The 135533-nt window shown below is 37.8% G+C and overlaps 3 protein-coding genes, 3 long non-coding RNA genes and 2 pseudogenes across 8 annotated transcripts; 3 read left to right on the top strand and 5 right to left on the bottom strand.

The window, feature by feature from the left end:
* Positions 1-22352: 22352 nt before the first annotated feature.
* Positions 22353-28485, bottom strand: LOC137707943 (transcription initiation factor TFIID subunit 12b). Of its 2 annotated transcripts, none has more exons than XM_068446887.2 (9): positions 27448-28485; positions 26713-26940; positions 24906-25448; positions 24726-24800; positions 24284-24362; positions 23508-23572; positions 23202-23237; positions 22868-23106; positions 22353-22637 (listed from the first exon to the last, which is right to left on the bottom strand). In XM_068446887.2, the coding sequence occupies exons 1-8, from the start codon at positions 28138-28140 to the stop codon at positions 22927-22929; spliced, it is 1899 nt and encodes a 632-aa protein (XP_068302988.2). In that variant the 5' UTR covers positions 28141-28485; the 3' UTR covers positions 22353-22637; positions 22868-22926. The 2 variants fall into 2 exon arrangements, with proteins under 2 accessions (XP_068302988.2, XP_068302990.2); XM_068446889.2 differs by having other exon boundaries at positions 24906-25382; positions 27448-28415.
* Positions 28486-59834: 31349 nt separating this feature from the next.
* LOC148689507 (uncharacterized) lies at positions 59835-92851 on the bottom strand (annotated as a pseudogene).
* LOC148689508 (uncharacterized) lies at positions 67550-70809 on the bottom strand. Its single transcript, XM_088689387.1, has 10 exons — positions 70284-70809; positions 70099-70206; positions 69926-70024; positions 69609-69851; positions 69296-69519; positions 69032-69202; positions 68832-68939; positions 68677-68746; positions 67908-68012; positions 67550-67673 (listed from the first exon to the last, which is right to left on the bottom strand). Exons 1-10 carry the CDS (start codon positions 70503-70505, stop codon positions 67569-67571), a joined length of 1455 nt encoding a protein of 484 aa, XP_088545513.1. The 5' UTR covers positions 70506-70809; the 3' UTR covers positions 67550-67568.
* LOC148689509 (uncharacterized) lies at positions 70505-71691 on the bottom strand. The gene is made up of 5 exons (XM_088689388.1): positions 71428-71691; positions 71082-71336; positions 70898-70996; positions 70625-70809; positions 70505-70541 (listed from the first exon to the last, which is right to left on the bottom strand). Exons 1-5 carry the CDS (start codon positions 71689-71691, stop codon positions 70505-70507), a joined length of 840 nt encoding a protein of 279 aa, XP_088545514.1.
* Positions 72201-78350, bottom strand: LOC148689510 (uncharacterized; annotated as a pseudogene).
* Positions 92852-96585: 3734 nt separating the features above from the next.
* LOC148689511 (uncharacterized) lies at positions 96586-115117 on the top strand. Of its 2 annotated transcripts, XR_015958664.1 has the most exons (4): positions 96586-96837; positions 97433-97609; positions 114830-114882; positions 115004-115117. It is a non-coding gene; the product is annotated as an uncharacterized LOC148689511 (long non-coding RNA). The 2 variants fall into 2 exon arrangements; XR_015958665.1 differs by lacking the exons at positions 114830-114882; positions 115004-115117 and adding an exon at positions 105245-105529.
* LOC148689512 (uncharacterized) lies at positions 105942-106935 on the top strand. Its single transcript, XR_015958667.1, has 4 exons — positions 105942-106254; positions 106349-106488; positions 106593-106755; positions 106857-106935. It is a non-coding gene; the product is annotated as an uncharacterized LOC148689512 (long non-coding RNA).
* On the top strand, positions 112380-113469 carry LOC148689513 (uncharacterized). The gene is made up of 4 exons (XR_015958666.1): positions 112380-112790; positions 112885-113028; positions 113129-113291; positions 113393-113469. It is a non-coding gene; the product is annotated as an uncharacterized LOC148689513 (long non-coding RNA).
* Positions 115118-135533: the final 20416 nt, after the last annotated feature.

The following is a 135533-nucleotide window of genomic DNA, read 5'->3' on the forward strand; positions in this document are numbered from 1 at the left end:
AACACAAACACCATTCCTTGCCATGCAAGGGGGAGCAATTTGGGTCCATTTCATGTACTTAAACCCTAGCCCAATCCACAGTCACTTCAAAGCCATGCAAAACCTTTCAACACCCTTTAATCATTCCCCTTTAAGTTATGATTTTATTTCCTAACCCTACATGCATTATTTATTAGCATCTTCACATGCATTCACACCTCTTTAATCCACATGCATTCATCATCATTCACTCTAGTTTTAATTCACATGCATTCCATCCTTTAATTCACCCACATGCCCCTTTAAATCATTCAATCACACCATCACACATTCATCCTCCAACATTGCACATGCACTTTGCCTTTCATCATTGCACAACAATCATAAGAGCCACATGCACTCTTAAACAATCAACAACATATTCTCCCATTCCCCCTATAAAAACCCATGCATTCATTGAGAAATTCATTCACTCCCCACTCCATCTCTCCATTTCTCACACCACAACTAACACAAACACTTCCCCTTAGAATCCAAAACCGTGAGTCCCCCTTCCACCATTCCTCATCCATTTCCATAATTCCCCAAACCTCACCTTAGACCTTGTGCTACAACAACGAGGAAGATAAGAGGGCCTAAACATTCATACAATTCAAGTTTGAGTTGTTGGAATGTTTAGGTGTTTCTTTGATTTCAAAGTTTAAATTCAATTCTCTTTGTTTTGTACGTATGAGTAATGGAAGAAAAGAGTGTCTAAACGTTCATACAATTCAAGTTTGAGTTGTTGGAATGTTTAGGTGTTTCTTTGATTTCAAAGTTATGAGGAACTAAACCCCCTTTAGCTAGGGGGTAATTCGAAATAAATGTTTATGCTTGCATTTTGATTTGATTACTTCTAATTGCGTTTCATAAGTTGTGAATTCAATTTGTTTAACCGTTTGATTGATAACTTATTTATGTATGTTTATTGAGAGTGCACGCTTAATTTTCATGCATGAATATGACGCTAGAATATATGTGAGTTCCACCTAATCATTATGAACTTATATTCACAAGTAGTGGAGGTTGCTTATAAACAATCGCATTAAATGAATTCTTGGCACGAGTTTCATGCAATCATAGTAACGAATGCCTCGTCAACACTTATAATCTTCATAGAGCGTAATGATTCTTGCTTGTATCTCTATTATGCAATCATGTAGGGGACTTGTGGGGAATGTTTTGGGTTGTCGTATGCAATCATCCAATTCAATAACGTTAGGAAGATTTGAAGGTTAATTTAAGCGGACCTAATTAACCCGGGGTGATGAGTTTCATAATTTATTGAAATGCAATTGGAAATCTTTTTATTATGCAAGTGTAACATATGTGGAGATGACCCCCTTAGCTAGCATTCATCCATTCTATTTCATCAATTTCATATTTACATTCTGTTTTAATTTGTTCATTTAATTTAATTTCGTATAAACTTAAATCCCCCTTTACTTTAATGTCAATTTAGTTAGAAATCATTTTAGTTTGTGTTTTTAAAAGCATTTTGAGTCTTTGGTTTGTCTTAGTGTTTTAAAGTTTAGTTTTACATTCTTTGAGTCTAGTTTAGTGTTTTATATTACGTTTTTATGTTTCTGAGTCAAATCCAAGTGATTAACAATCCCTCCTAATCCCCGGTCCAGAACGATCCCTACTTACATCATTACTACAATTGTCAAAAAGAGGGTTTAATTTATGCGCGTATAATTCTCGCACCAATGTACCCTGAGGACGAGCGTGGACAAGTGAGATTGGGGGGCTACGATCCTACTACTTATCAGTGAGTAGGCATTTGCTTTATATATATATATATATATATATATATATATATATATATATATATATCGTGGTTTCCATAACATTTTTAAAATGATTTATGCTTTAAATGCCATGTCGAAAATGAGTTGCATTTTAAGTATTGCATTATTATAGATTGTGAATTATATCGTTTGATGCTCTGGAGGCTCAGGTAAGCTTCAGGTGAATATATTATGATGGTTTTGGTTGCATGGCACATTGTTATGCATAAATGCATTTAGAGCTCATCTTTGCTGCACCCCGATGTTAGTGCTCCCGTCTAAGGCCAGGGCACAGTCATTCACGTGATGTTCACCTCCCGCACTGCACGCTCACCTTGGATCCAAGTTTGGTGACAGCCCTGTCGTACAAACCACAATAGGTGGTTCCGACTTGTAGGTGACCTGCAATTATTCGCACAACCTTCACGTGATCGTAGCACTTGAGCGTACATATTTACACCCAACCCTGTCGTACAGACGACAATAGGTGGTTCCGACTCGTGTGCTAGCATATATTGATGAGCTATAGGTCCAATCATACAGGTCACATTAGGTGACTCCGAGTGACACAGTATTTTATATTGATTTTACCTGGCTTACATCTTTTAGTGCGGAAACGTTATGGCATGGCATACTTTAGTTTTTACTGGCCTTGTGCATTAGTATTCGTATGTATATACGTAGTATTATTTTCTAAAACTATACGAGTTTTACAATGAGGGGTTACTATGTTTAGAAAAGATAAATGTGTTTTCAAACGTTTTGTTTTTTGCCACTCACCCTTCTGTTTACCGCCCCTCCAGGTCTTAGGTAGCTGTACATCTTGGTGGGTCACGAGGACTTCTCAGTGGTTCTAACAATCTACTAAATAACTGTAAGGATCTTCTCCCTGTTTGTACAATTAATACTTAATTAGTTCGACTACACTTTCATTTACCTATGCTCTAATATGTGTGTATCTTATACTTGATCACTTTCATGCACTTACATATTATCTCTAGTTTAAGTAAGTTTAGTTTTTGTTTTTACTTAGTCGCATTTTCTTATTATTATCATTCCTTCTATTACGCACTTGGCTACGTCACCCTCATATGACGGCTAGCACGTCTTGACTTCGATCAGTGTGTGTCAATTGGACAACATTATACGTGCATTACTGTATCCTTTAATCAGGGTTGATGGGCCTGAGAGGGTTGTCAGAGGTGCATTTTTAGGTATGAAGTTAGTGAAATAGATGCATTCACGCAAAACGGTGTACGTGGTTGCACTATCTGCCAGACAACTAACTTCCCCACTAGTCATACCTAGAATGAAAAAACAAATATCCATTCAAAATCATTTTAAATATTCAAGGACAGTAATTAATTTAAAACTTAATATCCAAAAACAAATCACCAACAAATATTCCAAACATAAATGAAATTTGTTCAAAATTAAACCAAAAAACAAAGAGGGTTCGGTCATTAGATGGAATTTAGCCCCAATATCTAAATTTGAACTAGAAAAATAGTTTATGTCTAAGATCCTAATCTTCCATAGGGGTAACGACCTCTTGAAAGTCAGAAACCTCCCACTTAGTACTCTTCGGTTCATCCATTTGCATAAAATTTGATTCAAACTTCTTACGACGAGAATGATACTCAACTACAACCTTCTAGGGAGCTCAGCAAACATCGGACCAATGGTCCTTTGAACCACAATGATAGCACATATTTGCATCCATGGTTTCAGGTGCTTTGCCCTTATTCTTAAAGTTTGGGACCTTGAGAGCGAGGTTAGGGCGCTTCTGGGCTTTGTTTCCTCCCTTAGATAGGCCTTGGCTCTGTTGACCTTGACGGGGTGGTTTTTAGCCACCCTACCATGCCTATTATGGTGTTTTGGATGCTTATTTGTGCTATAGTGTGCTTTAGGCACAACAATCGCCCTAGTAGGTCGAGCTTGATGACTCTTCATCAACAACTGATTCTGCTTTACATCAAGAGGTAAAATAGATATCAAATCCGAAAACTTAGTGAACTTCTAAGATCTATATAGTTGTTGCAGGATAATATTAGTAGCAGAGAAGGTCAAATAGGTCTTCTCCAGGAGATCCTCTTCGGTAAAAGTCTCGTTACAAAACTGGAGAAGTGATCAGATTTGATAAACTTCAGACTTATATTCATTCACATACTTAAAGTCTTGGAAACACAAAATGTTGCCAGTCATGTCTTGCTTCAGGCAAGAAGATGTCCTTTTGGTGATCAAAACGATCAGCTAAAACAACCTATAGTGGTCGTGGATCCTCCTTAGCAAGGTACTCGGTTTGCAGTGTGTCATGAATATGTCTTCGAATGAAGATCATGGAAGTGTCTTTTTCAGCTTCACAAACCAGGTTATCCGTCTCATCTTCAATGGAGGGACGCAAATTCTTTGCATTAAGGTGGAGCTTTACATCTTGGACCCACTTGAGGTAGTTCTTCCAGAGACCTCTAAAGTGGTGAAGTCGAGTTTGTTCAAATTCGACATGTTCCTATCACAAAATAGATGGACAAGATGTGGTTAGTGTGATGGAGAAAAAATCAATCCATTCACATAGGACTAGAACATTCAGGTTCTAATAGACATATATTGGTTTAAATTCGCATGAAAAAAACTTCGGGTTTTCATGGGTAATGTTTTTAAGGAAAACTTTAGGTTTTCAAACAAGGCATGTTTCTAGAAACTTCAGGTTTCGAAATAATTATGAACTTCAGGTTCATAAGTTCCTGCATACAAACACAAATATATATACAGAAATATGCAACAAGAAAATATGCAAATAGAGTTTCAAGTCTATGATTATAATTTGAATTAATTATTTGAACTTTGGGCCAAATTTAAAGTGTGGGTGAAAAATTATAAAAGCCATAGGGCCTAAAAAAAAAAGGCATTTAAACTCAAGGCTCAAAATAATGGGCCAAAGCCCACGGGTGGGCTGAGTAAATTGAAACAGTGTGGTCCAAGCCCAAAACTGTGCTAGAATAGGGTCCAGCCTAGAATGCAAGTAGGCCCAGCATCACAAAAAACGAGTTGTACGTGAAAGCCCAAAGACAAAGGCCCAAAATAGGCTCTGATCTGGTGCAGCATGGTGCAGTGCACCAATGTCCTAGCTTCGTGCTAGAATCCATTGTGACGCAAGCGCATGGACACTATAGCCTTCGGGCTGGTGTCATTTGTTAGGCCGAGCCAAGGATTTGGGCTGCATCATGCGAGCCCATTTAAGAAAAAAGCCAAGAAGGCCAACCCAATTTTGGGCTTCATGTTTTGGTGTCCAGAACATCCCAGCATGTGCTAGGTTATTTCGCCGAAGAAGAAAATCGATGCCACCACTGCAGGCGGTTGTGTTATGGATTGAAAACCTTAGGGCACATCCGTGAGTCTGATAGGGAACAAATCCAAGTGATAGAGAAAAGGTTTCTCGATGAGGGATTTAGAAGGAAAAAAATTCGAAAAAAAAAATCGAAGGAATTCTTTTGGAATTCCGTTCAATCATTGTCAAAGACAATAAGATTAGCCCAAGAACATGACTTCAGGTCGTGGTTACCCAGAAAAATGACGATGAAGCCATGACTTGTAATGGTGAGTGGGGGGGGGGGGGGTTTGGGTTTTAGGGCGATGCTAGGGACGACGTCGTTTTGGTTCATTTACAGATTGGAGCTTCAGGCTCTATAGGTCGGCTTGGGTTATGGGTTTGAAGAACCCTAGAATTTTTATTTTTTTTTGTTTTTTCAATTTCCAGATTATAATTCAATTCATATTGACAAATAATATAATGCATGAGCAGATATAGGATGCAATTCATGGCAAATATAAAATTCACATAATTCAACAATTATGGATATAATGCATACACAATTTATGTAGAATCTAAAATTCGAAAAACATGAAGTTGGGTCATGCATTATGGTGAATGTTCATGCTATCAGGGTGGCAAAAACATCAAGATAAAAACTGTTGCTTTGGAAGAACCTAATTGCGTGATGATATGGATGACCTAGTTTGATGCATAAAGCTTCCACGTCAGATTCCTAGGTGCAACGGTAGGAGCATGTTGATAACGTGTTGTGGCCTATATTTAGCTGACATGGAAGAAGGTCGGCGGCACTGATAGAGAATAAAGAAACATGTGTTTGTAGTGTTGTGTAGAGGAATGTGTGTTATTCCCCCTAAGCAGTGCCTTTATTTACAGTAATAAGGGAGAGAAGAAATCCTTCATCCCCAAGGAATACAAGTCCATATAGGAAAAAATAACTAGAATCAAATCTAATCTAGGATTTACACAATCACACTTAAACTAGAAGTTTACAACAGTTATTACATAACAAAAATAATTTTTAAATATAGAACATTATTACATAAAAATATTAGGTGACAAAAATTTTGAGGGCCCCTTCAAATTTGGGGCCATGTGCGACTGCACTTTTTGCTCCCCCTCAACACCCCATATGGGTCATAAAGTGGTGTATTGTTTGGTCATTACATGATATTGTGTCTAGGTCCACATAGGCACGTGATTTGAATGTCAGACCCTAGAATGTTTTAGCATTGGGGGGTGCGTTCTTTGGCAGAGCTTAACTGGCAAAGCTGGTAGTGCTAAGGTAACTGACGTGGGGGTAGTCAACCTTCCTTGATCAATAGATGAAAGAATTCGAAATTGTCACCTTTGTTAGTGCTCGTGATGTGGTAGAAACTAACACAAATTAAACCTTATAAATTATGCAATCATAGTATGAGTAAGTAGGGATCATTCTATTCCGGGGGATTATAAGGGATGCTAATTAACACAAATTAAACTTATAAAACTGAAAACTAAGTTAAACTAAAAACAAAACAATGACCAGGGAGGACTTGGACGAATTTAATTAAAACGAAAGTAAAGTGCAGTAAGTAAATTAAGTTGTGAATGAAATATGGACCAAATGATAGCTAAAGGATTCTTCTCCACACATGAAACATATGCATACAAATCGATTTCCAGTTATTCTTCTTATAAACCATGAATGAAAATGCCCCAAATTAATTGTGAACAACACTAATTAACTCTTAGATTTTCCTAAGTTCATTAAATTGGACTCAGCAACACAACCAAATTATTCTTCTCAAGTTCCCTAACTATGAAAAGCATGATAGAGATAAATCTCAAAGATCATTAAGTTCTGTGAAAATCATAAGCATTGACAAAGCATTCGTAACTATGAAAAGCATGATACTCCTACCACGGATTTACTTAACTCAATCGTGACTAGCGACTTACTTTTACTACTTGCAAATATAAGTTCATAATGATTAGGTGAAATTCCCTTATATTCTAGCATCAAATCCAAACTAAGTGAGCACCCTTAATAAACATGTAAGAATAAGTTTGCTATAAAGCAAAAAAGTAAATTGCATTCATGTTTTATGAAATAATAACTAGATGTAATCAATTTATATAAAACATATGATCATAGCTAAAACGCAATCTAAAATAAACATTGAACTTAAAACAAAGATAGAATGAACTCTGAAAATTCCAACAACTTCAATGGATGAATGATAGGTGTGGAGCCAAAAATAATCACAAGGCGACACGTGGATTTTTGGATAGAAGATAACAAAAATACCCTTAAGGCATACCGGGACAATCATCCGTTAACCAAGTCAAAAGTGCTAGAAGAGGACAATCATCCCTCAGCCAAGTCAAAAGTGTCCAAAATAGGTAACAATTCCATCTCATCAAATCCCTTCTACAAGGTAACTCCCAAAACCTATTTCATTCCATATTTTTTTACCTCTTTTTCCCTCTTTTAGCTAGTCAATTAGCTATCATTCCATAACTTACAAAATATTCCCCATAAATTACATAACCTCCATTCCAAAAATGTGTTAATTGGCTAATTAATGGATTAATTACCTAATTAATCCATTAATTGCCAAATAACTCACACATTAAACCACAAAATACACAAAAACCATCCCAAAGGCTGGCCACCTTTTCTCCAAAGGGGACCAGCCATGCCCTATAAATACTACCCATTTTTTCTCTAAAAAGCTAGTTCCACACTCTTGCAAAACTCCCAAAAACTCTGAAACACTTTTCTTACTAAATTCTAATGGCATCGAAGGTTCTTTGGCCAAAGCCGCCGCCCTCCCACCCCCCCCCCCCAAATTCATCGTGGGCACGTGAGGCTCTTGGCCTTGACTTAAGGTGTTATTTGTTTTGTAGGTGCAATTTTGTCCAAGATCAAGGAGGAAGAAATTTGCATCCCCAAATTGGTGTTGTCATTGAGAGTTAAAATTCACACTCGTAGAAGACTCTTGCATAAAAAGGTTTTTTCTCTATTTTCTTGTCCACTTGTATTTTTCGTACGTTCTTATTATTAGAATTTTTTATGTGCAAAGATTCTTTGATAAAACGAAAAAGAGAAATACAATGGCTAGAAATTTAGAAAACTCAATGAGTGAAAATTCCAATATTCAAGAAATGGGACTGCGGCGATCCACGAGACTAAATGTGATCCTAGAGGGAATAGCACCACCACCACAAGGTTCCACCATGGGAACCACCGCGGTGGCCACCCGTAGCGAGGTCCATGGCACCACTACCATGGCCCGAGCCGTACCACCAAAGCAAGCCCAAGCCGTGCCATCCAAGGCTCATGGCACCAAGGCCATGACCCAGGCCATGTCACTCCAAGCCCAACGCGAGCCCAACACGTTGCCAAGTCGAGCCTTAGCCTCGCACCCACGTGTGCTACACACCGAGCAGCCCACTCCTGTGGGCTAACCTGCTCCCACCGAGTAGCCTGCTCTCGTGGCCCAGCCTGTTCCCGCTGAGCAGTCTGCTCTTGTGGCCCAGCCTGCTCCCACCAAGCAGCCTGCTCCAATGGCCCAGCCTGCTCCCGCAGCCTAGTCTGCTCCCGTGGCCTTCCAAGCAGCCCAAATCAGTCCAAGACTAGTTCTGCCGTCCTGGCTCCAAATTTCTGGACCGATGATCAAACCGAGAGCATTTTCACCATATTTTTCTTCGGATTTGACATTTCCCAGCTCAAATCTCGTTCCCAGAGTCTACCACACTTCCACTATTCAAGGAGAAACATTCAGTCCAAGCTCTTCTAGTCCAAATGACGAACAACACTTGTCTCGACAAGTCATAAAGTTGACGAGCGCCCTAGCACAGCAAACGACCTTGGTGAACCAGCTCTTGTGGCGCACGAAGATGCAACGTGTTCCAAACGAGGTGTCCTGAAGAATGACAAGGGCAGACGAAGAACCTCTTCAGCAGCGTCCCGGCAATCAGCCACTCGACATGCCACGAACCAAGCATTTGGGCAGAGTACACTCCCGATTAGGCCCCTAAGATAGCGTATACTCCCATCTTAACGCGTGGAGGAGCGTGCACTCTCGACTAGGCCCACGGATGAGCATACACTCACAATTGGGGCCACACTCCGATAATCAACGTGAGCAGCCTTCCAAGCGAATTGTTCATTCGCAGTTAGGCCTGTAAGGAACATCCTCCATATCACATCGGGGTAGGCAGCATGACGGGCGGAGAAAAAGAATCACTCAATCCAGCTCAAGTTCAACCAGTAGCCTGCGAAATCCCTCACCTGCTAGGAATCCACCACATACACCGTTGCCGGCGCGTAGGTGAGCCGATCATGTAGAAAAGCAGCCTAGACCGGCAGGTTAAGACTGGGGCAGCCGAGAGCTCTGCCACTCCTAACAAAGGCAAATTCAGGAAGAAGTAGAAAGGCTTCTAACGGAGCGATTGCGCCATTTCCCGCGCAACAAAGCTATTGACAAGGTGCTCCAATAAGACATGAAAAACATAAGCGAGTCATCTTTCAATGACAAGATCGAGCAAATGGGACTACCCCATATAGATTGCTAGATATAAAGACTACTTATGTTCTGAAAAATGTAGCAGCTCAACCTAATGGCACGCCGAGGGAAGACGAGTACCAAAAGGACACACCAAGCCCAACTACCAAGAACCGATGACAGGTAAGGATTATTTCGATTGTCCCAGCAGTCCAGCTTTCCTCAGCTGCACTCACGACAATGATTTCCATGCTCTCCAGTGCGAGAGGGTAAACCAATTCCCCGACACCCATATGGGTTTGCCCTCCAATGTGAGAGATAAACTAATTGTTCTCCAGTGCGAGAGGGTAAACCAATTGCCCAACACCCATATAGGTCTACTCTCCAATGCGAGAGGATAAACTAATTGCTCTTCAGTGCGAGAAGGTAAACCAATTCCCCGACACCCATATGGGTTTGCTCTCCAGTGTGAAAGGATAAACTAATTGCTCTCCAGTGCGAGAGGGTAAACCAATTCCCCGACACCCATATGGGTCTGTTCTCCAGCACGAGAGGATAAACTAATTGCTCTCCAGTGCGAAGAGGTAAACCAATTCCCTCACACCCATATGGATTTGCTTTCCAGTGCAAGAGGATAAACTAATTGCTCTCCAATGTGAGAGGCTAAACTAATTTTTCTCAAATGCAAGAGGGTAAACAAAATCCCCAACACCCATTTGGGTAAGCTCTCCAGTGCCAGAACGCCACATAGCTCAAAAGATCAAATGCTTGAAGATCAACTAGGCAACAAATGGTTAGGGAGCAGCAGCCAATTTTGCATTTAATAGTTCACTCATTCGACATTTCATCTTCAGCAACTCCGATCTTGACAACTTCATCCTTGATTGCTCCATCTACGGCAGTTGAGAAATCAAACTCAAGCAGTTTCCTCATTTTTGGCAAGCAGCCCAGACATGGCAGCCCAAACTGTTATGCATGCCACGCCACTTCCTCAGCCTATGCCGAGCCAATCCTTGGCTTCAATCAAGCCGAGTAGCACAAGCAATGGCCCTTGCCAAACCACCTACTTAGCATATGCCAAGCTGACTCCTGGTCCGTGCCAGCCGACGTGTCGTTCCACCCTGACGGCTGCCCCGCGATAGCACTATCCACGAAGAAGACAAGAAAATTGAGTTTTTCTTGCATCAGTGCGAAACGAAGAAAGCAACGAAAGATGATCCTTTGCACGGGCAAGATGTAGAAGATTGCCAGAGAAGGGGGAACAAATATCCTCTAAGCTCTCTCTTTCTTGTAGGGTAGAATAAATCACTCTTCAAAGTTGATTTAATAACCCACATAAGGTGGACTTAAATAGGCTTTGAGATAAATTTATTTCCCTTTCCTAGAAGTATCTAATTTCCTATTAAAGAGGGAATCTACATCAAAATAGGAAGCAACCTAAAGTTTCCTAAAGCAAGAAAATCTCTACACCTGTTGCCATTTTCTGCGAGCAGCCTAACAGGTGTGGGGGCATTTATGAAGCCAAAAATAATCACAATGCGACATGTGAATTTTTGGATAGAAGAGGACAAAAATACCCTTGAGGTATACCGACATTCCTACGTGCGAGCAGCGGACAATCATCCCTCAACCAAGTCAAAAGTGCCCAAAATAAGTAACAATTCAAAATCCATCTCATCAAATCCCTTCTACAAGGTAACTCCCAAAACCTATTTCATTCCATATTTTTTTACCTTTTTTCCCCTCTTTTAGCTAGTCAATTAGCTATCATTCCATAACTTACAAAATATTCCACATAAATTACATAAAATCCATTCCAAATATGTGTTAATTGGCTAATTAATGGATTAATTACCTAATTAATCCATTAATTGCCAAATAAGTCACACATTAAACCACAAAATACACACAAAAAACATCCCAAAGGCTGGCCACCTTTTCTCCAAAGGGGACCAACCATGCCCTATATATCTACCTATTTTTCTCTAAAAAGCTAGTTCCACACTCTTACAAAACTCCCAAAAACTCTCAAACACTTTTCTCTCTAAATTCTAACTTTGGCATCGGAGATTCTTCGGCCAAAGCCCCTCCCCCCCCCCCACCCCCCACATTCATCGTGGGCGCGTGAGGCTCTTGGCCTTGACCTAAGGTGTTATTTGTTTTGTAGGTGCAATTTTGTCCAAGATCAAGGAGGAAGAAATTTGCATCCACAGTAGGCATGGCACACTCTAAAACGTGCAGGAACTTCATATATATAGGGAAGGAATGGCTGAATCCAAGGAGGAAAAGGTTTTAGCGTTTTGAATTATTTTTGGACTCTAAGAATCAGGTAGAGAGTGTTGAAATGTAATTAGGATTCCTCCTTGAAGCTGGAGATAAGATAAGATAAGATAAGGTTGGATAAGATAGGATAAGATAAGATAAGATAAGATAATGTTCCTCTCCAACTAGGATTCATCTTTCTTGTGTAATTCCTTGTCTTCCAAATCTCAACTTTAATTTCTCCAAAATTTAGCACATATCTAGAACCATTTAAACACCAAAAACATCCAGCCCATATGCTATCCACACATGTTATCCAATCCAAGTCCAAAACTGCTCCAAATTGCTTCATTGGGCTATTTATTGTCATTTTTACCAACAAGACTTACAATAATACGAAAATAACTTAAATTACCAAAATAAATGAAAATTAACGAAGTAAATGCAAGGAAATAAGATAACAAAGTTGTATGAATATGCTTCTATCAACTCATTAGATGACTTTCGATGGAAGAATAACACAAGGTTATAGCAAAAAGGAAGCAAGTAATCTTGCAACAAGGGATATGGAAACTAGAAATATTATTAGTTAAAAGTTATCTGGTAAAATTATGAGTTATGAAGTGTTAATTATATATGTCATTGGCTACGAATCACGGTTACACGCACATAGTCCAATATTTTAGTGGATTGGGTGTTGCATTTTATCTATAAGTCTCAGGTTCAAAGCTCTCCTCCTTAATTATTGTAACAGTTTTGAATCCTCCCTCATCTCTTAATAATAGTAATTATTTAAAAAAAAAAATCACAGTTATACTTAGTCAACTACGATATGGGAAAATGCAAAATTTTAAAAAGGGAAAATTTGAAATGTCATACACTTTTTTCAATTTGTTATATAAACTAACATTTAAAGGGATTTGTTATATTCCAACTTTCTGAAATCATTAATTGTCATCTCACTCTAACTCCATTAAGTTTTCCATCCAAAATAAATCACGTGCTTTGCACATGACTTGTGTTTAGGGTTATTTCAGACATTTCAACATAAAGAATGTCATCCAAATGTACATAGATTTTGTGGGGGGGGGGGGGGTGTGGTGTTACCTAGCGACTCTATATTTTTTAGTCATCTGCACTTCGAAACATAAAGAAGTGGGTGCAAGTTGTTCCCTTTTTCCGAACATCAAAACTCAGATCATTATATACTAAATCAACCACCTTTCTATATTTTTTTTGAGAAACCTTAGAATTATTTTCGTCGAAGGCATCTTATTAGAAGGGGAATGAGATGTTGTCCGAAATAACCCTAAACACAAGTTATGTCAAGGAACATGACTTATTTTAGATGGAAAACTTAACGGAGTTGGGGTGAGATGACAAATTAATGATTTCGAGAAGTTGGTATGACAAACTGCGTAAATTTTAGTTCATATAACAAATTGAAAAGGAGTATAAGTTCATATGACATTTCAAAAAAATTCTCATTTAAAAATTATGGAGAAAAATTAAACCATTAAATAAAATTTAATAATGATTTAAAATAATTAACTAAGTGACATTTTTATTCATATGTTAAAATTGTGTATGTCGCATCCTAGTCTCGACTATGCGTAGCACGATATTGTCCACTTTGGGCCCCAGCCACACCCTCACGGTTTTGTTTCTGGGAACTCAGATGAGAACTTCCCAGTGAGTCACCCATCCTAGGATTACTCTTGCCTAAACTCACTTAACTTCGGAGTTTCGATGAAATCCGAAGCTAGTGAGTTCCTAAAAGACCTCGTGCTATATGGAGGTGGGCATGTCCATATAAGGCACATCACCCCCTCTCTGTTGGTCGATGTGGGATGTTACAATCCACCCTCCTTAGGGGCCCGAAGTCCTCATGGGCACACTCACACCACATGGCAGAAGGGCTCTGATACCATTCTGGTATATTGTAACATCCCATATCAATCAACGGAGAGGGGGTGATGTGCCTTATATGTACATGCCCACCTCCATATAGCACGAGGCCTTTTGGGAACTCACTGGCTTCGTGTGATAGCCCGTCCCTAAAAGTATGAATTTTATAATTTTATTACGTGAAATTAAGGGAATATCCTAGGGGCAAAGCATGATTTTCGAAGACGTATGTGATTCTTGTATATTTTATCATATTTCTTGACATATTTAGATAGAGCTCAACCTTACGGACGCATAGGCATAGGTAGAAGTGAATTCGGAGTTATAGTTGAAGTTTTATTGAGTTACGAACCCGAAAGTATTTGGAATGAAATACTATTTTAATTATTTTACACTATATTTTATTATTATTACTAAAGGTTTTTTTTTTATGATATATGGGTGTGTGTGTGTGGCGGAAAAAAAAAATAAATAAAAATAGGGGTTGCCTGATGGCAGCAAAGGAGTGGAGAAAATGGAAGAAAAAGGGGAGACCAATCGGGGAAAGAGGGAAGAGAAAGGAGGACCAATGGGAAGGAGAGCAGGAGGGAAAGGAGAGAAGAAGAAAATGAAGGAACCCAAATGGGTCTTCCTCGACCCGTACAACCCATTTCCTTACACCGACGGCTCCTCGCCGTTTCTCATCCAAATTTCCGACAAATTGGACCTATAAACTGCTCCCAGTCATCACCTTGGCCCTTTCTCTACTTGTTCCACCAAAAATGAGGGAGAATTTGATAGTATTTTGGTACAACAATAGTGATGGGTGCCGTGGGAGACCTTGCCCAAAATCCATCAATTGTGAAAAGATTTCTTCCAATTGCCATCACCAATAGACTCCCTTTGAGGCCTAGAACAATGCCCAATCATTGAATGGAGCGTCGGAGTCGAATTGAGAATGAATCAAGAGCAACCATTTCTAGGGTTTCCGACGGTTCATGGCCAATTGAGGTGTTTTCAGGCCATATTGGCCTTGGCCGCAGGTATAAAGTTTACTCTACTCTTTGAGATCTTTATTTTTGTAATTTTTGGGAATTTTTAGAAATGGTTCAATTTTCCAGTGAGCCAAGGTGGCTGACCACCACCCCCGGCGGCTGGTGCGGCGGCGCACGGCCAGGGAGCCATTGTGTTTTTATGCGAATGTTATCATTCTAATGATACTTTTGAGACCTAACTGCTGTGGTTTGAATAGTAGTACGATTGTAGTATTTGTTGGATTAAATAAATATATTTGGATTTGGTTTGAATTCTGGAATTGTGAACTACAAATGGCTTGATCCCTATTTAGGGTACGTAGGCAGTCTAATAAGATGTTAGATACAACCATACAATATTTGAGACAAAAGCCTTGTTTGGGAAATTAACCAATGCGAAGGAATGGGTGAAAATGTGAGTTTTTAACTTATGATTTGTTGGTTAAATGTGGTCATAAAACCGTGTGTGAGAAATAGAGAATTTGAAGTAAGGAATTGTAAGTATTGATAGTTAGTTAAGATAGTGTTTAGTTGGGCTTATTACCGATAATTATTCCCGAAAATAAATAGTTCGGGAGTAGGGCATTATAGATTGTGCATTTTACGCCACATTATATGTACATATTTATATATTTGAAAGTAGTACGATATGGTTAAGTTTTGGATTGCATCATGGCAAATCAATAGGTATATTACTGACCATAATTATTGTGAATGCTTTAAAGTACGAAGGTGAACGCAGGACGTACAGGTAAGTTCAGGTAAGTATATGTTGTGAAATGTGAGATGCATGGTTATGATTACATTTTATTTGAAATGACTGAGTTATGGCATGACTATATTTATGTTTTAAGCAACTCCAACCTTGTCGTATAGGTTGCAATGATAGGCAACTCCGACATTGTCATACAGGTTGCTTGTGAGTCGTACATGCCATATTAGATGCATTTAGAACTCATAAACCTGCACCCCAGTGTTAGTGCTCCCACCCGTGGCCAGGGCATAATCCTTCACGTGATGTTCACCTCCCACACCTTACACTCACCTTGAATCCAAGGTAGGTGCACAAGCCTGTCGAACAGACGACATTAGGTGATTGTAGCACTTGAGCATACTTATTTACACCCAGTTCTGTCGTACAGACCACTAGAGGTGGTTCCGACTCGTGTGCAAAGATATTTGATGAGCTATGGGTGAGTCATACAGGTCACGTTAAGTGACTCCGACTTACGTGCTAGCATGGATTATTAAGCACTTGATTATTTATATTGCTGATGAGATGTTCTATCGTGGTATACTTCTAGATTTACTGATTGTATACAATTGATTTCATCCTTATATGTAGTATGATTTTCTGGGAAATTATACAACTGTTATAGCGAGGGGTTATTACTTTTAATAAGTGAATGGTTTTTGAAAAGCTTTGTTTTCGCCCACTCACATTTTCTATCTTTGCAACCTTCTAGGTTCTAGTAGTAAAGTTTTCGTATCAACGAGGACTCGTGGCACTTCCCAATACAGGTGGCTTCTTATGATGGTATAATCGTTATCTTACCTCACTGTACTCAACTTATGCTCTATATCACATGTGTATGGGTCCATACCCGCTCACCGCGCACTCGTGTATTTAGGAACTTCTAGGTTTAAATTTATTTATAGTTTATACATTATCACACTTTATGGCTTCCTCACCTTCCAGGTGTCAGCCAGCACAGCTTGATTCGGAGTCCTAATGGACATTCCGGGTCGGGGTGTGTCATTTCGGATTCCATCGGAACTCTGAAGTTAAGCGAGTTCGGGCGAGAGCAATCGTAGGATGGGTGATCCACTGAGAAATTGCTCGTCTGAGTTCCCAAAAACTAAATCGTGAGGGCGTGGCCGGGGCCCAAAGCGGATAATATTGTACTACAGCGGAATCGAGACTGGGATGTGACTGTGTACATAGAATGAACTTCTACTATTAAAAAAGGAATCTTTTAGTTTAAGTACTAATTAATTCTAAGATAATTTTAGCTAAAATATCATGTTTTTAGTTTAGGTACCAAAAAAGGTCAACCAAAATAATTCTATAAATACTACTATAACTCAGAATAATTACATGAGTGCCACTCAATCCTACCATATTTTTCGACATGCCGACTTTTTTCTATAACTGGTTGTTCAAATTTTACGACGATCGACTGATCAATCTGGTCTCAATGTCACCATCTAACATTGACCTTATAAAAACATGTTAAGTAATGAACTTTATCATAAGTTTCTCTAGTTTTAATGTGTATAATGTTAAAAAACAATAAACTCACACAACAAACATAATTGAAGATGAAAATATTGCACATATTGTTTTTTTAATCACTATTGAACAGTGAATTGAAACTTTGCGGCGATCAAAAAAAAAATTTGGCCACAATTATGTTGGCCAACGACAATTTTTTACACTGACGCTGGTGGCATATGGGTCATGTACAATGGGGACATAACTATAAATGGTCTTGTGCGTATAAGTGTGTCTGCCCATTATCTGTGACTTTTCAAATAGAATGGGAAGGGATTGGTAGTTTTTTTATTTTATTTTATTTTAAATTGGTTTTTTTTTCTTTTTTTTCCCTTAAAATCTTTATTGGAATTGGTATTTAATCTAATTTTGCCTATTAACAAATGTGTTCTTGTATTAAATGTGAAAAAATATCTACCTGCATGCATATTGCATATATAAAGTTTACATTTGATTTTAACCGACACGATTTTTTAGGGAGTTTTGAACTTTAATCCTCTGAAGAGATTGAAGTTTAATTAAAACTTAGTGTTAGATTACAGATTGTCCTTTGATATGCATACTATAATTCAAATACAAATTCATATTCCATTTTTATTTTAGAATTAAATATATATATTTTTATTTTCAATGTCTTCTTATTAAATATTTAAAATTATTAATATACACATTTAAATTCATTTATTTTGTTTGACTTCCTCCAGTTATATCTTTCTAAATCTACCTAAATGAGAAAACATCCAAAAAAGTAGTGACACAAGAAAGATATGTAAATACATGTGTACTGAAAAGAAGTTAAAACGATTTGATGTATCTAAATATTTGTACCGAAATGTATGTACCGAAACATATTATAATAAATTAATGTATCTAAATATCTAACCGAAATGCTTGTACCAAAATATTTGTACAAAAATACATTATATTGGATTAATGAACCTAAATATCTGTAACGAAATGGATACATCAATATATATTAAATAAATTAATGTATCAAAGGAAGAACACAAAGTGTATCGGAATAAATTAAGGAAATGAAAACTAGGATTAAATGTATGGTGAATTGGACATTGGGTCAAGGGACTAAACTTCGTTTTTCATCTTACAAAAGGTTTTAGTCTAAAAGTGATTTCTTAAGAACTAAAATAAAGTTTTCTATTATTTTATATCATTGAAATGTATAGTGTCACAAAATATGTACGAATGTGAATATTATAGTTGATGGAGTGTTTCCACTCCCCCTTTTATCCTCATGCAGTTGTTCATTTTTTACAATCATTTTTATACATATAATATATGATATGCGAATTTACTAAGATGACCATCAAGATTAACCAAAATCAACATTGGAAATGCTTGCAATGGGATTACAGGCCACACTGCAGCACTTCATCTTCATGGAATCAACATGTGCTGACATATCCTACCTTTTTTAATGAAATGATATAATTAATGGTACAACTATATTATAAGTATAGCATTACTGAAAAAGAAAACGAAAGAACTCTAGTGGCAAGTTTGGTGACTGGTCAAGAAAAACTATTAATATGAAATGTCATGACCTCATTTTTATTTCACATTTTCTATTTTTATTATATTTGAGAACTCGGTCTTTCATGTCGAGTGTTATACGTATGAGAAATTTTATTTAAATCATGTAACTTTTTTCTACATTTAACTTAGATTTTAAATATTTAATGTCTTTTTTACCTTATTGCATAATTACCATCAAGTACAATATGAAATTAATAATAAAACTTAAATTTAATAATAAACCCACATCCTATAATTAAACTTTACCATCACTCTTTATTTATCATACGTTCATTTTGGCTAAAACCCTATAAGCTCTTATGGAGAAAAAACAAGTTTTTTTTTTTTTTTTTTTGATAGATGATGATAAAGTTTTGATCAATCCTCCAACTAAGTTATGACTCGACTTATGGAAATTTTTTGTTCGTTTGGTTTCAATTTTTTTGTAGTGTTAGAAGATGAGTATTTGATTTTCAATTTTTTTTTCATCAATCCCAAATTGCTCATAGTTTAAACTTTTTGCACCACCAAGGTGAAAGTATTAAAAAATTATTGCACACACCAAATTTCTGGGATATATATAAAACCCTTTCTACGAATATAAGTTTTTTAATCTTTGTTCAATGGAGATCTCCACATCAATTAGATTGTAGACAAAAAATTTGGTTTATGGCCCAAAATAACAGTTACTGTACTTGAATATGCTCACAAATACTTTAACCCTTAGAAGATTCAAGTATATACAAAACTCAAGGTTTTGATTAGAAAAAATACGAGTATAAATTACAAAAGCTGTAACTTGTGAAGATGAATGTCTAGTTTTAAACAACTATTTTTTTCTCCAATGTTAATAACAGCAGCCTTACTAGTCACTAGTTTATATACAAAGAGTATCGTTGTTTAAAACTTAAGGCTTTGTTAGATATATTGACACTTGCCACGAAAACAATTGAAGAATTTGGAAATGGATTGGAATTGGGACCAGTTAGTTGAAGAGATCATGGTTGGAGGAGGGACAAAGGACACATAATGTTTTTTGATTTTCAAGTCTCTTTGAAAACAAAACAATTCAATTTGAGAATTTATTTTTTAAATGGGTGTAAAGATAATTTTATATTTTGAATTGGATTTGAAAGGGTAGTTTAGGTAATAAATTTGAGTTTAAAGAGATATTAGTTCTTTAATTAAAAATAATATTGGTGTAGAAAATAAGTTAGGTGTAGAAAGAGGTTAAATGAGTTCAAATAAAATTTCTTTATACGTATAGGCACATTATTATACCATTTTTTTAATTTTATTATATTTGAGAATATAAAACTTTATGTTATTAGTACAGTTAACCTGGACATGCTGTTGTAAGCCTCCATTTGTAAGGTTTGGTTCTAAGACCAACTACCAAGTCTACTTTGACAATTTTTAATATATTTTTTTTTAAACAAGGATAACTGGTGGCAAGCAACGGTTATCCACCTCTTCCGGGGGTCAGGAAGACTCACAAAGGCATTTCAGCCTCTCCCTGACCACTAGTCTGGTTTCCACACCAACAACGAGTTTCGAACCCGAGACCTCTAGTTTTTAGTTTGAATGAAGCCTCTACTTTGACAATTTACATGCATGAAAATAACAGCTTAACACATTTTTTTACATGCATTAGGTGATCATTAAATTTTAATTTACTATTAATAGCCATGCAAGGATACTTGTGTAATACAAAATGCAAATGCTATAAGGCTACTTGTAGTTAAAATTAAACCATATCTAATTCATGGTCGCATTCTCTATGATATTAACTATATCTTATTATCCTTGGCAAGTGCTAAAGCCCAATCCTCCCATTTTAAGCAAAAAAAAAAAACACCATGTTCTTCATTTCCTTAAATACGAAATTTAGACCAATCACACCGGAAATGTAGACTGTCGTGACGAAGCTACCAGCTGGTTCATTTTTGGCAAAAAAAAAAAAAAAAAAAAAACAATCACACCAAGGTGATAAACCCCAAACCCCAGAATAGCCTTAAAGAAGTAATTAAGACCACCTACTAATTCATTTCCTAAAAGAAGTAATTAAGACCAACACACCAAGGATATGGGGCTTGATTGTCTTGCACGTCTATGGTGAAATAGAGAGAAAAAGTGGGTATTCATTTCACATAAGTTTAGCTACACACGGAAAATGACACCAAATTTTTTCTCACTCGAAATAAGATTTGTGCGATCATAAATCTTGAAGTTTTTTTTTTTTTTTTAAGATTTACCAAAATAATATATTAAGAATACGGTAACAAGTAATATCCTCATAACTAAAAAACAGTGAAGTAATGGCATGTAATTTAACGTACTAAAGATCAGTGAAGGCATATAGAATCTGTTCAACTTGATACTAAAAAACAGTGAAGGCATATAGAACCCGTTCAACTTGACCTTCAAGTGGGGACTATTCTTTATTTTTAGGAAATTTACTAAAAAAGGTAATTACTTAGTTGTACATCTTGTACTCCATCACGTGCGGAAGACACCACTTTAACTAAACTTAGGGGTTTGACTGTTAGCTTTAAACATGAAATGCTGACACCCACCATTCAAATTCGATTTAATATCCTTTTTTTCTTTTCTTTTTTTTTTTTTGGCTTTTGCTTTTGCTTTTGGGTCACATCTCAAAAGCTCAAATCAAAATAGTCTAGGACAACGGGCACGGGAGGACAACTTTTTTTTCTTTTTTTTTAGTTTTTTTTGGTTTTTGTTTTTGCCCTTTAGCTCTTTATGAAAAGTCATCATTCCTTCTTGACAATAACGCTTCTTTCACTAGTTATGTCAACTACGACTCTTTTCAAACTTTTCTTCCATAAAATACAGGTTTTTTTTTATAACTTCCACCGATCGTAAACACTACCAACTTTTCTTCAATTGGTGGTGAAGTTTCCATTGAACTTATCAACGATTTTAGCTCATAAAATATTTTTATTTTGATTCGTGCCAACAGCACCATCTTCGCTAATAGAAATCTATGGCAAGCACAAAGCAACATCTTCCTCATTTGACCAATTACGACATCTAATATGATCTTTTGTTATCTTGAAATTTTTGGAAATTGGAAGAAATGGTTTTGGAAGAAGGTAGAAACAGAAGTTGGAAGAATTGTAGAAGAAAATTGAATTTTGTGTGAATATCTGAACAAATACATAGGTGTTTATAGGGTTGTTTGGTGAATTTTGAATTAAATAATTTATTTAAATTATTTTAACATTTGAATTTAATTCTGGATAGCCAAATCATTTTTTTTAACGTTAGATTTGATTGTATTAGATCTCTTCTGTTGAATTTAATAAATTTATAAATATAAAACAAAACATTAAATAAATTAATGTGGACCGTTGGATACCCAACAGCCCATTTGAATCTCTACCGTAAATAAATGAAACAAAACAAATGTCGGGCCGATTAATGTATTTTGGACCGAGGGTTAGAAAGAAAATAGAGTGGGTTTAGAAACCAAATTTTGAGACAAAGTGAGTCTTATGATTTAAATAATATGGAAAAATTTGATCAATTTAAAAATCACGTGACCATTCATGTGTCAGCATAATATGGCATCATTTTGCTTGATTCATAAATTAAATGAATTATTGTGAAGATGATTGATAAATACAATGAACGTTTCGAATTATAGCGTTTGTGTACTAAAATAATGTCATCACCATGGAAGGAATAAACACTTGGAGGTAAGCAGACTAGCGTACAAGTTCACCCAAGAAATCAAATAAATTAGTACACAAAGCGAACTAGTTGTTCAATTATTACCATACAAATAAAATCCAAGCGAAAAAATTTAAAGAAAAGAAAAACAAATCCCAACCCAACTCTGGTATGCTGCGAGTTGGCCTCACGACTTATGCGCCTATAAATCGATAATTTCGTCAAGTTCAACTACAGTCATCTAATTGTCATTTCTTAGCAAGCAACTACAGATTTGTGCTTCTATCGACCCGGACACGCTCCTGCTTTCACTAACCAAACCTGTCGTACAAAAAGCAGTTCCAAAAGATTAAGTTGATAGACAAGTAGAACCCAGATTTACAAGCGATGTCAATGAAATAAACAAATATGTAACGGTCTGGTATGCTTGGATGACTCTCAAGCATACTTAATTCAGGGTAAAGAATATCAGCTTCCGTATTTCTATTGTAGTTTTGGTAAGCCTGGAAGGATGACGGGACAAATTTATATTAGCGAATGAGGATGCTTACCAACGTATGTAACAACTAAATTCAGCACGGACATAATAATCGCTGATAGATGATATCTATTAAAACCGAGTCATTTGCTGCAGCATTTGAGAACCAGTTGATTGTGAAACCAGCTGTTCTGCACCAAGAGATGGTCTAATCAAGTGGTTGGTACCAACTGGATTGCCAAACCCCCTGATCATCTCTTTAGGAGTATTGGGATTTGTTTCCAGGTTCGACGATTCCATCAGCGTCCGTATCTGACCAAGTCGTTAGTTGTAGACCAACTTTCAGTTGTTCGCCAAGAATAAAAATACTAAAAGGAAAAACATATACACAGAAATTTCAAACTTACCACATCCAAACGCTTCTTATGGAGATCACTTGACAACTGCATGTTTAAAAAGTAAGGTATTACAATAAATCTCGAGTTGAAAAGTTGGTTAATAATAATAATATCAAACCATCATACATTCTACTTTTGTATCTTCAACAGTTGATTGCGAATCCAACCAAACATATTCAACTTGAACAAAAAAAAAAAAAAAAAAGGTAAAAAAAATATGTACTTATCCAACTTTAAATTTGTCCTTTGAAGTAGATGTACTCAAAGATGTTTGATGCACCACAATGTTCATCCTAAGATGTTGAAGATACTTACAGATTTGTTTTGGCACTTCCTCTCCTCACTTGAAAACCCGGGAATTGTCAGATGCCAATTTTTCTCTGCAAATGAGTTCAACGCATTAAATTCCGCAATGCTACACTTGCACCAACTATGATTCATATAAAGGATCAAGTGAGTCAAGATTCTTGTGATATGAATTATTAATATAATATAAACTTAGATGCTACTATAGCTTCCATACTATTGTTATGTATATCTCCACAAATCTCATATTCATCGCATGAGCCAAACAATGACCTCAATGAATTCCAAACCCCATAAACACACCAAAAAAGATATCCATCCATAAATGAGTGTTACTTGTTTTTTTTTTTTTTTTTTTTTTAATGCCTTCTAATAATCAAGAAAATTTTGATAGTAACTTGGAATACGCAACCTGATAAATTATTAATCAAGAAAAAAATAAGGAAAGATGAGCACAAAAAAGCGCAGCACGGCCAACCAGAAACCGAAGACACAAAGAACAAAGAACCAAACCAGAAACCTTAATTTATTTTTATTTTTTACTTTTGTAGACAATTAGTTGGGTACATTGGTCTGTGACATACAGGAACCAGATTAAGTAGAGAGAACAAACACAGATTTAAATTCGCTGATTATTTAGTCTGCATATTCAGAAAACTCTCATTTGCATCCCATGTCAACTCATGTTAGATCTTTCTCTAAGTATCAAATTAGGTGACCAGTAGGTGTTAAGTGTAAGCATTACTCACAAGAAATATGGAGATGAGTTGTGTTACAAAACAAACCTAGATGTAGCAACACATCCTTGGACTCCAAAGTTGAAGATTTTCTATGCTTTGCCAAATTGCATGCATATGTTGTCACCTGCAAATAGGCATAGGATAAGCACTTAATGTCCACGAGTGCCATATGAAGCTTCTTTTTATCTGGTCCGACATGCCAGAGAAAGCTTGGCACGCAGAGTTTTATAAGAGTGAAGTATATATCAGCAGTACAAAACTGATTTAGGCCTATTTTGAGGCATGTCCACGTGTGTATATTTATATGAACCCGATCTAACAAGAGGACTTGTATATCAACTGTTAAATTAAATGTGACCAATTGATATGTATATCAGTCGTCCAAAGTTGATCTACAGATATGCAAGTCCTTAAGTTGGATCTTCAATTGATCATCATTATATATACATATTACATATAGTATAAAAGTTAGCATGTCAAGCCTTACAGAATCAATGAAGTCATCAGCAATCTCCAAGAGAAGATCTTCAACTTCAGGATCCAGCCTGCCTTGTGAATCAACCTGGGCAGGGAAAAAAGATTTCACGATGACAAATTTAATAGAGCACAACCACCACCCTCCCAACAAACAAACCAAAAAAAGAATAGCAGATTAACTAAGGAATACCTGAGAGACTAAATCTTGTATCTTTCTCTTCCCGAGAAGTTGGTTAGTTGCTTCTGTTCCTTGGCTTGAACTCCCTCCCGGTGTGGTAGTACCAGATGCAGTAGCATCAGGGTGTGATCCTGTTAAACTAAGAGATTTCTGGCCTGCGGGTACAGCCATCCTTGGGGAACTCAGCTGTTGCTGCTGCGATTGTTGTTGTAGTGGCTGCTGCTGAAGTTGCTGTTGCTGTTGATGCTGCTGCTGCTGCAGCTGTGGATGTCCCATTTGTTGCTGCTGCTGTACAAGCTGTTGAGGGGTAAAGGGCATAGACTTTTGCAACTGATTAGAAGCCAGTTGCTGCTGATAGAGAACCTGCTGCCTATGTTGTTGAAGACGCAACGAAGGTGAAGGTGAAGGTGAACCAGGACCAGGAATTGCTGGCATTTGCTTCAACCACTGTTGTGATAAATAATTCTGCATCATTGCTGGCTGTCCATTCTGAGACACACCAGACAACTGAGGGTTCATAAAAGCAAGTGAAGATGTTCTTGGCAAGCTCTGAACCTGTACTTTGTAAAGTCAGATTAAATGTCCCCACCATAAATTGATATATTCATCCAAGACATACTATAGGGTAACAGCATTGCCAAAGATTGTTAAACTGTATAAATACATCTCTATCCTTCCTGCTGTGCAAAATGCCAACACTGTACCACCAATATTAAAATGCCTACAACTCTACAAAAATACCCATCAAGCGGAAGTGGGTCATTACAGAAAATAAGAGTACGTTTTGAAAAGAATGATCGATTCCATTCAACAAAACCTGGTAAGGCTAATGTTAGATGCTACAAATAAATGAACAAGAACAACCAACATAGAAAACAAAAAACATATTTTCTGGGCAGAGCAATGTAGGACTCTTGTAGGATACCAAAACAGCAATTGATGGTTTGAAAGGCGTCTTTGTAATTAAAATTCATGTAGCATGAAATAAAGTGATTCATTCTCATTGGTCCTCCAAGTACCAAAATGATAAGTTGATGTAATTGATTCAATATAACTACTTTATAAAATATAACTATTTTATAACTACTTTATAAAATGTACTCAAAGTGAAAGAAGCTAGCGGAAAACCACCATGAAACTTTAGTCAAAAGTGATATCCCAGATGCAAAGATCAAACACAGGTTTTGGCAATTTGTTTTTAGTTGGGCATGAAAACCAGGAAAGAGATCATAGTTATCCTAATTCATTTGTTACATGCAGATCTTAAATAACGTTTAAATCTAAATCAAACCAAGGAGAAGGTAAAACGATTATAAAACATAATACAATTAAAATTGTTTGGCCTGTTGGTTCTGTCTGTGAACGATACTGGAGGAAAATTCACTAGAAAACATGAAGGTCAGGATAACGGCCGTGCCACTTTCTTAAAACCAAAACTTTCTTAGAACCAGAAAGTGGAATTCCACAGTTTGAATATCCCTCCCAACCCGAAGAATAAAAGACCTTCATTTATTACTTGAAACAGGTCAGACTACAAATGTAGAGCCAAAAGAAAGTCGGCCTCAGTGCATGGCCCCTTATTGCAGGGTCCAAAGCCAACATATAAGTTTAATAGAATATGAGAAATTCAAGCTGTAGAAAAACTCATTATACAACATAGCATGATCAGCTAGAATGAGTAATTCACATACGCACCATTCTATAACAATTTGCATACACATATGAGAAACTCAAAACCAGACAAACATAGCAGTTGGCAGAATAAAGTAGAAGATGCCTAAGTTAGTAGATCGGGCAAGAGGAAAGTAAGCAATTATACCTGTGCAGAGGTGAGCGAACTTTGTTGGGCCAACTGTTGCCTAAGTTGGCCCTGCCCCTGATTTATTCTCTGTTGAGCAAAAGAAGCAATGGCCCCATTAGCTCTTACTTGCGAGCTCAAATTGATGGATCCCATCACCCCCATTGCCTGTGTTCCTTGTAAAGATTGCCCAGGAGAATTACTGTGATGAAATTGGGAACCTTGGACCAGGCTGCCTTTTTGTCTCGGCTGCAGAAAGTTCGCTGATTTTGTTAAACATGAAACATTTCCATTTTCAAGAAAGTGTTGAGTTCACTGGTGTGCTAACTTGACAGTGCGTAATATATTATGCAATAATACAGAAACCAAAGCAGCACGTCTATCGATCCAACAGCTTTCACTGATGCACTAATATTCAATGAGAAATTCAAAAGGGAACTGATGTACCATATTAAAATTAAGATTGTTTGCATTTGATTTATAATACTAATCAAGGTGTACTTTACTATGTAATATAGTATATGATTAACATTGGTTCTAGGAAGTACATAGCACAACTATGTCGGATGGTTTTGCCCACATTGAAGCAACCAGCTATGCCGATATAACATTCACAGAAAAGCACTATTAAGAAACTTATGATGCTACTAAACACAACTTGTTTAAACTCCACAAAATGCACACTAACTATGCCACATTTCACCTACCACAATCAAAAGATAACAGCAAATTTCATGAGGGCAATTAAACTCATACCGAGGCCAACAACTGCGGCTGCAGATTGAATTGCGCAGCTGCAACAGCAGCAGGGCCAGACAACATGGGCAGGTGGCCACTCTGCCCGATCAAGGCTGATCGCGACAAGTTCCCACCGCCAAGTTGCTGAGTCTGCTGTGCCTGGTTTTGCTGTTGCTGCTGCTGATTCTGCTGTTGGATACCACCAGAGCCACCAAAATTCACCTGCCCATACAAACCCCCTTGCTGCCTCATCATACCGAAATGCTGCTGTTGCTGCTGCGGGTTCTGGCTCAGCTGCTGAAGCTGGTTCATTCGGGACATCGACGGCGTCCTCTGCATACTCTGCATAGTCTGCTGGAGCTGGTAATTCGACATGGAATTCACATTCACGTTCTGGGATTGTTGCACCAATGATTGAGATTGCTGTTGCAGCTGTTGCTGCTGCTGGGTCGATTTCTGCGCGTAATCCAATCCGACGGGGGGCGAAATGTGCTGGGTTTGAGGAAGCGAGACGTTGGACAGGGAAGGGAGAGGTGGGGATGCGATTTGTGGAGACTGGGAGAGAGTTGAAGAGGATGGGATTGCTGGGTTTGCGGAAGAGTTTGCTGGGTTTTGTGGGATCATAACGTTTGAGGGTGATGCTACTGCTGCTGCTGGGTCAATGTTGGGTTGGAGGGGGTTTGGGGACGACGATGGGCCGTTTTCCGCCATGTTCTCGAATTCGTTTGCTTTTCTGAATAATTGGGTATCTGGGTTTTTGATCGTCTTGACAACGAAGAAGCTAATTCATGGCGGATTTTTTAGGTTTCTGAAATTCGGGAACTTGAAGTTTCAGAGAGCGGAAGCGAGAGAGGGTGGAAGAAGGTGCAGAGAGGGAGGGGGAAGAGCAGGAGAGGTCGAATCTGGTGCGTACACGTCAGCAAAAGCATACCAATTGCTCGGTCAACAGATCCTACGCTTTACGGGGAAAACAATTCACGGTACATGGAAACTCTGGAGCGTTTTTCATCTCTAATTATATTGGAGTACTGGAGTTTCTCTACACTAGGTGGTTGTATGTAATGCATTGCGCTAGGGTGGATTGAAAAGTCGAAAATCGAAAAAGCTGGACCAAAAATCAAACCGAGGCAAAAATAAAATCGAAGTGAAGCTATCAAATCGAACCAAACCAAATTTGTTGCCTCGGTTTCGGTTTTTGAGGTTTTTGTCGGTTTTTTCAGGTTCGGTTTTTGTTCATTAGGAAGCAAACAAGACTAAAACCTGAACCAAATGGAGCCAAACTGTAACATCCCACATCGACCAACAGAAAGGGGGTGATGTGCCTTATATGTACATGCCCACCCCCATATAGCATGAGACCTTTTGGAAACCCACTGGTTTTAGATTCCATCGGAACTCCGAAGTTAAGCAAGTTTGGGCGAGAGCATTCCCAGGATGGGTGATCCACTAGGAAGTTTTCGTGTGTGAGTTCCCCGAAACAAAACCGTGTGGGCATGGCTGGGGCCCAAAGCGGACAATATCGTGCTACGGCGGAGCCGAGACTGGGATGTGACATAATGGTATCAGAGCCACTCTGTCGTGTGGTGCGAGTGTCCTGACGAGGACGTCTAGCCCCTAAGGGGGGTGGATTGTAACATCTCACATCGACCAACAGAGAAGGGGTGATGTGCCTTATATGTACATGCCCACCTCCATATAGCACAAGGCCTTTTGGGAACTCATTGACTTCGGATTCCATTGGAACTCCAAAGTTAAGCGAGTTCGGGCGAGAGCATTCCCAGGATGAGTGACCCATTAGGAAGTTCTCGTGTGTGAGTTCCCAGAAACAAAACCATAAGGGCGTGGTCGGGGCCTAAAGCGGACAATATCGTGCTACGGTGGAGCCGAGACTGGGATGTGACACAAACCCCCGACATTGCACGTCTAACTGTAGTTGTCATTCTATGCTTGACAGGAGAATGAACTTGTCTCATCTTGATCAGAGAATGAGATAAAGAAAAACCAAACTATTTCCGTCTTGTACATGAAGTGTAATTCGATCAATATAAGAGATGTTCCTGACACTAAAATTGTCGTCATGCACTTTGATATACTTCTTACTCTTCTTTTTTACTCTCTTTAATTATCCAGTGTTCAATCTATTTTGTGAAATAAACTAAAAAAAATAAGAAATGCATGATGACTATTTTGGAGTGGCCAATAGTTTAATTGCAAAGGTAAAATTGCATGCACATCTGCATAACATATGTTTTGTTTTACGTCATTTAGGTCTAAGATATTGATTAAAATTTGGTCCACCATTTAATGATATTTATTAAAAAGTCGATTATTTGTAGTAGAAGTCAAATCTATCCGCTAATTAGTTTTTTTTTTTTTTTTTTGAAAGAGAACAATAATAATTTTATTGATAGAAAAAAGGAGGGAATTGTTATTAGTACTCCAAAAATCTCATTCTACACTCCAAACTTTCCATAATAGGAAAGAAAAATACACTTGTGAGGAGTGTAGAATGAGATTTTTGGAGTGCCAATAACACTTCCCAAAAAGGATTACAACTCAACTTGAAGTTTTGAGCATAAATTCTGATGGTATTCTGGTCCACTAGTCCAACTACACCCAGAAGGTGTTACTATTGAGTATATCCTTGATTGTATGTACGCTAGATGCAAATGAGACATTCGAGAAGGTTATGGAGCTAATAGTTCTCTATCTGAGTGCAATTTGCGTTTATTGTACTTAGCTAAATGCACTAGATCAGACATCTCAAGTATTGATAATCATTTGGCATAAAGCAACATTGCGCTTACCCGCCACCACCAAATTAGGTATTAAAGACGTTTTTCCGTTACCATAGATTTGGGCATACTCTATCCTTATGCATCTTAGAATGAATCACAACCCTTGGTTCTCGAAAGGATGCCTACCTTGTGGGATATGCCACTCAGACTATCTATTTGACTCACACAAGGTACGCTCCCAAATGGTTATATCTTTACAATTAAGGAACACCGCAATATCTTGGATGTCAACCAAATAGACCTTAGTTGTGAAATCTCATAATCGTTCCAAGACTCACCGTACCTCATTACGCCACACGTACGTGAGAGATATGGTTGAGAGCTCTTGTTGAGCATATTCAAAGTACCTGTGATTTTCATTCATCATTGAGTCCTAACAAAGATCTAATCATCATACATCCTACAAGTCAACGCCAAACATATTGTGTCTACATTATATTAGCATGAGCATCAAAAGATTGAAGTCAAGCAATCCTATCTGAAGACAACCTTGCCAACCTCTACACGATGTCATGGCTGAAGTCTAGAAGCTTGTCCGAGGAATTGGTATGCATAACTTTCTCATTAGCAATACTTGTATTTCTCATTTAGAAGTTTTGTCAAACTCAGGGAAAGTACCGAAAAGTATACTCACTAGACCTTAATGTATTCTTTTTCCCTAAGATTAAAAGCATTTTTCCCACTTAGTTTTTGCTACTTAACTAGGTTTTAAAGAGGCACCCATCCTGAGCTTGTCATACGTTTGTGAGCAGTCTGTTTGTGTCCTAAAGATGTTTAGTTTTTACGTAATGCAACTTCTTACTTTTCTCCTTACACTATGGGTTTTTATCCTATCTTGAATTTTACCATAGCGAGGTTTTGTGAGTCTTATCACCTATTCATTCTTTCATTTGTTTTGAGACTCGCATTTGCTACTTGTGCCAACTAGACGAGACGACTTCATCAACTACTTCTACATTTGCATGAAGATTTGTTGCGCCATCTACTTGCGTATTTACAACCTCAAGGGGGAGTGTTATGAATAAAGTTTAAGTACATGTGTGATTGTGTAAATCATTAGTAGGTTGCATTTAGGATACTAGAAGGTCCTTTCTCTTAGAGTTGTATTACTATCAAGGTAAGAAATCCTCCTTGGTTTACTATAAATAAAAGAACAAGGATTGGTGAATAAAACATAGAATTCTTCCAGCTCTTTTCTCCATCTCTCTTTCTCTCCATGCCGCACCCTTCTAAAATTGGTACCATGCGAAATATCTTGCAAATAAAAATTTAACTTTGCATAGTAGACTAGCCAAATGAGTTGGTCAATTAGTTACAAGTTAGTTAGTAATAGAAAGTGCAGTTGCAAGAATAGATCCTGGTTGACTATTACATCCAACTAGTCAGAGTCTGCCCAGATCAGTTTCACAACACCAAATCCTAAACTTGACCACATTTACATATCAGTTCATTATGGAAACAGCAATGAAAAGCAATTATGAATTAAAGTACGCTGAATTGACTAGTCAAGCTTATCAGTCAACTAAGGGCTGGTTTGGTATTGTTGTGATTTGAAAAAAAACTGCTTCTGCTGTGCTATGAGAATAAGCAGCTGTGAAATAAAGCAGCAGAGTGTTTGGTAAACTTTTTTGTAAAAGTGCTTTTGAAAAAAAAAAACAGTATTAGAGTGTTTGGTAAACTTTTATGTAAAACAGATGTGAAAAAAAGCCGGTTTTTCAAAGCTGGGTTTTGCAGCTTCTTGTTTTTGGCTTTTTTCCCCCAAAACTGTGAAAAAAAGCTGAAGCTGAGTGTTTACCAAACACAAAAACAGCTCCCAGCTTTTTTTGATAGCAGCTTTTTTCAGAATCACCTCAGTACCAAACTAGGTCTAAGTATAGATTTGTTAGTTAACCAAACGCAAATCTACGAAACAAATTTAGTTCACTACAAGCAATCCTACTCAATAACAATTCAGTTGATAACTCATAATATGTAGTGTAAACTTAATCACAAACACAAATTAATTAACAATTCATAGGATGAAAATATACTAGTAAATAAGATATGTGAACAAGTTTAATAAACAAAGAATGCAATTAGTTTTATGGCCAAAAAAACCCACCTCTGGGTTAAAAAACCAGGGACTCTCCACCGAGTCCAATCTGCTAATGCAAATAAGGTTATTACAAAGATCCACATAAAACTCAATTCATAGATCTAATCTACGGAGCAGCTTTACCTTTGTGCAACCTTACTATGCATGAATTGAGGATTCATTTGGTCTTCATGAAATGGCAGCTCTTCTTGAGTTCTTCACCTTGTGGCACTGAAATGGAGTCGTCTTTAGTCTTCATAAGATGTCAACTCCTCCTGAACTCTTCACCTTGTGGCACTGAGACCAACACCAACAAATGCATATGATAATGATGATAGTGTGCAATTTGGATCCAATGACTATTCAGTTTCTTCAGTCAAATAGTTGAAAGAAGAAACTGACGAGAATCCAAAAATTGGTCAATAAGCAAGTTTGAAACTTGAAAACTTGACCACGAATTTAATGCAAAACCATGAAGAATAATGCAATCCTATTATTCAATAATTGGGTGTTTAGTGCATGAACATGGTTTTGTGGATAGGGTTTTTAATAAAAAACACAAACCATCTAAAAATTATAAACTTTCTCAACAAATAGGAAATGAAATCCTCTAACCCCTATTAAAAACAAAACCTTTGATTACTGCAAACAAGGTACAAAGAGACACTTGTCAAATGTAAAATCAATCTAAGCATATCAATGGTGAAAAGATGAATCCCGTATAAAAGGTGTTAGTCAGCCCATGTGGGTTGCCTTAATTTACATGCCCAACTTGCTGGAAAACAACAGGCAATTCTGACAAGACAAGGTCACTAGGTGAAATGCAACAGTAAGTTAAACGTGAAATGCATATGCATGAACAAACCTTCGAAGTGACAAACTAAACCTTTGAGTGAATATTTCCAACAATAGAAGCCCTTTTTGCAGAGTATGTCCTAACACTAATTTGAGCATGTGTGGTACATATTACACTATTGACAAGGAAAGCCAAACATAAAAGTCTAGACTTCACCCTCTCTCTTTCCCTCATTTAATTATCGGCCACAATAGAAAATAGTAGTTTTATTGACATCTCCTTAAAAATTTTAATACTAAATGACTTGTATACCTCTATATGAAATGATCATTTAGGCTTAAAGAAATTTTATGATTGAAGTTTTATTTTCTGAATAGACCCACTCAGAGACCAACATGAGATAACCTACATCCCAAAAATCCTACACATACCACTATCCTCCTCTCCCCAATCAACCAACTCAGCTGAGTTGAACTCAACTCGACACTACGGTATTTTGCAAGATTTACCATGTTTTATTTTAAAATTTTTTTTCATAGAAAATGATAATAATAATTTGTTATACTAAAATGATAATAATCTACGACAATGCCAAATAAAATCATAGCGTCAAATACAAACTTAAATTGCAATTCCAATACTTTTAAAAAACAAATTAACGATAACTTTTTGTTTTCTTGAATGGCTAGCCACAATAATGTGGTTCAGATTTGTCTTTGGAGAGAAACGAATTTAAGACATCTCACTTACTAGTGAAGAGGAATACCACTAGACCGTAGTACTAAGTCGCAACAATAACTTAAAATGAATAATATTATTTCTAAATAAAACATAAAACAAAATCACTTGTAGTAAAAGCTCGATTGGGTAAGCTCCACCTAAAGATAGGTCTAATTATGGGGTGAGCTAAGACAATGATGAGCATGCAACAACAACAAAGAAGTTTGTGTCCCCTTCTAGTATAAAGAAGATAGGATCATCAAGGTCATATCTCAACCGCTAAGTAATGTCCTTAAAGTTGACGATGTTACTCTCAATTTTAATGAAGTTTTTGTCAAGGTTCTTGTGCAGGTGGATTTGAGGGTCCCTCTTAAAAGAGTTTTAATTATCAATGATGATGATAATGGCCCTATTCTGGTAAGCTATGAGAAGCTGTTCGAAATTTGTTTTAATTGGGGCCATATGAGGTCTGATGGCCATGTTTGTTCGGAGTGTGAAGTGGATGATGGATGCTTCCTCATTAAGAGATTTTTCGAGGATAAACTTGCGATTTTCCCAAAGTACACAAATGTCGATACTGACATAAAAGATGCATTACATGATAATGCTTTGTTTCCTTGTTGCTTTGCTACCCAAGAAGGATTTTACTAAGACGAATGATGTAGGGCCAAGAATGCTGTTGAACCATAAGAGCAGGATGGTTGGACCACGGTGGTCCCGAAATAAAAAAAAGAAAGCTGAGAGGCGCTACGGTTCTGGTCAAGTTGAGGGAGGGAAGTCCTAAAAGGATGTTGTTTTTGAGTTACCAAGAGTTGCTGAAAAATATGTTGGAAAAGTCGCCAAGTATAAATGGGTCCCGAGAGCTAATTCAGTCCAGGATTGGAGGAAATCTCACAGTAAGGTGACTTGTGTGCAGGAGGATGTAGGTTCTGGGGTGAGTAATAGAGCTTCGGGGGATAAGGGGGAGATGGATATGGATGTGGTCTCTGTGTCTATGGCTACTGAAGCCAGTAGGCTTCCCCTGAGGTCCATGATAGGTATAATGAGTCCAAGAAAGAGAATCCAAAAAGGGTTTGCGAATGAGGTTGAGACTAGTTATCTTAAAGAACTAGATTGATGAATATTGGGTCATGGAATTGCAGAGGAGTAGGAAATAATAGTTTAGTAGTAATTTTAATTATGTGTGTAGTTTAATGATGGTGGACCTTTTTTGTGTTTTGGAAACAAAGACTTGTTTTGACAAAGTTGATAGGAGCATATTCATGCGACTTAAATGGCTTGTTCTCGTGCATTTACGTTATGTTTCTTTAGTTATTTTAGTACTTTAAGCTATTTTCGTGTGTTTGTAGGCCGAAAGGGCTAAAGGAGCAAAAAGATGCATTTTGGAGACTTTTGGAGCACTTTTGGGCTAAGGATGGATAGCTTATGCTTGGAGCCAAAGTGTTGGACGAAATTGAAAACCTAATTGAAGACCAAAGTGTTGGAACCTTGTTCCCTTTAGTTTTAGGATATTTAAACCTTTCCTATATCCTTAGTCGTGCATAACATTCCAACATTCCACTCCTTCATTCACCACTTATCATATCATACACTTATCTTATCATCACCACATATCATTCATTTATTACTTATCATATCATTCATTCATCTACATATCAATAACCACATATCATTCATTTATTACTTATCATATCATTCATTCATCTACATATCAATAACCACTTATCTTATCACTCAACATATCATTCATTTATCACTTAACATATCATACACTTATCATAATCATTCATTTAACACTTATCATAATCATTCACTTATTCTTTCATCATTCAACCACCAATTCAACACATGCATCTTCAAACATATCAACCCTACAAGCACATGCTCCCCCTAATCCCTTGCCGTGCCTTCCTCAACCATTTCAACCACATTCTTCCACTTTGTCTCTCATTATTTCAGCCACATTTCTAACTCACATGCATCACATTCATTTCCAAATAACAATCACTTCAAATGCCATGCATTCACATGCATTTACACCACCAAAAACCCTTTGCCGTGGGCTTTCAATGCCTTTCCAGCTTTCCCTTTTATTTTCCAGCTTTCATTCTTCAAAATTTCAGCCATTACACATGCATTTCAAACCTTTCAACACCCTTTAATCATCTCCCTTTAAGTTATGATTTTATTTCCTAACCCTACATGCATTATTTATTAGCATCTTCACATGCATTCACACACACTTCACACAAACAAACACCCTTGTTGCCGTGAGTTCCCTACCTTTTAAGCATTCCATTTCATCATTTCACCAACAATTCAGCCACATTCCACATGCATAACCAAACTAGTGTCACTCCCATTCATTCCCTTTAATTATTTAGCCATTATCATACATTTATTCTCCCATAAACAACCCAACAATGCCGTGAGTTCCCACTCCCATTTCCAGCTTTCCATAACTTTTCCTAGTTGTTTTATTACATACATTCCCCCTTCATTATTGCAAACACATGCACCCATAATCATTCATCCCCTCCTAGCTGCAATATTCCCTCTTTTGTTCCCCCATTTCACCTATAAATAAGCATCCAACACTCCTCAAAATTCACTCACTCTTCCATACACATTTTCAGTTACAAACACTTCCATCTTCTCCCTAGCCGTGAGTCTCTCCATTTTCTGCACCATTCCCTTCCCTTTCTCCTCCATTTCTTCCATTTCCATAATCCCCCAAACCACTCATCCCCCAAAAACTCACCTTAGACCTTGTGCTACAACAACGAAGAAGAGAAGAGTGCCTAAACGTTCATACAATTCAAGTTTGAGTTGTTGGAATGTTTAGGTGTTTCTTTGATTTCAATGTTTAAATTCAATTTTCTTTGTTTTGTAATGGAAGAGAAGAGTGCCTAAACGTTCATACAATTCAGTTTGAGTTGTTGGAATGTTTAGGTGTTTCTTTGATTTCAAAGTTATGAGGAACTAAACCCCCTTTAGCTAGGGGGTGATTCGAAACTATGTTTATATTTGCAATTTGAATTGATTACGTTTGGTTGGAATTTCATAAGTTGTGGATTCAATTCGTTTAACTGTTTGATTGATAACTTATTTCTGTATGTTCATTGAGATTGCAAGCTTAATTTTCATGCATAAATATGACGCTAGAATATAAGTGAATTTCACCTAATCGCTATGAACTTATATTCACAAGTAGTGGAGGTTGCTTATAAACAATCGCGTTAAACGAATTCTTGGCATAAGTTTCATGCGTATTCCATAGTAACGAATGCCTCGTCGATGTTTATGATTTCCGTTGAACTTAATGATCTTTGTTGAATGTCTCTATCATGCGTATTCCATAGTTAGGGACTTTGATTAAGAATAATTTGGTTGTAATGCGTATTCCATTCAATCCAACGAATTTAGGGAAATCTGAAAGTTAATCTAAGCGGATCTAATTAACTTGGAGCATTGAGTTTCAAAACTTATCGAAAGACCAACTGAGAATCAATTTTGTTTGCAAGTGTAACATGTGTGGAGAAGAACCCCTTGGCTATTCCATCATCCATATTTTTATCACATTCATATTTACATTTTGCCTTTAATTATATTCTGTCTTTTTAATTTAATATCGTCCAACCACAATTCCCCCCCTATTTTGTTAAGTCTTAATCATTCGTATTTTGTTTTATTTTTGTATCTTTAAGCTTTTGGAGTCATAAACAATTGCAAATTCGTCTAAATCAAGTTCTAGCTTCTATTTGAGTCAATTTGATTGTTTTAGACAATTTGAGTTTTTCAAAGCCTTTCTGAGTCATAGTAGTCTTGTTAAGAGTATTTTAATTTAGTTTTTATGTTTTTAAGTCAATTTAGAAGGTTTTAGCAAGCCCTCCTAATCCCCGGTCTAGAACGATCCCTCACTTATCCATTCTACTACAATTGTCAAACGAGGGTTTAATTTGAGTGTCAAGTAAATCTCGCATCAAATTTTGGCGCCGTTGCCGGGGATTAGCAACTTTGCTAATCCTTTGTCTTTATTTTTATATTTTTTTAGTTTTTCGTGCATTCTTATTTCAGATTCTTAGTTTGTTTGTTTCCTTGTTTTTTTAGGTACTGTGTATGACTCGTCGCTCTCGGCCTATTATAGAGAACATCTCCGACTTTGACGGTGATTTTGAATGCACTTTGAGGAGAACGAGGAGTCAACAAGAGCCACCACAACCTCCACCACAACCTGGGCTTGAAGAAGACGAAGTAGGTGTAGAAGAAAAGCCCACGGATCAGATTTTTGAAGAAGAACAAGCCATGGCAGCAGATAATAGAACCATCAAGGAGCTTTCGGCCTCGGGTTTGGATAATGCATTGCCTCTTTGTATCCAATACCCCACGGCTGCAGAGGGGAAGACTGAGGAATTTGAACTCAAATCCAGTTTGTTACACCATATTCCGAAGTTCCATGGCTTGTCTATGGAAGACCCCAACAAACACTTGAAGGAGTTGGAGGTGGTTTGTTCGAGCATGACCCCCGTCAATGTGGATGGGAGTATACTGAAGATGAAGGCCTTTCCATTTTCACTTATGGACAAGGCCAAAGATTGGCTCTACGAACTAGCCCCGGGAACTGTGACTTCGTGGGAGAGTATGAAGCGTGCTTTCTTGGAGAAATTCTTCCCTACTTCGAGAGTGATTCTCCTACGGAAGAAAATTAGTGGTATTCAACAAAATCATGGTGAGACATTCCCGGCTTATTATGAGCGCTTCAAGGGCCTTGTAGCTTCATGTCCCCAACATCAAATGAAGGAGGAACTTCTCCTTCAATATTTCTATGAGGGCCTCCTTCCTATCGAACGTCAAATGGTTGATGCATCAGCGGGAGGAGCATTGGTGGACAAAACACCAAGGGATGCCAAGATTCTCATAGCCAACCGAGCGCTCAACGCTCAACAATATGAAGGAGTGGGCCAAAGGGAAGCCCCAACGCTCACCTTAATTGTAAATGAGGTGAGTGCTATTTCTGAAATTCAATCACAACTTGCTAATCTTACTTCTCTTGTTTCTCAGGTTGTGATTGGTCCAAAAGCACAAGAACACCAAGTTTGTGGCGTGTGCTCAATTCAAGGGCATCCATCCGACAAGTGCCCTCAACTAATCGAGAATGGTGGGTGGGAATCTGCCAATGCAATTGGTTTCCAAGGACAAAATCAAAACAACCCATACTCGAACACTTACAATGCCGGATGGAGGGACCATCCAAACTTCAAATGGAGGGAGCCACAACAAGCTGCCCAACAAGGAGGATTCAGCCCATTCTACATCTTTGCCGATTCTCCTTGGTAGGCCATTCATGAAGACGGCCCGAACGAAGATTGATGTATACAAAGGCACCTTGACAATGGAATTCGATGGGGAAGTGATTGATTTTAATATTTCTGAAACTATGAGATATCCCGTTGATGACCATTCTTGTTTTTCCATTGATGTTATCGATTCTTTGGCGCAGGTATACCTTGAAGAATTGAACGAGGACGCCCTGGAAACAACCATCACTAAGGCCATAGAGCGCAAAAATGAAGGATTTGGGCCAATGCAAGGCCACGGCAAGGAGGAGGAATTCTTTGCAATGGGTTCTAGTGAAGAAATAATTGAGGTTGTGGCAGCCCTTGAGTCATTGCCACAACAATATGGTAAGGTTTCACTCTCACTTTCAAATTCAGTTTCCACTAAGATGCTACCTTCTGTTGTTCAGGCACCATCGCTTGAACTTAAGCCGTTGCCAGACCATTTGAAGTATGTGTTTTTGGGAAAAGGCGAAACATTGCCCGTCATCATTTCATCAAGTCTCACGGCAATGGAGGAGGAGAAGCTTGTGAGGGTGCTGTGAGAACACAAAACAGCCATAGGGTGGACTGTGGCCGACATTAAAGGAATAAGCCCTACCACATGTATGCACCGTATACTTCTTGAGGAGGGGGCTAAACCAACTCGAGAGGCTCAACGCCGTCTCAACCCTCCGATGATGGAAGTGGTGAAGAAGGAAATAATCAAGCTTTTGGATTGCGGAGTGATCTACCCTATCTCCGATAGCCGTTGGGTCTCGCCAGTTCAAGTCGTTCCCAAGAAGTCCGGAGTAACTGTTATCAAGAATGATGAGAATGAGCTCGTGCCTACACGCATTCAGACTGGATGGCGGGTATGTATCGATTACCGGAAACTAAATGCCATGACTAGGAAAGATCACTTTCCTTTGCCATTCATCGACCAGATGCTCGAAAGGTTAGCCGGTCATGCTTTTTACTGTTTTCTTGATGGATACTCTGGATATAACCAAATTGTGATAGCCCCGGATGATCAAGAGAAGACCACATTCACATGTCCCTTTGGAACATTTGCTTATCGTCGCATGCCATTTGGCTTATGCAACGCACCGGCCACTTTCCAAAGGTGTATGGTAAGTATATTTTCCGATTTTGTTGAAAAGATCATTGAGGTTTTGAAACGATGTGTTGAAACTAACCTTGTCTTGAATTGGGAGAAATGTCACTTTATGGTGAAACAAGGTATAGTTTTAGGACATATTGTTTCAGAAAAAGGAATTGCAGTAGATAAATCGAAAATAGACCTTGTACGTCACTTACCCTCTCCTACTTCGGTTAGAGAGGTACGTTCGTTTCTTGGCCATGCAGGGTTCTATAGGCGTTTTATCAAGGACTTCTCCAAGATGTCCAACCCTCTTTGCCGATTGCTTCAAAAAGATGTGCCATTCAAGTTTGATGAAGAGTGTAATTCGGCATTTAACCAACTCAAGGAGAAGCTAGTATCGGCCCCCATTATTGTACCTCCAGATTGGAGCCTTCCGTTCGAGCTCATGTTCGATGCATCCGACTATGCATTAGGAGCTGTTCTAGGACAAAGAAGAGACAAGCGGCCGCATGTCATATACTATGCCTCTCGGACTCTCAATGATGCCCAATTGAACTACTCCACGACGGAAAAAGAACTTCTAACTGTGGTTTTTGCTTTAGATAAATTCCGTTCATATTTAATTGGTACTAAAGTAATCGTTTATTCTGATCATGCAGCTTTGAGGTACTTGCTCACGAAAAAGGAAGCAAAGCCGAGGCTTATCCGTTGGATTCTTCTTCTTCAAGAATTTGATATTGAAATCCGGGATAAGAAAGGAAGCGAGAATGTAGTGGCTGACCATTTAAGCCGAATGATCCACGAGGAGCATGAACATACCGTACCTATCCCTGAAACTTTTCCCGATGAGCAGCTGCTATCCATTGAGGTAAGTGAACCATGGTATGCAGATTTAGTGAATTACTTGGTGGCTAAACAAATTCCAAATGAACTAAACAAGCACCAACGTGATAAGCTTAAAAATGATGCACGTTTCTATGTTTGGGATGACCCTTATTTGTGGAAGTATTGCTCAGATCAAATTGTACGTAGATGTGTGCATGATTCTGAATTTCACTCAATTCTAAGCTTTTGTCACACATATGCATGTGGTGGTCATTTTGGCACACAACGCACTGCCCTCAAGGTTCTAGAGTGTGGTTTTTATTGGCCGACTATATTTAGGGATGCTAGAACCTTTTGTATGTCTTGTGATCGTTGCCAACGAATGGGTAACATAGGTACCAAGGACCAAATGCCGCAAACCCCTGTCTTTAATGTTGAAATTTTTGATGTTTGGGGCATTGATTTCATGGGCCCTTTCCCTCCATCTTATGGTTTCACTTATATCTTGCTAGCCGTTGATTATGTTTCTAAATGGGTGGAAGCAAAAGCCACCCGTACTAACGATTCTAAGGTGGTTGCAGATTTCGTGAAAACTAACATTTTTGCTAGGTTTGGAATGCCGAGAGTAATCATAAGTGATGGAGGGTCTCACTTTTGCAATCGGACCATTGAGGCGTTGCTAAGAAAGTACCATGTCAACCATAAGGTCTCCACACCTTACCATCCTCAAACAAATGGCCAAGCCGAGGTGTCTAACCGAGAAATCAAACAAATTTTGGAGAAGACCGTTGGACCAACAAGGAGGGATTGGAGCTTACGTTTAGATGATGCACTGTGGGCATATCATACGGCATACAAAACACCCATTGGGATGTCACCTTTTCGGCTCGTCTATGGTAAGCCATGTCATTTGCCCGTAGAGTTAGAGCACAAGGCACATTGGGCCGTGAAGATTTTCAACATGGACATAGATGCAGCGGGAGTTCATAGGAAGCTCCAATTGAATGAACTTGAGGAGATTCGGAATGAAGCCTATGAGAATGCCCGGATGTACAAAGCCAAGACCAAAGCATTCCATGATAAAATGATTCGAACCAAGACCTTCACAGTTGGGCAGAAAGTGTTACTTTTTAACTCTCGCCTACGTTTGTTTCCTGGTAAGTTGCGTTCTAAATGGATTGGCCCGTTTGTTGTTACTAATGTTTTCCCTCATGGTGCAGTGCAAATCAAAAGTTCAAGGACGCAGCAAGAATTCAAAGTGAATGGGCATCGATTGAAGCCCTATTACGAGATGTTTGAGGAGCATGTCGTGGAGGAGGTACCCCTCCATGCCGTGGAACCTAGTCAAGCTTAAACGGAGGTACCGTCCGGCTGCAAGACGTAAAAGAAAGCGCTTCGTGGGAGGCAACCCATGCATCCGAATAGAGAAGAACTTGGAAACCCCTTTAAGAGACTTATTTTTATTCCTTTCTTTTTCTTTACTGCCTTTACTTTGCTTTCTTTCTCGTATTTGTTTATTTGCTTGCTCTGTTGTGACTTTCTGCTTAAAACATTGAGGACAAAGTTTGATTTAAGTGTGGGGGGGTAAACAATTTGTATTTGCATGAATTTCGTGGGATTTATTCACCTATCACTTAGAATGTTGTTTCTTGCTGTTTTAAGCGTTTTTAGAGTGTTTTAGTGTGTTTTATAGTGTCTTGGTATAAAACTCCGAAAATTTGATAAAAATTTAAAAAAAAAAAAAAAAAAAAAAAAAAAATTTCTTTTGAAAAACCCAAAAATATGTGTTTTTAGAGTCATTTGAGTCATTTTGGTGTTTGTTTGTGTCTTAGCGCTACTTGGGAGGCAACCCATGCATTCAACAAAGGAAGACTTAGAAAGCACTCCAAATCCAGATTCCTAAAAAAAAAAAACTCTTCTCTTTGTTGCTATTTCGTTTCTGCCTTGTTAGGTTGTTTAGTTGTTATTGTTTGTTTGTTTATTAATTGTGTGAGTCTATGATTGTAACATTGAGAAAATGTTTGATTTATTGATAGGCACTGCTAAACAAAGAAAGATGGTGCTTCACAAAGGGTGTTTGCTTGAGGCCCCACTACGTGGCTTTACTCTTGAAGCGGAAGGCGTAGGAACAGAAGGCATCGGAGCGGAAGGCGTAGGAACAGAAGGCATAGGAGCAGAAGGCATCGAAGATAGAGCATTCCAGGCCTCAATACTTGGCCAAGCGCTGGATGAGCCAGGAAAAAGGTGCCTCTGGAGGAAAGACGAGAACCTTTGACGGTCACTGTGAATCCGACCTTCAGACTCTTGCAGCTCATCAAGCTTCCTCTTCATGCCCGTCGAATAGTTGTTTGTAAGCACGTGCAAACTTCTATTCTCATACTTCAGCTGCTGGATCTCCTGCTTGAGACTTTCCACCTCTGCCATCAATGATTCCACCTGACGGGAGCGGGCAAGCAGGCGTTGGCCCATGTTGGACACAGAACTCGCACACTGAACACTAAGTGCGAGGGACTCTTGAACGGCCAGCTCATCGGACCGTCCTGACAGCAGCCTACTATCTTTCGGAGTGAGGAGGTTCCTAGCTACTATTGTAGCTGTTGTGGCGTCCTGCATCACGGAGTCTTCACCTGTGAGAGGACCGTTAGAAGAAAAGAAAGAAGGGCGCCATATGTTACCTTGACGCGGCGCGCCCGTATCACTGCTAAGGCTCAATTCCAAGCTAAGGTTCGATGAGTTTGCCATTTTTCAAAAGTGTTCAAAGAGAAGGGATGGAGTTAAATTTCAAAGGGCCGGAGTCGATTTTCAAGAATGGGAAATCTTCAGAGTGTGTTTGTTGTGGTGATCGATAGCTCAATAAAAAAGCCAAGGCAACGCGTCCACCAATTCAAAAAGCCGGAATTTCCGGCGTAATTTAGGCGACGCTTTCTCGGCTTTTCAGAAGGCGCGTTCAACTTTGTCAAACGATTTCTTCTTTTCTGACAACACGTGGAGGCGATCATCACAACTACACATCTTTAGCCGACAAGCGCAAAGTTCGGCGACGCTTTCTCAGCTTTTCAGAAGACGCGTGCAGCTTTGTCAAAAGGAGCCGCATCTGCACTACCACGTGTCGTTCAGAAAGCGAAGGGGCGTCGTTCAGAAATCGAAGGGGCGCCTGCTCAGAAATCGAAGAGGCATGTTCAGAGATCGAAGAGGCGCCATTATTTCAAAAAGCCGGATTTGCGGGATCAAAACGTTTGTCGACAAAGGTAAAAAGTACCACCACTTGATATTATCTCTATATATGTCGACCTTCATCTTTTATGGCAGGGCAAACCTGAAAAAAAAAATGCCCAACTCTCCCTCACCTCTGAGGGCGCACTCCCAGCAAAGCCTTTCGAAATACTCAATTCTTTCTTCTTCCCCAAAGATGATACCAGATGCCTGGAGTACAGATGACCCAGGAGGAAGCAGCACAACAAATACATGTGCTGATTCATTCACCGCTTCTTCAAAAGCAAAGGTATCTCATATCATCAAGGTCAAAAGCAAAAGTATCTCATATCATGCTCTTTCCCTGTCTTTTTCTTTGTCCTTGTTCTTACTCGCATGGCAAAGTAAAAGAAGCAATCAGCCGGCACTTGGAGTCAGTCTTCCGATCTGGAGCCAACTGCCTGGAATCTATTCCTGATTGCTTACCTAGCGTTGCTCTCGAGTAGTCATCTTCAACGGTTGATACACTTCCGGAGAAGGGACCACTTCTGCAAAGGGGAGCGAGTAAGGCAAGTGAAAATGATACATTGAAGCATGTGGAGACAAACATAGGCTGAGTTATCCTCCAACCCTTTTCAATACGAATTGGAAAGATTGAATAAAGAAACAGACCAAAGGGGTAAGCTCAGACCTTCGGGGGAGACCAAAAGAACCATCCTGCTGCCCAGTTCAAGAAGTAACACAAAGGAAAATCAACGATGGGCAGAAACCAGTTCAAGAGTAAGCCTGTGGAATCACAAAGATCAAAGCCTCAATGCAATTACCAAGGAGAAGATGGAATTTACACTCTATAACCAGATTTGCGTCTCTAAACTCTTCTTTTTGTTAATTACATTATGCCATGTTTAGTATGTTTAAGTGCTTTTTGTGTATTTACTTATGCTTTGTGTGAATCTATGCTTAAAACATTGAGGACAATGTTTGATTTAAGTGTGGGGGGGTAACTAAGTATATTTGATGCAAATTCGTTGGATTTTATCACCTATCACTTCACATGTTGTTTCTCACTGTTTTAAAAGTGTTTTAGTGTGTGTTGTTTTATAACTCCGAAAAGCACATAAAAATTTGAAAAATTGTTTTGAAAAGCCTAAAAAGAGTGTTTTGAGTCGTTTTTGTGAGTTTGTGTCTTAGGGTACCTTCCAACACAATGTTAAGGATTTGGTTTATAATTGCATGACGGTTAGAAAGAGTTATAAACATAGAGAAAAGTTTGATTTACTCTTGGTATATGCTTGGTTATGGTTATAATGTATGACTTCACATGCAATCATAAAAAATAAAAATAAAAAAATTCGTTTTTGTAACATGCTTGAAGGAAGGAACTCAAACAAACGCTACAACCCTGAGAGACTTGAGCCTATAACGTTCTTTGGAGAGTATAATCTGTGATTTCTTGTTTTCTAAAGTTGTTGCATGATCTCATTATTCCTTGCTTGGTTACTACTTAGAATGTAATTGTATCATGATAGAACTAAATGCTAGAACTTATATCCGTTTCATTCAAAGCATGACATTGAATTGCATAACATATATCAAGATGAAGTTGTGTAGTTGCCACCATAACCAAATAGCCTTACTTCCCATATTTCGTATTTATTGTAAGTTTTAACCCCGTTGAGCCTCGTTTAGCCTTTATTCTTTGTTAACCCACATCACCCCTTACCTAGCCTAGAGTAGGACTTTCCTATACCCTTGTTCTTAAAGTATAGTGAGCATGACTTAAATGAATTCCTTTTGAGTTACATTATGCAAGAAAATGAGTGTGGGGGAGTAAAAGTTTGTTCTTACGTTTATATGTATGTTTTGAGATTCATAAAAAAAAAAAAAAAAAAAAAAAAAAAAAAAAAAAAGAGTGAAAATAAGTAAGAATGAACTCACGAGCGTTGATGGTTGAAGAAAGGGTCCAAAAAAGTTGAATATGGCCCTAAGTTTTGTGTGACTTTCCCTTGGGTGTTCAAAGTTGACTTCTGCGTTCTTAAGGGAATTCTAAGTGCCTAATTCAATACTTTGCTCACTATTGCTTTAAGAATGTTTGTTTATCCTTCACCTTTCATTGTTAGCCAATACCCTAGCCCCGTTACAACCCTTTGACTTCTATCTTGAGTGTTATGTGTTTCAAAATGTGGAGTTTGGAATTGATATGAGCTTATGGTGTCACTGGTTCTCGCGTCTAAGTAGTAGCATTCCATTCATGAGATCATACCTAAACATGCTTATTAACTCCAGAAATTGCTTCCTTTGAAATACATTTATGTGAGTGTTCATTTTTATGTTTACATCAATCTTCTCAATATACCTAGTGTAGGGTATGTAGTCAGAAAATCTGTGTGAAAAACGAGAGTATATCTTGTAAGGATTTGAGCAAATTCTCTAAGGCATGTTACTACATTCGAAATGTGTTTTAAATGCTTAATTGTGAACTAGTATGTGGTGACTATGAGTAAGAATGTACTTAAGTGTAAAGATGGCTAAAATCTGTGGGAATAATGATTTTTAACTTGTCATGTGCTTTGGAAATCCCTGAGACGTTTGTTGGAAGGTTTAGGTTGTGTTTTACTTGTTCGTTTTGTTTTGTTTCTGGTTTCTTTTGTTTTGTTTTGCTCGAGGACTAGCAAAAGATAAGTGTGGGGGTATTTGATAGGAGCATATTCATGCGACTTAAATGGCTTGTTCTCGTGCATTTACGTTATGTTTCTTTAGTTATTTTAGTACTTTAAGCTATTTTCGTGTGTTTGTAGGCCGAAAGGGCTAAAGGAGCAAAAAGATGCATTTTGGAGACTTTTGGAGCACTTTTGGGCTAAGGATGGATAGCTTATGCTTGGAGCCAAAGTGTTGGACGAAATTGAAAACCTAATTGAAGACCAAAGTGTTGGAACCTTGTTCCCTTTAGTTTTAGGATATTTAAACCTTTCCTATATCCTTAGTCGTGCATAACATTCCAACATTCCACTCCTTCATTCACCACTTATCATATCATACACTTATCTTATCATCACCACATATCATTCATTTATTACTTATCATATCATTCATTCATCTACATATCAATAACCACATATCATTCATTTATTACTTATCATATCATTCATTCATCTACATATCAATAACCACTTATCTTATCACTCAACATATCATTCATTTATCACTTAACATATCATACACTTATCATAATCATTCATTTAACACTTATCATAATCATTCACTTATTCTTTCATCATTCAACCACCAATTCAACACATGCATCTTCAAACATATCAACCCTACAAGCACATGCTCCCCCTAATCCCTTGCCGTGCCTTCCTCAACCATTTCAACCACATTCTTCCACTTTGTCTCTCATCATTTCAGCCACATTTCTAACTCACATGCATCACATTCATTTCCAAATAACAATCACTTCAAATGCCATGCATTCACATGCATTTACACCACCAAAAACCCTTTGCCGTGGGCTTTCAATGCCTTTCCAGCTTTCCCTTTTATTTTCCAGCTTTCATTCTTCAAAATTTCAGCCATTACACATGCATTTCAAACCTTTCAACACCCTTTAATCATCTCCCTTTAAGTTATGATTTTATTTCCTAACCCTACATGCATTATTTATTAGCATCTTCACATGCATTCACACACACTTCACACAAACAAACACCCTTGTTGCCGTGAGTTCCCTACCTTTTAAGCATTCCATTTCATCATTTCACCAACAATTCAGCCACATTCCACATGCATAACCAAACTAGTGTCACTCCCATTCATTCCCTTTAATTATTTAGCCATTATCATACATTTATTCTCCCATAAACAACCCAACAATGCCGTGAGTTCCCACTCCCATTTCCAGCTTTCCATAACTTTTCCTAGTTGTTTTATTACATACATTCCCCCTTCATTATTCCAAACACATGCACCCATAATCATTCATCCCCTCCTAGCTGCAATATTCCCTCTTTTGTTCCCCCATTTCACCTATAAATAAGCATCCAACACTCCTCAAAATTCACTCACTCTTCCATACACATTTTCAGTTACAAACACTTCCATCTTCTCCCTAGCCGTGAGTCTCTCCATTTTCTGCACCATTCCCTTCCCTTTCTCCTCCATTTCTTCCATTTCCATAATCCCCCAAACCACTCATCCCCCAAAAACTCACCTTAGACCTTGTGCTACAACAACGAAGAAGAGAAGAGTGCCTAAACGTTCATACAATTCAAGTTTGAGTTGTTGGAATGTTTAGGTGTTTCTTTGATTTCAATGTTTAAATTCAATTTTCTTTGTTTTGTAATGGAAGAGAAGAGTGCCTAAACGTTCATACAATTCAGTTTGAGTTGTTGGAATGTTTAGGTGTTTCTTTGATTTCAAAGTTATGAGGAACTAAACCCCCTTTAGCTAGGGGGTGATTCGAAACTATGTTTATATTTGCAATTTGAATTGATTACGTTTGGTTGGAATTTCATAAGTTGTGGATTCAATTCGTTTAACTGTTTGATTGATAACTTATTTCTGTATGTTCATTGAGATTGCAAGCTTAATTTTCATGCATAAATATGACGCTAGAATATAAGTGAATTTCACCTAATCGCTATGAACTTATATTCACAAGTAGTGGAGGTTGCTTATAAACAATCGCGTTAAACGAATTCTTGGCATAAGTTTCATGCGTATTCCATAGTAACGAATGCCTCGTCGATGTTTATGATTTCCGTTGAACTTAATGATCTTTGTTGAATGTCTCTATCATGCGTATTCCATAGTTAGGGACTTTGATTAAGAATAATTTGGTTGTAATGCGTATTCCATTCAATCCAACGAATTTAGGGAAATCTGAAAGTTAATCTAAGCGGATCTAATTAACTTGGAGCATTGAGTTTCAAAACTTATCGAAAGACCAACTGAGAATCAATTTTGTTTGCAAGTGTAACATGTGTGGAGAAGAACCCCTTGGCTATTCCATCATCCATATTTTTATCACATTCATATTTACATTTTGCCTTTAATTATATTCTGTCTTTTTAATTTAATATCGTCCAACCACAATTCCCCCCCTATTTTGTTAAGTCTTAATCATTCGTATTTGTTTTATTTTTGTATCTTTAAGCTTTTGGAGTCATAAACAATTGCAAATTCGTCTAAATCAAGTTCTAGCTTCTATTTGAGTCAATTTGATTGTTTTAGACAATTTGAGTTTTTCAAAGCCTTTCTGAGTCATAGTAGTCTTGTTAAGAGTATTTTAATTTAGTTTTTATGTTTTTAAGTCAATTTAGAAGGTTTTAGCAAGCCCTCCTAATCCCCGGTCTAGAACGATCCCTCACTTATCCATTCTACTACAATTGTCAAACGAGGGTTTAATTTGAGTGTCAAGTAAATCTCGCATCAAAAGTCCCTAGGAATGTTTATGTCAAGTATTTTGATCAAGTGTATGGTTGTGATCCTGATGGTAGGTCAGGTGGTATGTGCCTTTAAGTATTGTTAATACTTCTTCTAAACATGTGCATGCCTTGTGAAAGATTGTTATTCAAATTATGAGTATTACTGCACTTTTGTTTATGTCTTCTCTCAGAAGTATTTGCAGCACTCTCTTTAGGATCTACTTCTGACTCTTAACCCTATTTCTCAACCTTGGCGTCTTATTGGAGACTTTAACAACATTGCAAGTTTGTCTGAAAAGTTTGGGGGATCCTCCAATGTCTCTAGGGATATAAATAAGTTTATTAGTTTCCTGAATAAAGGCAGCTTAATTTCTTTACATGCTACTTGTGTTCCTTTACCTGGTGTAACGAACATCAAGATGACTCTACAGTATTGAATGCTGCGAAATGCTTAAGAAAATAGTTGAGTAACGTTCTAAGAACTGAATAGGTGATGTGGGCTCAAAAGGCAAAGATTAATTGGCTAAAGATGGGTGACAGAAACACTAGATTTTTCCAAACGACTGCCACAATACGTAAGAAAAGAAATTAGATCTCCAAGATTAGGGATGTGGAAGGTAATTGGTGGGCTGCTAATGAAGGAATGGAACAAATTTTTGTTCAAGATTTTAAAAAAAATGTTTCTCTTGCGTGCCCCCAACCTTGAGTGATCTTCAAAACATTGGGGATATCATTGGTCCATAATGCTGCTCTTCTGAACCCTATAACTGACAAAGAGATTTGCTTAGCTACTAAAAGTATTGGGGATCTAAATGCTCCTGGCTCTAATGGTCTTAGTGCTGGATTCTTCCATGACTGCTAGTATATTGTTAAGGATTTGGTTATTAGTTTGGTTAAGGAAATCTTCATTTATCATGCTTTGCTTAGTTAGTTTAATTATACTAATATTGCTTTAATTCCAAAGGTAGAAGGCCTAGAGGTGGTGAGCAATTTTAGGCCTATAAGTTTGTGTAATGTAATTTATAAGATAATTACTAAGGTAATCATTAATAGGCTTAAACCTCTCTTGGATAAGTGTATATCTAAGAACCAAGGGGCTTTTGCACCAGGCCACTTCATCCAAGATAACATTTAATTGCTCATGAAATGTTTGCAAGGTTCAACAAGAAAAAAAGGTAGAGATGGTGCCATGGGAGTAAAGCTAAATCTTGACAAGGCCAATGATTTTTGAATTGGGACTACGTAAGATATGTTTTGACTAAATTTGGTTTCAATCACAGTTGGATTAATCTTATCATGCAAACGTATGTGTCTTTCTCTATCATTATCAATGATGAAGCTCCTGGTTATTTCTATCCTTATATTTTTATTTTGTATAGAGTCGTTAATTAGACATCTCAACATAATGGCTGAGAATTCTTCAAACCACGTTGGTAATCTTCCCCTAGAGGTTTTAAAGTTTCTAATCTTTTTTTTGCGAACGATTGTCTTCTGTTTGCAAGGGCCACAATTAGGGGAGCTAGAAGTATTCTTAATATGCTATATAAATTTTCCAAAGTTGTTGGGCAACAAATTAACTTCCATAAGTCTTCCATATATTTCTCTTCTAATAACTCTGCCCATATTAGAAATGATATAGTTAATATTTTTCAAATTCAACATAAAACAACTATTGAAAAATATCTTTATATCCACAACATTGTGTTTTGGAAAGACTCAATGAATGTAGTGGAGCTTATCAAAAGAGGTAAACAAAAAATGGCGGGATGGAAGGCTAACACTCTCTCTAAGGCTGGTTGGTTGACTTTGATTAATTCTAATCTCACAGGTATGCCTAATCATATCATGTCTTGTTTCAAGTGCCCTGAAAGGGTTTTGAACAATTTGAACAAAGAGTGCAAAGACTTCTTTTGGGGTAAAGAGAAAAAGTTATACCCCATGGCTTGGAATAAAATTTGTACCCCAAAGAATGTTGAGGGCTTAAGGATTAGAAGACTTAATCATTTCAACCAAGCTTGCTTGGCTAAATTAAGGTGGAAAGTTTTATCGCAGCCAAATAATTGGTGGGTACAATTGGTAAGTAGAAAGTATCTAAGGAGAGCAGATTTTTGAGCAGTTTTGTTAAACAAAATCACTCTATGGCCTGGAAAGGGATCCTTCATGGTAGAGATGTTATCTTAAAGGGTACTAGGTGGGTGGTGGGTAATGGTAGAGATATTAAGTTTTGGACGCATCATTGGGTTTTTATCCCTTCTACCATCTTATCCTTGAAAACCAGAGAAAGTTTATTGACTGGAATCTAAAAGTAAGTGATTTTATTGATAACAAGTGTTGGGATCAAAAAAAGCTTAGGCAGGTCCTCGGTGATAAGGTTGTTAAGAAAACCTATAATGTAACTATTCCCCATAGTAGCACGGATGATAAAATGGTTTGAGGTCTATCTCATAATGGTGATTTTTCTATTAAGAGTGCAACGTGGATTCAAAACAACAATCTACACAACTAGGTCAAACAAAAGGTCCTGAATAAAATGTGGAAGCTAGCTATTACTTCTGAAGTTAAGATGTTTGTTTGGCTGTTGATCATGCAGGCTTAATACTAGGAAGCAGATGAACAAATTGAATAAGGACATCCCTATATATTGTCCTATCTGCAAAACTGCTGTTGAGGATCAAACTCACTTATTTCTTTTGTGTAACCATGCGTGTTTAGTTTGGAATCTTTTTCCAACCTCAAATATTAGTTCAAATGCGGGAATTAGTTTTAACGAGTTGTTAGATAGCTTATCTTACTCGGATATGAATGAGTTAAGTGATTTAAGTAAATTTCTCACCATCTGTTGGCAGATCTGGAATGATCGATACAATGTAATTTTTCATCAGGGGACTCCATGTCCTGAGAGGATACATATCATTGCTTCGAGCGTTGGTCAAGAGTTTTTCAAAGCTAACTTTAGGGCGATTTTTATTAGGAACCCTGATAATTACCCCATCATTAAGTGGCATCCTCCGAACAAAGGTTTTGTCAAGCTTAACTTCAATGGATCTGCTAGCGATGATAAGGCTGGTGCTTGTTTTGTGGTTCAAAATGAAGATGGATTTGTTATTGGAGTAGGGGACTTTAATTTGAATGGTGCAATAATCAATGAAGTAGAGGCTAGAGCTTTAAAGGAGGGTCTCACATATATCAAGAGGAAAGGCTTCAACAAGGTTCTTATTGGAGGAGATTCCAAGCTTATATTGGGCGCTTCAAGGGAAGGTCGAACCTCCATGGAATATTTGCACTTGCATTCGGGCTTTTGGCCCATGTAGCAAAACCCTAAACCCTTAGGCTTTAGAACCTAAGCCCTAATCCGGATCCAAACCCAAAACCCGTTGACCTAGTCTGATCCGGTTGACTGACCCATTGACTTGACCCGTACCCAGTGACCATTGATTTCCGGTCAACGTTGACCGTTGACTTTGACCGTTGACAGGGCAACGTTGACTTTAACTGTTGACTTTTTGGGTTTTCCTTCGGGACTTCTCCTAGGCTAATTTTGACGTCTTGGACCCGTTTCCCATGTCCGTTTTCTCAAATTAAATCGTTTGAGTAGAGTTTGACTAAATATACCATTATTGTGCATAGGGGAAATTAATTGTGGCGTTTTCGTCTTCGCTAATTGCATGGCTCTTCGGCAACTGAGTACTGTGAGTGGACCCCTTCTAAAATTACATGATTTCATAGTTTAATTGCATAAATGAAAAGCATGCCTTATGAGTTTATGGATTGATTTTATGTTAAGCACGTTTATTGAAATGTTGATTATCGTCTCGTTATTTTGTGAGGAATTAATTGTTGGCCTATATTGAGCTATAGTTTGATATATTGTATTCTCTATAAAAACCATGAACTGGTAGACTATCTGATGGATGACGATAGGGTGCTAGAACATGTTTTAGAAACCCCTCTTTATAGTATAGATGATAGATGACTTTATACTATGAAGTGGTTAATTATGAGAGGCGTAACTATTTGTGCGTACCTAGTGGACACTATGCCGCCGGGGGCGAGGATCTGGTGTTGGCAGATAGGCCGGGAGAAATAATCCTTAGCTACGGGCTGAGGGACACTTAGCAGGCACTGGGCCGGGAGTTGGTAATCTCTAGCTACGGGCGCAGAGACCACGGTGCTGGCATAGGGTCGGGAGTTATATTTATTCAGTGACCTTACTAGTAGCACATCGTGTTTGCGAGACGATCCGTGAGACGATTGATATTTTGATTTCTGCAATGTTTTTCCGCGATATGTCTTTTGAGATGTTTTTGGCATGCTAGGGTTTTCAGTAAACCTATCACCTATTAGCTAGTAGTTTTCTTTATATAAACTGTGGGGGTTAGTATCTTGTTAACTGTTTTATTATTATTGTATATATAAACTTGGTCCACTTAACTTTGTTTTGCGCCCCTATTCATGTCTTAGAATCGAGGCATACAATCCCGGCATCAAGGCACTTCAACATCGGCATCTTTGAGCCATCTCGGTGTAGGACCCACTCCTTATTCATTCAATTTTATATTATTTCTTTTAGTGTTCTAATTAGCTGTATGCTCTGAACACGTTCCTAAGTTGTTAATTCATTGTATTTCAATTCATAACCCTTATTTATTTCTCATTATTAGCTTTTGTATCAATTAATGGCTTTCGTCACCCTCGGGTGTCGGCCAGCACGTGTCTATCTTGGTATTCGAGCAATATCAGGGTCGGGGCGTGTCAGTGTAGCAGTAACAAGTAATTTCTATTGCAATTAACAACAAATACAACAACCTCCTTTCTGTTTACAACCTTCCCTAATATAATAGCTCTTTAGCTTTCTCCATAAGCTAACTACTAACAACCTTATCCTTTTAACCACTCAAATATGTCCTAGTCAGCACTAATACAATGCCATCTCATCAACCAATTCAATTATCACACAGAATCCTATCAATAACCCTCCTCAAAGCAAGGCTTGTATACAAGACTTGGAAACAGAAAAAATGTGCAAAATTACAATGTATTAAGCTGAGCAACTCCTGAAAATCGCATCTTCAAGTCTGAGAGTAATTCTCCCATGTAGCTTCTTCTGGAGTGTGATTTTGCTAATGAACCAACACTTCTGTAGCTGCAGTTGTACCCTTCTTCCTCATTCTTCTGTCCAAAAGAACCACAGGAACATTTTGTAAAATACCATCGTCAGTCAGCATAAGTAGTTGAATCGTAGGTTGAATAGCAGCCCCCAATGTTTCTTCAGACACGAAACATGGAACAGGGGATGAAGTTTGGAGTTGTCTGGGAGTTTCAACAGATAAACAACAGAATCAACCTTTACTAGCACCTCAAAAGGACCATAAAACCAAGGTTGCATCTTGTGAAATGGATGAGAGGACAATGACAGGGTACCAATCTCAGGTAAACTAAGTCCCCCACCTAAAAAACCCTTTCAGTTATATGCTTATTAGCTTGTACTATCATTCGATTTTGTGCTACTGCTAAATCCACCATTTCCAACTTAGTATACCAGTTTTGTACACAGGAATCTCAGGTGGTGGCTACCTATACACCACTTCATAAAGACAAAGTTTAGTAGCAGAGTGATAAGTCGTATTAAAGCTTCATTCCGCCCATGGTAACCAAAGGGTCCATTTTCTGGGTTGAAGACTACAAAAACACCGCAAGTAAGTTTCTAAACATCGATTTACCACCTCTGTTTGACCATCGGATTGTGGGTGATAACCCGAGCTAAAACATAGTAAGGATCCTTGCAAGGTAAAAAATTCTTTCCAGAACTTGCTCATAAAGACCGAGTATCTATCACAAACAATAGACGTAAGCATGCCATAAAGTTTAAAAATATGCTCCATAAATAAGTTAGCCATCGAAGTTTCAGTATAAAGATAAGATAAAGCCAAAAAATGTGCGTATTTGGATAAGCGATCCACAACTACCTAAATGACAGTTTTACCTCGACATGGGGGAAGACCACTGATGAAATCCATGGATATGTCAATCCATATCCATAAAGGAATAAGCAGGGGCTGAAGCAATCCTGCGAGAGTTAAGGTCTCATACTTGTGTTGTTGGCATATCTGACAATTGGCAACCCTATCCTTAATGTCATTTTTCATGCCAACCCAATAAAAGGACCTGAAAAGCCGTTTATATGTCTTCAAAAATCCAGCATGACTAGCAATAGGACTACTGTGATGTTCTTCAAAGACTTTCTGTCACCAAGGACTGGTTGGACTTATGACAATTCGCCCTTTGTATCGTAGAAAACCATTCTCAACTTTGAACTTCAGAGAACTCAGTAATGTAGAATCAGACGCATGTCTAGTATCTAAGCATTTTGTTTAGTGTGCCGTCATAAATCATCTAACCAACAGAGATATGGGTAGGAAATGGCAGCTAATTCCATGCTAGAATGTTGAGAAACTTCAGCAATAGGACTTCTGGAAAGTGTATCTGCCATCTGATTATCACAGCTTTGCTTGTATTGAATCTTGTAATCAAAACCAAGCAATTTAGACACCCACTTTTGCTGGAATGGAGTATTGGCTCTATTTTGCAGAAAGAATTTCAGACTATGATGATCTGTTTTGATGATGAAGTGCCTCCTTACCAAGTATGACTGCGATTTTTTAATGGCATGTATGATAACCATCATTTCTTTTTCATAAGCAGACAAATTTTGGTTCCTTACATTGAGTGCCTTACTAGTAAAGGCAATAGGTTTGCCACCTTGTTGGAGAACAGCTCCAATTCTAAAGCCCGATGCATCACTTTCGATAACGAAAGGTTGGGAAAAATCTGGGAGGGCTAAGACTTGTGGAGACAACATAGCCTATTTCAATTCATTGAATACTGTTATTGCTGAATCAGACCACTTGAAATTGTCTTTCTTAGTGTGCATTGTGAGAGGACTAACAATATTGCTGAAACTAGGATTAAATTTCCTATAGTAGCCCGTTAATCCAAGAAATCCTTTCAATGCTTTAATAGAGGTGGGAATAGGCCACTTAGCAATAGCCTCCAATTTAGAAGGATCAGCTGCAACCCCTTCTTTAGACACTATATGGCCCATATACTCAACTTGGGTTTGATTAAATGCACACTTTGTTTTCTTGAAAAACAAGGTATGGGGTTGCAAAAGTTGAAAGACCAATCTCAGATGCTTCAAATGAGACTCCCAAGACTTGCTATACAATAATATGTCATCAAAAAATACTAGGATAAATTTCCTCATATAAGGTTTGAAAATTTCGTTCATAAGACATTGGAATGTGGCTGGAGCATTGGTTAACCCAAAGGACATAACCAAAAACTCATAATGCCCATCATGAGTTCAGAATGCAACCTTCTCAATATCACTTGGATGCATTCGAATTTGATGGTAGCCGGATCAGAGGTCTAGATTAGAGAAAAACTAAGCTCTATACAACTTATACAACAGCTCATCAGTTAGTGGAATGTGAAATTTGTCTTTAATAATGATGAGATTAAGGCCTCTATAATCTTTACACATTCACCAAGTGTCATCCTTTTTCCTTACTAAAATAACTGGAGAAGAATAAGGACTATTATTGACCCTGATAAAACCAACATCTAATAATTCTTGGACACACTTTTCAATTTCTATTTTTTGTAAGGGACCATATCTATAAGGTCTCATACTAGGTGGTTTACTACCTCTTATCAAGGGAATTCTATGGTCATGTGATCTGTGAAGAGGCAAACAAGTAGGAGCCAGAAAAACTACCTCATTATGTTGCAGAAGTTGCTTTAACTGATGAGATTGAATTGCTCACAGTACAGTCTTATGTTCCATTATATCTTCTTGTTGAATTTGAAAGAATAAAAGCACCCACATAAGATTCTTCGTGAAGCAACTTTTCCATGTTAAAGAATATGTTCACTCAGTGCTTCTGGACATGAAAGACAAAACATGGTATTGCCCCTCTTGAACTTCATGTACAGTTTATCAAAATCCCAAAGGATTGGACCCAATGTCTTTAGCCATTGAAACCCTAACACCACATCACAACCTCCCAAGGCTATGGCATACAAATTAGTAGTACACTGATAGTCTTGAGTCTTGAGTGAGACAGCCCCTAAAGAACCTGTAGTACACTGATAGTCTTGAGTCTTGTGGGAACTACCAGAATCGATAAGTATTACCACAAGACAATTCTTAATACTACCAAAAACCTTTATGGTTTTAATTGACTTAGGAGCTGGGGTACCAAAAATGGCACAAGCTATAATCTTAGTTTCTAAATTTCCAGTGTTAGAGGCTTTATTACCATTACCCTACTGAACATCAATCAATAAAAGTTGTTTCTTCTCACAAGTGTGGCCTCTAACAAACTTTTCCTTACAATGGAAGCAAAGACCATGTTTTCGACAATATTCGACCTTTTCTGGGGTTAATCTTCTCATATTCTCATGTTTTAATTTGTTATTTCCCATAGAAGTATCAGCAACATTTTGTAATGGTGGACTAAACGAAGAATTAACAGATGGACGAGGAAAAGATTTGACCTTTAATTTAGACAACTTGGCATCGATCTGTTAAGCATAAGCAATGGCCTCAAGAACGTCTTTGGGCTTCAAAATTTTTGACATCATGACGCAACTCCAATTTTAGAGTGCCAATGAAACAAGATCGCAAAAGAGATGGGGTAACTTCCCTTGTATGATTCGCCAGTCTTCGAAACTCCAAGATGTAATCATGCAGAAATCCCGTTTGGTGAAGTTTAACTAAGCTTTCTACCGAATCGTCGAACTCCGATGGACCAAATTCTTGACAAAGAGCTTGTGTGAAATCTTCCCACCTAGGGTATGTCCTAATACAATTAGCCCATTAGAACCCTTGTAGAGGTTCGCCATCCAGATAGAATGATGCCATTTTCACTTTCTTGAAATCTTCAATGCCTAAGAAATCAAAATAGTGTTCTACTTTATAGATCCATGCCAAGGGTTCATCGCCATCACCAAATTTGGGAAAATCGATCTTGTTAAATGGTTGTTGAGGCGACGGAATCGATTCTTGATGGAAAAATTGAGGGCCACAATAAGGATTCACTTTTGGCAGTAAATTGTGATCGGAATGTGTTCCCTCCAATGATTCACCCACCGACCCACTACTATTCGTCGATAACGCCTGCAATTGCTGCAAAATCAACTCATGGGTAGTTCGAAATTCAGTTCTTGATTCTTGAAATTCATGCCTGGAATTTTGAACTCCTTCTGGAAATTGGCAAACAGGGACTCAAGCTTGGATACTCTAGTTTCCATGGTGTGTCTAGAACCGAGCCGAGTCATACACGAAGAAGGATCAATCAAGAACGAATGCACTGGCTTTGATACCAATGATAAAACCCTAGCTTTGCATCTTAACTTCTGTGTAGCAGTAACAAGTAATTTCCATTGCAATTAACAACAAATACAACAACCTCCTTTCTATTTACAACCTTCCCTAATATAGTGTTTGTTTAGCTTTCTCCATAAGCTAACTACTAACAACCTTATCCTTTTTAACAACTTAAATCTGTCCTAGTCAACACTAATGCAATGCCATCTCATCAACCAATTCAATTATCACACATTATCCTATCACATAGACTAAACAAATCTGATATGATATAATGTCGATCGTCCAGAAGGAGAAGCCAAGAACGACCTTCCTCCAACGATATAACAGCATCTCTAACATACAACACGAAATTAAGAAGTGACCACCGTTAGGGTTGCCCGTTATCTCTTTACCAAGTAGTCCACATTTTCTACAAATTTTGTGATGACTGCTCAAGATTCCTTTGCTAAGTACTCTTCCTGGGCATCACTGTCATGCATCAAACTTTATAGCCAGCATCCATTCCAAGTATTAATCCAGCAATTGCGCGCAAGCAATTTAGTCACCTTAGAGGATAATGCCCCCACCATTAGTTGCTTGCAAACAAATGGAGGTAAATAGAAGCTCCACGTTTCCAAAAGATTGATTTATAAGAACCTCGCACACACTGCTAAGCTATAAGGAAATTTCGAAACCAGTGACTGCGAAAATTAGTTTCAGTAGTTGAAACCTAATAACGCACATCATGTACAAGAAGCTTTAATCCACAATGCACCTTGCAGAAGAAGCCAAAACGTCTATAACAAGGATGTGCTCATAGGATTTGCAAAGAAATGCTCACGGCAGACTAGCTTTGGTTCAGTGAAGCTGCTTCCAAAGAGGGTTCTTATTACGGGTGTGATCCCGTTGGGTGTAGTTTGATGCATCTTCATCAGATAAATGTGTGTATCCAAACTCAACAACTCCAATAACTTTCTGCAACTCTATAAGAAACTTAGAAGTTAGCATTAAAATTGAATCGACAAAGCAGACAATTTCTACCCATAATAAAAAAGGTGACATAGTATACAGGTAGAGAAACCAATTCATAAAATAAACTGTGGGTTGCAATACTTGGGGATTCAGCACATCCATGCGGCGAATAATTTCATCCTAACATAAACAAAGACAAAAGAAATGAGAATATACACATTATTTTGTAAAGCCTTATAGTTAAAGCTATTTGTTCAAGCTTAATATGACCAATTTGACCCGAATGCTTCCTACAGCCCCAACAGGCCAATATATGCATACTTTGCAAATGTCGAATGACAACCACAATTGCAAACTCCAGTGAAAAAGTATAATTGTTTGGTATAACAACGACTAACCCCAATTAACATATTTTGCTGGGTGACTTTGCTGACCAATGAAACTCAGAGTCATGAGTATAGTATTAAGGAGACCAACAAGAATGTTAGATAATTAGGAGGTGATGCGAGCATTATACGCACACAAATTAAACCCTCTTTTTGTCAAGTTGTAGTATAGATATAAGTAGGGATCGTTCTGGACCGGGGATTAGGAGGGATTGTTAATCACTTGGATTTGACTCAAAAACGTAAAAACACAATATAAAACACTAAACTAGACTCAAAGAATGTAAAACTAAACTCTAAAACACTAAGACAAACCAAAAGACTCAAAATACTTTAAAAACACAAAATAAGATAGATTGTAATGACTAAGACTTAACAAAATATGGGGGGATTGTGTTTTGGACGAATTTAAACTAGATTGTAAAGAAAACAGATTTTAAGACGAAATTGTGATGAATCAATGGATGATGGAATAACTAAGGGGTTCTTCTCCACACATAAAATATATGCAACGTAAATCAATTTCCAGTTATCAATTCAATAAGTTATGAACCTCGACGCTCCAAGTTAATTAGGTTCGCTTAAATTAACCTTCAAATTTCCCTAGAATCATTGAATTGGATGAATATGCATCGCAAACAAATTATTCCTAACAAGTTCTCTATATGAACAACATGATAAAGATACAAGTTAGAATCATTACGTTCTTTGGAAATCATAAGCATCGACAAGGCATTTGTAACTATGAAAAGCATGATACTCTTGCCAGGAATCTACTTAACATGATCGTGACTAGCGACCTTCACTACTTGTGAATATAAATTCGTAACGATTAGGTGAAACAAACTTATATCCTAGCACCAAATTCAAGCATGCAAATTAAGCGTGCACTCTCAATCAACATACAAGAATAAGTTCTAAATCAAACGGTTAAGCAAATTGTCTTCACGACTTATGTAACGATAACTGGAAGTAATCAACTTATTTCACATATATAATCATGGTTTCGAATACACCCTTAGCCATTGGGGGTTTAGTTCCTCATACGTACAAGACAAAGAGAATTGAAATTAAACATTGAAATCAAAGGAAAAGAAACACCTAAACATTCCAACAACTCAAACTTGAATTGTATGAACGTTTAGGCCCTCTTCTCTTCCTCTTTGTCGCGGCACAAGGTCTAAGGATAGGTTTTGGGGTGGTATTTGTATGGAGGAATGGATGTGTGATGGTTGGAGGGCACGGCAATGGAGAGAAAAGATGCAGAAAATGGAATGGATTTGCACGGCATTGGTTTTGTGATTGTGATGGTGTGTTGTGTTGTGAATGGGAATTGAATGAATCCCCCTTTGTGGCTGCAATGGATGTTTATTTATAGGTGGATGAATGATTAAAAGAGTGACAGCTAGGAGGTTGGTGGAAAGCTGGAAATGCACAGGGGAATGCATGTGGCTGCAAGGTGTGAATGATTATGGGTGCATGTGGCTGAAATAATTAAAGAGTGAGGGGATGCACGGCACAAAGGGAGATGGCTGGGATTGTGGAGATGCACGGCACACCAAGGATGTGCTGGAAATGAATGTGAAAAGCTGGAAAATGAAGGGTAGGCCACGGCAATGGTGAGGGCATGTGCTGATGGTTTATGGGAGAATGATATTGAATTGGGAAAACATGTGGCTGCCAACTAGGATGAATGATTGAAGAGTGCATGTGGGTGACTATGTGGCTGCAATGATGAAGTGGACAACCTGGAAATGGGATGGGAGTGCACGGCAAAGGGGAGTGCATGTGGAATTGCAAGGTAGGGTGAATGATGATGAATGCATGTGGATTAAAGAAGAATATGGAAGTGAATAAATCAGAAAAGGGCTGCAAGGTTAAAAGGCTGGGTTTAAGTACATAGGATGGGCCTAAAATAGGGTGGTTTGCATGGCAAGGGAAAGGGAGAAGGGATAAGCCACGGCAAGGTTATGTAATTGGGCTAGGGCCATTGTTTTGTGTCCTAAAGTGCCTCAATTTCGTCCAACACCTTGGCTCCAAACATAAGCTATCCATCCTTAGCCCAAAAGTGCTCCAAAATGCTCCAAAATGCACTTCTTTGCTCCTTAAGCCCTTAGAACCTGAAAACACACAAAAGAAGCATAAAGGACTAAAATAACTAAAGAAACATAACGTAAATGTACGAGAACAAGCCATTTAAGTCGCATGAATATGCTCCTATCAGGAGGATAGTAACGTTAAAAGCAATTTAATAACCAATCATGCTTTTATCTTGACAGTGAAAATATATCAAACAGTAAAGGCACCAAGGGAACATTGTTGTTGTATCCAGCATTCAGTGATAATGAAGACTGAAGAGTATGAAAGTCAAAGCAATGTTCAATTGCAAAAGTTTCAGGAAGATAATAATGAGATTGATAATATTTATATGGATTTTGCAAGTACCTCTACCATCCATGGATTTTGCATGACAACTCCAAGAACACGTCGCCTGAGTCCCTTGTAAATAATCTTGTTAATGGTCCCATCACCATTTATCCATGGCAATATTGGCACGCATAGTTCACAAAAAGAGGATCTAGAAGATTCATCCACACCATTTTGGAAAAATTAAGAAATGTCATTTTATGAACGTCATCAACATTCATATTTATATCCCCTGTGAATGAGCACAACCAATATCACACTTTTTCGGATGAAGGATCAAATCGCTGTCATTGCCTCCTAGTGGCTTTCTCGATGATGTTTGGTTCAAAATTTTGACAAATATCTGGCACTAAAGTCATAAAATACTTGTCACGATACAAAAAATCCACGAACCGGACAGAATCATAAGCATTGATCTGTATATAAAGCAGCTGTCAGATGTCATGAAGTGTTTAACTCGTAAGATTTGGTTAAAGTATGAAATCACATGCTTCAACTTCCTGAGGTCCAATATTTAAGCCATCTAATGTTATTCCTCTTAACTTCTAAAGTGAAGGAATCTGTTAAGTCATTTTGAATAAGTTATTTTGATGGCTTGCAACCACCTCTTCACCTCCGCCTAAAACGTGCAATCATTTGCGTTGATACCTTAAAAATGAAAACAATCTCTCCACTATTAATCAAATCCTAAAACAAAGAATTACCAAGTGCATTTTTATTTGGCACACAACTTTAGGGTTATTCCCACTGAGGACAACTCAAATAGAAACTAGAATATAAAATAGTTGTCCCACATTCTAACAGCCTAAACTTATAGGAATATTGGCAAATCAATCAACTTTATCATGGTCAAAGCAGAAGATTTAAGCTCGGATCCCTACAATTTCAACCTCCCAATATTGATTTAAGTTCAGATCCCTACAATTTCAACCTCCCAATATTAAGTTGAATTCTAGTTGTTGGGCTATGGTTGTGGTAGGCCCACAAGTGCGGAGGATTATGAGAATATAGAATAATTGTTGGCTCACATCTTAACAGCTTAAGATTTCTAGAGCAAAGAAAAACCACAAACTTCACCAATGAGAAATTATCGTCAGACAGCTAAATAATTAGGAAACTAATTGATCAATATTTGAAGCACGTCAATGACAAACTCAGTCATCCTTTCTCCTAAAAGGAAACTAATGCAGAAATATCACCTTGCCGAAAGAAGCATATCATAGAAAATCATGGCATTATACCTGGGTTATTTTCTATTCGAGAAACATCTCCTATGCCCAATCCTCAGTCTCCGGCCTTACGAATAGCACTGTAAACAGACCTAAAGACCTCAGGTCAGATCCTGAAGGTAATGGTATTCATTATTCAGTGAATTCGAACACAAAGCAAAATCATACATACACATACGTGCGCACATGGAGAGAGAGAGAGAGAGAGAGAGAGAGAGAGAGAGAGAGAGAGAGAGAGTAGCAACCAAGGTGCAGGGATTGGATAATTACATATTCTTCTGAATTTGTATTAGGATCTGACCAGTCCTCGCAGATAGATCCAACTCGTTTAGAGGCATCCAATACAGACATATTCTTGTAGTGAAGTACCTCCTCAAGGGCTTTCTTAATGTTATTATCATCAAAATCATCTCATCGTTCTTCTTGAAGGAAAGGAATACCTGTCACTTGATTATGGTTACTATTACTAGGAAAATTGTAATGTGGTAGAAACTAACACATAAATGAAACCATAGTAATTATGCAAACGTAGTACGAGTAAGTAGGGATTGTTCTATTCCAGGGATTAGAAGGGATGCTAATCAACACAAATTAAACTTATAAAACTAAAAACTAAGTTAAACTAACAACAAAACAATGAGGGGGAGATTTTGGATGAATTTAACTAAAACAAAATTAAATGGCAGCAAGTAAATTAAGTTGTGAATGAAATATGGATGAAATGATAGCTAAAGGATTCTTCTCCACACATGAATCATATGCATACAAATCGATTTCTAGTTATTCTTCCTATAAACCATGAATGACAATGCCCCAAATTAACTGTGAACAACACTAATTAACTCTTAGATTTTCCTAAGTTCATTGAATTGGACTCATCAATGCAATCAAATTATTCTTCTCAAGTTCCCTAACTATGAAAAGCATGATAGAGATACACCTCAACGATCATTAAGTTCTGTGAAAATTATAAGCATTCGTAACTATGAAAAGCATGATACTCTTGCCAAGAATTTACTTAACTCAATCATGACTAGTGACTTTTACTACTTACAAATATAAGTTCATAATGATTAGGTGAAATTCCCTTATATTCTACCATCAAATCCCTGCATGCTAACTAAGTATGCTTCCTTAATAAACATACAAGTATAAGTTCTCTATAAAGCAGATAAGTAAATCGCATTCATGTCTTACGAAACAATAACTGGATGTAAACAATTTATATAAAACATATGATCATGGCTTCGAATTCACCTCTAGCTAAAAAGAGACTTAGTTACACATGTTCATAATAACTGAAAAGCAATCTAAAATAAACATTGAACTTAAAACAAAGATAGAATGAACTCTAAAAAATCCAACAAGTTCAATGAATGAATGGTAGTCGTGGCACACCCTATAACGTTCAGGAATTTCATATATATAGGGAAGGAACGGTTAAATCCAAGGAGGAAGGGGTTTTGGCATTTTGAATTATTTTAGGACTCTAAGAATCAGGTAGAAAGTGTTGGAATATGATTAGGATTCCTCCTTGCAGCTGGAGATAAGATAAGATAATGTTCCTCTCCAACTAGGATTCCTCTTTCTTGTGTAATTTCTTACCTTCCAAGCCTCAGCTTTAATTTCTCCAGATTTTAGCATATGTCTAGCACCATTTAAACACCAAAAACGTTCAGCCCATATGCTATCCACGCATGTTGTCCAATCCAAGTCCAAAACTGCTCCAAATTGCTCCATTTAGCTATTTATTGTCATCTTTACCAACTAGACCTTTAGTAATACGAAAATAGCTTAAATTACTACAATAAATGAAAATTAACTAAGTAAATGCAAAGAAATAAGATAACAAAGTTGCATAAATATGCTCCTATCAAATTGCTGTTATGATCCTCCCCTTCTGAACCTCGCAAAAGCAGCCTGCAATCATCATTTCTAGAATACCTGTTCTGGGTCTTTCCAAGGAACTTTGCATATCGTTCACTGATCATGTTGCAGAGCCTCACTAAAAGCTATTCTAAATCTTCTGTTACTTTTCAGTAATGCCATTTGTTTTTGGCTGGTTCTAGGAGGTGCTGGAATGTCAGTAAGTGAAGCCCAATCTACCTGGTGAAATTTTGCCCAAAGGGTTGCACACGGTCTCTTACATATTGGATAGCCAATTGCCTAAAAAGATGATATCAATATAATTGAAATTTAAATAGGTAATAATATACTCACATGCAAAGAACAAAAGCTTTCATATCCTTTTCTTTTTCATAATACGATAAACCGTAAAAAGTTTGTTGATTTACCACTACTCCCAAATGCTTTATAGGGACTCGTGCCAGCATCTTCTGCTATGATACCATGACAAATTTTGTTCGTTTACCACTATACCTTAAAGCTTAACTGTTCAGAAGTAAGCCAAAAATTATTTAATAATTTATCAAGACCAAAAAGAAATCACCAAGTCCATGGAGTATACAGCATACAAGTCATATAAAAAAAAAGGATACAGGGGAAAGTAGCTGATATTCATAATCTGTATCTTTTCCCTTACCTGTCAGCCTCATCTGTCCATGAAAACCTTCGTTGAGCTGCTGAAGCACGTAGTGACTTTAACTTTATAAAATCACATTTGCGAATAAATGACAGCACTCGCCATCATCATCTCTATTTTATTTCAGGTTCCTGCTCAGTTTCTAGACGATCAGTCAATGGTTGCATATCTGTGTCATTCTTATCTAAAATGACCAAAAGATTATTTTCTTCCATGGATTGGTTCACAGTATGAGATAATGCAGCATGCCCCCGTTCTTCCAACTGTGTAGTTACCTCCACTACTACAAATTTTTACATACATGACGCATTTTATGGGTCATGTTAAAAGTTTAATGACACAAGGGTTTAGCGTCATCTTTGTGGGTGTCATTAAAGATATTTTTTATGACGTTGAAAGAGTGTCATGTATTACTTTTAAGGACGCCCATTAAGTGTCATTAAATTAAGAACTTGTGTCATCTATTACCATTTAAGACACAGAATAAGTGTCATAAACATAGGAATGAGCGTCATGGTATACTAATCATGACATACGCACAATGTCATGTATAGCATTTAGAGACACCTAACAAGGATCATTGAATTAAAAAAGTGTGTCATCTATTTCAATTGGAGACCAGAATATGTGTCATAAACAGAGGAAAAAGTGTCATGGTACAGTAAACATGACATATGTATAACGTCATGTACTATAACACTCCAACGTCATTGAATATTAGCAACGACACACAAAGCGTGTCATAAACAATTTAATACATGTCCTGAAATATGTATGATGACATATATAAAAAGACTTATCATAATTCATCGAAGAAGCAAGATATTAAATTAAACAGTATTGCTTCATAAATTTGTAATTCATCCAGTACCGAAGTATTACAAAAGACAATATAATGTGTAGAGTTTCCTACTAAAATAAAACTATAAATTCACTTAATTTAAAATTTCACAAACTAGCTAATCTAGTGTTTCATCTATTGGGATGAAGTCATCAACATACTCAGCCCACTCTATTCTTAATGCATCAATTTCCTGTTGAGTGTATGTAGCTTTTTCTTTGAACTGCAACAAATCACAACCAAAGAGAACATGTTACAACAAAAACTAATTTCAATCATTAACTAATAAGGAAGTGGTCAATTAGCATCAACTAGCCCAGAAAGAACAAAGGCTCTGTACTCGTATTTTTCGCTGATGTGTTTTTTTTTTTTTTTTTTTTTTTTCACTCGGTATAGAGCTAATAAAATGTCAAGCGAATACACCCGCTTAAGTGCTCTTTGTAACAGTAGTACTAACCTTGGTAATAATTGAGCAGTTCGGATCATCAACGATTTCCTTCATGTATTTCATCACATAATATCCACATTCTATAGTTCCTTCTTGCAAAGGGCACTGCATATAAAAATAAAAAAAGTATAAAATGTAAGTTAGTCAGATTAATTTAAAGCAGTCTCCACAACATACACACGCACAGCAAAAATGCAAAAATAAAAACATATAAACAAAGAACTTTAAAAGGATGTAAGATATCATGACCATAGCAATTCAAATAATCATTTCCACATATCGTTTAGCGTAACATTTCAGATTTTGTGCTCCTACATACAAAACGCAAATAATTGTCGGCACATATCCATACATACAGTCTTGTCCCATCCAGTACATAACCTATCAGCATGAAGTAGCAAATACTCTTTCATTTCCCCTGATGGTATCATTTTGTTAATGCAATGCCAAAAAAGACCTTTTGTCATATGATTATCCTATGGAAAGGCATATCTTTTAATATACAGAATATTACACCACGTACTTAAAAATTTAGTGGATTAATAACAATATTTATTACACTTATTACTGGCTATTAACCAGATTCCTTATAAAAAAGATCTTGTTGAAAGATAGTAAGATACCACTCGGTACTTCCAACGCTAAAACACACTCGGTAAGGTAAAAAAATAAAAAATAAAAGCAAAACCATTCAGTATTCCAGAACACCACCAAAATATTATCAAGAATAATGAGAAGCTTACAGGCATGCCGATCCCGTGAGACAAAGATTCCTTACCTTTACTACTTTCCAATTAATATTTTTTCGACCCTTTATTCCCTTTTGAGCTTTAAACATCTTCAATGCTCTGCACATAGAGGATAATAACACATGAAATATATACAAATCTTGAAATGCATTAAATAAAGACAAACGTATATCCAAATACTTACAGTTCAACAATGTTCTTCATTCCAGGATCTATCTGTATCCAATTAAGCGAGTCCATATAATACATTAATTCCTCATAGGGGTCAATAATAGCCAACAACCAATGAAACCTACAAAACATAAATAATTGCATTCTTTATCACACAATGGTCAACTACTGATCTGTTAGGAACAAAAGTTCAAAACACATAGTACTAATAACCCTTTGTTATACGGAGCAAAAATTAATTGTCCTTTTTTGCAGTTCTGTAATCTAAGAGCCAGTGCATTTGATCTTTGTTCCTTTTTGCCAGCCTTTTGGGAAATTCTGCCAGGATCTACAAATCCAAACATTCCATCAAGATTGTTCTTCTTCAACGTTGACCAAAGTTGCCTACAAAAAATGTGGCAATTAGTATCTTATCATTACCCAATGTGGGTGCATGCAATAGACTGTATTGTATATAAATTTAAGATTATGTCAAACCTGATGTAAATTGAAATGCAAACAGTCGATATTTCAGCCATGGAACAAAATTGAATGATGTCATCTCCACCAATAAATGTTGTGTGCTCATTTCCGAATAGGTCAGATTCCATAATGATAGGTACAGTAACATCCTTATGCATGTTTTGAGCTATGAGCATAAGTGAACGCAAAGCCAAAGGTTGTTTTTGGGATCTTTGCCTGAGGGGTGGATTCGTTCTCAACTTTGCATAGATAGATAAATATGGTGAAATGAGACATATTAGTACTATAATTTTTTCCACATATTCATAAGAAAATCACATAGGAGTACCTCATCATTTATCACGACAAGATGTCGTGGCCAAGCTACGTGACTCCCAATTGCTTGTTTGATATTCACAGCTTCACAACTAGGTATTGGAAGAAGAGCATCTTCTTTAATTGCTAAATCAATAGAAACACGTAGGTTCTTAGGCCCAAGTGGAATTCCATGTATTGGCCCGTCTAATGGGATGACTGATCCATATGCAACAATGTTCTTAGCAGTGTCTATAGCGAGCTTGCACTGTTGTACCTTAAAAAAAAAAAAATCATTAATCAACTATTGTCGGGATTATAGCATAAATAGGAATTGTAAAGGGCATGTACCTTCTTGATATCAAATATTTTTTCCATGGAATTTGTAATTTTGTTTGTCTTATCGTTGATGTTCACATCATATATGTTCTCTTGGTCACTTTGCTTTACCTTGGAAAATTAAATTAATTAATAATCGCTACTTAAAATAGCCAAAAAGAACAAATACTACAATGACTATGTACCTTGAAATGGTTCTTGATATCACTTTCTTTTTCGTTTGAATTTGCAATTTTGTCCGTCTTTTCCATGATGTTCAAATCAAATATTTCCTGCATATCCTTTTGCTTGACCTAAGAAAAGTAAACTTAAATTAACATTGCTACTTATTATAGTTAAGAAGAACGAAACTTGCATGACTAGTACATACCTTCTTAGCTTCAATCTTATCCATGGTTTTAGTATTCTTGTTAACCTTTTGTTTCGCTCTCTTCTTAGACATGAATTTCGGCACATCGTCATGTTTTGCTCTCTTCTTAGACATGATTTCCACCAAATCACCCTGTTTCACTTTCTCAGTAGATGTTTCATTTTTTTTCTTTCTTTGTTGTGCAACTAGCTTTCTCAGAAATATGATTGGACTGTACCACATTATATTGGACCAACTCTTGCATCTTGCTCAACTGATCTGGAGTTAACAAAGAAGCAATCAAATTAAACTTCTTATTTAACTCCTCAATGTGTAAACTTTGCTGCTCCAAATGTGTTTGCATCATTTGTTGTTGACTAGATTGAGTTTTGCATCTTGGAGTCTTGAAGTACATTCTATGACTGACACCAGTTCCAACACCTCTTACACGACCCGAATATTCAGGTGTTTCCAAAGCAATTGTCAATATGTCATTACTACCAGACGTTGGTAAAGTCCCATCTTCAACGGCCTTAGTTACTTCATCCTATAACGGTTGGCGTTAGTATGAAATACATCAATTAAGTATCTTTCCCAACCTTACAGATAAAACTTACTATTTTATCAGCGCGTACTTTCACCATCTCATTCGTATAGTTTCCTTTTTTATCAACACGCCCAAGCTTCCAAAGCACTGATCGATCAATGTCAGCAGTGATTCCATAAGCTGATTTCTATTTGGATGAACGTATCAAAATTATATCAGATAGTTTTTATTTGTATAATAATTAAATGAATACAAAAGTAACTGGACATTACTATTTGTTCTTCCAATCTTGCATAGCCTTTTCTAGAAAGTCGATGAGGGTACTTATGCTTAGCTCGCCTCCTCGATTCATCCCATACTGGCTGACGAATGAAATCATAGATCTTTGGTGGTTTCTTTAAGACTTCAGGTTGATCTTTGAACTTTAATATGTACTCACATGTTAGACTACTCTTGAATGTTCGCCATGTCTTTGCAGCACTCTTCAAAACATCCGCTCTGCTATTTGAATGTACTATAAAGGCTTTCTACAAATGCATAATAGAAATTGGTCATTACTTTCACAAAGTCATACAGATGTAAAAGCTTTTTTTTTTGTTTAATTTTTTGGAGATATACCTGAACCATGTCCCAAATCTTTTTTTTATAAGATGACTCTACTTCTTTCCAAGTTGGAATTGTAATTGGAACTGTGGTACGCGCCATAACACCAATAAAACTTGCTAGTTTTGCTCCTGCAAGTCCACACGGATGTCCCTTACTATTATATCCAACCTCCAACCGATCCCCATCACTTCTACCTTGCACCAAGTCTTGCAATTGAGTTGCACCTCTTGGTTTCCTTGTTACAAAATCTTGGTCATCTTCTTCTGAATCTGTCATTTCATCAATATATTCTGCAAGATTCATTTAAAATCAAGACAATGATCAAATTAGTAAGGAAGAAAGAAATATAAAGAACCTTAAAGGTAATGTTTGGTTCATTGAATGAACCTTAAACGGATAGGCTCATGCCAATAGTTGGTTGAGGAAGTAAGGAAAAATAAAGACATAGGGCAATTGGCCATTCTCCAAAATCATAAAACCAACCTTCATTCAATTCAATTCCAATGTTCATTTCAATAAACAAATACTCCCTAAGTGACAATTGTCAATACTCAAAAAAAAGAACAATATGAATTCAACTCCTATTTCCACAAAGATTATCATCATACTTCATCTCAGCCCAATAATCTCTAAATAAATTAAGCCTTACCAATAAGTCACAACTAAACAAGATAAATCCAAAAGTATGGAGAAAATATAAAGTCGTAATGTAATTTAAAAAGATGCATTCAACATAGCATTCAATAACATATGAAATAGAGTAGATATTCCTCTGAGTGATATGACTATGTATTTTCAACCCAAATGCCTTCGCAATCATCCTGCATGTAGATATCATCAGACTCCTCAGTTAGAACATCAAATGACTCAATGGGTGGCAATTTAGTAGTAAGACATTCGCGTTCAATTATAGTATCTCCTAGCTCATCATCATGTAGCCAATCATACTGAGGCCCAGGCAGTACAACCGACCACCTTGAATCCTCTGGATCTGCAATGTAAAATATCTGCTTCACTTGAGTAGCTAAAACAAAACTATCTGACTTATGTCCAATTTTGTTGAGGTCAATTAATTTGATCCCAAACTCTTCTAATCTGATGCCACTTTTATTTTCAACCCAATCACATTTAAATACTACACGCATGAATGCGTTATAATTAAGTTCCCATATCTCTTGAATCACCCCATAAAAAGTCATATCTGAGATAATAGGATTCTTATCCTTAGCGCTTGAAATTTGCATCGTATTGGCCACTAAGCTTACTCCACTGTTTTGAGTGACTTGTGAATCATCATGAGACTTGGTGTGAAAATTACAACCATTAACAGAATATCCAAAATATTTTGTTACTTCATATCGAGGGCCATGTGCTATCCATCTCAAGGTTTCTTATATGTGATTATTAGGGACATTAAGCTCATCCTCAACCTGCATATGTTGGCATAATTAGTTTGAGTTCATAAACAAAAATGTTAGTGCATAAGTACAATGCGAGTTTAATACCTTTTTTTGCAGCCAATAAATGAAAGTTCGATTATGTTCATCCTGAAGCCACTTCAAATTTTTTGATTTTTTGGGGTGTTCCTTAATCAAGGATTTCTTATGCTCCCTGATAGTTTTTTTAATTAGGTAACATTGAGTTGGTCAAAAGGATAGGAAATGTTGTAAATAAATGAAAAAACAATGAGTTAAACTATATAAATGAGTATGAATGGTTAAACTTACTTGATATAAGGTTCCACTTCAGGTGTGTTATCCAAAACATAGTGATGTGCTTGCTGCCAATGCTTTTTATCCGCCTTCAAAAATTTTCCAGCCGATAATGGATAGCCAACATCTTTATGATGTGAATGAATCTTCAATGGAATTCCAATTGGGTCTACCCCTAATAAATACTCGCTACAAACCTCTATAGCTTCTTCTGCAATATAACATTCAACCATACAACCCTCTGGACGATATGTATTTCTCACATAACCCATTAATATTTTCATGTACCTTTCAAAAGGGTACATCCAACGAAAATAAACCGGTCCATATAAGCGAACTTCCCTAACCAAGTGCACTGTGAGATGGACCATTATATCAAAAAAGGAAGGTGGAAAAATCTTTTCAAGCAAGCACAAAGTAATCACCAACTCACTTTGTATTTCATCTAACCTTAAAACATCCACTGTTTTGCTGCATAAGTGGCTAAAGAATAGACAAAATCTGGTGATAGCATATCTTACATGCTTTGGCAGTACTGCACGAAGTGCCACGGGAAGTAGTTGCTGCATAAGTATATGACAATCATGAGATTTAAGATTAAACAGTTTTAGCTCCTCCATTGACACAAGGTTTCTAAAATTTGAAGAATATCCTGATGGGACCTTGAGTTCGGACAATGCTTTGCAAACTGAAATCTTCTCAGCCTTAGATAATGTATAAGGTGCTGGGGGAAGAAATGTTTTGTTATTTCCATGTTCTGGTGCCAAATCTGTACGTAGACCTAAAGCAATTAGATTATTCCGAGCTGCCACACCATCCTTTGTTTTTCCAGGAATGTTAAGTGATACGAGATTTATACGTACACAAATTAAACCCTATTTGTGACAATTGTAGTAATGATGTAAGTAGGGATCGTTCTAACCGGGGATTAACTAGGGGTGCTTAAACACTTGACTCAAATAAATAAAACTAACTTTTAAAACACTTAACTTACTTAACAAGAATTCAAAACAAGTACACAAGACTCCAAATACTTACAACACAAAAATAAAACAAATACGAATGATTAAGACTCAACGAAATATGGGGGAAATGTGTTTGGGCAAGATTAAATTAAATGGAAAGATTATAATTAAGGACAAAACGTAAATATGAATGTGATGGAAATATGGATGATGGAATAGCCAAGGGGTTCTTCTCCACACATGTTACACTTGCATACAAGATTGATTCTCAGTTGGTCTTTCGATAAATTATGAAACTCAACACTCCGGGTTAATTAGGTCCGCTTAAATTAACCGTCAAGTTCTCCTTAAGTTAATGAATTGGATGGGTTAGCGCAACGCAATTCACCACATTCTCCAAAAGTCCTTTACGTGAAAAACACAATAAAGATACAATCAAAGATCATTAAGCATTATGAAAACTATAAGTGTTGACAAGGCATTCGTTACTATGATGAGCATGAAACTCGTGCCAAGAATTCATTTAACGCGATTGTTTATAAGCAACCTCCACTACTTGTGAATATAAGTTCATAACGATTAGGTGAAATTCACTTATATTCTAGCGTCATATTCATGCATGAAAATTAAGCGCGCATTCTTAATAAACATTCATAAATACGTTATCAATCAAACGGTTAAACAATTTGAATCCACAACTTATGAAATTCCAACAAAAGTTAATCAATTCATATTGCAAATATAAACATAGTTTCGAATCACCCCCTAGCTAAAGGGGGTTTAGTTCCTCATAACTTTGAAATCAAAGAAACCCCTAAACATTCCAACAACTCAAACTTGAATTGTATGAACGTTTAGGCACTCTTCTCTTCCATTCTCATACGTACAAAACAAAGAGAATTAAATTTAAACTTTGAAATCAAAGAAACACCTAAACATTCCAACAACTCAAACTTGAATTGTATGAACGTTTAGGCACTCTTTTCTTCCTCGTTGTTGTAGCACAAGGTCTAAGGTGAGCTTTGGGGATTATGTGAAGTGTTTTGGAGGGATGGGAAGTGGTTGGATAGTGGCTGCAATGGAGGAGAAAAACTGCACAGAAATGGAAGGGGATTTGCGGCACAAGGGTTGTGTTTGTGTTGTGTGAAGTGTTGTGAATTGAGATGAGATGTTATGGGGAGTGAATGCAAGGGCTTTTATAGGAGAATGAAGGTGTAAATGGCTGTTTGTTTAAGCATGCAAGTGGCTAATTAATGATGAACAAACAGCTAGGAAAGCATGTGAAAGCTGGAATTGCATGTGAAGATGCTGGAATTGCATAAGGAATCTGGAAAGGTAATGGGATTGCACGGCATTGAGTGTGGGATGAGTGATTTGTGGTGCAATGATGAAGAATGCATGAGGAATGGATGCAATGATGAAGGAATAATCTGGAAATGCAAGGTGGAAAGCTGGAAAGCATGTGAAGATGCTTGAATTGTTGATGTGCACGGCAAAGGTAAGGGAGAATGTGTTGGAAATGCATGTGATGCATGGCAAGGTTGGAGAAAAGGTGTGTGAATGGATGTGGGTTAAATGATTAAAGGGGGTGGAAGATGGCTGAATGATAGATTGAATAATGAGGCTCTAGGGTGGAATAAATGGTGCGGCTGAGATGGGATGATGAATGAATGGAATGAAGTGTGTATGCATGGTTTTGGTGTGGAGAAAGGGGTGAATGTGTGGCTGATTTGTGGTTTAATTAATGAAAGAATAAAGGGTGCATGTTTGAAGGATTAAAGGGACATGTGGGGTGTAATGCATGTGGCTTGTTTGTGGAATGTAGGAGGGGATACACGGGTTAGGCTTGGTTGAATGATGATGATGCATGTGATTGGTGGGAACAAAAGGGGGAAGCAAGGCACAAGGGTGCTTGAGTGAATGATTGTATGTGCATGTGGATTAAAGAATGAATGGTGGTGTAATGATGAAGTGAAATGGCTAAAAATCTAAGGGAAAGGCACGGCAAAGAGATGTTTGTTGGTGTAAATGTGCAATGGTTGCAATGATGAAATGGATGGGAGTGCATGTGTTGATTTGTGGTGCAATGATTAAGTGTAATGGCTGAAAATGGGATGGATTTGCAAGGGCCACGGCAATGAGGGAATGATTGTGTTCATGTGGCTGAAATTGGTGTGTAATTGGGCTAGGGTTTAAGTGCATGAAATAGACCCAAATTGCTCCCCTTTGCATGGCAAGGAATGGTGTTTGTGTTAAGCCCATGGCAAGGTGTTATGTGATTGGGTTAGGGCCATTGTTTTGTGTCCTCAAGTGCATACAAGGCCTTCAATTTCATCCAACACTTGGGCTCCAAGTATAAGCTATCCATCCTTAGCCCAATAGTGCTCCAAAACACTCCACAATGCACCCTTTCGTCAAACACGTCTTATTATCCTGAAAATACACAAAAGAAGCATAAAGGACTAAAATAACTAAAGAAACATAACGTAAATGTACGAGAACAAGCCATTTAAGTAATGTACCATAGATACTCTCACAAACATTTTTCTCAATGTGCATAACATCTAAACAATGTCGAACATGCAGTGACTTCCAATATGGTAAATCAAAGAAAATTGACTTCTTTTTCCAGCGAGTTTGAACATCAGCCTTTTTGTCTACTTCTTTTGCCTTCTTATCTGTTTCTTTTGTGTTCGCTATTCCACTCCTCACCTTCTTTTTTCCAAGAAGCTTTGTATTCTTTGACATAATATTTCCTTTGTTTTTGTTTTTTGATGGGAGATCTACATTCTTCTTACCCCATGATATTTTGATTCCTTCAACTTCATGCAATATTTCTTCCCTGCTCAACGGAGATGGAGCTGATCCAAACTCTTGAGTACCATCAAATGGTTTTTTTTGTTGTCGGTAATGATGATTTTGTGGTAGGAATCTTCTATGACCAGTAAAGATTACCTTTCTCCCTAACTTTAGCCATTTAGAAGATGTTCTATCACCACATATAGGGCATCCAGAGTATCCTTTCACACTACACCCACATAAGTTTCCGTAAGCAGGAAAGTCATTGATAGTCCATAATAACACAGCCTTTAACATAAAGTTCTCCTTATTGTATGCATCATAAGTTTCAACACCAACCTCCCATAGAGTTTTTAAGTCATCAATAAATGGTGCCATATAAACGTCGATATCATTACCTGGTTGCTTAGGGCCAGATATCAACAGTGTTAACATCATAAATTTTCGCTTCATGCATAACCATGGTGAAAGGTTGTAAGTGACCATAATCACTGGCCAACAACTATATCTACTGCTTAAAGAACTATGGGGATTAATCCCATCTGTTGAAATTGCTAGTCGGAGATTTCTTGGGTCACCACCAAATTCTGGCCACATGTGGTCAACAAGCTTCCATAAGGGAGAGTCAGCCGGATGACGCAACTTACCATCAACTTCTCTATCTTGGGCATGCCATATCAAATTCTTTGCTGTCTTGCTGTTATAAAACATTCTTTGAAATCTTGGAATAGGGGGAAAATACCATAATACCTTTGCACGTACCCCCTTACTAGGCTCCCCAGAACTTTTGTTAACCTTCCATCTAGAAAAACCACATGTAGGACATGCAATTGCATCTAAATGCTCTTTCCTGTATAGGATGCAATCATTGGGGCATGCATGTATTTTTTCGTACTCAATTCCGAGAGAAAACAATGTTTTTTTTTGCTTCATACACAGAAGGGGGTATTTCATTCTTCTGTGGGAGCAATACTCCTAAAAATTCTAGTAAATCTGCAAATAGTTTATCACTACACCCATTCTTTGCTTTTATATTGTACAATCTGACCAAGGTTGATAACTTTGTGAAGTTTGAACCAGGGTATACAGGTTTCTCTGCATCCTCTAACAACTTCTCAAATTGTTCAGGATTTGAAGCAAAATGATCATAAGCTGCTTTCACCATCCCGATAATGTTATCTTCAACTATTTCTTCCCGATTACTCATTTTCTCATTCTTACTATCTGGAACAGCTTCTCCATGCCAATACCATGTACAATAACTTTGATCTATACCATTGAAAAAGAGATCCTCTCTTATCTCTTTAACCGTCCTTGATTTGATGTTACCACATTTTAGGCACGGACAACGTATGTAGTTAATATCAGTAGCGTGAAGCATAGCATAATTCAAAAAGTTTTCAACCCCTTCAGAATACATTTGTGATCTTCTATCCATAGACATCCAAGATTTATCCATTCTAAAATAGTTATATTGATTGATATTAGAATAACACATATAATGAGATTGCATGAGGGCACAATATATAAACTATTGCAAGCTAAAGATAAAAAACAGAAGCAGAGCTTATGAGGAGTTTTATCAAACACGTGATGTGCTATAAACAGAAGCATAGCTTATGAGGAGTTTTTTCTATATAAACAGCGTTCTACACACACATACACACACACACACCCATGCGCACACATATATATGTATATAAAATACATATACCTAACTTCAATCTAAATAAAAATAAAAATAAAAACAATGATCATGGCTCAACTACAATTTGTTCAGAAACTACCTTAGCAAATGACAAGGCTAAACTAAAATCTATCCAGCCACATAACTCAGACTAATCAATACAACTTCACAAAACAGATTAATATAGAAATTATTTTCTAGAAAACCCATAACCATTCCAACAAACTTACCTTACACAATTAGGTTTTGAGGGAAATTTGAGGAAAACAATCAATCTGGTTGATGAAAACTGTGGGCGTCCCAGAGAGACAGAGAGAGCGAGAGAGAAATAGAGGGAGAGAAAGAATGACAATGAGTCTTCCTAAATCCAAGTGACGTATTGTTCTTCTAGAAAAATCCAGAAACCCTACATTCCCAAACTGAAATTAAAAACCAGAACAAAACCGAAATCACACTAGAAACAAAGGCAAGAAGCGGAGAAATCAAAAGCGGAGCAGAGAAATTACCAGAAGTGGAGGATGCGACGGGAGGAGGGCGAGGAAGAGTGGAGGGAATCGGGGTTGGAACTGCAAAGCGAGAGAGAAAGAGAGGAGAATGAGAGCTTTGATCTTTCATTCTCTATCTGGGAGTTGGCTGAAGGGGGGTTGGGTAGTGGAGTGAATGAGTCGTGAGGAAGTTGTGAGTCACGGGATCTTCGCTCTTTTCTGAAATTTTAAATCCTTCCGTGGATTTTTTTTAAGTTGCGTCATCCATTTATTTTAATAACATTTTTAATAAATAAATGTCATTAAAATTTTTAATAAGTGTCATGAAAGCTCTATTTTGTAGTAGTGCTCATCAATTTCTGTGGACTTTACTGACTCTTGCTCAGAAGATCTCTTCCCTTTTCATGAAACACGTCTACCTTTTTTTGACTGAATTTCATCACTTTTATTTTGCAATCCCTGAAGACGCTTTTGGCGCTTATCATGATACACACGAAGCACCTCCAAGTGACATTACAGGAACAAACATGGATAACTGATATGTCAGAAAATGGCCGGAGTACCTCTCAATTAAATGAAACGAACGAAAGTGACATTTTCAACTTTCAAGACCTACTATACTTTAGTTTAATAAATATTGGCCAAGACAATATACCTAGAAAATGAGAATAATATGATGAGTTTGTGATAATACAAGATAATGGCGAAAGATCTCATTAAAACTAGAGCTTCTAAAAATGCTCAGACAAACATCTATCTATATAGTGTATACTTACATTTTATTATTTTATAAAGAGATATATTAAGAAAAAGAAAAGAACGAGGATCAAGAATAGGCTGTCAAGGTGACCATACCAAACGGCACAAAACTTTAAGAACTCCGAGAAGAACAATGGTAAAGAAAATAATATCACAGAAAGTTTGAATAAAGATGTCTATATTCCATGTCTCTGGACAAAACGAATCCCTGAATCTATCAGTGAAATACACCCCAATATATTGTAGACATTGAAATTTCGGTGAAATGAATGTTGACCAATAATTAAAATTTTAACGCTCACGTGTCGCATAAATTTTACATGTAGCGTGTGACTCAACGAAAAATCGAAATAAATTGGAAAAGTCATCAAATAGGACACATGTCAATACCTAACAGAAATGATTTATTTCATCTGATTATTTAAATCCAAAAATCAAGTTTTGGAATTCTATAAATAGGAAGCCAAGGCATTCATGAATGGGACGAATTGATTTCACACCAAAACCTTGAAGCTTTGAAACTCTAAAGCTCTCGAGCAAATCCCGAAGGATCAAGAAAGCTCTCTTCGTTCTTCGTCAAATCCTCCTTCAAGATCAAGCCCTGACGACCCTTGAAGAACTTCCACCAACTCAAGATCAAGCCCCAACGGCCCTTGAAGAAAGTGTTCATCGTTCATCATCCGTTCATCCCAAGATCAAGCCCCAGCGGCCCTTTGGATCAACAACATCAACAAATCCACACATCCAACCGTTCTTCAAGATCAAGCCCAAAAGCCCTTGAAGATCCGCTCATCCATCAACCTTCAAGATCAAGCCCGACGGCCCTTGAAGAAATCCGCACAACCATTATTCAAAGATCAAGCCCCAACGGCCCTTTGGATCAACAACTTCAAGATCAAGCCCAAAAGCATTCGACGATCTGTTTATCCCTGTTCTTCAAGATCAAGCCTCGACGGCCCTTGAAGAAACTTCCAACTGTTCATCCAAGATCAAGCCTCGACAACCCTTAGATCAACAACACGTCAACAAACCAATATCTTACGAAGATCAAATCAGAGGACCAAATTACAAAGAGATTGTAACCCCAAAATCATTAATACAAAATATTACTTTGTACACGTGTTCTTGTTTCAAGGAATTTTCGTGTTTACAAATTTGGCACGCCCGGTGGGACAATCTCTACCTCTTATCTCTCTCTTCGTTCATGAAAACCAAAGCACACCTCCAAAATCAATGGCATCAAGCAAGGGACAAGCCGTTCTTGCAACCACCAAGGGAAGAAGCCTGAGCACTTCCGCCACGAATGAAGCATCTATTGGCACCACAACCACTCCTCAACATGCCGCTTCAAAGTTGATATTGCTAAGCAAGCAAGAGGAGCATCAAAGGCGCAAGTCGGTCATCAACCTGACCTTGCTGGGAGCACCAAAGCATGCTGCTGAGGCGCACAAGATGACATCCCAAAATGGCCAATGGGGTTCTTCGTCAGCACCCTGGATGTCTGAAGGAAAGTTGTGTCTACTGGTTGCACAGGTCATGACCATCGGCATCACCTCTGTTGAAGAACAACTGGCTTAAATGAGTAAAGCAATTGCAAGGCTCACAAGGATTGTGGAGGAAAAAGACTTGCAAATCACCGCACTCATCAACCGACTGGAGACGCAGGATGACGAGAAACCCAACCTAAAGGTTAATCCACTAAAGAGAGAAGCCAATGAAGAAGAGGAACCTCCGGTGGAAAAAGTCAAAGAAGAGCATGAGCCAGACTAAGTGGCAACACTCATGGGATCTCTTTCTATCCATCAGCTGCAGGAGATGATCACTGACACCATCAAGGCACAGTACGAAGAGAGCTCGTACACCTCCATGTTGTACTCGAAACCTTATTCCAAGAAGATTGACGCCTTGAAGATGCCGAGGGGTTATCAGCCCCCAAAATTCATGCAGTTCGATGGGAAGAGAAACCCAAAGCAACATGTCGCCCATTTCATTGAAACTTACAACAATGCTGGGATGGAGGGAGACTACCTCGTCAAACAGTTCGTGCGCTCGCTGAAAGGTAAGGCCTTTGACTGGTACATCGACCTCGAGCCCGAGTCTATGAACAGTTAAGATTAGCTAGAAAAGGAATTTCTCAACCGCTTCTACAGTACTCGCCGCACTGTAAGCATGTTGGAACTAACCAATACAAAACAGTGGAAGGATGAACCTGTCGTCAACTACATCAATAGATGGCGTTCATTAAGCCTAGATTGCAAAGATCTTGGCTTTTTAAAACCTCTGCCATTGAGATGTGCGTTCAAGGCATGCAGTAGGGACTACACTACATCCTTCAAGGCATCAAGCCACGAACCTTTGAGGAGTTAGCCACCTGTGCCCATGATATGGAGTTAAGCATCGCCCATCATGGGAAGAAAGAATCGATCGCCGACTACTAGAACGACAAAGTTTTGGGGCCAAAGGTGGATAAGACTGTGTGGAAACCCACCAAGGAAGCAATGACGGTCAACACAACTCCAATCAAAATCTCTACACGAGGCAAGGCGATTCAAACCAAAGCTTTTCGTGATCAAAAGATGCGTAAACACATTTTGAAGGAGCTTGAGAAGAAGACTTATCCATTCCCCGACTCTGATGTGGTTGCCATGTTGAAAGACTTGCTTGACAAAAAGGTGATCGACCTACCTGAGTGTAAATGGCCGAAAAAGATGAATCGTACTGACAGTCCAAGGTATTGTAAATTCCACCGCTTCATCAGTCATCCGACGAAAAAGTGCTTCGTGTTGAAAGCTCTCATCATGAAGCTAGCTCAAAAAGGAAATCATCGAGCTAGATCTTGACGATGTGGTGAAGTCAAACTATACCACTGTCACTTTTGGCTTTTTCGACTCAAAATCTTCACCTCAATCGTTGGGGGCATGCTTTAAAACCATGTCAGTCAAGTCAAGTAAAGTTGAAGGATGGACTTATGTCACTCAAAAGAAAATGCACAAGAAGCATACGTCTCCTTCACAAGTTCACCAATCGGAAAGGGGGCAAAACAGCTCTCGTCAACCTCCAAAGCTACATGAAAGTGTTGAGGATGATGAAATTGTGACACGAAGATCGTCTTTTGCCATCACGATGCGCGATTTATTCCCCAAAGACTTCTTCAATCACTCGGTCAAGACTCTTTGCTATGAAGATTGCAAGGAATGCCTCTCCAAGATTGTTTGACAAATTCACAAAGCTCCTCATTCGCACGAGTCTAAAAGGCGACAATAAACGCTCTTTGCCTGCATGAGCTGAAATTGCAAACGGCACCAAATGCTCCTTGCTTGCACGAGCTGAAACTGTAAACGGCACCAAAAGCTCTTTGCCTGCACGAGCTGAAACTGCAAACGGCACCAAAAGCTCCTTGTCTGCACGAGCGTAAAAGGCGACAACAAACGATCCTGACCTGCAAAAGCATAAACTGTGTACGGCAAAATCATCATCAAAACCATCACTCATTTGAACTACATCATGACTTGATCCCTTCTTAACCGAGGGACGACAGACAATGCAATGGTGTGCAACGAATAGTGCAGCGACGGCAGTGCAACAAGCTCCAAGCAGCGGCAAGAGGCACATCAACGTCACCATCGAGGAAAGTTGTGACCAAAAGGCACTACACAGCATAAACTCGTTGCAGTCTTTTGCACAACCCCACATGGTAAAAGTGACACACTGGAACAAGCTCTAGGCAAGCAGCAAGGCCAATGTGCACGGCAACGTCACCACCGAGGAAAGTTGTGACCAAAAGGCACTACACAGCATAAACTCACTGCAGTCTTTTGCACAACCCCACACGGTAAAAATGACGCACTGGAATGAGCTCCAAGCAGCAACGGCAAAAATCCCACGACAAGTAGCAAGGTCAGTGTGCACGGCAACGTCACCATCGAGGAAAGTTGTGACCAAAAGGCATTACACAGCATAAACTCGCTGCAGTCTTTTGCACAACCCCACACGGTAAAAATGACGCACTGGAACGAGCTCTAAGGAGCAAAGACAAAGAGCCCATGGCAAGCGGCAAAAGGCACGGCAACACCGAGGAAAGTTGTGACCAAAAGGCACTACACAGCATAAACTTGCTGCAGTATTTTGTACAACCCCACACGGTAAAAGTGACGCACTGCAACAAGCTTCAAGCAGTGGGAAGAGGCACGACAACGTCACCACCGAGGAAAGTTATAACCAAAAGGCACTACACAGCATAAACTCGCTGCAGTCTTTTGCACAACCCTACACGGTAAAAGTGACGCACTGTAACAAGCTCCAAGCACCAAGACTCACGGCGGCGGCAGTAAGGACAATGTGCATGACAAGAAAAAGATATATGTAGAAGATGTACAATTCCTCATACATTTGGTCTTTCTTATATAGGAAAATGAAGATGCAAAATGACAAATCAAAAACATCCACTCATTTCATCTACAACATCCACTTACTTCACCTACAATCTCCACTCATTTCACCTACATCATCCACTTACTTCACCTACAACCTCCACTCATTTCACCTACAACATCCACTTACTTCAGCTACAACCTCTACTCATTTCACCTACAACATCCCCTTACTTCACCTACAATCTCCACTTATTTCACCTACATCATCCACTTACTTCACCTACAACCTCCACTCATTTCACCTACAACATCCACTCACTTCACCTACAATCTCCACTCATTTCACCCACAACATCCACTTACTTCACCTACAATCCCCACTCATTTCACCTACATCATTCACTTACTTCACCTACAACATCCACTACATAGTGGGCATTCATTTACCATCCATTCACCATCCATTTTCACAACAAATCTAGAATTTACATAACCAAAAAATAAATAAATTTAAAAAATAAATAATAATAAATAAATAAATAAATAAAGAAAAAAAAAAGTACATTGAGTCAAATAAAAGCTCATTTACTGATATCTCTGAAAAAAAAAGTACAGAAATGTGGATGTATATGAGTTAAAAAAAAATAAAAAAAATAATAAAATAATAAAAAAAGAAAAAAAAGAAAAAAAGCCTTCATTGATCAGGTGGAGCCTTATCACTCGGTGGAACTCCAGGAAGAAGGGGCACTGGAGGTTGATTGTTTGGAGCCTCAATACTCTATAAAACTCTTGAGATCGAAGGCAATAGGTGCCTCTGGAGTAAAGCCACAAACATCTGATGGTCACTCTGAATCCAACTTTCGGATTCCTGAAGCTGGTCAAGTTTTCTCTTCATGCTCGTTGAATAACTATTGGCAAGCATGTGCAACTCTCTATTCTCGTGCCGGAGCCCTCTAATCTCTTGCTTAAGGCTCGCCACCTCAGCCATCAAGGATTCAACCTGGCGAGTTCGAGCAAGAAAGCATTGGCCCATGTTCGATACAGAGCTCGCACATTGAACACTGAAAGCCAAAGAGTCTTAAACAGCCAACTCATCAGACCGCTTGGAAAGGATCCTGTTATCTTTTGGGGTGAGAAGATTTCTAGCAACCACCGTGGCGGTTATGTCGTTCTTCATCACAGAGTCCCCAACTGTTAGAGGACCGCTAGGAGATAAGAAGGATGGGTGCCATATGTTGTCTTAAGAAGACGTGTCAGCGTCTTCCTCAACATTCAAATCAAGACAATGGTCAGATGGGCAAGCCATTTGCAGGAATGATGAAGGAAGAAAAGGTCGTGTAAATCGAGTTCTTAGAAATAAAAAATGAGGGAAATTCCTACAGGCAGCAACTCTCTAAGTGTGTTTTTGGAACACGATTAATGCCTCTATAAAAAAGAAGAAGCAACAGGGCCTGTTCAGAAATCGAGGAGGCAGCATAGTCATTCAGAAATTAAAGAGGCACATTTCCAAAAGCCGGGCCTCTTGTTCATAAATCGAAGAGGCAATAGGGCCGCTTGTTCAAAAATTGAAGAGGCAACAAGGCCACCTGTTCAAAGATCGAAGAGTTACCGCTCTCCAAATTTTAAAAGACTGGCTTTTCCGGATTTATCATCACCTTCCACATGTAATCTCACCTTTGCAGAAATCACAGGCAACTTTGTCAAAGATTTCTGACAAAGTTGAAAACGCGTGAATCTTACTATTTCAATTACCCAACGGTTGCCGACAAAAGTAAAGGAATAGTGCCACTACTGGCAGTTGGGAAATTCCTATATATGTCGACCTTCGTCCTCCACAGCAAGGCAGACCTGCAAAAAAATGCCCAACCCTTCCTTACCTTCGAGAGTACATTCCCAGCAGAGCCTCTCGAAATGCTCAGTTTTCTTCTTCTCCGGGAATACCCTTGCAAACAAATGACACCAAAGTAAAAGTATCACATATCATCAGGGTTGAAAGCAAAAGTATCTCATATCATGTTTTTTCCCTGTCTTTTTCTTTGCCCTTGCTCTTACCTGCAGGACAAGGGGAAAGAGAGTAATCAATCGGAACCTGAAATCAAACTTCCGACCTGGAACTGCTTGCCTGGAACCTTTGCCTAGTTGCTTACCTTGTATTGCTCTCAAGTACTCATTGTTGCTGAGAAGTAATGTTCTGAAGCACCATTTAAATGCAAAGGTTGCATTCAACTCCTGCATCAATACGGCAAGAGATTGAAGCATAAGGATTAATGATGAGCTGGAACAGATCACTATAGCACGACGCCCTTCCCTGCAGAATAGCATAATCCAGATGGAGGAGTTTAAGTCAAAACCAAGCTCGGCATCGTTGCTTTAATCAAAGAGCTCGAAAAGCTTCAACAACCTTTTGCTGGCACCATCACCGAAGAGCAAAGCCTCACTATGCAACGCTGTCAAATCACCACCACTTCTTCGAAAGCAAGAGTATCTCATATCATGCTTTTTCCCCTGTCCTTTTCTTTGTCCTTGTTCTTACCTGCAGGATAAAGAGAAAGAGAGCAATCATTCGGAACTTGAAGTCAAACTTCTAGTCAGGAACCGACTGCTTGGAACCCTTCCCTGATTGCTTACCTGGCATCGCTTTGCTGGGGAAATAGACAAGGTAGCAGAAGATACCACATCTGCCTAGAGAACAAATAAGGCAAGCGAAAATGATAGATTGAAGCATGTGGAGACAAGCACAACAAAACACGTGCCGATTCATCTCCTAACCCTCTTCAATATGAATTGGAAAGATTAAACAAAGAAACAGGCCATCACCTCCACCTCGCGCTTGCCTGCCATGTGTCCGAATCGTGAGACGGCTCGTGGTCCAATTCCATTCAAGAACAAGCCTCGACGGCCCTTGAAGAAATCACAAGTCCTGTTTAAGATCAAATGTCCATCACCCTTGAATCAAGTTCAGCTCTAGAATGAGTAAATTCAGACATTTGGTGCAAATCTAGAAGAAGAAACCCCTAGCCCAGTTCAAGAATAAGCCTGTGGAAAGTCAACGATTGGAGGAAACTAGAAAATCCTCCAACCCCGTTCAAGATCAAAGCTGTGGAAAGTCAACAAGCGCAAAGATCTACCACGTGAAGCTCCTTGTGGTCCAATTTCATTCAAGATCAAGCCTCGACAACCGTTGAAGAAATTTCAAACAAAGTTCAAGAACAAGCCTTAACGGCCCTTGAAGAAAACTTTCAGCCCAATTCAAGATCAAGCTTCAAAAGCCCTTGAAGAAATTTCCAGTACATTTCAAGATCAAGCCTTGACGGCCGTTGGATCGATATCTACATTAAGGGACTTCAAAACGCATCTCCTACACATGACAAGCACATGTATGTGACGCGCCTTGAAGTGGGGGCATTTGTAGACATTGAAATTTCGATGAAATGAATGTTGACCAATAATAAAATTTCAAGCTCACGTGTCATATAAATTTTACATGTAGCGTGTGACTCAGCGAAAAATCGAAATAAATCGGAAAAGTCATCAAATAGGACACGTGTCAATATCTAGCAGAAATGATTTATTTCATCTGATTATTTAAATCCAAAAATCAAGTTTTGGAATTCTATAAATAGGAAGCCAAGGCATTCATGAATAGGAGGAATTGACATCACACCAAAACCTTGAAGCTTTGAAACTCTAAAGCTCTCAAGCAAATCCCGAAGGATCAAGAAATCTCTCTTCGTTCTTCGTCAAATCCTCCTTCAAGATCAAGCCCCGACGACCATTGAAGAACTTCAACCAACTCAAGATTAAGCCCCAACAGCCCTTGAAGAAAGTGTTCATCGTTCATCATTCGTTCATCCCAAGATCAAGCCCCAACGGCCCTTTGGATCAACAACACTAACAAATCACACATCCAACCGTTCTTCAAGATCAAGCCCAAAAGACCTTGAAGATCCGCTCATCTATCAACCTTCAAGATCAAGCCCGACGGCCCTTGAAGAAATCTACACAACCATTATTCAAAGATCAAGCCCCGACGACCCTTGAAGAAGCTTCCACATGTTCATCCTATGATCAAGCCCCAACGGCCCTTTGGATCAACAACTTCAAGATCAAGCCCAAAAGCCATCGACGATCTGTTCATCCTTGTTCTTCAAGATCAAGCCCCGACGGCCCTTGAAGAACTTCCAACTGTTCATCCAAGATCAAGCCTCGACAGCCCTTAGATCAACAACACATCAACAAACCAACATTTTACGGAGATCGAATTAGAGGACCAAATTACAAAGAGATTGTAACCCCAAAATCATTAATACAAAATATTACTTTGTACACGTGTTCTTGTCTCGTTCGTCGTCAGGAATTTTCATGTTTACATATATATATATATCACTAGAACATTGCAATAGTTCCTGAAATGGCAAAAATAAATAAAACAGAGCTTCCTTTATCTTGTTTCTTGCTGATATTGATTTATTACCAATACTTCTCCAAAACTCGTTATCCGTTCACATATTTGGAATAAAGTGACTTGCCTATGTCCATGTCGAGATAGTGAAATATCGACGTTTCATAGCACAATGTTTGACTTTTGCATCATAAATTATTATTAATCCTTACCAAATGAAAACGATAGAGACTTGAAGAAAATTAAAGCATAATAGAACCTGCTCTAAGGTCAAATTGAGATCCTTTGCAATCTTCCCACACTCTTTAAATGAAAGCTTTTCACTTGCTTCATCCATGTCTACACGCTTTAAGAGCTGATCACGCTGAGCAGCTCTCATAACTCAGATTTTGGTCCATGAATTGTACAGGGAGACCTGTGGAAAGAAAATAAGATAATGTTGCAGGTAAGTTGATTGACCAGTTCTGCCTTTAGCAGTATTTGAACTTCAAATTCAAGACAATCCTAGAAAATACGAATTCATGTGGACTTGGTAAAGGTATTCATGTAAAATTTTAGTAAACACAAAACTTGTAGCATCCAAACTGAAATATATTTCGTAAAAAGGTAAAAGGCGAACTCAAGTACCTGGGGTGTGTGGAAGAGATTTAGAGTTCCAGTAAATATCCAGTATGATATAAAATTCAAAAGTGTAGAAGAAAACACCTAGAAAAAAACTGTTAAAATGAACAGCATACTACAAAAGTACTAAAAGCTCAAAAGATGATATCAATGAAGCTATTGACCAAAATTAAAATCAAGCTCAAAAAAGCACCTCCAAAAGATTAATGAGAATAAAGCCTATCCTTACATGATATTGTTAATCCACATGAAGTCCATTAACCTATATTCATACCTCTTTCAGGACAAAAATTCATATAAGAGCTAACTAGTGTTACAAAGTGGGTAATAAACTCATAAATGCACGACTATTTGATTAAGGCATGGTTATATGATAAAACTATACAAAGTTTTCCAGTCCCACCAACAACGCTAGCACCCAACAATTCCAGCAGATAACCATGGACGCAGTGGCGGATCCAGATCCAGGAAATAATATTAGGGAGGTCAGTAAGAATAGCGCGCGCAATTTTTTTTAGCAAAAATAGCATGCATATCGCCATTTCATCGAGTCTTGGTAGGCCTTAAGTCATTTGGAAAGGCATACTGCACACCTGTTAATGCCTCATTTACAAGGGTAACTAACATGTTCCAAGGCTGCTCTTATATGAATGCTTAACAAAGAAACACATTTATCTTGAACACACTAACAATGTTTGATATCATTGCATCCCATGAATATGTTTGCCAAGAATGATGATGCTTTGTTATTCACTGAGATCACCATTTCATTCACTCTTCTTTCGGACATTTTATTAAATAGATGGAGGGCATGTATGAAGTCAACTCTAATCTTCAAAAGGGCAACACCCAAGGTATTCATGGACATTCACCGAAATTTGAAGGGTTAGTACCCAAGGTATCCATGGACGTTCATCGAAGTTCGAGGGGGTCAGCTGACCCCTCTTGCCCCTCAATGTATCCGCCACTGCCATGATGGACGTAATATGGAAACAAATAAAAATAATGACATAATATATGTCTATGAAACTCAGATAATAACTTTTTAGAACGTCCACTTCCCCTTTAAACCATGTAAATTGAAAAATACTCTTTCCAGGTAATTCAAACATGGCCTTTGACAAAAGTACCTCACACCTCTCTTATAAATAATACACTGCCTTTCAAATGCTAAAAATGATGACTGTAGTATCAAACCACAATGCTTCAAAGAAATAATAGCTGCTTAAGACTTACTGCCACACCTTTTTCTAAAAAAGTATAATGCACACACCTCATTCCTAGTCAAGCCCTTTGTTCTTGTGGCATGTACCAAATCGTAAATTTGTTGCTCAATTGGAAGTTCTACAAGCTGATCAGTGATTTCACACTTGTTTCTTTTTCTAAACTTCATTTGCTGGTCTTCATCCTAATGATCATCCACATGTCGAAGAGTTTTTTGCGCAAAACTCGTGGGAGTATAATTTTCTGGAAAACTCATATAGTACTCAAACTGTCCAAAGTAAGAAAGGGATAGCAAGTCATGACCAACATGAAAGGTGCTTGCTGCCCTGAACGTATTGATTATTATTTATGATTAATAATCGACAAAAAGTTAAGGACAGCACTATCAGAAGAATGCAATGAAAGACAATCAGTATAACTTACAAGGTTGCTAATTCAAAGATATAAGGGAAAATAACTAGTAAAAAAATTAGTACTGTTCTCTAAGCTTTATGCCCTGCAGGCTTTCCAGTGTAACCAAGATCTTTCTTCATAACCGAAACAATAAGAACCTTTAAAAGCAAAATAACATGAAATGCATTTAGAAAGTGAAGAAAACACCAAAAAATAAAAAATAAAAAAAAAAAAGAAAAAAGAAAAAGGGGAACTTGAAAAGATCCATAAAAACTTCCAAGGAGTTATGTTACCTTGCCATTAGCTTCTTCAAGCGTATCACAGATTGCCTACATTTCTGGTAGATAGTCCTTCACAAGCACATCCTCTTTAACACATTTTCCAGATAAACCACCTCCACTTGCAGGACTTTCTTTTCCATTTCCAAAACTCTCCTTAGCCTGCCCTTCATTGGTGATCTCAATCGTCTGTTGAGAACCTAACGTTGCCCATGTCGATGCAAGTATAACATGTTGTTACTCACAATCGGAATGTTTCTTGACTCCCCTTCATCACCAGCTTCTTTTTTCCTAATCAACCCTTGACATTCAAGGTTCTTCACTACATAATGAAAGTTTCTCCCTTCAGTTCCAAGCTCCTTAGCAACCTGACTTTGTGTAATTCCATTTGTTCTATGATAACCCAATTTGTTAACGAGCCACATTACTCAACTAAACAAACCGAAAAAAAAATTCCTCTCTCATCATGACCTCCAAAAAATTGCGCTAAAGCTAGGTCGTCACCTGTAACTGGCGCTCTGTATGGCCCGAGAACAGTGATAAGTGATTAAGGGTCGCTGTATCTTCATCGTTCTCCAGATGCAGTGTTAAATGTGCAAGGGGGCCATAGAAACTTCTTTTTGAACGACTCCGCTCAAAATTGTTTAGAAGCATCTGCTCCACTCAACTTTAAACAGGACACGCAAAAAAGGTACTTTGACCTCATTAGAGGGGGAGGGTGAAGAAGCTAGGATAGGAGGGTAAAGTTAAAGAGAGTAGAATGCATTTAGGAATGTGGAATATAGGGTGTGTTGTGTAATCGTCATATGCCACTGAAGCTCAAGGGAAAATTTTATAGGACGACAATAAGGCCGACAATGGTTTATGGCACGGAATGTTGAGGGGTGAAGCATCAACACGTACATAAAATGGGTGTAGCGGAGATAAGAATGCTTCGTTGGATATGTGCGCACACGAGAAAGGATAAGATTAGAAATGAGGATATCCAAGGTAAACTAGGAGTAGTTCAAATTAAAGGAAAGATGAGAGAAAATCGGTTACGGTGGTTTGGACATGTGAAACGAAAGCCTACTGATGCTCTGGTTAGAAGATACGATCACGAGACATAGGTTCAGGGCCGAAAGGGGTAAAGGAAGAATTAGGAAGACTTTGGAAGAGACTCTAAGAAAAGACTTAGAGTACTTGAATTTAACGAAAGACGTGACATTGAACCGAGCGCAATGGCGTTCAAGGATTCATATACCCGACCCCACAATCGATCAAAACCACCAATAAATGCCCCAATACATATCTGACTTGCTGATATACAAAAAACCAATAAAAATGACTGAATTCATACAAACTCCAATTCCAAAGGATGACAAACGAACCTAGCCATGGCGACGCGTTCAAGAGCTTTCTGTTGAGTGCGGCGCAAGTCGGCATTGGTAGAGCGGGCATGGTAAAGCCCCATGAAGTTGTTCATGAGACCCTCGTTGGCCACGACTTTCAGGTTGAACTTCTCAACATCTTGGAAGGACTGGACGGAGGAGTCCGCAGGGTTAACCGGTGCGTTTCGGGAGAGGAACTTGAGGGTTGGGACGGCGTGGAGGCCATCCCATAGGGATTGATTGAGGTGAGGAGAGAGGTCAAGGTTGGAGGAGGAGAACGAGGGCTCAAGCCTTGGCCAAAGGGTCTGGAGAGAGAGGCCATTTCGGAGCTTCGAGCAAATTTCTGATATGGTTGAGTTCATAATCAAGTCTATGGAGAAAGCATGTGTGGGAAACTTTTTTTTTTTTTTTTTTTTCTTTTGCTATTTGTTTTCCGGGAAAGATTTTCGGGGAGTGATGGAGTTCCAATGAAGGTCGAAGACGACAAAGGAATGTGGTAAAAGTCGACAAAATTACAAGTTTACCCTATAGTTTTTCTATTTCAAAAATCCACCTCAAGGATAACGCTAGGAGACCACGTTTCTAAATAAAATAATATGGGTATTAATGATTGAGTTATTATTTAAATATTGATTAACGTGATTATTTTTTATCGGTGACACATCATTTGATTTGCAAATTTAATTTAAAATTTTGATCTCCCTAGCATTATTCTGGATAAATTGACTTCAATTTTCTGCATTCAAAATCCTTTGTGTATTCTTTGTGCCCTATTTATTTGGGGAGAATTGAGGTGGGCTTTCGATTGCGTCTCCGTCAAACCAGGTAATTAGGGATTTGGGTCCCCGATTTATTAAAACTCTAGGGTTATTTCATTTTCTTGGTGCATGAAACATGTTATTTCATATAGTCCAACATATATTACACCATTGATCCATGTAGTTTTAAGTGTGTTTTAAGAGTAACATAAGTTACAAAAATTAAAGTTAGAGCCTAAGGATGCATTGCCTATAAAAGGCCAATAATTTCACGAGGGCTAGAGAAATGGTATGAATTAATAATATATTGCAATCATCTTGAACAAAAACTAACTTAGGAGGCATAGGATGGATAGACCAAAATGTTACAAGTTGGACAAAGTTCCGGTGCATTATGATTGTAAATAAAATAGTATTAAGGTAACAAAACTACTTGTCGGGTAAGTTCTAACCCACACAAAAAGCATAACAATCTCAACATTGTCTTAAAGAGAGACTTGATGAAGTAGACATGTCTGCGAAAATGTGCAATTGGAGAAAAAAGGCCTATGAAGCTTCATTGTTTTAAGAGCAATTCCACCTGTTAAGGAATGACAAGGGCATTGAATTGCCTTTAGTACAACTACACTCGTTGGGCAAGGACGACTGCTCTCATAGATATTTTTTTTTTATAATTTTTATGCTTTGTTGGTTTTATCCTCCATGCCTCGTTATTGCCTTAGATGTTCAATGGGATTTTCAACCATTCTCGTCGCCTCACGTGTCATTATCCTTTATAATATCCACTTGGATTTTTTATAAAATTCTCAACGTTTATGTAGTGTCATGTGTCCTTATCCAATCTTATGATTGCCTCATATTTCTCCATAAAAACTGTGTAGTTCGGAGTATGCTTCACAATGTCCAATATTCATGCCTTGTAAAATGATTTCTTGTTTTCAAGATTGAACTACATTTGTGCTTGTAGTTGCTAACAAAAGAATTGTAAAACAACATAATAAATTATGTAATTAAATGATTACTTTTAATTACCTAAAGGCTTAAATAATAACATGTTAATTATATATTTAACATTTATTAGTAATAAAATGTTATTACCTTATTGGCTGGATTATCGTCACTTCGATAAATTGTGCATGAATCTTCTTACACATATGTTGCACCCACTTCTCATTTCCTCAAGAGTGACAAGCACCCAAGCCTCAAGCAAAACAACATCTTCTCACTCATTTTTTTTGTAACAAAAGGATTCGGAAAGTGGAAAGCGAATGTAGGTGTTGTAGTAAAAATATACTTAGTTGCTTTTGTGGAGAATGAAGAAGATGGTTGGGTATTTATAGAATGAATAAGAATTCTTTTTTTCTATGTTTTTGGATTTTTTACCTTTAGATTAATCTTGGTTGTTAATTTCCATACTCTTTGGAAATTAGACGCACCGGGTTATGCCACGTGACACAACAGCCAAATTTTTATTTTTTTTTAACCCAACGGTCCAAATCCTTAGACCGTTGGAAATCCAATGGTTTAGGCGCAAGAAAGCAAAGAGTCGTTGGGCTTTGTCTCACTTTTTGGTTGCGGGGCCCGCTGACCCACTAACGTCATGATCACATGGTCTAATTCAGGAGAGATTTTTCAATGTGATCAGCACACGGGATGGTACACCACGTGTCATTATACAAATGGTGGGATATGCATGTTAAAAAGTTAATAACTTAAAAAATAAAATTTTCCACCACTTACATAAAAATACGTGGTGTACCACTCGTATTCCCATCACTTTAAAAAAAATTTCTCCTAATTTAGCAGGCAATTCAAGGCCAAGCATTCCAACTGGAGCCTAACAATTGCTTGCCATTTTGGAGCCACTGAAAGCCACTTTGGTGGGTTTTGAGCAATACTATTGCCCTTGCCCTTGCTTTTCTTGGATGGGTGAAACTACTTTAATGAGTCGATCAAATGCTCCAAAACATGGAGTTAAGTTTGAGCATTAATTGTGGAGAATAACTTAGACATTTTGAATGTATAATTGAAATCGAGTGAGAAACATTTTTTTGGCAAGAAATGAGATGTGATTGCATCCTACAAGTGGAAACCATATCTCAACCTGAACGGAAGACAATTAAATGAGGCTTTGACGGTTAGACATAAGAGTGGCTAGAGTTGTTAACAATTTATTATTTTAAATAGTAATTTGAAAAGAAAAAAAAAAAGAAAAAAAAAAAGGAGAGACTTTCAACAATACACGTGTGGGTTGGTGTACCTGTTTTAAAAACAAAACATGTACAACTCGCATGTCTATTAAGAAATCAGTTTTTTTAAGTACAACATAAAGAATTATGCAAGTGATGGTGACACACTTTTGCCCATAATGTCCACTTAGACACCCAAATCGAGGTGTGTTAGCCAACAATTAGAGGGTGACGAAGCCAGAAAGTGATGGTGATCTAGAAAGTGCTACAATTTAAAACTTAAAGTAACTAATTCTAAAGTGTGCATGTGAGTGAGGTTGAACCTTTAACGCATAGTAAATTGTAGTATTAAGGTAGAGTAATGATTATACCATCAGGAGTAACCTACTACATCCCAGCCTTTGCCAGAACTCCTTGCCATCACAAGAATTCTGTCACTAAAATCATGGAGGGTTGAAAAATAAGGGTGAGTACGCCTATAAAATAAAGTCTTGATAACTTTTTTGTAAACATGTGATCATTTGCTGTAAAACAATATATAGTTCCCAAATAATAATATTATGCAACTGTAAAGTACCTAGCAGATATCGTAAGTCGAAGAATATGAGGTACGTATATAACAGTCATCTCAAAGTATAAGCTACTGCTCATTAGTGTATGTAGCCACACAAGTCCATTTCAGAGATATTCTAACAATAGAATAGGGTGGGTGTAGGTTTTACCTTTTAGTACTACATCACGTGAAGCTCGCTTACATACGAGTCGAACATCAGACATAGGGACAGGCTAACACCTAAATCTGGAATCACAATTTATTTACATTAAAGCATTGAAAAATATATTAATATCAAATTCGTGATTCATTGTTCCAAACCTAAAAGTTCTCACGAGTTTCAAGTTCCATAGATAACTCCGCAAATTTAACTCACCGATTTAAATGATCAACCCAATTCGAACCAAACATAGACTGCCCTATAGTATATATATGCCCTAATCTTTTGGGGATTCATTGACTTTAATAAGTCTTCAATCTCGAACGTCCATAGTCTTCGCGGTCAGATCACCCCTTACCATCTTATATTGTCTCTTAACTTTCTAGCATTTCTCAATCCAAATAATGCAACTACGAAAAGTTGTAGAGCTCACTCACTGAACATCCCCAAAGTTGTAGAGCTCACTCACTCAATCCAAACATACTCGAATGTCATTTTCTAAAGATTTCCACTTCTTTGAAAGAATACGATTTGGTATCTAATTTCATTGAGGCGGACTGAGTGTTCTTCAATGAGCTGAACGAGGTGTTGACCAAAGAGCTGGGAGATGATGGCCACTCCGGCATTGAAGTTAGGGTTACGGCGATGCAAACCAAGATCATTATCAGAACCATTCAGACTCACAGCGTTCTTGGTATTGTGTTTATTTATTTATTTTGGTTGAGTTTTTGAGTTTTGAGGTTTAATTTGTGGATTTATACTGCGTAATTAGCTGAAAGTCAATAAGTTCGATTTTGGTTTAATGTTTTGTTGGATAAGGTTTTTGAAAAGAAAAATGATTTTCGCACTCTTTTTTTCTCCAATACTTTTGTCTACCCAGAGGAGATGACGGGAGTGCTAAATCATTTCCCTTAAAAAAAAAAAAAAAATTCTGAACATAAATGATTGTCCCTTTGCTCAGTTAATGAAAATGTGAGGATTCGATACTCATACAATGAGTTTTTTTGGTAATTATGTGGTTTTATAAAGAAATGTTTTTTTTATTAAATGAACTGAAAATTTCACAATGACCAATTTGTTTGAAATTGAATTCTTTACTTCTGATTTGCAATAGATTTTGTTTCTTCTTATAAAGAAAATAACAATGCAATAGATTCAGTATAGATAAGGAATTCTTCTACTTCTAGAGATTTTGGGAGGAAAAAATGTTGCCTGATTTAGCTTATGGATTTTGTTTATGACATGTGTTGATAAGTTTGTGTTTCTTGATTGGACTTTTTTGTTGATAGGTTTAGGTGAAAAGGGAAAAATAATTAGAGAACTGGCATTTGTTGTTCAGAAGCGTCTTAAGTTTCATGAGAACAGTGTTGAGCTTTATGCAAAGAAAGTCAACAACCAAGGGCTTTGTGCCATTGCTCAGCATAGCCTTTGCATTACAAGCTTTTAGGAGGGCTTGATGTCTGGAGGTGTTGAGAGAACATGCCCACTAACCTGGACAGAAGGAATACTGCACATGCAGTACAATATTCCTTGTCAGCTACCACATGGTTCCAGCTCACCAAGCTCAGATATGTTGCAGCTTTGGGCAGCAAGCACGCCACCTTTACAACATTTGTTTATTGCATGCGTGTGTGTAAGATGTATATATTAAACCAACTGCCATTGGAGCAGATCATGAATAATACAACCAAAATATTAAACTTAATATGGTATCAGAGCACAGGCAATCCTTTGTTCTTCCGCTGCTATACTGTGAACAGCGACATTTGTTACTACAGCAACCAGTGCACTGCAAGCTGCACACTCGCTGCCTTGCCGTCGCAAAGCTGCTACACAGCCATCGTCGCTGCTCTTCCTGTCACAGCCATTAAGCACAGCCGCAGAGCACAGCCAAGCACAGCCACTGCACACTGCCTGCCGACATGGCAACTGAATCTTCCAGCAAACACACCAAATACGAAGATCCCAGCGATCCTCTTTATCTTCATCACTCTGATCAGCCTGGAGCGATCCTCGTCACACACCTTTTGAATGATGAAAATTACTCCACTTGGAGCCGAGCCATGGCCATGGCCCTCAATGCCAAGAACAAGGAAGGATTCATCAATGGATCCATTAAAAGGCCCGAGTCTGCATCCACAAGTGAATTCCAACAGTGGACTCGTTGCAACAACCTCGTGAAATCCTGGCTGCTCAACTCTGTCTCGAAAGATATCGAAGCAAGTGTCATCTACAACAATGTTGCAACTGATATTTGGAATGAGTTGAAGGAACATTTCTCTCACACAAACAGTGTACATCTCTTCCATATTGAACAAGAGATACATGGAAGTGTTCAAGGAAATTTGAACATTGGTGCATATTATACCAAACTGAAAAGTTTTTGGGATGAACGTGATGCCATGTGCACTCTCCCAACCTGTACATGTGGAGCTGCAAAAGAATTAATGCAGTTTCACCAAAGTCAGAAAACCATGAAGTTTCTCATGGGCCTCAATGAATCCTACGCTGCGGTTCGTGGGCAACTTTTACTTATGGATCCCCTCCCTGTTGTCAACAAACCTTTCTCACTTATTATTCAAGATGAGAAGCAAAGAACAGTTTCAATGCATGCTCCTGAAAGGTCCTCAGTTACCGATACCGCAGCTTTCGCCGTGCGGGATAACATGCGAAACTCTGGTAGGAATTTTTCTCCAAGAAATTCCCATCTAAAATGTGGTCATTATGATGCAACTGGACACACTTCAGATACCTGTCGTGCACACCTCAAGTGCGACTACTGTAATTGGAGAGGTCACACCATTGATCAATGCCTCAAACTGAAAAAAGGGAAAGACAACAACAATAGGGGAGATTATCAGGATCGCAGGGGTTCCAATTACAAGGCTAATCACGTTGATACCTAGCCAACGCCTCCAGCAACATCTCCTTCGTCCTACAGCCTCACTTCCGAGCAATATCACAATCTGCTTGCACTCCTTGATAAGAGTCAATCCAACTCCACATCTAATCATGTCGGTACCACCTCTACTATAAATAACTTGTCAGGTAGAGTCTTTTGTGCTTCTGCTCTCAATAAGGGAAGGGACTGGATTTTCGATACAGGCGCCACAGACCACATGGTCTGCTCACCAAGCTTAATGACCACAAATGTTCCGGTATACAATCGACAAGTGCACTTACCCAATCATGCACTTGCCGATGTCACACATATTGGCACAGTTCATCTCTCGAATGATCTCACCCTTCACAACGTGCTTTGTGTTCCATCATTTAAACTGAATTTAATTTCTGTCAGCAAACTCACTAATACCTCATCTTGCTTTGTCATCTTCACTGATAAAATGTGTCTACTTCAGGGCCAACGATCGGGGAAGATGATTGGGACGGGAACTGAACGAGAAGGACTCTACTACCTTGATAATGTGATGAAAACCAGGTGCAATTCAACGTCAATTGTTGCCTCTTCTTCTTCTCAGCTTTGGCATCAACGTCTTGGCCATCTTTCCAACAAGACCTTACGGCATCTCTCTACTTGCATTAAAAATTTGAATTTTTGTAGCATTGATGATTGTTTGATCTGTCCATTAGCCAAACAAACACGTGCTCCTTTTCCTTTGAGTTCTATCACCACAAAAGGCTCATTTTGAGTTAATTCATGTTGACATTTGGGGAGGTTACCATGTTCCCACTATCACAGGGGCACAATATTTCTTAACTATTGTGGATGATTTCTCAAGATGCACATGGGTTTATTTAATGAATCACAAATCAGATGCACGATCTTATCTCAGCACTTTCATCCACCTTGTTGAAACACAATTTTCCAGACGAGTCAAGGTTCTTCGTAGTGATAACGGCCCAGAATTTTCTATGACCCATTTTTTTTTTCAGATAAGGGGATTCTCCATCAAACAAGTTGTGTCTCTACTCCCCAACAAAACGGGGTAGCAGAGCGCAAACACCGCCACTTACTCAATGTTGCTAGAGCCTTACTTTTTCAATCTCATCTTCTTAAGAAATTTTGGGGTGATGCAATCCTCACTGCCACTTATCTCATAAATCGGACTCCCACTCCTCTTCTTCAAAGCAAATCACCCTATGAAATACTTCACCACAAACAGCCAACGTATGCACATTTGCTAGTGTTTGGTTGCTTATGTTTTTCTTCCACCCACCACCATCGTCCCACAAAATTTGATGCAAGAGCCACACGATGTCTTTTTCTTGGGTATCCATATGGCACAAAGGGATATCGAGTTTACGACCTTCACACGGGTAAAATCTTTATCTCCCCGTGATGTTATTTTCCATGAACATGTGTTCCCTTTTTCATCTTCTGCTGCAGTTTCACCACTTGTGTTTCCACATACTCAAGATACTGCCTATGATGATCCCATCGTTCATCCGTCCATTCTACTGGAGCAGGATTCCGTCGATCCATCCTCTTCTTCGCCGGTGAGTCCTGTTTCGGTTTCATCTCCTTTTCTTTCCACTTCACCACCTCGTCTTAAACGACCCACTCATGCACCTGGTTATCTTCAACAATATCACATCGACATCAACCTCCCTTCTCGGTCTGTCCCTTCATCTCACTCGGCGTTGACCAAAGTACCAGGTACTCCTTACCCTTTGTCTGATGTCCTCACATACGATCGTTTATCTGCTCGACATCGTGCTTTCACCACTTCCATTTCAGCTGCCATAGAACCCAGCTCATTCTCCCAGGCTATACGCGACCCTCACTGGCGTTTCGCTATGGAAGAAGAACTGGCAGCCTTTGCTGCGAATAGGACATGGTCTCTGCAACCATTGCCCCCTGGCAAGAAGCCGGTTGGATGTAAATGGGTTTACAAAATCAAATTTCGATTCGATGGATCCATTGAGAGATATAAAGCACGCTTGGTTGCCAAAGGTTATAGCCAAATTGAAGGCTTAGACTATCGAGAAACTTTTGCTCCGGTTGCAAAATTGACTACAGTTCGTCTACTCCTTGCTGTTGCCTCGGTCCAACAATGGCACCTCCACCAGCTTGATGTTAATAACGCTTTCCTCCATGGTGATCTTGAAGAAGATGTCTACATGTCCTTGCCTCCTGGTTTCGGACGAAAGGGGGAGACACGAGTTTGTAAACTTCATAAATCTTTGTATGGGCTTAAGCAAGCCTCTCGTCAATGGTTTATCAAACTCTGTTGTGCTCTTAGAAAGGCCGGTTATCAACAATCCAAGGCAGATTATTCATTGTTCGTCCGAAACCATGATGGTAAATTCACTGCCCTCCTTGTCTATGTTGATGATATTATCTTGGCAGGAAATAACATACAAGCAATTGAAGATACCAAGTCTTTTCTTATGAAGCAATTCAAGTTGAAAGACCTTGGCCAATTAAGATATTTCTTGGGCATTGAAATTGCTCGCTCTAGCAAGGGGATCACCCTCTCACAACGAAAATATGCCCTTGAAATACTTGAGGATGCAGGTCATCTTGGCGCAAAACCAGCCACCTCTCCTATGGAGCAAAACCTATCACTCAGAAAGGACGAAGGACAATGGGTTACTGATCCTTCCTCTTATCGACGACTTGTTGGGAGACTAATCTACCTGACAATCACGCGCCCTGATTTGGTGTATGTTGTCCATATTCTTAGTCAATTTATGGAGAAGCCTCGAACTCCACACTTGGAGGCAGCCCAGCGAGTCTTACGATACGTTAAGCACACACCAGGGCAAGGTATTTTTCTTTCTGCAAGAAGTCCAATTCAATTGAATGCTTTTTGTGATGCGGATTGGGCCAGATGTCGAGACACACGACGTTCTACCACCGGATACTGTGTATTTCTTGGAGAATCCTTGATCTCCTGGAAAAGCAAGAAACAAAATACTGTGTCACGTTCTAGTGCAGAGGCGGAGTATCGTTCAATGGCAGCAACTTGTTGTGAAGTCACTTGGTTGAAATCTGTTCTACAAGACTTGGGTATCAAACATAAACGTCCAGTCAAGTTATATTGTGATAATCAAGCGGCACTTCACATCGCTTCGAATCCGGTCTTTCACGAAAGAACCAAACACATAGAAATTGACTGCCATCTTGTACGAGAAAGGGTTCAAAGTGGAATGATTGAGACATCTCACATCTCAACCATGAAACAACCAGCCGACATCTTCACAAAGCCATTGAGCTTATACCAGTTTACGACTTTGCTTTGCAAGTTAGGAATAATCAACATTCATTCCAAACTTGAGGGGGAGTGTTGAGCGAACATGCCCACTAACCTGGACAGAAGGAATACTGCACATGCAGTACAATATTCCTTGTCAGCTACCACATGGTTCCAGCTCACCAAGCTCAGATGTGTTGCAGCTTTGGGCAGCAAGCACGCCACCTTTACAACATTTGTTTATTGCATGCATTTGTTTATTGCATGCGTGTGTGTAAGATGTATATATTAAACCAACTGCCATTGGAGCAGATCATGAATAATACAACCAAAATATTAAACTTAATAGGAGGTATGCTGAAAACTGGCTCGATCTCTTTACTTATTAATAAAATGTTGTATGACTATGGTTTTGAGATTATTTGTAAATGTTTTTGTCTTGGTCAAAGGAATGCATTTCAATATATTTTTTTTTTCTAAACAGATGTTAACATTATTTTAAGTATAGTTCTATTCACATACCTATTTTTACCTCCTACACACCCTTGTTAATTTTTGGATCATTGATCTTCTTTAATTCATTCGATCTGACAGTCGAAATTAAGAGAGGTCTGTGAGAAGTAAAAATAAGTGTGAATAACAGTACCCTATTTTAATAGCATTATGTTTTCAACTCCTTTTACTCACATTAATGGGTTAAAATGATCCTTAAGAATGCTTATATTGCAAGTTGGAGTTTTGTTAGTCTGCTTGAACTGTTAATGGTTTTTGGAGTTTGAGAACTCCTACATTTCATAACATTTATGTGTTATGCAAACCTAAACTGCCAGTTGGTGAACATCACTGTGATTGAGGGAAATAAATGAAGTACAAGCATTTTTACGAAATAATTAAGTTTTAAACATGATTGAGTATGACATAAATTTTACTCTTGTGGATGATGTGTTGGAGTTTTTACTTTCCAAAATCTCATTTTATCTTATGCTTTATCTCTATGAACTGTTAAATTGCTTCCTAAATTGAAGTATCTCTTTTGCACACTCACATATTCATGCCATGCATATTGAATCTATATTAAAGTTGAAAAAACGTTGAAGAATAGTGTTCTTCCGAATATGCCCTCGTTTAGTTTCTTTTATTTCAACTTTTGCCACTGACCGGAACAGCTCTTTACATCTGGGATTGCACTGACACAGACCATCTACATATTGATCTCTTCTTCCTGCTCCATTTTCTTCCACCATTTTCTTCCAACATTAAAGCTATTGCTTTAATTCTATTCCTCCCTTTTTCCCTTGAACGACAAATCGAAGACCCAAAACCCAAAAATCACTCATATGTCACCCCTTCTTGCCACTTTTCTCATCTCCTGGTAGTTTGTTCTCTGTATTGGATTCAATATGGGTGAGTTCTTCGTTGATCCCTGCCTTCGTGATTCCCAATTTGGGTTTTTAGGTGTCTTTAATTGTCGTTTTGATCTAGGTTTTTTGCGCTTTTGCTTTTAGTTTGTGGGTTTTATCTTTTGGTTGTTTGATGAATCAATCTGCATGGGAGTTTTTGGTGTTTTGTTAATTACATTGTATTTGGGGCCTTGGGTGAGTTCAGAAATTTTGTAAATGAGTGCATGTTGTTTTTAAGATTGTTGATTTTTTATTTGAGTTCTGAAAACTTTGCAGAGCTCTTGCATCTTGGAATCTAGAACATAAGATTTTAAGGCTACTAAAGTTTTCAAATTCCTATTTCCAATTTTCTATTTTTTCATGCTTAAATAATACACACATATTATGTCGCAGAAAAAAGCTTCTTGGTAAGAAATAATTGCACCCATCGTTTTCATGCCCTTTTCCCTTAATTACTTGGTACTTTTCACCCTCCTTCCTAATTATTAGAAAAATAGAATTGTCAGGTTTTATATGAACACACACATACACACATATTATGTATGCATAAATAGACAAAAACAATGTAGAAAATTATTTAGTTTTGTGATGGGTATCCATTTTAATGTATAGTAGAAAAAATCTCAGTCTGGTCTCCAATCGGTGATAGTAAAAGAAGACTTTCTGTCCAATTAAATTCTTTCTGCATTACAAAGTTGTAAATTGATCAATTTTTTAGAGTTAGCAGTAAAAGTCCCAATGTCCTACTATTTCAAACTGTCATAGGCTAATAGCCAAAAAGCCTTGAGTTTTTTACCATCTTTACCATGTAGCTTACCACTCATACCATAACTCACATTATCTTGCATCTGCCAATAAGTGTCTAAAAGTTCTTTAAATATGTTCTAATCAACTGCAAAAAGGTCTAGAGTTCGACAAAATTATTTCAAGAGCTCTCGAATATCCAACAGAACCAAATTTCAAGAAGTTCATTGGGTTCTGATTTTGAGTGCCTTTGTTTGCATGGATATGAACTTTGACATTTCACAATGACTAATGATATTGCAGATAAAGGAGAACAATGCCTCCTTTCTTTTTTGGCTGTAGGGAGAGAATAGCTGAAAGGCCTGAAATAATGATTTGGTCACCAGACAAACACACTGATAACCATTAAATGAGTTACCTTTTCTTTTTTCTTTTTTGGAAATCAAATGGCTTACCTTTTTTGCATGTATATTACCAGAGAACTAGAGAATTCTGGAATTGATGAGTGCTTGAGTGTTTCAATATTTGAATTTGAACTTTCAAATTGTACCAAGTTGCAGTCTAATAGTGACATTTTTATTTAAGTAAAAATAGGATTTTTTTTCACGACACTAAATATATATGCTTTCTTATCACTTTTTCCTATAGTTTTTCCTTTTTATTTTTATCAACTATATTAATTAAGTGTCCTAGGGTTGTGATATTGTTTTCACTGCAAGTTTGTAAACATTTACATATTGCCAACATAAATTTTGATATATAGACACTCTTTCTAGCAATACGTATATTGTGTTTGCAGATTTACAAGACAATGAGCATCGTACAAATTTGTAACTTAAAGCCCCTTAGAAACGATATGAAGATCAAAGTTAGAATTTTTCGAATGTGGAGACTCAAAATATTTAGACCTCAAAACCAGTTCAATGGCTTACAATGTGTACTGGTTGATGAACTGGTGAGAAAACCATTTTGTTTCAAATGGAATAAAGTTAAAACTTGGAGAGAGAATGATGCTATGAGATTAGACAATAACATACATGCATGTACAGATGGCTTAACAACTGATTCAGTGGCTTCCAATTTCTAATTGACATATTAACTACTGAGTTTAAACTATTTAATTGACTTAGTGATTAGCCAACATTAGGGATATTAGACAAGTAATTTGATGTAATTTCTGTTGAAAATCACCCTGAAATTGAGGAAGACTTCTTGTGATTAGTGATTGTAAGTTCACTTAAGATGAACATCACACTCTTAAGGGTTGCATGGGTTTCCAAAGGGTTTTCACAAAGCTTAATGAGTTTTACATGTTTATATTTGATCTGAACATCATAGACGGGTTGCATATTAGATATACGTTTTCGCTTGAATATCATGAGGAAAATATGCATTAGGAAAACCTAACTTTCAAAGCATGTATATGAAAATTCATAAATAATTGGTAAAATTGCATAGGATTGTTTATGGTGACAGCTAAACTGTGACATCCCGTCCCGGAAATATCGAAACGTACATTTGAAATTACAATTTTACCCCTAGTTCGTTACATTTACGTGTAGTGTTGTGTTGTGTAGTGTTGTAGGACCACACACACACTCACACACTCTCTTTCTCTCCCGTGATTCCCTCTCCCTCTGTCTCTTTTCTGTCACTTCTCTCTTTCTCTCTCCCGAGCTCCCATTTCTTCTTCTTCCTTCTGAAAACGTACGGACGACACACAAATCACCCAAACCTTGATGGATCGAAGAAACTAAGGACACCATCGAACTCATGAAGCTCGTACGAGTGCAACCATACCATTTTCAGGTGAGAAATCCTTCGTTTTCGCGTCGATTCGAGGTAATCCGTTTTGAACACTGTTCATGCGAATTTAATCTAGCTTGTTTTTGGGATTTTGAAGCTCATAGATGTCTTAGTGAGGTCCCAAGGAGCCTCGGAGTACTTCGTTGGAGAAGTTTGGACGTCGGGAAAGCTTGGTTCAAAGTTGGCCGGAGCTTTCGAGGGGTTTTCCGGCGAATCCACGGCGAGTTAGGGGTCAAGGTAGGTATGGATGTGTTCGTCTCGTCAATACCTTCATTTTGATATATAATACGTCGAAAATGGTTAAGAAATGAAGAAGTTATGACACTTTGAAGTTTACCCAGAAATTCCGGCAAAACACCCACCGCCGGCGAAACCAGTCCGGCGACGCGAGGAAGAAGACGCGCGCGTGGGCAGCGTGTGAACAGTGCGCGTGGGGGCGCGTGAGAGCTCCAAATTGAGTTCTGAAAATTGTCACGCGTTCGTGACGTCGTGTAGATCACCGTGGTATATTCATACACCCAAATTGAACAACGTATGAGAAAGTTATGGATGAATGTTTGGTGTATGTGCGTTAAATAACGTCAATTTGGTTACTTTTTGTTTAGGTGAAAATATTACAGAAGAAGAATGTAACCAACCTAGGGGAGGCTCAGAGACCTATGAGACGTCGATGTGATCAGTGAGTGGGCAGTTATTTTTCAGTATATATATATACGTATGCTTGACGTATTTTAAAAGAAATATGAATTAAATATCCTGTCATATATGCCTCATATTTTAATATGTGCATTACCATAATTATGCATACTGTTGCATGGTGCTGAGGAGGCCCAGGTAAGCTACATTTGAAATACTATCATCACATGCATTGGTAGTGGCATACATTTATATATATGTGTATTTGGTGCTGTGGACGCACAGGTAAGTGCCAGGTAAGTGGTATTCATGGTTGTATTTCATTAGTAGTTTGAGATGCTTAGAGAGCTCATAATCTGCACCCCCGGTGTTAGTGCTCCCGCCCAGAGAGGGGCAGAGTCCTTCACGTGTATGTTCACCAGCACCACACGCTCGCCTTGGATCCAAGTTAGGTGCAAGCCTTGTCGTGCAGACCACATTAGGTGGTTCCGACTCGTAGGTGACCCGCGATTATTCGCACAGTCTTCACGTGATCGTAGCACTAGAGCGTATATATTACACCCAGTCCTGTCGTACAGACCACGTTAGGTGGTTCCGACTCGTGTGCAGATTCAGATGTTGAGTTGAGATTGGAGCTCTATCTGCAGCCGTACAGGTCACGTTAGGTGACTCCCGGCTGCCAGATTATATGTTATTGATGTGAATTATGCTTGAGCATTTACATTTATTATGAGATTCTAATGTGGCATATTCTCAAGCATGAATGACATATTTTGGAGCATGTTTGGCATATTTGTACATACGTATATATGTTTATTTTCTGGGAAATTATACTTGTTTTACGGCGAGGGGTTACAAAGTTTTGAGAAGTGTTTGGATTTGGAAAAGAATTGTTTTGCTGACCCACTCAACTTTGTTTTGCGCCCCTCCAGGTTCAAGAATTTCAAAGGTGTGGTGACTACGAGGAATTTCAACGGTGTTCTGACAGAATGGCCAAAAATTAGGACTCACCTTTGGGTGTTTTATCTTAGAAATTGTATCTTTAAAGCTTCCGTACTGTGTAAATGGTTACGTCACTCTCACGTGACGGCCAGCATGCCCTCCTTCGGGATGGGGTGTGTCAAGTTGGTATCAGAGCCTAAGTTTCAATCTTGGACATCTTGAGAAGTTCTAGTGAATTCTGTCAGAACTACACCGCCTCGTAGCAAACCACGTAGTTAGAGGAACTTAGTCTCCCTGATTTAGCTGTTAGGGGAAACTATTATTTTGGGGTGATTCAGTATATCATCTAAGGGGACATTTTAAGATGGGTTATGAGTTGAATTTGAATCACCTTATGAAATGATGGACCTAAGGGAGCAAAGCGATGGCTTAACCAATTGGAAAAGATGTTTTAGATTATGCAAGTCAAAGGAATCTTCCTTTTGACAGAAGGGTTGAGACGATTACCTGGTTTGAGTTATGAACTTGTATCCTGGTGGAAACAGGAGTATAATTCGTTGTCACTGGAGGAAACAGCCGATTGAGAATTGTTTAAGGACTTGTTTAAAGAAAAGAATTATTTCCTTTGGCATCTTATGATGGTAGAAAGCAAGAGTTTGTAAATGTGAGACAAGGAAAGCTGACGATCAATAAGTATTATAGATAGTTTACGGACTTGCCTTATTACCATCTGGATGTTGTTGATAATCCGTCAAAGATGTCTCGTCGTTTTAGGCTGGGTAATAAGAAGAAGTGGCGTTCTTTGGCGACCACTACCTACTGTACTTATTACAAGGAGTTTTACGAGATTTTATTAAGAATTAAGGACTCTGAGATTGTGTCCAGCGAGAGTAAAGAAGAATGATAAAAGAATGGGAATCAAAAGAGGACGATAAAGTTAATGATTCGTCATATCAAGAATATAGAAAGATTCAGAGCTTCAAGAGAAGTGAAGCTAGAGCTAATTCTTCCAACTGAGGTTTTAATGCCATTGGTCAAAGTCAAAGTGATAGATGTATTGGTAATCCCAGATCTCAGAGACAAGGTGATTTTGGTAAAGGAAATGTACCTTTGTGCTGTAGGTACAATAATGGACACCTTTGAGAATGTAGGCGAGAAAGCAGTGGACGCTTTACAGGTGGATAGATGGGACATAGAACTGCAAATTATGTCCAAAGCCAACAGAAGCCCTAGCAGTCTTCTTTGCCACAACTAGCGCCGATCCAGCAAGTTCCTGGATCTATTAATTATGGTCAGTTAGGCCGTGGTGTACATGAAAGAAGTATTTACACTAATAGAGGTTGTGGGAGACAACAACAAGCCCAGGGATGTGTTAACCACACATCACTGCAAGATACTCAGAATTATTTGGATTTGATTAGGGGTACGATAATTATTCTTAATGACTTAGCTAGAGTCTATTTGGTAATAATGTAGAAATTTTACGTTATTATTGTTATTGCCTAGAAAGTAGTATTTAAACGCGGTTGAGACGTGTGTATGTATTTCCCAATGAGTGGCAAAATAGTAATATTACACCCTCGAGAGTTGTTGCTTACTTATCGAGACAACGATGATTTATCAGTATTGCGGGCTGCAGACCGTAATATTAATAACTTATTCGTGGATTCGTTAAGCAAGTAAACCGATAGGTTATCCTATGTTAGTATCGTACTTTTTCAGAATGCTCAGTATTAGTAGAGTATGTATTGTTGCTAGCTACTTTTGTTCCATTAGATCGTAGATTTCGATGTTATTCTAGAGCATATTATGTTATTTACAGTGATGAGTTGCAGACCACGCGAAGTGGTACTGAATGTGTGCAAGATATATTACGTATATGAGTATATACTTTATTTCCGGGAAACCAATTATTTTCCATCGGTCTGGATGACTAAAGATTACTTTTGTAAGTATGCAAAGTGGAGTGAGGCAGGCCGTTATTTATGCTGTGAGAGCAAAGAGATTATTATCAAAAGGCTGCCAAGGATATTTATATCATGTGGTGCTAAATGATGTCACTTCTAGTAGTGTGGAAGAAGTGGGAGTAGTCAAACATTTACCTGACGTTCTCCCTGAGAATTTACCTGGATTGCCGCCAGTCACAGATGTAGAGTTCACTATGGATTTGTCTCCAGGTACAAACCATATATTATAGAATGTTGCCTTTTGAACTAAGAGAATTGGAAATTGGTTGATAAAGGTTTTTATTCAACCTAGTACATTACGTTGGGGGAACCCCAGTTTATTGGTGAAAAAGAAAATGGACGTTAAGGCTGTGCTTTGATTAGAAGCAGTTGAATCGAGTAACAATTGAAAACCGTTATTCGTAACCTCACATTGATGGTTGTTTGATCAGCTTCTAGGTGGTTGTATATTTTCTAAGTTTGATTTGAGGTCTGGATATTATTAGTTGAAGATTATCGGTGAGGATGCCCTTATGATAACTTTCAGGACTCGTTAAGGTCATTTCAAGTTTTGGTGATTCCATTCGGAGTGACGAATGCATCTACTACTTTATGAATTTGATGAATGAAGTATTCCAATGATATCTAAATCGATTTGTTGTTGTTGCTATTGAAAGGATTGATAAGACTAGAGCAAAGTATGCTAAACATCTTAAATTGGTATTGCAAAGATCGAGGGAACGTCGATTATATGCTAAGTTTAGCAAATGCCAATGTTGGATGAATCAAGTAGCATTTTTGAGATATATTATATCTGCTTCAGGTATTCAAGTGAATTCATAAAAGGTAGCAGAAATTGAGAATTTAGAACAACCACGAATCGTGATTGGGATTTGGAGTTATCCTAGCTTAACAAGCTATCATGGACGGTTCGTGAAAGATTTTTCAGTCATTGCTTTGTCATTGACGAGATTGTTGAGAAAAGAGGTTATGTATGAGTAGGAAGGAAATTGTGAGCAAAGGATTCAACAACTGAAGTATTTCCTCACTCATGCACGTAATTTAGTATTCCCAGAGAATAGTGGTAATCATAAATTTTTAGTGATGTTTCTTGAATGGTATTGGATGCATGTTGATGCAAATGTTAGGGTGATTACATACGTTTCACGACAAAAGGAACCTCATGAAATGAATTACCCTACTGGTGATTTGGAAGTCATGATTACCATTCTTGCTGTGAAGTTATGAAGACATTATTCGTGGTAAGAATGCAAGATTTTTACGAATCCAAAAAGTCTCCAATATCCATTACTTGGAAGGATTTTGATATGAGGCAGCGAAAGTGGATTGAATTGTTTAATGAACATGATTGTACGACCAGGGTGATCGTAAAATTGTTCTAGCTGATGCACTTGGTGAAAAGACGGTGGTAAGAATTAATGTCTGGCACGCTTGCCAAGATTGTCTTCTTGTGGATTGGAAATCAACTGAAGTAAAGTTGAGAATGGAAGATTGAGAAGAAGTTGTAATTGCTAATTTTCAAGTTAAGTCTTTTTAGTAAGGTCGTACTCAAGACTCAAATGGTTAACGGAGAAAATTAAGAATTAACCAAGGTAAAGAAAGAAGGGAAAAAGAAAGATTGCTGAATTCGAGAATAGAATGGTTATGATTGAACTTGAAGTGATAGTTGATCAATGTACCAAGTTAGTACATTTACTCCAGTGTTGAGTAACAACCACAGTGCAACAGTACTTATATGTTTTATGGAGAAGAGATTTGGGTTACGGAACTGCTGAGTTTTTTTTAAGTATGTTGGTTGCGCAGTTTTCGATGTAACGCCATAAGGACTATGAAATGTGTCGATTTTTGTTGATTTGTGGAAGAAATACTTCTGGATAGAGAAGATTCGATCACGAAAGAGTTTTGGTAGGCCCTGAAACTATGGATGAGTCTTCTCAAAGTATTCAGGTGATTAAGTTTAACCTGAGAGTAGCCAGGAATGGCAAAAGAGATTAATAGTTGAACATGTCACTAATCGAGTGTTTAACGTAGATGATCTTATAATTTTGAAGTTTTCACTTTAGAAAAGTATGATTCGGCTGGGAAAGGAAAGAAAATTAAGTCCTAAGTACATCGGACTTTATGTGATCATCGAAGAGTATGTGAAGTTGCTTGAATTACTTCCAGAGTTATTGTAAGAGCATGATGTGTTTCATGATTCAACATTTTTAGAAATTTCATCACGAAAAGAAATAGTGAGATTTGGAAAGGAGACAAAATAAGTCTTAAACACATCAGACCGTTTTTGACCACTAAAGGAATCGATGAAGTTGCATACAAGTGGTGATGTCTTCAGAATTGGCTAAGGTGCATAATGTATTATATTTCGATGCGTTGTCACTAGGTGGCAAATTCGTCACATGGAGTTCCGGTGCAACTATTGAGGATTAATCCAGATTTGACGTATGACGAGAAACCGTTAACGATCTTAGATTGGAAAGAGAAGGTTCTGAGGAACAAGATGGTGAACTTAGTGAAAGTTTTGTAGAGGAATCATTCAATCGAGGAAGCTACATGGGAGACAGAAGATCGAATGAGGGATTTGTATCCTAGATTGTTTTTCGATCACTAGGGGTTATATGTGGTTGTTTTGAATTTCGGGACGAAATTCTATTAAGGAGGGTAGGTTGTGACATCCCGTCCCGGAAATATCGAAACGTACATTTGAAATTACAATTTTACCCCTAGTTCGTTACATTTACGTGTAGTGTTGTGTTGTGTAGTGTTGTAGGACCACACACACACTCACACACTCTCTTTCTCTCCCGTGATTCCCTCTCCCTCTGTCTCTTTTCTGTCACTTCTCTCTTTCTCTCTCCCGAGCTCCCATTTCTTCTTCTTCCTTCTGAAAACGTACGGACGACACACAAATCACCCAAACCTTGATGGATCGAAGAAACTAAGGACACCATCGAACTCATGAAGCTCGTACGAGTGCAACCATACCATTTTCAGGTGAGAAATCCTTCGTTTTCGCGTCGATTCGAGGTAATCCGTTTTGAACACTGTTCATGCGAATTTAATCTAGCTTGTTTTTGGGATTTTGAAGCTCATAGATGTCTTAGTGAGGTCCCAAGGAGCCTCGGAGTACTTCGTTGGAGAAGTTTGGACGTCGGGAAAGCTTGGTTCAAAGTTGGCCGGAGCTTTCGAGGGGTTTTCCGGCGAATCCACGGCGAGTTAGGGGTCAAGGCAGGTATGGATGTGTTCGTCTCGTCAATACCTTCATTTTGATATATAATACGTCGAAAATGGTTAAGAAATGAAGAAGTTATGACACTTTGAAGTTTACCCAGAAATTCCGGCAAAACACCCACCACCGGCGAAACCAGTCCGGCGACGCGAGGAAGAAGACGCGCGCGTGGGCAGCGCGTGAACAGTGCGCGTGGGGGCGCGTGAGAGCTCCAAATTGAGTTCTGAAAATTGTCACGCGTTCGTGACGTCGTGTAGATCACCGTGGTATATTCATACACCCAAATTGAACAACGTATGAGAAAGTTATGGATGAATGTTTGGTGTATGTGCGTTAAATAACGTCAATTTGGTTACTTTTTGTTTAGGTGAAAATATTACAGAAGAAGAATGTAACCAACCTAGGGGAGGCTCAGAGACCTATGAGACGTCGATGTGATCAGTGAGTGGGCAGTTATTTTTCAGTATATATATATACGTATGCTTGACGTATTTTAAAAGAAATATGAATTAAATATCCTGTCATATATGCCTCATATTTTAATATGTGCATTACCATAATTATGCATACTGTTGCATGGTGCTGAGGAGGCCCAGGTAAGCTACATTTGAAATACTATCATCACATGCATTGGTAGTGGCATACATTTATATATATGTGTATTTGGTGCTGTGGACGCACAGGTAAGTGCCAGGTAAGTGGTATTCATGGTTGTATTTCATTAGTAGTTTGAGATGCTTAGAGAGCTCATAATCTGCACCCCCGGTGTTAGTGCTCCCGCCCAGAGAGGGGCAGAGTCCTTCACGTGTATGTTCACCAGCACCACACGCTCGCCTTGGATCCAAGTTAGGTGCAAGCCTTGTCGTGCAGACCACATTAGGTGGTTCCGACTCGTAGGTGACCCGCGATTATTCGCACAGTCTTCACGTGATCGTAGCACTAGAGCGTATATATTACACCCAGTCCTGTCGTACAGACCACGTTAGGTGGTTCCGACTCGTGTGCAGATTCAGATGTTGAGTTGAGATTGGAGCTCTATCTGCAGCCGTACAGGTCACGTTAGGTGACTCCCGGCTGCCAGATTATATGTTATTGATGTGAATTATGCTTGAGCATTTACATTTATTATGAGATTCTAATGTGGCATATTCTCAAGCATGAATGACATATTTTGGAGCATGTTTGGCATATTTGTACATACGTATATATGTTTATTTTCTGGGAAATTATACTTGTTTTACGGCGAGGGGTTACAAAGTTTTGAGAAGTGTTTGGATTTGGAAAAGAATTGTTTTGCTGACCCACTCAACTTTGTTTTGCGCCCCTCCAGGTTCAAGAATTTCAAAGGTGTGGTGACTACGAGGAATTTCAACGGTGTTCTGACAGAATGGCCAAAAATTAGGACTCACCTTTGGGTGTTTTATCTTAGAAATTGTATCTTTAAAGCTTCCGTACTGTGTAAATGGTTACGTCACTCTCACGTGACGGCCAGCATGCCCTCCTTCGGGATGGGGTGTGTCATAAACCCTAGTGTTTCCCATAACTGTTTTATTCTTAAAAATGTTTTTCCTTCTTTGGTGCCACTTTCCCCAATTTTTTAGATTCCCTTTATTGTTATTTTAGTTTATGAATTTCAAAATCACAAATCATTGGTAAAATCTGTTTTAAATAATTAATTAAGAATTAGTTTAATTAAAAATGAGTCAAACAATCTTTGTGGAGAATGACCTTGCATGAGCAATTATACTACAATTTGCTTGTACTCTTACAAGTATTTTACGTGATTTTAACCTTATTTAAGCAGGTATGAAAAATCCTATTAGGTATCCTGTCTAGATAAAGTTGAAATTCTCACAGGTAATTAGATATATTTATAAACCTACACTTTATATGCAATCTTTGTTTGCCAACATATTATTTCATGTTATAATCTTATGATATTAGATTGTCAAATTACAAGATGTTTTGCATATCACAGCAGTGCAAGCATTAGAAGACAAGATGGTTAGCAATGAAAGAGTGGAAACTAAATGTGAAGTTCATCTTCAAAACACTAGATAAAAAGTCAATAAAGTATTCACAAATTTACAAATTTTGTCTTCTCGTACTGAAACACTTTATTTATTGTAAATGACAATTTATTCAAAAATGAAGAAGTGAGAGTTACATTGTGAGGAGAGTGAGCCAGGACCTTTGATATCGAAGTTGTAAGACAACAACCATCACCTATTGTTGCTGTCTTCATAAGTCTCAAAGTAAAACAGTACCAAGGTATACAACTTAGGTAAAAAGTCATTAAAGTATTTACAAATTTTTCGTACTGAAACAGTTTATTCGTTGTGAATAACGATTTATTCAGAAACGAAGAAGTGACAGTTAAATTTTGGGTTTGGGTTTTTGTGGTTGGGGGGGGGGGGGAAAGTAAATTACACAAAACTACCTTAACTATGGGTTGAACGACATTATCATATCTCATCTTACGAATTTGTGCTAATGTCAGACCTCCATTAGTTTTTTTGTTAATTTCTCTATTAAATGTTGACGTGGCCAGAGACGGGACCCACTCACTAACCCACCTGGATTAAAAAAATAAAATATATATTTAATAATTAAATATTCAAAAATTAAAAAAATTAAAAAACCAAACAAATAAAAAATGCCTAAGGATGCGGGCCTTCCTTTCTTCCACCAACCCTTATCTCTCTGTTCTCTTTATCTTCTCCCGCGTCTCTCTCCCACTTTAACTCCCTCTTCTCTCTGCAACCACCGGCGCCGAGGCCAGCGTCCACCAACTCGTCTTCTTTCTTCTTCCCACGAGGTCCTAGGTGTAATCGTGCACGAGTTGGTGCAAGGAGGAGGCGATGTTAGAAGCCCAGGGTGGCGACAACGGGTCGCGACGAAATGCCGGGAGGGAATTAAGGGTTTGGGAGAGGGAGTTAAAAGATGGGCCTGGGAGGTGGAAAGAGAGGGAGAAGGAAGTGGGGATCTTGGAGGAAGAGAGCAGCGGAGATAGGGAGGAGAAGAAGGGTCTGAAGGCAAAGAGAGCGGAGGAGAGAGGTGGGAAGGAGAGGAGGGTTTTGACGGCCGAGAGGAAGAGGAAATCGAGAGGTGGAGAGCAGAGCCAGATCAGTAGGGATGATTACGACGGACAATCGATGGTTAGATTTGCTATCAATGGGGATAGGTGTGGGGTCGAAGACGAATCAGACGGAGGAGAGAGGTCGGAGGAGGGACTGGGTGGAGATAAGGTAGGAGGATGATGGGTTTGTAAGAGGGGAAGGGGATCTGGGTGTGGGTTTGGTTTTTTTTTGTTTTTTTTTTGTTTTTTGTTTTTTTTTTTTTTATGGTGTAGGATCTGGGTGTGGGCTTGGTTTTTTTTTTGTTTCTTCAGTGGGGTGGTGAAGATGGAGGAAGAGAGACGGCGGTGGGTGGTGAAGGAAGGTTGGGTATGGAGGGACTAGGGGAGGGATGGGTTGGGTTGGGAGGTGGTGGTGAGGGAAGGACGAGTGAGAGTGGGGAGAAGGATGGAGGAGGGAGACTGCATCCCAGAGAGAGAGGGTGGTGGAGGAAGGTTGGGGGAACGGGGAAGGGTTTGGTGGCTATCGAAGAGAAGAAGAAAAAGGGTTGGTGCGGGTGGAGGAAAGGAAAGGCCGGATCCCTTAGGCCATTTTTTATTTTTTTTAGTTTTTTAATTTTTAATTTTTGAATATTTAATTATTTTTTAATCTAGTTGGATTAGTGAGTGGGTCCCGTCTCTATCCACGTTAGCATTTAACAGAGAAATTAACAGAAAAACTAACGAAGGTCTGACACTGGAACAAATTCGTAAGATGAGGTATAACCTTGTCACTTTTAAAAAATGAGGTATGATAGTATCATTAAACCCATAATTAAGGTAGTTTTGTATAATTTACCCATTGTGGAGAGAGTGCGCCAAGACCTTGATATCGAAGTTGTAAGACAACAACAATCACTTATTATTGCTGTTTCACAAGTCTCAAAGTAATATAGTACGAAGGTATACAGCTTCACTTTTTTCCAATATTTACACCCTACCAAAAAAAATGACATGCTTCCGCATCTACAAACCCATAGGAAACATAATATTTAACAGTCCTGGATCCACTCTGTTTTTCATAAACCCAAAAATACCAAAAGCAAAAAATTACAAATCGAGGTAAGTCTTTTTTTTTTTTTACCATTCTCTCAACAAAAGAGAAATTACTCAATGAATATTAAAATTCAATCTCATTGTGTGCCATTTAATACAAAAATGTGCACAGCTTTGTTAATTCCAGTCACACTTTGAAAATGATTTCAACCTCAACGAAACGACTAATGACACCAGATCAATTTATGCCGCTGAAAAGCTATCAGTAGGGCAGTTGAACATGTGTGATACAAATTTTTTGGAGGTAAAATGGAATGCATTCCATATTTAAAAGTGTTGTATTTGTCTCAAATTTCATTTTTTTGGGTTTCTGTTTGCTTTGACATTAATAAAGACCAACTCATTGTTTGAGGTTAGATTTTCTAGGTTTCTGTTTGCTTTGACATTACTAAAGACCAACTCATTGTTTGAGGTTAGATTTCTCTAAATTACTGTTAGGATGCCATGCTATAGCAATAAAGTGGAAATTTTTATTATCTAGTTATTTTTTTAAAGAAGTATGATATTCATTGATGACTTAGAGTTATTAGTATAAAGAAGGTAGATTGTTTTATTTGGGCCTCAATAAAATATTGTCGGGGCTTTCAACTCTAAGGGAAAACAACGTCTCATACCACAATTACAAAGATTTACTATCATTTATAAGGAGGTCTTAATTTGTCTTCTTATTTGTTTCCAAGTTCTTATTTGATTGCATTGCATGCATTCATAAGCCCATGAATAGCTTCATTCTGCCATCCACAAACCTATCCCACATGTTCATAAAACCCACATATCAAGTTCATAGAATCTACTTATTAGGTTCGTTAATCTATGACCTAGAGAAAGCAGCAAAAACTAAATCTAAGAGAATGAAAGCAACTTTTTAAGTCATGGAGGCAGTGAAAATACAATTTTATCTGACCAAAATATGTAGTATAGAAATCACAATCGTCATGTGTTTTTATACATCATTTGGTGTGAAAGCCACCAGACTCACCACCCACAAGTAATTCGTTTACACTATCTCCTCTTATAAACTATATAATTTGTTGTTGCACAATTTGCTAAGAATATTTAAGTTATTTATTCGGGTTTGACTAAAACAGAATTTTTTTTTTTTTTTTTTAACATCCCACAAATAGAAATTGCAATCCACATGATATGCATAACAATCCATTATATTATTATGTAAATCTTCTCATTTTAGTATTATACTTATCATTGTCTAAACAAATATTGCAAAATACTCCATTCATGTGCAGAGTAATAGTTGCATGATTTGATTTGAGTAACGGCTGGTGGTACAATGATAGTCCAATCTATTTCAAACAACTAAAACCAAAGCCCGAAAGTGACCTGCTGATTTGTCCAACTGATATTCAGAAACCTATTGCTTGTTAATATGAAATTACTCTCTGTCTATTACTATATAATACATAAACTTACTTATTTTTCTTTATAAATAATCACATCAATTTTAACACATGTTAAAAGTTAGCTTAATTCTTGAAGATGCCAATGATGAAATCAATGTCGTCATTTTGGCAAATCAGCTGAAGAACTATTTGCAATCACATGTGAAGAATTAGTTATCAACAAAGGTCACACCAAAAGTTAAAAGTGACATGAGTATAAATGAGTTACTCAGTGGGAAAGTTAAAAGTGACATGAGTATAAATGAGTTACTCATCCAAGTTGTTTTCCATGATCAAACACAAACTCGCCCTTCAAACAACAACAAAGGTGATGAAGCAATAAGTAACCCTGCTAGGAAACATATCATTCATGAAATGCCACCCTCCGCACCACCACTCTCACTCAAGAAATCTCTACCAACATCTCCAATTGAGAGCAGTTCAAGTTTAAAGAAATGGCAAAGGGAACCAATCAGAAAAACTCTTTTCACCTCTACACCAACAAAAAAAACTTAAGAGGTTAGTCTTAAGTTTAAATTACAAAGTATTAACTCCATTAATCTGATTTCATTTTTCACAACCAACTGACCAACTGTATGACTGAGTTGGTATAGAATATCTAACAAGAAAAAAATTGATGATAAAGTCTTGGATTAAACAAGGGAATCAAACTTAATAGATGCCACATAAGAACATCACCTAATCTGATGACTGTCAGTATATATTTCTTGCTTTATTAGAAGCTTAGTATCAGAGGAAGAACTTTTATATTCACAATTGTAGTTCGATTTTTTCTTATATCGTGTGTGTTGAGTATAAGTATGCCACTAATGGAAGTAAAATATATAAATATATTTAGGGTTACGTACGTAAACAAAGCAATGATTGTTTAAATTTTTGGCCAAGGTTAGAGAAACGATTAAGCGTTTTTGTTTGATTGTATTACTGTGCTTGATAAATGATTGAGGAGTAAGAAATTGTTTTTTGCTTATGTTTTACTTAGGTGTGTACTTGATTAGATGTGGTTGGTTATTTTGGAGCTTTCAACATGACTTTCGATATCTAATACAAAATGTGAATAACCCAAGTTCAATTTTGTCAATTTTTTTTTTGTGTGATTTAATATACTTAAATATGTCATAATTAGATAATACAAAGTTGCTTTCGTCTTTAGATAGTATCATATGTCATTCAATTTATTCATATGCAATTTAGTGTCATTCAAATTCATAAGTGATCAAATTTTGTTATTAATTTTTTTGTTTTGATTTTCAGTTCATTATTGTCGTACAAGATGAATGAGGTGCTATTAACGTAGTTATGCATATGGATGCCCTTAATGGAACAAATCTTACTTTTTAAGCTTTGTACAGTCTTAGATGTAAAAGACTCATGGGATAGGACCATAACTTTTGAAAAACAATCCCTGAGGATGGCAAACTAACATCCCCATTTTTTTTCATGTAATATATGAATGTAAATAGGACTCCTTGGCTATAGCATACATACTACCATCCTAATTTTCGTCATGTAGTATGAGAAAGTAGATAGATCATCCTTAATTTCTCATGTAATATATGTATATAAGCACTACTTTTTGGCACATATTTTTTTCAAAACTTTTTCATGTTTAACAGCATCGCGCAAGCTCAGATGCTTATCTGTATCTATTCTTGGAAATCTATTAGCATAAATCTATAGTAACAAAAATGCTACCCTGTAGACTGCAAACTTAAAGTGACTATTATTTTACACGTGAATTTTTTAGTATAAATAATTATGGACTTCTGCAAATAGCTAAGTTTAGTTTGTACATCCACACCACTGAGATCTCTCTTTCTAAGGAAAATGATTTCACTTGTCCAGTGTTTCTTGATTGCCTATCATTAATAGCAATAGCATTCAGTTTTTAATCTGCCTTTACTCAACATAACGCATTAAGAAGATCTGCAAGAACGCTTACATTGCAGGTTGGAGTTTTGTTAGTCTGTTTAAACTAATAAATAGTTCTTGGAGTTCGGGAACTCCTACATTTCATAGCTTTCCAATTATCCTAACCTAATATACTAATTATTAATTATCAGCACGCGCTTCACTTGAGTGCTTGAGGGAATCAGTTAATTAAACATTCATTGCTATTGAAGTTAATTTGAATCCCGAGTTGATCAATTAGTATTGTTCCTTTAGGAACCATAGTCTTTATTAATGCTAATCTACAGCTTTCTGATGGTTGCTAAACCAAATGGCTTGAAAGGTTCCTTATTCTGTGTTGTTTGGTTTATGTCATACGTTAGGTTTATATAACTCTGTCTTGTACAACCATTATGCTTTAGTTATTACCTTGCGGTTTGGGTTTTGTCGACTCCTATTGAACATACCTTTTACCTTCCTTTTTGTTAGGGCATGCTATGGCCTTTGGTGTCCTTAAATTTGTCATGGAAAGTGGATTAATGGTTACAACATGCATGTCATTGTTAGTGGTAAAGTCACCGCTCAGCATGCCAAGTATATGGAATTCAAGGATGCATAGATGATATTCTCTGGCTAGCTTGTTAATGAATGTATCGATGCTATTGTGCGGCACGTGCTTCTTAGATATGTTAGCTCTTCTAGCTTTATGACACTTATTGAGATTTTAGTTAGCTCCTCTCTGCTTTTGTTATCTTTTACTTACTTTCATTTACCTTTATGATGTTTTAGGATGCTCTTGGGTTGGTGTCTGACAAGTGGTGTCACATCCACAAACCGGACACCTAACAGTGCCACGTCCTATTGACATTTAGATACTATGACGTCATGCCGCAACGTTATAACACCACGTTCCCAATAGAAAGTAAGGCAAATAAAGTGGAACAAAACTGTGTTTTCACACCCTACGAGAATGTAAATAAAATTGGTAAGCCAACAATAAATTGAAAGTTCGGTTTTATTTAACAAGTGAGTTAACTCCGACAAAATCAGAGTTTACTTCAAATACAAGGTTTAGCAAAGCAAATTCACTTTATCGCCACTGCCATGTTCTCCCGTGCACTACTTGCATCTAAAAACTGTTGTAGGATGAGCATTGCCTATCTACGATCTTGCGCTCGACCGTACCTCACCCACAACAAGTAAAGCAAACCAAATATAATAGCATAAATGATAAGTATATCCTCACTGCTCAATAATTCACAAGACTAATTCAACTCCCTACCATTTGCCTATACAAAGTCTCATCTGCCAGTTCACTCCCATCTACTTTTGAAAGTCTTTCATTCACAACCAAGGGTGTTGCAACAGGTTTGCAATCTCTGAGTCCAAACTTCTCAAGCAAAGTCTTTGCATATTTCTTCTGGTGCAAGAAAATATAAGTGTCTGTCTACAGTACTCCAAGACAAAGAAAGTGATGAAGCAATCCTAGGTCAGTCATCTCATATTGTCTCATCATCTCACTTTTAAACTCAGCCATCATTTCCTTTGAGCTTCCTGTGTAGATAATATCATTTACATATAGTGATACAATGAGAATGCCACTATGAGATGTCTTGGCATACAGTGTAGCTTCACTTGGACTTCTGTGAAATCTAGCCTTTGTAAAATAAGAGTTTATCTCTTCTTACCAAGTTGTTGGAGCTTGCTTCAGGCCATATAAAGCTTTCCTAAGCATGTACACTTTATCTTCCTTGCCTTGTATCACAAAACCAGATGGTTGGTCTACATACACTTCTTCATTCAACACTCCATTTAGAAATGTTGACTTTACATCCAACTGCAAAAACTTCCAACCTTTCTGTGCAGCAAGGGCCACCAAGGTTCTTACAATGTTAAGTCTTGCCACTAGAGCAAAGGTTTCATTAAAGTCAATTCCAGGCTTCTGGGAGTAGCCCTTTGCAACTAACCTTGCTTTGTTTTTCTGCACAGATCCATCCAGATTCAAATTTTGTTTTATAGACCCATTTGACTCCAATGATTGGTTTATCAAATGATCTATCAACTAGCTCCCAAGTCTTGTTCTTCTCAATCACGGTAATTTCATCTATCATAGCCTTCTGCCATGATTCATCCTTGCAGCTTCTTCAAAATTTTCTGGTTCTATAATGCATAGATTGCACTTCTCATATACTTCTGCAATACTTTTGTACTTTAGAGGAGTGTGATCAATATCTTGTGGACCTGTCATTCTTCCTTGATCACAGATTTCAGTGCTTGAGCTTAGCAATTCACTATCTTCACTTACTTCACATTGTGCTTCAGAACCATAAGAATTCTCTTCATACTTATGTTCTCTTTCTAACACTTCAATAATCTAAATACTCACATTTCTTTCCTTTTGTGCATTCCAATCCTGATAGGAGCATATTTATGCGACTTAATTAGCTTGTTTCCTTGCATTTACCTAATTAGTTCTTAGTTATTTTAGTATTTTAAGCTATTTTCGTGTGTTTGTAGGTCCATAGGCCTTATGAGGCAATAAGGTGCATTTTGGAGCAAAACTGGGCTTGGAATGGATAGCATATGCTTGGAGCAAAAGGAATGGATGAAATTGAAGACTTGAAGATGTTAAGAGTCCTAATCAAAGAAGAAGTCCTAATCAAAGAAGGATTCCTACTCAAATGAGGATTCTTACTTGAAGTAGGAAAGTTAAGCCAAGGTTTCCTATTTTGGTTTGACCTTTCCTAATCCTAAATGTCCCTAAGTTCTAGCAACATTGAAGGTTTCCTATGCATTCTAGGACAACAACCAAAGGTTCCTTGCACCATTCTAGCCTTGCCGCACAAGGGAGACCTTCCCTTTCCTATTTTCTACACCAAATCACATTCCCTTTTTAATTCACCACCTTTCTTCTTTCCCTTTGCCTTTGCCGCACCCTATATTCCCTTTCCTTTTAATTTCTGATTTTGACTTAGTCTTTTTCCTAGTAGTTTTAGAATAACAATCCTTTGACATTAATAAAACTTTATTTCCTTTTCTCATTGGACTTTTGCTGCACCTTTACCTTATTTCCCTAGGGTTTTAGATACTTGGCGTATTAATAAACCTTTGCCGCACCCCTTGGGGATCCATCACACCAAACGTCATCTCTACACACCCCTAATTCATCCCACAACTCTGCCGCACCCTACACTCATTCTTCACCATTCCCATACATTCATACCTTCAACCACACATCAACACACCATCCCTCTACTTTGCCGCACCCCCTTACTAACCCAAATCCATTCCTAACCCAGAAACACATCCAAAATCATCCCTTAACCTCTGTGCCGCAGCAAGGAGAAGAGAAGAGAGGAGCTTGAACGTGCAGGGCATCCAAGTTGATTCGTTGGGTGTTTTAGGTGTAACCAATCTTTGGTTTTCAATGTTTAAATTCAATTTTGTTTCTTTTGCTGTGAACATGAGAGGCTAAACTTGTTTTAGCTAGGGGAGACTTTGAAGCCATGATTTTATATGCAATATGAATTGATTAAATCCAGTTATGAATTTGTGAATCGTGAATGCAATTTGCTTAACTGTTTTATTCAGAACTTATTCTTGTATGTTGATTAAGGGTGCACACTTAGTTTGCATGCATGAATTTGATGCTAGAATATAAGGGAATTTCACATAATCGTTAGGAACTTATATTTACAAGTAGTGAAGGTTGCTAGTCACAATCGTGTTAAGTTAAATTCTTGCCATGAGTATCATGATGTCATAGTTACGAATGCTTTGTCAATGCTTATGATTTTCATAAAATGTAATGATCTTTGATTGTATCTCTATTATGATGTCATGTAGGGAACTTTTGAAGAATGCTTTGGGTTGTCGAATGATGTCATCCAACCTAATAACTAAAGGAAAATTTGAAGATTAATTAGTGACTGACACGGTTAATCTGGGGCATTGTCGTTCATAATTCAACAAAAGAGTAACTGGAAATCGATTCATGTTCATATAAGTTATGTGTGGATAAGGAACCTCTAGCTAACCCCACAAACCATCTAGAAATCCAAATTTGTACCAAACTTTGTCTAGTTTAGTTTCTGTCTTGTTTTAGTTCAAATTTGTCAAAACAAAAACCCCCCTTTTGTTTTAAGTGTCAATTAGTTTAGAATCTGAGTTATTTTGTGTTTTTGAGTGTCTTGAGTCATAATCAAATCAATTTTCGTTCAAAGTCATTCCTAGTGTCTAGTTTGAGTCAATTTGATTGTTTGAAGCTGTTTTGAGTCTTTTAAGGTTGTTTGACTCATATAACCTTAGTTAGAGTTTTAGAGTCTAGTTTTTATGTTTTTAGGTCAGTTTAGTTTAGATTAGCAATCCCTCATAATCCCCGGTTTAGAACGATCCTTACTTATACACATACTACAATTGTCAAAAGAGGGTTTTAATTTGTGTGCTTGTTTTACATTGCATCAAATTTTCTAGGCTTCTGGGAATAACCCCTTGCAACTAACCTTGCTTTATTTTTCTGCACAGATCCATCCAGATTCAATTTTTGTTTTATAGACCCATTTGACTCCAATGATTGGTTTATCAATAATCTATCAACTAGCTCCCAAGTCTTATTCTTCTTAATCATGGTAATTTCATCTATCATAGCCTTCTGCCATGATTCATACTTGCAACTTCTTCAAAATTTTCTGGTTCTATAATGCATAGATTGCACTTCTCATATACTTCTGCAATACTTTTGTACTTTAGAGGAGTGTGATTAATATCCTATGGACCTGTCATTCTTCCTTGATCACAGATTTCAGTGCTTGAGGTTAGCACTTCACTATCTTCACTTACTTCACATTGTGCTTCAGAACTATAAGAATTCTCTTCATACTTATGTTCTCTTTCTAACACTTTAGTAATCTGAATACTCACATTTCTTTCCTTATGTGCATTCCAATCCCAACATGCATCTTCATTGAATACAACATCTCTGGAAATAATCACTTTCCCAGGATTCAATGTTATATAGTCTATATCCCTTCTCACAACTACCATACCCCAAGAAAATACACCTCTTGCTTACCAAATCCAATTTTTGCCTCTGTTGAGTTGGCACATGAGAATAACACAATGAACCAATCACCTTTAGATGCTTAATTCTTGGTTTTCTCCCACTGTAAGCTTCAAAAGATGTTTTCTTATTCAAAGCTTTGGTTGGACATCTATTCAGGATATACATGGAGGTATTGACTGCCTCAACCCAAAATTTAAGTGGAATCTTCTTTTCCAACATGAGATACTTAGCCATTTCCACAATGGTTATGTTCTTTCTCTCTGCCACACCATTTTGCTATGGTGTATATGGGGTGGTGAGTTGTCTTTCCATGCCTACATCTTCACAGAATTTGTTGAACTCAATTGAAGTGTACTCTCCTCCTCAATCACTTCTAAGCTTCTTCAGCTTATAACCACTCTACAACTCCACAGTAGCTTTGAATCTTTTAAACAAACTAAGAACTTCAGACTTATGTCTTAAAAAATAAACCCAACACATCCTTGTGCAGTCATCTATGAAAGTGAGAAAATATTTATTTCCAGCCTTTGTAGTTGTCTGCATTGGACCACAAATGTCACTATGTATAAGCTCTAGAAGAGTTGATGCCCTAGTAGTAGCTTCCCTTGGAAATGCCTCCCTACATTATTTACCAAGAACATAACCCTCACACACTCATTTAATTGCTTTGATTTCTGGTAACCCTACCACCATTTCTTGTTCCTGCATCAACTTCAAATTGCTTATGTTCAAATGTCCCAATCTTCTATGTCACATAATAGTAGAGTGACATACACTTGCCTTAAAAGCAATATGCATTCCAGACTGCAATTTCATTGGAAAGCTTCGATTTCCCTTCATTGGTACTCTGACAACCATGTTGGAATATGAACTGTCATCATAGATTTCCAGCTTGTGATCTCCAAACACCAAGTAATAGCCATGCTCCATCATTTGTCACATACTAAGCAAATTTTCTTTCAATCCAGGCACAAACATAACCTCCTTGATGTATCTCTTGTCCAGTACCCATTTCAACCTTTGTAGTCACATTTTTGTCAATATCAACAAGTAGATCCTCTCTACCTGTCATATGATTACTACACTCATTATCTACATACCATACATCATCACATCATTTTACACTAGTATTAGTTTGATTACTAGCATAAAACATAGTTGGTGTAGATTCTACCTGAGTGGCATAATTGAGCTATTATACTGATTTCTTGCTAGTGCAGTCCCTTGCAAGATGGCTAAACTTGTCACAGTTGTAACACTTTGGCTTGCCTTTGAATCGACACTCACCGAAATGCAATTTGCCACAATGCTTGCAAGGATTTCTAGCACCATCAGTGGGTCTGTTATCCCATTTTTTACCTTTTGCCTTCCAATTCTTCTAGTACTTGTCATTTTGATTTCCAGTGAAATTAACTAGTTTGGGATTCACACTAAGACTAGCCAATGCTCTCTCAGTTTTGTTCTTAGAATGCCTATCTAGCATTAACTCAAAACTCTTCAAAGAGGCTACTACTTCTTGAACCTTAATCACATCCAAATCCTTCAAATGCTCAATAACAGAACAAATAGAGTCATAAGCTGATGGCAAACTAATTAATAACTTTTGAACAACTCTTTCTCGCGATAATTCTTCTCCATAGCTTCACATTTGATTTATTAAATCAAACAGTTTTGTAAGTTAAATAGAAAGTGATTCATCATCTCTCATTCTTGTATATTCAAACTCCCTACGAAGACCTTGCAATTTAATACTTCTAAGTTGTTTACCACCATGGTATTCTTGCTGCAAAATGTATCATGCACCTTTTAAGGTTTCATCATGAGAAATTCTAGGAAATATCTCGTCTGAAACAACTCCTTGAATCAAACCCAGAGCTTTAGCATCCTTCATCAGTCTCTCTGCGAGAGTCATCTTCTCAATGCTGCTTGATCCCTCTTTTTCTTTCTTCTTTCCATCAGATTCATCATCATCCTTTGAATCTAAGCATTCGAACCCTTTCTCAACTAGATCCCACAGCTCATGAGACTTGAAAATGGTCTTCATCTTAATTTTCTAGAACTTATAGTTATCACCGTTGAAAATTGGTACTCTCACCTCATTACTACTTGATCTTGCCATGTTAGACTCAGATCATAATCAACTCGAGCTCAATTTCGAGTTGCTTGGTAGCTCCTTCACAAATCTAAATGCCCAGTATCAGTTGATCAAACCTGGCTCTGAGGCCATGTTAGCATACAAACTGTTATCTTGTATATAAGCTTCTTTAAATCAACAATCAATGGAGCTAGAGATTAAAAATTAAGAGACAAAAAGAGAGATTTTAGAGAGAGAGAGAGCTAGAGCTTGAAAAAGAAGAAAATGAGATGATTACTTTCATTCACATGCACACTGTGCACATGTAACCTTTGGGAATAGAATATTCCTTCATTACATCATTCAAATCTAGCCATTCATTCATCTACCCTATAAGGTAATGACACATGACATAAACTATCACTTACTCTAAGATTACATCTTAGTTGCACACTTGGACTGTGATCCAAGGGCTAACATTTAAATTGAGTTCTACTCTAAGTTCTTATAACATTTCAGCATATACATTTATAAACTAACAATTATCTCGTCCATCTAGTTCTCTATAGGGTCGATAGTGGATACTGCCTCCAGCTCAAACTGATGGCTACTCAGAACTGTTAGATACTCGAACAGGACAGTGCATAGTCGACGGTTGATGCAAAATTTGCTAGAGTTCGTCTTGCTTACTTTTAGAGATCTGTTGGATTTCGTACTTGTTAAACCCCTCGAGTAGTGTTTTGGCTTTAGTGAGGTAAAGCCCCATCATTTGATGATGAGCAGCATAGTCACCTTTAACCTGATTTATTATCAGCATAGAGTCACAATAAACTAGAGTTCTGCTACGATCCTCAACCATTGAGCAGTGCCTCATACTCCTCCTCGTTGTTGCTAGCCTTGAGTCCCAACTTCATGAGCTGCTCTATGATGGACATACCTAGCATCATCAAAACCATGCAGGCTCATGTTTTGCTTATGTTCGAAGATTTGTCCACATAGAGCTTCTAGAGTCTAGAATTTTTGGGTGTGTCATGCGAATCCGTAAAAGAGGGGATGTCTTGGTCCAACAGTGTGAATTCCGCTACGAAGTCTGCAAGTACTTGGGCTTTAATGGAGGCTTTAGGATGATAGACAATTTCATTCTGCTCTAGTTCGATAGCCCACTTGGTGATCCTAGAAGATGCATCTAGACTGTGCAGGATGGATCATAGGGGATATTCCGTCATATAGATCACCTTGAATGATTAGAATATCGCTAGAACTTTCTAGCCATAGTAACCAGTGCTAGGTTTTTCCATCTTGGGATATCGCTAAACCACATCTCCAATTGGTTTGGCACCTCCACTTAAAGCATGACACCTGCACTTAGTTTCCATCCAGCTAGAGCTAAGGATAATAGCAGACTTCAACACTTAAGAAGCCACACTACTAAAAAAAACTATGATACTAATTGAAAGTCATGTGGAAAAATCATGCAATAATATATGTTCTATATACTCTACATGTTATACATACATATAAATATATATTTGTATATATAATATAATATATGATAATGTGTGTGTGTGTAATTTAACAAACATGAAACAAAAGATATTTAATATGATATATATTTTATGAAAATACGGGGTCTCACAGTCTAGTGCATGAAAGAATTCAATATAAGCATAAAAGATAGATTCAAAAAATGAACTCACACGACTTACTGATGCGATAATTATACGCACACAAATTAAACCCTCTTTTTATCAATTGTAGTATAGGTGCAAGTAGGGATCGTTCTGGACCGGGGATTAGGAGGGATTGTTAATCACTTGGATTTGACTTAAAAACGTAAAAACATAATATAAAACACTAAACTAGACTCAAAGAATGTAAAACTAAACTTTAAAACATTAAAACAAATCAAAAGACTCAAAATGCTTTTAAAAACACAAACTAAAATGCTATACTAAACTCGAAGAATTCAAAACTAAAAATAAGAAAGATTAAGACTAAGACTTAAACGAAATATGGGGGGATTGATTTTGGACGAATTTAAACTAAAATGGATAGATTGTAAAGAAAACAAATTGTAAATATGAAATTGACGGAAATGAATGGATGGTATGGCTAGCTAAGGGGTTCATCTCCATACATGTTACACTTGCATAATAAAATGATTTCCAATTGCATTTCAACAAACCATGAATTCTCAACACCCCGGGTTAATTAGGTCCGCTTAAATTAACCGTCAAGTTTTCCTTAAGTTAATGAATTGGATGATTGCATACGACAACCCAAAGCATTCCTCACAAGTTCCCTACATGAATTGCATAATAGAGAAACAAGCAAGAATCATTAAGCATCATGAAAACTATAAGTGTTGACGAGGCATTCGTTACTATGATTGCATGAAACTTATGCCAAGAATTTGTTTAACGCGATTGTTTATAAGCAACCTCCACTACTTGTGAATATAAGTTCATAACTATTATGTGAAACTCACTTATATTCTAGCGTCATATTCATGCATGAAAATTAAGCGTTCATTCTTAATAAACATACATAAATAGGTTATCAATCAAACAGTTAAACAAATTGAATTCACAATTTATGAAACGTAATTAAAAGTAATCAAATCATATTACAAACATAAACATAATTTCGAATCACCCCCTAGCTAAAGGGGGGGTTTAGTTCCTCATACAAAACAAAGAGAATTGAAATTAAACATTGAAATCAAAGAAACGCCTAAACATTCCAACAACTCAAATTTGAATTGTATGAACGTTTAGGCCCTCTTCTCTTCCTCTTTATTGTAGCATAAGGTCTAGGGATAATTGGTTTGGGGGATGGAAGTGTGGAATGGAAAAGATGGTTTTGGATTCTAAGGGGACTCACGGCAAAGAGAAGGGAGAATGTGTTTGTAATGTGTTGTGTATGAAATGAGATGTTTCTGAATGAATGAATGCAAGGGTATTTATAGGAGTAGTGGAGGGAACATATGGCTATGTCATTTGTAGGTGAAGTAGGTGGATGTTGTAGGTGAAGTAGGTGGATGTTGTAGGTGAAGTGGATGTTGTAGGTGAAGTAGGTGGATGTTGTAGGTGAAGTAGGTGGATGTTGTAGGTGAAGTGGATGTTGTAGGTGAAGTAGGTGGATGTTGTAGGTGAAGTAGGTGGATGATATGTTAAGTGATAAGTGATAAGTGATATGATATGTGGTTATGATATGATAAGTGGTTAAGTGGTGATGATAAGTGATAAGTGATTAAGTGATATGATATGTGGTGATGATAAGTGATAAGTGCATGTGGGTTAACTAATGAAGGAAATGCATGTGCAATGACAATGTGTTAGAATGGATGTGTGTTATGCATGGCATGATTGGGATTAGGAAAGGTTTAAATGTCCTAAAACTAAAGAGAACAAGGTTCCAACACTTTGGCTCCAATTAGGTCTTCAATTTCGTCCAACACTTTGGCTTCAAGCATAAGCTATCCGTCCTTAGCCCAAAAGTGCTCCAAAAGTCTCCAAAATGCATCTTTTTGCTCCTTTAGCCCTTTGGACCTACAAACACACGAAAATAGCTTAAAGTACTAAAATAACTAAAGAAACATAACGTAAATGCACGAGAACAAGCCATTTAAGTCGCATGAATATGCTCCTATCAAATACCCCCACACTTATCTTTTGCTAGTCCTCGAGCAAAACAGAAAGAAAAACAAAACAAAACCAAACGAAACAAAACAAGTAAAACACAACCTAAACCTTCCAACAACCGTCTTAGGGATTTCCAAAGCACATGACAAGTTAAAAATCATCATTCCCACAGATTTTTGCCATCATTACACTTAAGTACATTCTTAATCATAGTCACCACATACTAGTTCACAATTAAGCATTTAAAACACATTTCGAATGTAGTAACATGCCTTAGAGAAATTGTTCAAATCCTTACAAGATATGCACTCGTTTTTCACACAGATTTTCTGACTACACACCCTACACTAGTTATATGTGAGAAGATTGATGTAAACATGTAGACGAACACTCACATATGTTATAACAAGGAAAGCATTTTCTGGATTTACGATAATGACATGAATATGATCTCATGAATGGAATGCTACTACTTAGAATGAGAACCAGTGATTCCATAAGCTCATATCAATTTCAAACTCCACATTATTGAACACATAACGATCAAGATAGAAGTCAAAGGGGTGTAACGGGGCTAAAGGTATTTGGCTAACAAAGAAGGTATATGGAAAACAAAGGTTCTTAAAGAAATAGCGAGCAAAGCATTTGAATTAACGTAGAATTCACTTTTGAATGAAAACTCAACTTTTGAACAACAAGGGGGAACAAGCTCTTTTTTTTTTTTTTTCTTTCTTTCTTTTCTCTTCTTTTCTGTTTTTCTTTTTCATATGTTTTTCACAATTTTTTTTTTCTTTTCTTTTGACTCTCAAAACATACAAACTTAAGAACAAACTTTTACTCCCCCACACTCATTTTCTTGCAAAATGTACTCAAAAGGAATTCATTTAAGTCATGCTCACTATCTTTTAAGAACAAGGGTACGGATGGTCCTAATCTAGGCTAGGTAAGGGGTGATATGGTTAGCAAAGAAAATAGGTTAAACGAGGCTCAACGGTGTTAAGACTTACAATATATACGAAATATGGGAAGTAAGGCTATTTGGCTATGGTGGCAACTACACAACTTCATCTTGATATATGTTATGCAACTCAATATCATGCTTTGAATGAAACGGATATAAGTTCTAGCATTTAGTTCTATCATGATACAATTGCATTCTAAGTAGCAACCAAGCAAGGAATAATGAGATCATTCAACAACTTTAGAAAACAAAGAATCACAGAAAATAACTCTCCAAAGAAGGTAATGGCTCGAGTCTCACAGGGTTGTAGCGTTTGTTTGAGTTCCTTCCTTCAAGCATGTTACAAAAACGAATTTTTCTTTTATGATTGCATGTGAAGTCATACATTATAACCATAACTAAGCATAAACCAAGAGTAAATCAAACTTTTCTCTATGTTTATAACTCTTTTTAACAGTCATGCAATTACAAACCAAATCCTTATCATTGTGTTGGAAGGTACCCTAAGACACAAACTCACAAAAACGACTCAAAACACTCTTTTTAGGCTTTTCAAAACAATTTTTCAAATTTTTATGTGCTTTTCGGAGTTATAAAAACAAAACATACTAAAACACTCTAAAACAACTTAAAAACACCTTAAAACAGCAAGGAACAACATTTGAAGTTATGGGTGATAAAATCCCACGAATTTGCATTAACAAATTTTTATGTGCTTTTCGGAGTTATAAAAACAAAACATACTAAAACACTCTAAAACAACTTAAAAACACCTTAAAACAGCAAGGAACAACATTTGAAGTTATGGGTGATAAAATCCCACGAATTTGCATTAACAACATTAGTTACCCCCCCACACTTAAATCAAACATTGTCCTCAATGTTTTAAGCATAGATTCACACAAAACATAAGTAAACACACAAACAACAACTAAACATACTAAACATGGCAGAATGTAATTAACAAAGAGAAGAGTTTAGGGACGCAAATCTGGTTATGGAGTGTAAATTCCCTCTTCTCTTTGTTGATTGCATTGAGGCTTGATCTTGATGATTCCACAGGCTTACTCTCGAACTGGTTTCCGCCCATCGTTGATTTTTCTTTGTGCTACTTCTTGAACTGGGCAGCAGGATGGTTCTTTTGGTCTCCCCCGAAGGTCTGAGCTTACCCTTTTGGTCTGTTTCTTTGTTCAATCTTTCCAATTCGTATTGAAAAGGGTTGGAGGATAACTCAGCCTATGTTTGTCTCCACATGCTTCAATGTATCATTTTCACTTGCCTTACTCGCTCTCCTTTGCAGAAGTGGTCCCTTCTCCGGAAGTGTATCAACCGTTGAAGATGACTACTCGAGAGCAACGCTAGGTAAGCAATCAGGAATAGATTCCAGGCAGTTGGCTCCAGATCGGAAGATTGACTCCAAGTGCCGGCTGATTGCTTCTTTTACTTTGCCATGCGAGTAAGAACAAGGACAAAGAAAAAGACAGGGAAAGAGCATGATATGAGATACTTTTGCTTTTGACCTTGATGATATGAGATACCTTTGCTTTGAAGAAGCGGTGAATGAATCAGAACATGCTTCAATCCGCCGTTTCCTCCTGGGTCATATGTACTCCAGGCATCTGGTATCATCTTTGGGGAAGAAGAAAGAATTGAGTATTTTGAAAGGCTTTGCTGGGAGTGCGCCCTCAGAGGTGAGGGAGAGTTGGGCATTTTCTTCAGGTTTGCCCTGCCATAAAAGACGAAGGTCGACATATATAGAGATAATATCAAGTGGTGGTACTTTTTACCCTTGTCGACAAACGTTTTGATCCCGCAATTCCGGCTTTTTGAAATAGTGGCGCCTCTTCGATCTTTGAATACGCCTCTTCGATTTCTGAGCAGGCGCCCCTTCGATTTCTGAACGACGCCCCTTCTCTTTCTGAACGACACGTGGTAGTGCAGATGCGGCTCCTTTTGACAAAGCTGCACGCGTTTTCTGAAAAGCAGAGAAAGCGTCGCCGAACTTTGCGCTTGTCGGCTAAAGACGTGTAGTTGCGATGATGGCCTCCACGTGTTTTCAGCTTTGTCAGAAATCTTTTGACAAAGTTGAACGCGTTTTCTGAAAAGCCGAGGGAGCGTCGCCTAACTTACGCCGGAAAATCCGGCTCTTTGAATCGGTGGACGCGTCGCCTTGGCATTTTATAGAGCTATCGATCACCGCCAACATACACACTCTGAAGATTTCCCATTCCTGAAACTCGACTCCGGCCCTTTGTGAAATTTTTAACTCCATCCACCCCTTCTCTTTGAACACTTTTGAAAAAAAAAAAATGGCAAACTCATCGAACCTTAGCTTAGATTTGAGTCTCAGCAGCGATCCGGTTGCGCCCCGTCAAGGTAATGTATGGCGCCCTTCTTTTTTATCTTCTAACGGTCCTCTTTCAGGTGAAGACTCTGTGATGCAGGACGCCACAACAGCTACAATAGTAGCTAAAAACCTCCTCACTCCAAAAGATAGTAGGCTGCTGTCAGGACGGTCCGATGAGTTGGCCGTTCAAGAGTCCCTCGCACTTAGTGTTCAGTGTGCGAGCTCTGTGTCCAACATGGGCCTACGCCTGCTTGCTCGGTCCCGCCAAGTGGAATCGTTGATGGCAGAGGTGGAAAGTCTTAAGCAGGAAATCAAACAGCTTAAGTACGAGAATAGAAGTTTGCATGTGCTTGCAAATAACTATTCGGCGGGCATGAAGAGGAAGCTTGATGAGCTGCAAGAATCTGAGGGTCGAATTCACAGTGACCGTCAAAGGCTTGCGTCTTATCTCCAGAGGCACCTTTTTCCTGGGTCATCCAGCGCTTGGCCAAGTATTGAGGCCTGGAATGCTCTAGCTCCGATGCCTCCCGCTCCGATGCCTTCCGCTTCGATGCCTCCCGCTTCTATGCCTCCCGCTTCTGCGCCTTCCGCTTCTGCGCCTCGTAGTGGGACTTCACGCAAACAACCTTTGTGAAGCTCCACCTTTCTCCATGTTTAGTATCTTTCTTTTTTTCTTTTTCTCTTTTTTTTTTATTTTTTTTTTTATTTTTTTTTTATTTTTTATTTTATTTTTTTATTAACATAAATAAAATCAAACGGCATGGAATTGGTCCTTGAATGGAAGGTGATACTTGAAGTGAACCGGCATTGGTTTGAATTCTAGTGTAGGTGCCTGATTCAAAAAAAATAGCAAGTTAGTATAAAATCTAATGGAATTTGGAAAAAAATACTTACTTGTTTTGTCCGACAAGAACTCAATGACAAATACCACTCCTTTGAAA

This window comes from Pyrus communis, chromosome 17 (assembly GCF_041283825.1).
Source record: "Pyrus communis isolate YQ-2024b chromosome 17, ASM4128382v1, whole genome shotgun sequence".
Taxonomy (NCBI): Eukaryota; Viridiplantae; Streptophyta; class Magnoliopsida; order Rosales; family Rosaceae; genus Pyrus; species Pyrus communis.

Bases quoted from the DNA above. Each gene is read 5' to 3' on its own strand.
- LOC137707943 (XM_068446887.2), bottom strand. From the start codon at position 28,140: ATGGCGGAAAACGGCCCATCGTCGTCCCCAAACCCCCTCCAACCCAAC. The intron at 23,573-24,283 runs GTTTGTTTTGTA...ACTCATTTGCAG, and splicing joins GGATGTGTTGCTACATCTAG to AGAAAAATTGGCATCTGACA. The intron at 23,107-23,201 runs GTAAGTTTGAAA...CGACTTGGTCAG, and splicing joins ATAAGAAGCGTTTGGATGTG to ATACGGACGCTGATGGAATC.
- LOC148689508 (XM_088689387.1), bottom strand. From the start codon at position 70,505: ATGTGGTACAGTCCAATCATATTTCTGAGAAAGCTAGTTGCACAACAA. The intron at 70,207-70,283 runs GTATGTACTAGT...TACTTTTCTTAG, and splicing joins ATAAGATTGAAGCTAAGAAG to GTCAAGCAAAAGGATATGCA. The intron at 69,520-69,608 runs GTACTCCTATGT...ATCTATGCAAAG, and splicing joins TTGTCGTGATAAATGATGAG to TTGAGAACGAATCCACCCCT.
- LOC148689509 (XM_088689388.1), bottom strand. From the start codon at position 71,691: ATGACAGATTCAGAAGAAGATGACCAAGATTTTGTAACAAGGAAACCA. The intron at 70,997-71,081 runs GTAATGTCCAGT...TCATCCAAATAG, and splicing joins CAAGATTGGAAGAACAAATA to AAATCAGCTTATGGAATCAC. The intron at 70,810-70,897 runs GTACGCGCTGAT...CAACCGTTATAG, and splicing joins ATACGAATGAGATGGTGAAA to GATGAAGTAACTAAGGCCGT.